Source organism: Chrysemys picta, chromosome 2 (assembly GCF_011386835.1).
Source record: "Chrysemys picta bellii isolate R12L10 chromosome 2, ASM1138683v2, whole genome shotgun sequence".
Lineage (NCBI taxonomy): Eukaryota > Metazoa > Chordata > Testudines > Emydidae > Chrysemys > Chrysemys picta.
Window position 1 is genome coordinate 78808470 of NC_088792.1, and position 121896 is coordinate 78930365.

Consider the following 121896-nt stretch of genomic DNA (forward strand, 5'->3'; position numbering starts at 1 on the left):
GACAACCGTGCTCAGTTATTAGAAGGTGCTTCTACTTGCACACAACACAGATGAGATTTTCTTATCACTCACAAACTTCATTTTCTTTTATGACAAATACAGTAAGTTACAGAAAACAACTGATCGGATAATTAGATGGAATTGTGCCTATAATAAATAGTACATAAGCAAGGACAACAATCCACAAACCACACCACACCGGGAATGTAGTGGGGCTCTTTGCGCTAATATTTTCATTCACTTGATAAGAGCTACCTCCTTCTTAACATTAAAATAATAAATATAGCTGCAGTGTACCTTACAGAAATGTTAAATGTCTGCCTGGTAAATGCTCTACAAGATAACTTTAGGGGCCTGAGGTTGGAACGGAGGATAGAAGACAATGTTGAATGTAAGTGTCAGGAATCTTCTTTTTCTGTACGTTGCTTTCCAGGCTGTTGACTGTGGTAGGGTACAACCCTGGTGTTGTGAAGTAGCCGTTCTCTGATTGGCAACGGCCTGATTCACAACACCAGCTGCTGCACCAGACCATGTAGATGGATGTGGGTGGGCCTCCAGGCTGCATGTTCTTTAACAGACTGCTCTTTCCCAGCTGTTGAAGTTGACTGACTGTGTTCCTCACAGCTACGATCTAGAAAACAAAAACAAAAGAAATATGGTTAGATCAGACAATGACAGGTTCTGTAGCACTACCTGATTGTTTTAGTTATAAGACATTAAATATTTTTACAAATAAGTGACACTGATGCAGTGTTAATATTTTACTTATTTTTAAACAAGTTTAATACCGCACAGGGAATTGTGTAAAGCTGGCTTCTCAGCTTTTATATTAGACTAGGTCTTTCCCTTCCCTCATTCTCTCTCAAGCCACGGGGACTTAAAGCTACAGGCAGGGGATGTAACCCAGATTCCCTGCAAAGCCCTAAGATTCACAAAAGAAAAAGGCTTTTTCCACATAGATATTCAGATCCCTAACTCCCATTGATTTGAATAGGACTTGGTGGCCTAAATACTTGTGAGGATCTTTGCCAAAATCTTCAGAGGTGCGTCTCTTCCAACAACATCCCGCCCGCAGCAGATCATTGTTACCATTAGCTCTCCCTTCCTCCAGGGCTGCACCATGTCCATCTCTCCAAGGCAGCAGGTCCTGAATGTGTGCTATATAAAGCAGCATTAATTTCTCTGTGGATTTAGTCCTAGGACTCTGCTGGGTAGCATCACCTGCGCAGTGCTTGCTCTGCAGTACCTCTCCTCCTCAAATGCTCCTCCATGCTGTATTCTTACAGAGAGGCTCTTGCAGGACCGGAAGAGAGCAAGTTACAAATCATCTGCTTCTCCCTACGGTGCTCCCGTCCCATGTTTACCTGCAGAAGTTAAGGACAACATCCAACCCATTATCATTAAAGCCACACTTTAATGTTAAAGTCACATTGGGAGTTATGAATTCTATCATTTTTCATCTTATTAAATAATTCCTGGCTTCTGCATCTACATGGATCTGACTGTAGTGGCTGTACAAACTACGGCACCCTGAAAATTACAAAGGTATCTCAGAGAGCACAGCAGTTCAGCACCACCGGTGAACAACAATAACTGAGTGTTGAGATGACCCAGGTGGCGCTTATGAAATTATCTGTATTATCGTAGCACCCAGACGCCCCAGTCAGGGACCAGGACCCCACTGTGCTAGGTGCTGTACAAAACACAGAATAAAAATACAGTCCCTGCCCCTGATTGCTCAGGTATCTATGTGGCCACTCATTCAAAACTTCATGGGCGTGCTATTATTGGTCTGAAAAGAGTGAAAGGATGGCTTAGTTTTGGAGTGTAAATCAGTCTATAACCTGCCCTTTTTTCATGTGACTTGTGAGGAGAGTAATTAACCAAAAACACAGCACAGCCTGCTCTTGAATCAACCAGCTTTCTTTGGAGTTATATTAAGGTGTGGCTGAAGTCTTTGTACATCCCCGTATTAGGGATAGCATGCAATGGCGACTGTTTGAATGCCTTTCGCTTCAAAAAGAGACAGTATACGCCCCCATTTTCCATGAGGGTTTGTCAAGAGTAAGGCACAATGTCCTAGGAAGGGGCAGAGCCAGCAGCTCCCTGCCAGTTTCCCAGCCCCCACCCCACCTCCACAAGGAAAGCTAGTGATAGTGACTAAACTGACAGCAGTTCCTGGGATAACATTTCTTGTAGGAGTCATGCAGGGGCGGCAGCAAACTAAGGAACTAGGCAGCAGTGTGAAGGTAAGACGCCTCCAGGGTAGGAACCCCTTGTCTTAGCAGATCTTCTGAGATCAGACAGATTTGGGGGCAAACCACCTGGCCTTTTCCACAAGGTGAGTAGACCCCCATCTTTTAGCTCAAAGGAAACTCCCCAACAGGCAGCTGACTGAGGTGGTGAGTCCCGTGCATAGCCTCCCACAGCCTTCTCCCAACACGTGCAGGGGAGGAGCGACCAGATTTGGTCCTTAGTCAGAAAAGCTATTACCATACGTAATAACAGACTACTCCTCAGAGCCAAGTTCTATTGTATAGTTGCTGTGGGAACAGTAGCTGAATTTCTTGACACATGTGTGTATATAAAGTCTCACCATGTTGCATTAAGAGCTTTTATTTCAATAGAACATTTCTAGAGTTTCAGTACATCAGACCACACTGAAAAAAGTCTATTTATATTTTACCAATATCTGTACATAACCTTCACCCTAGAAAAGAAGCCTGGAAGCTGAATTCATATTTCAGTTTGTATTGATCAACTGATGGCATGATAGTTCTGGCTAAAGGTGAACTGTTTCCCTTTCACTGCATATTGTGGCATTCAACAGAGTAACATTCTGTTGCACGCAAAATAACGCCAAACACTTTTTATACATTTTGTTTCCTGGGAGCATTAAAGTCTGTCACTAGTACTGTGGGTGGGAAAAAATGATATGTACTTTTTCAAGGTTGTTTAAATCTTCAAAAGCCTCTACACTATTTGTCAGCTTTTATTTTTTTTTAAAATTAGTTTATTATATGCATCTTTTGCTTGCTGAAGGAAGTCAGTTTGAAAGGCATTTTTTGGTGAGAAATAGTATTACATTAACTGAAAAGTAAATTATACATTTTCATTATTGATCTGGATGATAGGCTAGATTGCACCCTCAGCAAGTTCACAGATGACACTAAAATGGGGGTGAAGAGGTAGATATGCTGGAGGGAAGAGATTAGGGTCCAGAGTGACCTAGACAAATTGGAGGATTGGGCCGAAAGAAATCTGATGAGGTTCAACAAGGACAAGTGCAGAGTCCTGCACTTAGGACGGAAGAATCCCATGCACTGCTACAGGCTGGGGACCGACTGGCTAAGCAGCAGTTCTGCAGAAAAGGACCTGGGGATTACAGTGGATGAGAAGCTGGATATGAGTCAACAGTGTGCCCTTGTTGCCAAGAAGGCTAACGGGATATTGGGCTGCATTAGTAGTAACACTGCCAGCGGATTGAGGGAAGTGATTATTCCCCTCTATTCGGCACTGGTGAGGCGACATCTGGAGTATTGCCTCCAGTTTGGGGCCCCCCACTACAGAAAGGATGTGGACAAATTGGAGAGAGTCCAGCAGAGGGCAATGAAAATGATTAGGGGGCTGGGGCACATGACTTATGAGGAGAGGCTAAGGGAACTGGGCTTATTTAGTCTGCACAAGAGAAGAGTGAGGGGGGATTTGATAGCAGCCTTCAACTACCTGAAGGGGGAATCCAAAGAGGATGGAGCTTGGCTGTTCTCAGTGGTGGCAGATGACAGAAGGAGGAGCAATTGTCTCAAGTTGCAGTGGGGGAGGTCTAGGTTGGATATTAGGAAAAACTATTTCACTAGGAGGGTGGTGAAACACTGGAATCGGTTACCTAGGGAGGTGGTGGAATGTCCATCCTTAGAAGTTTTTAAGGCCTGGCTTGACAAAGCTCTGGCTGGGATGATTTGGTTGGGGTTGGTCATGCTTTGAGCAGGGGGTTGGACTAGATGACCTCCTGAGGTCTCTTCCAACCCTAATCTTCTATGATTCTAATTTATTCCCTCCCTTTTACTTAATATGAATTCTTCAGCTATTTATTGGTGGGGCTTATGACTATGGCTATTTCCATCTTCTCTGGCACCATATCATTCTAAAAACTCCCATATGATCGCACCTGGGGCCAGATCTTATATGCAGTTAAACATACAATTATATACATTTCAACTAGGTGTATGCAGTGTTGGTCTGAGAATATTAGAAACAAGGTTGGTGAGGTAATATTCTTTATTGGACCAACTTCTGTTGGTGTGTAAATTCAAAAGCTTGTCTCTCTCACCAACAGAAGTTGGTCCAATAAAGAATATCACCTCCCCCGTCTTGTCTCTCTAATTCATTTCAAATGGCACATATTTAATAGCCAAGTCTACAGAACCAAGTCTTCCAACAGTGGCCGGAATAAGGTCTCAGAGTAGCCAATGAGAAATCCATTGAAGATAATGTAGTTACTCTGGATTTACACTGGTATGAGAGAGTATGATGGCCATTAGAAGTAGAAAAATAAGCCCTTTTCCTGTTTGTAAGGAAATTAGAAAACCTTGCCAATAATTTAAGAAGTTTTTAAACAAACCGTCCAACCAACCATCTACATGAGACATTTTTCTACATTAAACTTACTTGTAATGTAACAGGTTATGTAGACTGGAAAACTGCAGGACTAAGGACAGCAACTAGATCTCCACTGGCCAAAAGTTTATTAGTCTTGTTAATATCCCATGCAAATTTAGATTTTCCTGCTTTGGTCACAGCAGTCTATTAATTCAGTCCTCTTGTCTGTTACATCTTTATTCTCTGCAGGTTAATCCTGCAAAATTCCTTTCTTGTAGTACGTGTCACACAGCCTATAATATTCAACAATACAATTTTGCTAATCCTGTTTTATCAGCTTTGTTGCCCTGTCTGGTCAATCCAATAGTGAAAAACCTCACACAAGGTTTTTGCCAAGTTTTTTTTTTTTAATATGGTTTCAATTAAATGGTTTGAGAGCAGCACATAGGATTTGGACATGTGCCAATGTCCTTCAGACACAGAATGTCAAGGCACTTAATTATACAGATCTCCAAACTCTTTCAGATGTCCCACCTACCCAGTCAACTGAATATACTTAACGCAAGTGTAAAAAAATCAGCTCAAATCTCTTTTAAAACACTCTCCGTCCATTAAGGACTTGCAGATGGCAGAATAGCGATGTATTTATTCCCCATTACCTTATTAACAGATTAAACAAATGAGTAAAGGCTGTCTCATTAGCAGTTCTTTGTTGTCTTGTTTACTGTTTAGTTGACTCATTAACATTAAATTATTAGAAGAGGCATATTAATTCTTGAAATAACCTTTGTCAAGCCTGATAAACTGATTGCTAACCAGCAAATGAATCCATGTGTATCAGGCAGGATTTGCATGTTAAAAAAAAACAAACAAAAAAAAACCCACAACCCCCAGATCCTCAGTGGTCTTCTGAGAGCAATTATTCAGTATCTCTTGTTAATTTCTGCATCTGTAAAACATACCACACAGATTTTCTTTTAAAAGATATCAAAAAATCTGATCTTGACCCCATCATACATTAAAAGTAAGCAGTGAACAAAGGGAACTCCCCTTCCTTCATCACACCATTTTTATTACATTAATTCCTTAATTTTAACAAAGGGAACAGTCTCTCTCATTTCAAGCCTGGTGTGTGTGTATATATATATAGGCACGTACTTATAAAAACTACACTAGTATTTTTCCAATCCCCAGTTTCAGGATTCCATATAAACATACATGACGAGCTGAATGGTTTAACCATCTCAGATAACTATATGCAGTATTGTGGTCATGTTGGTCCCAGGATATTAAAGAGACAAGGTGGGTGAGGTAATAATCTTTTATTGGACCAACTTCTGTTTGGTGAAAGAGAGAAACTTTTGAGCTTACACAGAGCTCTTCTTCAGCTCTCTCACCAACAGAAGTTGGTACAATAGAAGATATTATTTCACCCACCTTGTCTCTCAGGGAAGAACTGTTTTATCAGGCCATTCCCTTATTTCTTTTTTGCTTCTGATAAATTGATACCAAGTGTAGGAAACTTCTGCGTAGGGGTGTGATAATAAACCAATTTATTAGAGCATAAGCTTTCGTGGGCTACAGCCCACTTCTTCGGATGCATATAGAGTGGAACATATATTGAGGAGATATATATACACACATACAGAGAGCTCTCTGTATGTGTGTATATATATCTCCTCAATATATGTTCCATTCTATATGCATCCGAAGAAGTGGGCTGTAGTCCACGAAAGCTTATGCTCTAATAAATTTGTTAGTCTCTAAGGTGCCACAAGTACTCCTGTTCTTTTTGCGGATACAGACTAACACGGCTGCTACTCTGAAACATAATAAACCAAGTTAATATAAACATTAATTATGAATTTATTGAAAGATTTGTAAATGTATTTTTAACATTGGCAACATCATTTCTATAATCTAAAATACTGGGAGGGAGGAGACCGAGTCACTAGTTGGATCTTTCACCTTTGGCACAGTTACTCCAGTTAAACTGCAGTACCAGCATACACCCAAGAATGAAACAAGCCTGTTCAAGTCTTGCCTGATACAAGACTAACATTTAGAACTTATTTTCTACATAAGAAAATTAACATCTTTACACTGCAGCTACTTCTGCAACTCCATGCTGCATGCTACTCATTTTAGATGATAGATAATGAATTGCTTTTTGGTGTCACAAGCCATTTTAAGAAAACTTGAGTTTCTGAAATGCTGTATTTTAACGGCCCCCTTGAAAACAGTATAACCAAAATCTCTCCCCACTCAGTCCGAGAGCAGGACATCATTAGCAAATACATTCTACTCGCCAGCCTCTTGTACTGGATCATCTCTGTATGCATCTTAATACTAATTAAAATATGGAACAATTAAGCTATTTGCTAAATTAGCAATACTGACCCTACAGCCTCATGGCTGTAAGAGCAGTCCACTGAGATGGCTTAGCATTACCTTGGCATGATTTTGTGCTGACAGAACAGTCCATCCGTCTTCACGTCTTTAGACAGCTGTGCTTACCTAGCAGAATGTAAACATCTTTGAACTTTGCTTACTGGATAAAAGGAAGCATTAGTTTCCTATTGCATTTCCTCCTACAAGATCAATCACACATACAGGCTAGACACAGCATCCCTATGTTTGTAATTAATCTCGTAAAGGCAGAACATCTCCTCTCGATCGATTGCTATATTTGCATGCAGTCAGAGGGAGTAGGAGAAGAAAATAAAAGCCAGTAGCAGAATAATAATCAGCTGATCCTTTAATGAAGACCGAGACATGCTATATATACACACAGCAAGATGCTTTTTTTAGTGAGCTGATTCACTGTCGGAAAATTCATTTTGCAATGAATGTTGATAATTAACACTGGGGAATTCAGGATTGTTTTTAAATCCAATGATGGAAAAGTTCTTTTTCTCATCACGGAAAGATTCAAAGATTTTTTGTTTTGTTCTAATCTATTTAATCAAAACAACCCAATATCATCACAACATGCTCTCTAGTCTTGTAAAATTTCTTTAGCTGTTGCAAATTCTTGACTCTTTTTGTAAGTGTTTATGAGTTCAGACCGTGAAACTTGGCTTAATTCTACCTCACTCCACTGGACATATACACCTCTACCTCGATATAACGCTGTCCTCGGGAGCCAAAAAAATCTTACCACGTTAAAGGTGAAACCGCGTTATATTGAACTTGCTTTGATCCACCGGAGTGCGCAGCCCCACCCCCCCGGAGCACTGCTTTACCGCGTCATATCTGAATTCATGTTATATCAGGTCGCGTTATATCGGGGTAGAGGTGTACAATGATCAACTTGCCAATTGGAGATTTTTTCCCCCCTCTACAGATTAGATCAATAATATCTAGTATCAAGAAATTTACATTGTAAAAATTCTCTGCCTATTCTGGAAACATTTAAAAATTTTAGACTAGGCAAAATATTGATTTAAAACAACAAGCAAATATCAGAACTGCTACATCTTCAATTTAATAAACGATAACTTCTTCCCCTCTCGTGGTGTGTGTGTGTGTGTATATATATATATATATACACACACACACACACATCACACACACACACACACACACTAGGGTTGCCAACCTTCCAGGAATTAAAGATTAATCTTCAATTAAATGTCATTTGAGGAAACCTCCAGGAATACATCCAACCAAAATTGGCAACCCAAGTCTATGTGTGTGTGTAAAGTTACTGCACTTCTGATGGTGTCAAGAAGTTGTGATAAATCAAAGCCAGCAGGGCAAACAGATTCAAATGCAGAACACTAAATTAATATTAATTCTCAGAAAAAGCATGCAGTATTCAACAATGACTAGGATACAAGTCTGAACACTACTTCTTTTCTTAGCTCTAGCAGTTTTTCTGCACAAGATGTGGTGAGTTCTGACAGGAGTATTGTGGCAGCATGTAGTTGCAATTACTCCCAATATATATTTTAGCACAAACATATGCCTGTGATACACATCAAATTTAGTCTACAGCAACACGGCATATTTTGATTTAAGAGTGCTACAAAGAATCTCTTACTGAATAAAAAACTGACACAGGTCAGATCCAGCAGCAAAACAACAGTTATGATTCATTGCAGAGCTCTCTCTCTCTCTCTCTCTCTCTCCACAGTCTGTTTTAAAGACTTGCAGCTTAATGTCTAATGTAGATAACATGAAATATTCTAAAGCACTGAATCTGCCTTGTATGAGAGCAGCTTTCATTCTGGGAAACAGACTTTGCAATTTACAATAACCGAGGATAGTAATATTCAAACAATGACTTTAAAAAATTCTATATATGGTACACACTATTCACATTTGTACAGACATCTGCATTCCAATGAGTGAGGCCTGTAACACACTTTAGTACCTGAATAGCTGAGGCTTTTTTTTGGTTGTTGTTCATAACATCAGATTGTTTGACAATTACAGGAGGCAACTATTAAATCTTTCAAAATGCACTAAAATTCTAGGAAGACATTTTTATTATTGCTATTCCATTTTCTAGAAGTGTAAAAAAAACTAATATTTTTTTAACTTTGGAAGAATAAGTTTCTAGAGATATAAGCTTTGAATATACACGTTACTTAGCTTTCTCTCAGCGTTAAAGACGACTGCTTTTCCTCTCTCTATATTTGTGGAGGAATAATTGAATCCTACCATCTCCATTTTACAGCCTTTGTCAGAGAATATTCACATATACACAAGCTGGCTTGTGTATAGAAATCTATGGCCCCTTGCAAGATTGCCTGTTTATTGTTTAGAGAAATTACTACTAAAAAAAAAAATCAAGCAGGGGAAAAAAAAAGAAGTCACTGGTCTGAATCTTTCTGCATCTATTAATCAGCTCCCTATGCAGCAGGCTCCTTGCGGCTGTGGACAATCAGACAACAGTGGCGCTATCCTTAGACTGTCGATGCAGGCACATAAACTGAAGTGACAGACTGTTCTAGAATATCATTAAGGGGCTTGGTCTATGGCTCTTCTCTCCCCTCCCCACAACCTCAGCATCTCAAAGAGATGGTCACTTTGAGCTAATAAACACCTTTAAATCTTGCCCATATATCATGTAAAGAAAATCATCTAAGTCTTTGTGCAGCCTTGGTGAAGTTGTCTCAGCATTCTTCAAGATGCATGTCAGCTGCGTCCGGCATCCCACTCTGCCTGTTTGGGGGTGATGGAGGGGATGGCAGATGGTCTCGGAAAGGTGGGGGAAGGGATGGAGCCAGAGTACCTAGTTTTATATAATCTATCAATAGTTAACGTTGATGGCGTAGGGAGAAGAGGCATCGGTTTAAACAAATAAAGAACTGCCATTAACACACTTCCCGGCCACATGCAAAGAGATTTTTACAGCTACAACTTGCACCTTCTACTCCCCAACGCAGCTCTCAACAAACACACTTCTGCGTTGCTCCAGGGGCATGGAATACCTCGTTCTGCTCTGTGGTCTTATTCATACCAATATATTCATCCCTAGGCTATCCTCCTTTATTAGGCTTTTGAGATCCCTTTCCCTAATCTGCACTTTTCTGAAGTCTGGAGGGTAAATACAAATACCAGCCATTTCTCAGTCTGTAATTCATAACTGTTCCATGCACTGACCATTGAGATGTGATCTGTTCTGCTCACTGTCATAATAAACTGAAATCCACATTAGTGCCAGCTCCTTTCTTCCTTAGCTGAGTGTCACACATGAATTCCACTCTCACTCATCATAGTTTTACCAGCCATGTCACACACCGATTTTTCTATCATATATAACATGGTGTTTCACAGACTAAAGTTAGCATCATTTTATTAGTCCTAAATTAAGATTTCCTCTAATGTTATCAACCTTCCAGTGTGAGTACTGAAGGTGAGAGCAAAACTTGGCAAGAAAGCAGGAGCTCTTGCATGAGTACATGCTAGCCATGTTGTATTTTCTTTCAATTCTGTGGTGATAACTAAGTGCAATTAATTGTCAAAATACAGACGAAAGCAGTATACGCCCTGAGTTTTCAGAGGAGGGCAAAAAAGAGAGGAACAGGCATGTCTAAAAAATAAGAGCCAAAAATCACACTAATACCCAAAATGAAAAAAAAAAAATTTACAACAGACAACATTATGTTGAGTACATATTATGTGGAGTCACAAAGATAAATACAAAGTGGAAAGGGAGCTGGAATGATGGAGGACTGCATTAGAAGAAAATGGTTTACAAATCAACCAACAAAAGACTAAATACATGTGATGCTGCTTTGAGAGGGACAAGAAGAAAGCAGTAAAAGTAGATAAGAGTTAAAATCTGTGCCACTATTAAAATAACTTGGTTCAGTGTTGAGCTATGATGGGAATGTGGACATGGATGTTGTATGGTGAAAATGGAGGGGGTAGACAGGCATTCTCTATGATGATAAGAATATGCCAAGTAAACTAAAGAGCCATATGTACATAAGAACATGATTAGGCCAGCCATGATGGATGGGTTAGAATGCTGGCTGCTGAGTGACAGTGCTCAGGTAGATTGGGGTAAAATGACAGCTGATAAGCTATGCAATGAAATGGTAAGAGACATGATGCAGGTAGCCCTCATCACAGAAAAAGCTGAGGGAGTATCTACTGAGATGGTTCCATCAGGTGAGACGACGAGATGGGATATGTTGGTCGAAGACTACAAGATCTAATAGGACAAATGACTATGAGGAAGATACAGAAAAGGTGGTTCGAGGTGCTGAAGGAGGACATGAGGAAGGTCAATCTCAGCTTACATGATGCACTCGACAGGAATGGTTGGAGATGAAGAACAAGAGCCGCTGACCCTGACTAATGGGAAAAGGCAAAGAAGAACAACAAAGTAGCACAGTGGGTTAACACATTACCCTTCTACATCAAGAGTTCAAATCCTTCGGATTACTAAGCAATTTTAATAATGTATATGACCTCTCACACAGGTCACTACTGAACTTCACTATCCACATCACCGCAAAACAGAGAGGTCCTGGAAGACTGGAAAAGGGCTAACATAGTGCCCATCTTTAAAAAGGGGAGAAAGGAGGAGCCTGGGAACTATAGACCAGTCAGCCTGACCTCGAAACCTGGGAAGCTACTAGAGCACATGTGTCAAACTCAAGGCCCGCGGGCCACATCCGGCCCGCCATACAATTATATCCGGCCCGCGAAATCGTTTTATATATCTGTTTTTAATGGCCCTGTGATATGACGCCCCAATAACACACACTACAAATCCCATGATGCAGTGCAATTGCCGCCAACGGCAAGCCGCGGTTCAAGTTCGCGGTCTGTTGATGTATACAACGCTAATATCAAATCAAAGCTAGACCCCAACAATGGCCAAGAGAAAAATTGATTCTGAAAACCGAGGCTTTCAAAGCCGGTGGGAGAATGAGTATATGTTTACTGAAATTGCAGGTAAACCAGTGTGTCTCCTTTGCGGGAGTAATATCGCTGTAATGAAGGAGTATAACCTAAGACGGCACTACGAGACGAAACATGAGAACAAATTCAAAAACCTGAGCGCAGGACAGAAGCTACAAAAGGTAGAGGAGTTGAAGAAGAATTTGACATCCCAGCAGACGTTTTTCACCAAAGCAAAATCACAAAGTGAAGCTGCTGTGAAAGCAAGTTTCATTGTGGCCGAAGAGATCGCCAAATCAGGACGGCCGTTTACCGAGGGGGAATTCGTAAAGAATTGTATGATGAAAGTGTGCGACGTCCTTTGTCCAGATAAAACGCGAGCGTTTGCAAATGTAAGCCTCAGCAGAAACACTGTTGCTAATCGGGTTTGTGAGATGGCGACTGATTTGAAAACACAGTTGACTGAAAGAGCAAAAGATTTTGTTGCATACTCCCTTGCCGTGGATGAAACTACTGACGCGACTGACACTGCACAGCTGGCGATATTTATCCGTGGTGTGGATTCCAATTTGTGCGTAACAGAGGAAATACTGGACATTAAATCGATGCACGGGACAACGAAAGGAGAAGACATCTTTGGAAATGTATTTCAAAGTGTAACCGACATGAAACTGCCGTGGGAAAAACTCGTTGGACTTACAACAGATGGCGCACCTGCTATGTGTGGTGAAAAAAATGGACTGGTGGGAAGGATGCGCTCAAAGATGCGGGAGGAGAACTGTGCCGGTGAGTTGACAGTGTATCACTGCATCATACACCAGGAATCGCTGAGTGCTAAAGTCCTAAAAATGGATCATGTGATGAACACTGTAACACAAACCGTCAACTTTATCAGAGCCCACGGTTTAAATCACCGCCAATTCCAGTCTTTTCTGCGGGAAATAGATAGCGAGTTTGGCGATATGCCATATCATACGGAGGTCCGGTGGCTAAGTCGGGGAAAAGTTCTCAAAAGACACTTTGAGCTGCGAGAGGAAATCTGCCAGTTCATGGACAGTAAGGGGAAAGACTGCACAGTTCTGCGGGATGAAAAGTGGAAATGTGAGTTGGCGTTCCTGGCTGACATAACGTCGCATCTTAGCGCTTTAAACCTTCAACTCCAGGGACGGGAGCACATAATAACCGATATGCATGATGCAGTGAAGGCATTTCAAGTGAAGCTGCGCTTATGGGAGACACAAATGCACCAATGCAACTTGTCTCACTTTCCCTGTTGCCAAGTAATACGGAACCAAGAAAGTGCCACAGTTTTCCCAAATGCCACCTTTGCTGAAAAACTCAGCGCGCTGCGCACTGAGTTCGCACGGCGCTTCAGTGACTTTGAGGCACAGAAAAGTAACTTCGAGCTGCTTCGCAACCCATTTGCAGTCGATGTGGAAACCGCACCTGTAGAAATGCAGATGGAGCTGATAGAACTGCAATGTAACGGGACACTGAAGGCAAAGTACGACACTGCGGGGCCAGCACAGTTCACTCGCTTCATTCCTGAAGCGATGCCGCAGCTCCGCCAACATGCGGCTCGAATCCTGTCCATGTTTGGCAGCACATATCTGTGCGAGCAGCTGTTCTCTGTGATGAAAATTAACAAAACGTCACACAGGAGTCGCCTCACTGATGAACACCTGCAATCGATCCTGAGAATCTTCACAACACAGAACCTAACCCCAAACATAAACGAACTTGTTGCAAAGAAAAGACTCCAAGTATCAGGCTCTGACTAAATAGGACAAGAAAATGGAATGTTATGATTTGTTATGATTATACTTTTGCTTTAAATTCAATTTTTTATTTATAATTTTCAGATTTTTTAATATTCCAGCATGTACAGATTTTGAATGTATTGTATTGACAGGATATTTTTTTATGAAGAGCAAAATATTTTAAGTTGAAATGTATTTATTTTGGAATGATATCCTGTATTTTGGTTCATATTAATGGTTAAAAAACATAAATATTTAGTCTGTTAAATAAATGGTTATACTGTTCGGCCCGCGAGTTTTGAGTTTTGGCCCCCTGTGCAATTGAGTTTGACACCCCTGTACTAGAGCAATGTATAAAACATTCAATTTGTGAATATCTGGAGGATGAAGGGGTAATCACTAGCAGCCAGCATGGACTTATTAAGAACAAATCATGCCAAACCAGCTTGATTTCTTTCTTTCTTTGATACAGTAACTGGTTTGGTGGATAGTAGGGAATGCAGTGGACATAATAAACCTGAACTTCAGCAAGGTTTTTGACACAGTCCCACATGACATTCTGATAAGTAAGCTGGAGAAATGAGGGCTTTGCAGAACTACCATTAAATGGATACAGAATTGGTTAAACAACCACAAAGAGTAACGATTAATGGAATGATGTCAGATTGGAGGGAGGTCTCAAGTGGGGTTTCACAGGGATCTGTTCTGGGTCCCGTGTGGTTTAACATCTTTATTAATGACCTGGATGCAGGAATAGAGAGCATACTGATCAAATCTGTAAAGGACACAAAGCTACCAAAGTTGCTAACACATTGGAGGACAGAGCTAAAATTCGAAGAGATCTTGATAAACTGGAGAACTGGGCTATATACAACAAAATGAAATTCAAAGACAAATGTAAGGTGCTACACTTAGGGAAGAAAAAACAAATGCACAAATACAGAATGGGGGAATAACTGGCTTGGCAGCAGCACTGCTGAGAAGGATCTGGGAGTTGTGGTGGATCACAAGCTCAACTTGAGTCAGCAATGTGATGCTGTTGCAAAAAGAGCAAATGCAATGTTATGTTGCATTAACAAAGGCACAGCATGCAAATCGTGGGAAGTGATAGTACCACTCTACTCAGGGCTGGTCAGACCACAGCTGGAGTACCGTGTCCAATTTTGGTCACCAATGTATAGAAAGGATGTAGAGAAACTGGAAAGGATCCACAGGCAAGCGACAAAGATGATCAAAGAGATGGAATGCAAGCCATATGAGCAAAGGCTGAAGGAACTGGGTATGTTTAGTTTGGAAAAGAGGAGACTGAGGTAAGACATGATAGCAGTCTTCAAATACTTGACAGGTTGCCATAAAAAGATGGAGAAAAGTTGTTCTCTCGCAACAGAGGGCAGGACAAGAGGTAATGGGTTCAAACTACAGCACAGCAGATGTAGATTAAATCACAGGAAAAACTTCCTAACTGGAAGAACAGTAGGACAATGGGACAGACTGCCTAGGTGGGTTGTGGAAGCTCCTTCACTAGAGGCTTTCAAAAGGAGGCTGGAAAGCCATTGGCCAACAAATCCTGCATCTTGGCAGGGGGGGTTAGACTAGATGACCCTTGTTGTCTCGTCTAATCCTATCATTCTATGATTCTATAATTCTGTATCATTGACATCTCTGCCCATTTAAGAAGCCTGATCTTGTTAGGTGCCCTACTTGCTTCTGAAAGGCTTTAATGGAAATTGAAAACACTCAGCACTTGGCAGGTTCAGGTACTAGAGTTGTTAAGGCTGCAAAAGCAGGGATGTTGCAGGTCAACTTTTCCAGTACATTTCAGTGTTATGTGGCAAAGAATGCCAAGTGCCCACATTCCCTACTTCTGATCCAGCCAGAGATATCAGTCAGTTACTACAGCAAACAAGAACATATACAAAAACTGAAATACTTAGGTGCAACTCTATATTATATACAGCACTTTTCAATATTTGAAGTATGAGGAAAGTAGTGGCTGGAGTAGGTGAGAGCCTTATATGGGTAAAGATGTGGGGAGGCATGTTCCTAACAATTCTCTCCAGTGGCCACATCTATGATTTGAAATGTGTTTAAGTTAGAAAAATCGGGGAATGGGGGCGGGGGTGGAGGAGGAAAAAAAATCTTTGCCACCCATTATTAGATTAATTAATAGAGCTTGACCTTTTCTAATCAATAAGAAGAGCATGTGACCTGTTAAGTCACTTCCAATAGTAAAAATAAAACTTCTCTTCACAGCCTCTACAGAGCAGGGAGATACTGGTTTCTCCAAGCAGACAAGACAACATCAACAAATAGCAAAATTATTCAGTTCTGTTGAATCCAGATATTAATCATGACCAGCATAAAAATTTTAAAATTAGATCCCTAATAGACTGCAATCTTTTTAAAAAAAAATGTCCTAGGAATAATAAGCATACAAGATATTTCCATTTACATTGCAAAACCCTCAAAACAACAACAACAACATTATTATCTCACACAAGACCTTTTTCTTCCCCTTCACAGGGCAAGCAAGTTTGTTACCAGGCCAGTGAGAAAACTGAATCCAACCCATCATACTTCAGAGTTATTTATTGTTGAAACTAGAAACTTGATACAGGGTCACATAGGGTCAGTTGTACCACAATCATTAAGCTGAGCCTTAAATCCAGCTGGCCTCTTGTACGGAAAAAGGATGTGCCTGGCTAACTGTAGTCATTCAAAATGCAAAGTAATGTAGTGTCTGGAAGACAAGACTTGGAAGGAGTCATGTTTTATGCTTTCAGCATAATTACCAATAGAGGGTTATATTATTCTCTGGCTCCAGTTTCTCCTTTGGTTCTTTTTCAAACTTGTTGACCATTAGTGGGCAGAAATATAATCAATGGAAATTAAGCATTACATAGTACAATGAAGCATTTTTTTAAAAAACCCATATACTACTACTACATATGGTGTACCCCAGATGAATATTTATTACAGCACTAATCTGTTGGTTGCAAACAAGCGAGCAAAAGTCTTCTAAAGATGGAAAATTGCCTAGCATTTAATTTTAATCAGCATCTAATGACTCATTTGACAAAACATACTAAAAATGTACAAACGGAGTGTCCAGGAATTAAGTGAAGCTCGCGAGCAGCAATATTTCAACAGAAATGACAATGAGTCCCCGGCATCACAGCTTCCTGCAATGTTAACATTTAATTTTCTTTTGTGCAAGCAGCTTTTGTTAACGTCGGCTATAAAAATGATAATAGGCATCTTTGCTTGTGTGATAGTGGTTAAAAAAAGATCCCTGTCTTTAATATAGTGTTATCAGAGGGATCTCCCTTGGGGAGGTGTGTTGCGGCCATCTAGCAGACACCCAGATGAGATATGTGCGTCTTTGAAGAGAGATTGTCACAAGACATTTTTGAGAAAGAATGGATGCTTAGCTAATAGATGCGCATAATTACTAGGCTACAGTGTTGCTTGATGGGGAATTTTGACAGCTAGTTTTGAGTGGCACCAGAAAGACATGCAATACCGTGTGCTGTGTTCACTACTCACATTAATTTCCTTGGAATCCTCCAAGTTTAACTTAAAAAAAAATGCTCAGAAATATTTTGAGCTCTCACCCTAGTACCTTTGTTTCATTCTCAAAGACACATGTACGCATAACAGGCATATTAAAAGCCTCTTTATGTTTATAATTCCCCCGTTAGGGATGAACTGTGATCCACAGAGAGATCCAACTGAATGGGAACAAAACGGAAAGTGAACACACTCCCCTTTATGAAAGAGCAATAATTAATTTAATACACACAAGAAGAAACAATAGAAAAAGAGAGTTGGCCTTGGGAAAGGCTAATTCCTACCCTGAATGGCAAAGCAAGGGTAGCTGGCCGGGCCAGGTTTCATAAGGCAGATCAGTGGTACATGCTATGGACTACATTTTGCTGTTTCTTTGAGCAAGACGAACAAAGTATGCTCTAAGCAGAGTATTTTGGTTGTGGTAGCAAGTATGTTGACTAGCTGTTGTAGACAGGACTCTAAACCTGCAAACCATGCCTCTTTAGAAGCATGATATGGCCTGCTAATAAACTAGCCAAGGTATTTCCTGGCACTTCAGAGTGCTATGGAGTTCTGCCCTAATGCTTACAGGGGGGTTAGAGGATCCCTGTGTTTCCTTACTGTCCTTGAATACCAGTACAGTAGAAAGCTGGAGATGGTTACTATTAAAATCGTAGGTAGACACCAAGGGCCTGATTCACCACTGCATTACTCACATTTTATGCTGGTGTATCTCCAAAAGCATCCAGGGAGGTAACACTGTGGTAAAACTGCAGTAGTGAATTAGGCCCCATATTTCAGAGTTTAATATTCAAGGAATATAATGTTAAAAACACATCTTGCTTTAAAAGAGTTGTGAAGAATATCTATTACAATCTGTTCTCACCAGTTTTCTTTCCTCAGCACTGCTGCCTCAAATGGAAACTCAAGCAATAGACATTCATTATTGCCATAATCCTCGCCGAACTCACATCTTAATTGTCCCACAATGAGTTGTAAAGGCTGTAATAATGGCAGAAAGATACAAGCCTGTGTGTGTGTGTGTGTGTGTGTGTGTGTGTGTGTGTGTGTGTGTGTGTGTGAGAGAGAGAGAGAGAGAGATTAAAATTTACTATTCGAGAAAATTCTAATCACTAAAAGTTCAGTGTTTTCATTATACAGTTATGGTCATTCCGAAAACTGCTTAGAGTTTATTATGAAGAGACCACTGAACATATACTGTTTCTCAGAATCTCCACCACTGCAGTACTGCAGTTATTTTGACAGGTTTTATCATATCCTAAAGCAGTTATTAAAGTTACCTTTTGCATAGAGTAGCTGTGAAAAGATATTGTAAATTAGATAACTGAGTAGAAGTCTCATTGCAAATAATATGACTGGAAAAATACAAGAATGGTGACTATGTTGTCTTTTGGGTGGATGTGAAACAGGTGGTAATTATTTGCTACAGGTTTAACTGCAATTTACTTGAATTAATTGCTTTTTTTTGCAACCAATATATTTTTATAATTGATTTTCATAAAGAAACAGAATGAAAAGTACAAAAAAGGTAAATTACTTCCTGCTTGTTTGTTTCCAAAATAATGCATGGTTTTGAGGATCTCCAATAGAAGTATGAATTTTGAAACCAGATATTGATCCACATTTTTTAATTAATCGTAAGAGGGCTGGAATTGTGGGTGTTAGCTTGGATACATGCAAAAGAGCATCACCTGCACATAACATCAATTCATACTCCATGGAACAGAACTGTATTCCTAGGAAGTCTGGACGAGCCCCTACAGCTATTGCCAGGGGCTCAAGAGCCAAATCAAAAAAGTAACAGAGACAAAGGGCACCCTGGCCTAGTATCCCTGAAAAATGCTGAAAATATCAGAGGTCACGTTGTTGGCTGTGATGTGAGAAACTGGGTGAGAACAGAACAGTTGGATCCAGGAACTAAGCACAGATCCAAATCCAACTTTTTGTAGACCACCGACCTACCCTATCAAAAGCCTTTTTCGCATTTAAGGCTAAAACGGCTTGTGGGCATCATATTTCACTGCTATTACGTCAATAAGTTATCAAAGTAGGGTTGCCAATTTTGGTTGGATGTATTCCTGGAGGTTTCAATACATGACATAATCTTTACTTAAATTCCTGGAGCCTCCAGGACAATCCTGGAAGGTTGGCAACCCTAGTTATCAGAGCCACGAGGGCTTCTGACAAATCCAGTTTGATTTGGGTGTATGATACAACCCCAGACCTTCTCCAGTCCTATTGCCAGAACTTTTGGCAACATCACTATTATGTGAAACTGGCTTACAATTGGAACATCATGGGCCACAGCTCGTTGTATTATGCACTGCCTCCTAAGCTTGATAATTGTGCCTCTGCAATCTAAGGGATGGGAGGAGCCGAGACCCACATCTGGTTGGGACCACGCTTGAGGTGGGAGAGCCTCTGCTTAGAAGCCTGGGCCCAGCCTGATTGCAGTAACTATTCTAACTAGGCTCTTCCTGCCATTTTTATTCTGCCTCCTGCCATTAGTGGCTATGTCAGCAGATATTAGCTGTGCTGATGTCTCTTGCAGCTGCAGCACTGGTACATGATCAGACAAATTTGGAGAGGTGCTTTACCTCTGCACAGAGTTTCCAACCAATCACACCTAATAGAGTATGGTGTCATTAGAGGCCATTATTTCTTACACTTGTCTGACCCCATGAGAATTAGCTGGTTCGCTCTCTTTTAAATCAGAGTTTCAAATTAGCAGTCACATACACAAAATGTATTTTGTTTCTACACCAGGCTGTGGAAGCTTATTTTTTTCCAGGGCATCCATGATGTTGCACACCACAGACCAAATCCTGTAAGATCACTTTACTAATGCAAGTAGACAGATCAACTTCAAGGGGACTATACATGTGGGTAAGGCGAGACGGATTTAATCCAAAACGTTGTTTTGTTGAGTTGAGTCAGGCCTTGAAAGCCTTAGCTGCCAGCCTGCTCATCATGCAGCAGATATACTAGAAGAATGAGAGGGGGAAGGGCTGTCTTCTACTTGAGTGCACAACCTCCTATGCTCAGCACTCAGAAATTACTACGGCGAATGCACAAATAAGTCTGTATTTGAGTGACAGAATACCAGGGTATAGCCCAGTACTAGAGGCTGTGATAAATGAATTACAAACATTGCGGCACATAGTGAAAAAATGTTAACGTTGTTTTAATTATCTCAATGGGGAATGTGAACATTTAAGAACAAGTTTTATTCATTAACCTGAGGTCTCTTATGGGGTTTTTCATCCTTTACCACATTCACATCTCTCCTAAAAGTGAATTCTAAGGTGAGACCTTCAAGGAGTGAAGGAGGAGTAACTGACTAACAAAATAAAAAAGAACCAAAGCATTGACATTTGTACATACTTGTAGGCCTTGATGCCTGAAGAACACACATTGAGTTCATTGGCTCAGGACCCAATCGCTTACTGAAAACCAGTGCTATTGTTGTCCCCAACTTTGTCCTTTCCCTTCCTTTCCTGTTGAATAACCTTCATTTGTTGTGCTGTGTGAAGTTTAGATTGTACACTCTTTGGGTTCCTCTTGACTAGGAAAAGCAGTCAAGTTTAGGTCAGGCTTAGCTGACACCCATTAGCTAAATGTGATTGCTTTTCCTAGTCAAGACAAACACTTTGGAGCAGGGATTGTCATTTTTTGTGAGCCACCAGGTGCTCAAAGAGTACATAGTAACTTTGTTGATATAAGAGTTTCTCCATTACATGGAGAGGGCTTGGACAGAATTCCCCCCCCCCCTCCCACCCCACACACACTTTTAGACCTGACTATCTTGTGTTACTCAAGTGTATTATGTATCTAAGCAGGTTTAATAGTCTCAGATAGGGATCAATCCTGTACATCAAAACTTCTATTGAAATAAATGTTGAGTAAACAATGCATGGGTCAGGCTTGTGGGAAGATAGTGTCTTTCCTCTTTAAAAAAAAAAAAAAGAGTCAAGAAAATTGACAGAGCTCAACATATAATGTAATAAGACAATGAAAACCCCATTTCATAGGTTTAGAGAGGATCTTTCACATACTGGAGATTTTTGACATGATGCAAGCATATTACCACAACTTCATACTCAATTGAAAATATAATCCAAATAATTGAAAAATAATCTTGAATTTACACAGAAAATATAGGCCCTAAGCACACACTAATTATTCATTAAACAAACGAAAGACAGAAATACACACTTCCAGTCTGGACTGACTCTTAAAACTCATCAGCTGGAAATTTTTGCTCCATTAAGAGATGAACCACATCATGCATTAACGGAATAACTGTAGTGACTATATTTCTCTTGGTTTCAGACATGCATGCTAATTAAAATGATATTCCAATGGAAATGCTGTTAGATCTGGCACACAAATTCTTTCAGCATGAGATGAAGGTTTATCATGCATCATCATTCACTTCAGACAACTCTGATAGCTGCATTTACAATTACAGCATATAAAAATAGTGGATCCAGCAACTGTCAGCAGCGAGAGTTTATTATACAGAAATTACTCAAAACATTATTTAAAGCACTGTTTGCTTTATTTAGCTTTTAACTCCCCAGTTTGATAATCTCGAAGTGGAGTGAAAAGCTGCTGATCATATCTAAAACTTTATTCTACTTCAAGCAAAACATACCAAGCACATGAAGCCAATCCATGGACACATTTTGTTTCGCTTTAAAAGCACGTATTGAATGTAAAAAGGGGTTTAAGACTAAGTAATAGCTGAATTAACTTTACATAATGCATAGTCCAGGACTGATCATTTAAATCAGAATTCAGGTTTCTCCAAGCACACAGAAGTTGTTTTGTTGTCCTCATTCTGATAGCCAAGAACAGGCATTTGAAATTATATGCTTCACATGAATTCAAAGTCCAATGCTGCATGCCCTTTCTCATGAGTAGTCCATGAAGAATGCGCCACAGTGACATTACTCAGATAAATAAGGACTTGCAGGTCTAGCCCTTAAAATTTATCTAACTATGCTACTGCCAAAACTAAAAAATTCCAAACTCAGGCCCTGCCTACACTTATGCAAGTGAGTAATCCTGTTGACATCAAAGTGCATAAAGTTCTTCATGTGGATCAGTGATTGCAGAATCAAGTCCCTAAAATAGTCAAAATAATGAAATGTATTTTAAAACAAGACACAGATTGTCTGCAGAAACATTTCTTTAGGGTAACCCAAAAATCAGTCTCATCAGCACTCTGAAGAAGGTGTGGTATATACTGATAATATTTTCACATAAAGAACTACCATGTAAAGAAAATATTTTTCTCACAAGCTTTACAATGAGGTATTGAACAACTAGTCTTGAATTCAACAGATGCTTATGCTATTACTTCTGACAATATAATTAGGTTTAAGTGATAATGTAGCCTTTGGCTTTTTAACCAGATTAAAATCTGAAAAGAAGCCAGCAATTAAGCCATTCTCCCCTTTGAGTTATAATTATTTTTAGAATTATGAATAAATATTCTTGTGCAGGAATACAGACACTATACGACCTTATGCCCTGGATGTGTAATTAGTCAGATATGTAAAGCAAGTACCATTTGTCAACATAAAAAAAGTATAGACTACTTTATTAAAAAAATTCAAATCACAGATCTGACTTCTACAAGTGAGAATATTTTGCTTGGCACAGGGCCTAAAGGTTCTAAATTTATGTATTCTATTTTTATGTCCTTCTTGGATTGGATTAGTTACTAGGCAACTGAAGAATTCATTTCTATTGGTTAATAGCTATACGGTGTTTCATAGAATCCGCTAGTATATAGGGCCAAAGCATCCAAGGAAAAAGACAACATGAATGCAGTCTTCTAGAGGCCAGTTGCTTATTAACAGCTTTCAATTAACAGCTGTCCCCACTTAAATTCTAACTCCACATAGGCACTGTTCAGTTCACAATGTTACACTTTATCAGTACTCCTGGGGGCATTTTGCACCAACTAAAAATTAAAAAATTTGTACACAATATTTTAAAATTCTGCAAAATTCTGCAAATTTTATTTGTAAAAACAACACTACAGAATCATGCCAGTTTCAATTCTTTTGGTAATTTATTTCAAAATACCTGTCAGCAAGTATGTCTGTAACAATACAGACACACATAAAAATTTCCCGAGGAGAGTTAAAGTAATCCCTATGACAACCTGTTCTTGTTTCCCTGCTCCCTTCCCTCCCCCAGCCCAGCCGGGGGGCCAGACACCCAAACCCCCTTTCCCACCAGCGCCCAGCCACAGGGCCCCCCTAGCCTAGATACCCGCACTCCCTCCCCCCCGCCCAAATATTTGCACTCCCCCCCAGAAGCCAGCCGCTGGGTCCCCCTTGCCCAGATACCCATCCCTCCTCCCCCCAGAGCCCAGCCACGGGACACCACCCCCGGCCCAGGTACCAGAACCCCCTGCACCCCAGAGCCCAGCCATGGCCCCCCATCCCAGACACCCACCTACCCCTCCCCATAGCCCAGGGATCTAGAGCAGTGGTTTTAAAACTTTTTTTCTGGCAACCCTGTTGAAGAAAATTGTTCATGCCCGCAGCCCAATGGCGCTGGGGATGACGGGTTTGGGGTGTGGGAGGAGCTCAGGGCTGGGGCAGAGGGTTGTGGTGAGGGGTGTGAGGGCTGGGAATGGAGGGGTTAGGGTGTGGGAGGGGGCTCTGGGGTGGAGCCAGGGATGACAGGTTTGGGGTGCAGGAAAGGGCTCTGGGTGCAGGCTCTGGGGTGGAGCCAGGAATGACAGGTTTGGGGGGCAGGAAGGGGCTCTGGGTTTGGGGGGGCTCAGGGCTGGGGCAGGGGATTGGGATGCCGGGTTGGGGCACAGGCTTACCTCGGGCGGTTCCTGGTCAGCGGCGCAGTGGGGGTGCAGAGGCAGGCTTCCGGAAGCGGCCAGCAGCAAGTCCAGCTCCTAGGCGGAGGTGCACACGCAGCTCTGTGTGGCTCTTGCCTTCGTAGCGCCCATTGTCTGGGAACCGGACAATGGGAGTGTGCAGCCAGTATTCAGGGCCCCGCGACCCCCCCCCCCCCGCTAGGAGCCAGACCTGCTGCTGGCCGCTTCCAAGGCGCAGCGCGGTGTTGGAACAGGTAGGGACTAGCCTGCCTTAGCCAGGCAGCACTGCCGACGGGACTTTTAATGGCACAGTCGGCAGTGCTGACCAGAGCCGCTGCAACCCAGTGCCTTACATTCCGCGACCCAGTTCTGGGTCGCGACCCATAGTTTGAAAACCATTGCCCTAGAGGGAGAAACAGCCTGATGCTCGGTCCCAGGCTTGCACAGAGTTTCCTGTGCACCGCCCTCTCCTTCCCTCAGGGCATGCTGGGAACTGCAGCTGCCAGGAACCTCTAGCTCCCTCTCCCTCCCCCCATCAGTGTCTTCTATATGCGAGCTGGGCTCTGCCGGGTCCAGTGGCCCCTGGTGGCAGCCAGCAGCACTGCAGCCCATTTCTGTGGAGAAAGGAAATTTGGCGTGCACATTAATTTCTGCAGAATTCTGCATTGCGCAGTGGCGTGGAATTCCCCCAGGAGTATATCAGTTATATTTAACAGCATTAGAACAGGCTTGGCTGCCTCCTGAGCACCCCCACATGGCCAGAGGTAATTCTGCAGGACCCTGCCTCTGTTTCCCTCTCTCTGCAGGGCTCCTTCAGAACAGTCCACTCCACAGTATTTTAAACAAAATTACCCCTTCTGGGTGGGGTCCAGTATATTTCATTTTGTGCACACAGTCCCCCATCACCCTCTGGGCCCCCAAACCCCTCCCTCTTGATTAAGGGAACCACACAGCCCACCTTCTGGGCGTGGGCTCTTCTTCTCCATTGTCTCTTTGCTTCACTAGTTTCACTGAAGCTGGCCACAAAGTCTGTCAGAAACAGAACTCAGTGTTCTCTCCCCGCTGGTAGTCCAAAACAAACACTACAGTCTTCACAATAGTTTTAAACTGGGCATGGCATTTGTAGGCTTTATCTGGCTGGAGCTCAGCCTTCAGCCCTCTGGCTTCCAGGCCCACAGAGACCCTGACCGGGAAAAGGCTTTAACAGGCGCTGGATCCAGTACTCCCAGATTTTATCCATCTGGAGACCAGCCTTCTTCAGCCTGTTAGTTCTGGCTTCCAATTCAGGTCTGTAGCACGAACTTACTACACCTCGTCTCTGTCATAAATAACTCCTTATGGCAGCTTATTGATGCTTTTATGGTGGAAATTGCCTGATCTCTCTCTCTGGTGGGGCTAATTCAGTAATCAGGATTGGCTAGCCTCAAGCCCCCCAGCCCGTAAGGGGTTTACCACTCTGTTATAAGCACCCTTTGCTAAAAAGGCAATTTGACCAAATTTAATTTCCTAAAATGCTATTCAGATTTTAGCTGCATCAATTCACAATTCACGCGTGCATGCTGTCCAGAAAGAGTGAACAGTTAAAAAGAAAGGTGGGGAGCAGAAAGGATAGGGGAGAGACAATCAGACAGAAATGGCTGTCATCGATAACTTATTTGCACTGAAAGGGAAAATGAATCTTTCACAAAAGGCAGAATCCTTAAGACTGTGCATGTCTGCAGACCTGTCTTAGTACAAATAAATATAGTTATAATTTTTAACTGCACATGCTTGATGTACTTTGCCTTCATACGTCCATGCAGTTGCCATTGAGGAAGTATACTATAAGTCTACAGGACCATCAAATATTATTTTTACTGCAGCTCAGGTTCTAAAAAACTTTTGCATTAAGTGATGTAAGTTTACATGGCTATTTGCCAAGTCAGCCTTTATTAAAAAGTATATTTGCAATAGCAAATATTGAACCACAAGACAGATTATTCTGTGGTTGAAACCTTGGAGTTTATAATCCTTGAAATCACAGCTTCAGATTCCACCGGAATGAAGACAACCTTTCTTCCAAGGTAGATAAACAGAGCCAAATTCATCCTGGTTGTAAGAGGATGGAATTCCGTTAATTTCAAAGAAGTTGCATTCTCTTACACCTAGGACGAAGTTGGTGCACTGACTTTTGATGAAAACAACAAGGAGTCTGGTGGCACCTTAAAGACTAACAGATTTATTTGGGCATAAGCTTTCGTGAGTAAAAACCTCACTTCTTCGGATGCATAGAGTGAAAGTTACAGATGCAGGCATTATATACTGACACATGGAGAGCAGGGAGTTACTTCACAAGTGGAGAACCAGTGTTGACAGGGCCAATTCAATCAGGGTGGATGTAGTCCACTCCCAATAATAGATGAGGAGGTGTCAATTCCAGGAGAAGAAAAGCTGCTTCTGTAGTGAGCCAACCACTCCCAGTCCCTGTTCAAGCCCAGATTAATGGTGTTAAATTTGCAAATGAATTTTAGTTCTGCTGTTTCTCTTTGAAGTCTGTTTCTGAAGTTTTTTTGTTCAATGATAGTGACTTTTAAATCTGTAATAGAATGACCAGGGAGGTTGAAGTGTTCACTTACTGGCTTATGTATGTTACCATTCCTGATGTCCGATTTGTGTCCATTTATTCTTTTGCGGAGGGACTGTCCGGTTTGGCCAATGTACATGGCAGAGGGGCATTGCTGGCACATGATGGCATATATGACATTAGTGGATGTGCAGGTGAATGAGCCCCTGATGGTGTGGCTGATGTGGTTGGGTCCTCTGATGCTGTTGCCAGAGTAGATATGGGGACAGAGTAGGCAACGAGGTTTGCTACAGGGATAGGTACCTGGGTTGGTGTTTCTGTGGTGTGGTGTGTAGTTGCTGGTGAGTATTTGCTTCAGGTTGGGGGGTTGTAAGCGAGGACTGGCCTGCCTCCCAAGGTCTGTGAGAGTGAGGGATCATTTTCCAGGATAGGTTGTAGATCGTGGATAATGCGCTGGAGAGGTTTTAGCTGGGGGCTGTATGTGATGGCCAGTGCCTACTCTGTCCCCATATCTACTCTGGCAACAGCATCAGAGGACCCAACCACATCAGCCACACCATCAGGGGCTCATTCAAAGGTTTTTAGTGGTGCTATACAAAATATGGTCCTAATTCAGGAAAGCACTGAAGTATGTGCTACAGTCCATCCCTAATCAGGAGATCACTTTCACAGGTGCTTTAGTGTGCTCCTGAACAGGGATGCTTTCCTGAATCTGGGTCTATAGCTCTAAAGAGCTCTGGGATCCTTTAGGACGAAAGGCATGCAAGTAACCCTAAAATAATACCGCAAACCTACATGCTACATTGCAATGTAGAATTCCTGCTGAAAGGAACATGTGCCAATAAATCAGTTGACATTTGTTTTTCACGGTGATTACAAGGGAAAACGTTAAAGCAAATAAGACATGTAGTGCTTGATCCTGGAGGATGCAGATGAGTGTTCAGAGGGAACAGAGTTGAGCCCCTGGCCAAGCTGAACATAGTGCTTTGTTACTCAAGAAGATGGAACGCAAGCTGAGGTGAATGAGGGTTGCAAGTTGATGGCCTGGCAAGAATTCTGGCGGGGAGGAGATGGGGAAGAGAGGCTTTCCTCAGAAATGTAGATGGCATTTCTGTGTCAATGGCTGCCCATGCTCTCAATTTCTGCTAAGTGTAGCTCTTATTGTACACACGAGCAGCTGCTACTCCTGGTCAGTTCGCACTGATAATTCCCTGTGTACATCTCTGTGCAATTCCAATTCAGTAGCAGATTTCTCACAATACACACCAGATATTTGAAACAGAAACCCTTCCCCACATCATATGGATTCCTTGTACATTGGGTCCTTGCTATTTTAAGACTGCAACACGTAGGGTGACCAGACAGCAAATGTGAAAAATCGGGATGGGAGATGGGGGTGTGTGTGTAATAGGAGCCTATAAGAAAAAGACCCAAAAATCGGGACCGTCCCTATAAAATCGGGACATCTGGTCACCCTACCAACAAAGACAGTGACTTTTAAAAGTTGACACTGACCCAACCCATGAGATGCACTACTTCTAGTTAGCAACAAAAATGGAAAAGTAAAGCTAGTTCAGACACTACAGCCATCTCATGTCAGTCAATTCAAATGTTGTCATCGTTTGTACTTTTCTTTTTATTTTCTTGAATACAATTTTAAAGAAATTTTAGTCACGTTTAGAAACACCTATGCAGGTCCCAAATGTCACCCTGCAGCATGAAAAATTAACCCGCCACCCAGTAGCTAAAATAACACAACAGCATATACTCAGCCCACTCCACCTAAAAGCCAGCCATAGCAAATAGATGCCTTTTACAGCATGCCCTCAATATCAATGAGTTTGGGCTATTTTGAAACCAAGGAGGAGGGAAAGTGTTCTAGAGTCAAGGACCCCATACCCAATGACCCTTCTCTTGAGAGAGGCCAAGTTTGAGCACCTCGGCTGATCTCATTTGTGGTGATGTAGTATGAGAAGATGGGCCAGGACCCAGGGCATTTACGGGGAAAATCAACACATTAACTCCATCAGGCATACAGTGTAGATCCTGGAGCACTGGTGTCATATGCTTCCACCGAGATACACCACTCACAACATAGCGCTGCACAGTAAGCCTAGCCATCTCTGGACTGTTTAAAGGGGCAGCTCAATTCACAGGGTATTGCAGCAGTATAATCCTGAAGTAATGGAGATGGACCATAGTGGCGAGGTACGCATCCAGCTTCCTAACTAGGCACAGATGGAAAAGCACATTCCTGCTCATTGGTGTAATCTGATCATTCAACAACAGCTGGGGATCCAAAACTGTCCCCAAGCTGCAAATTCGAGTAACCATTTGAAGATGATCTAAAAGGTACAATAGATTGTGCTTGTAGCTTTATTTCTACCTAGCTTTCCATTGCCTTGTCAGATGAAGAACCAAAGTGTCTAATTAGACAGTGTAATCAGTACTAAATGATGTTTAAAAGTTGATGCTGAATAGCTGTGCATGTCAAATGTACTGTAAAATATGTAAAAAGCAACAGAGTCCTGTGGCACCTTTAAGACTAACAGATATATTGGAGAATAAGCTTTCGTGGGTTAATGCCACTTCTTCGGATGCATGTCATGTCATGCATCCGACGAAGTGGGCATTCACCCATGAAAGCTTATGCTCCAATACATCTGTTAGTCTTAAAGGTGCCACAGGACTCTGTTGCTTTTTACAGATCCAGACTAACACGGCTACCCCTCTGATACTTGTAAAATATGTGGTATTTAAATATCAATGGGAAAGATATAAAACATTGACCTGCAGTTCCAATAAGACCATGACTTGAAAAGACCAGCTTCCAGATGAAAAACTCTTGCTTCGGAGTTTACAAAATATATTGTCTTGCACATGGATATCCCAATAGCGAAGTGCACAAAACTATCCTTTAGTTAAATTGTTTGGGTCCAGTTTCACCAGAAGATAGCAAGGTCTATGCCAGCAAGATAACTGGATTTTGAGAGAAATGGTCTGATGAGGCTCTCTCTGAATTAGATTACAATTTGCTCTTAAGAGTCACAATTAGACACATGAAATATTATAAAAGAATCAACATTACCTCTATCTAATAGAAGGCAACAAAGCATATGTCTACACGGCAATTAAAACCTCATGGCTGGCCTATGTCAGCTGACGCAGGCTCATGGGGCTCGGGCTGTTTAACTGCGGTGTAGATGTTCAGGCTCAGGCTGAAGACCAGGCTCTGGGACCTCACAAGGGGAGATGACCAATTCCACAATCACCTGCATAAGATGAAAAATGTCGAAAAGCAAAAATACTGGTTTGCACGCTAACTGTCCTGAGATGAGGCAGGATGGTCTGTCATAGCTCCTCTAACAAGTCATTACGGAGCCTTTTGGAGAAGTCAATTCTTCTTAGGGCTTGATCCTGCAAGCTTCTGAGCATTTCTGACACCAATCCAGTAAAGTACTAGCTGTGCTCTGCTCAAGGAGACAGCAGGAGTTCAAAGATTTCTGGGACCAGAAGAGTCACATGAGATCAACACCATTTGATTTAATTATCCACTGGAAGGATGAAGCTTTTGACTTGGTGCTGCACATAAAGAGCGGAATTGAGAAGTTATTCTCTTTAAGGAAATTAGCATCTGATTAAAAAGGGAGTAAGTTTTAAAATGTTAGTCTGAAAATATTATTTATATAGAATGGTAATATATTGACTCTAATAGATGTGTTAGATATTACAGGCCTAGGACTAGATCTTCTGCTGGTATAAAACAGACTAGTTCTACTGAAGTCAAGGGAGCTACGCTGCACCAGCAGGAGATCTGGTGGCCCCATAAGTTAGTTTTCATTGTGAATGAAGCCTCCATACCTCACACACACATATAACTTCTGTATATCTTGGATACATATTAAAATTGGTCTGTGCAGTGAATCTGCTTTCAAAATCAGCTCAGCATATATGTATGTATAATTTAAGTTCAAATATTCCTGACAGAAGACTTTCTCTTAACAGTATATGCTGCAGATGACTATTCTTATACCAAACATACCAGCATCCCCCTCCAAAACCCAAAACTCACTGTAACATATATTCCTTGAAGCGTCAATACCTTCTCATGAGGATGCAATATTAAATAATTCTGATGCGATAAAGTGCTATGCCTTTGAGTAAAAGTTAAGTGTCAGCATCAGCGGGGTAAATCAGTATCGCTCTACTGACTGAAATGAAACTATGCCGATTTACACCAACTGCAGATTAGGCCCCGAATTTTTCAGAGAGGTGTTTAATATAGTGATCATTAAGATTTAAATGAACTGATTCACAAGAGCAAGAGGGTATAAGCTTAAACTTCATAGTAAATAGTACCTACAGTAAGCTTCACAGCCTGTTTTGAACCCCACAAAAGTTATTCAGAAATTCAGGCCTGGTCTACACTAGGTGGGCGGATCGACCTAAGATATGCAACTTCAGCTACGAGAATAGCGTAGCTGAAGTCGACGTATCTTAGTTCTTAAATCGATCCCCGATAGATCGATCACAACCTGCCGATCCGGCGGGTAGTGTAGATGTTAGTCTATTCTGTGAAAGCTCCACAATCTACCCTACCCAGAAGAAAGTACATTTTGGCTTATGATGGATCTCTTTATGGTATCAGTTTTTGAACAAGTAAATTCTAAAAAAGTCAGTGGTGGTGCAGCTATCGCATTGCTCTCTATCAGCACTTTCCAGAGGGGAGAGATTGTTCTCTCATGCGTGTAGGATCGTTTGACTTGCACAAAAAAAGTTCCCTGAGGGTCTGAAAAAAGCAACTCACATTTTTTGAAATCCTATCAACATTCATGCACAAACGCACACTGGAGAACTGACTAGTGTAAAACTGAACCAATTAAAAACCTGTGTGGAGAACAAAATGGCAACTCTTGTGTAAGGAGGAAACCCAGGTAATTGTATAAAAGACTGATCATTTTTTATTCGTGCTCTTTCACAATCCATTTTAGTGCTCAAATATTTAACTTCTTTCCTCCAAACTAGTAAAAAGCCAACTAAAAAAATCCCCCCCACATAGGATCAAATCATAAATATGTGTGCCTGCTGCTGCAGATTTATTTTCTGTTGACAGATTCGTGTGGCTTTGTTGGAAGTGTTGGGATCTGAATGTAATGTTACACTAATGATATATTTCCTCTTTTCTTTAAAAGATGAAAAGGAGATTTGGGTTAGGGTGGGCTGGGCAGTTTTGGAGGTGGTGAAAAGAGCAGGTTTGCAACTTTACAGAATTTGTATATTCGGTATTTACAGTTAACTTTAACAGATGTTATTAATGTTTATCTAAAAGGAAGAACAAAAGCAAATATTGGTAAATATTCATGTAAAAGGAGTTCGACATTTTAGCCTTCAGGAGTAAAATAATGGTATTTCTTCCTATATCTATACATAATGTGAAAACATTAAAAAGGTACTTCTGTTTAATGCTAATCCCAGTGCTGTAACCTACCACAAAAAGGACCAGAATTTATCTTCAGAATGGTGAACAGTGGCTATCCCCTTTTATAAGTTGGGTACTTTGACATATTCCAATCTAAACTTTTACTTATGGACATTTTCCATTTGTTGCTGCTTGAAACAAGTAGTTTTGCTTCAATTGGCACTCCTACAAAGGCCAAATTCTGTAATTCTGAGCTTCCTTTAGTTCCACTGCTCCTAAGGGTGCCAGCATTGCCAAGTGGAAAATACATGTTTGATAGCTAGCATGATGATTCAGACTTTCTGTGAAAAGGATTTTTTTGCTGGACACTAACAATGTGCAAAAGGAAATCATCATAGTGAAGAGCCATGGAAGATATACCCAAGGAAATCAGGATAGTTTGTTCCTGCACCCCCTAAGTTGACCAAATGTCCCGATTTTATAGGGACAGTCCCAATATTCAGGTTTTTGTCTTATATAGGCACCTATCCTCATCCTCCTGTCCCGATTTTTCACACTTGCTATCACCCTAGCACCCGCAAACTACAAAATATTTACCAATCGTGTGGAGGTCTGTTTTAATTAAAAGAATAAAATGAGAGGTTAGACATTCTGATGCTAGAATTTACAGATTTTAATCCTTTGCAAAATCCTTCATTCATTAATTTGCCCCTAAATGGATTTCTGGACCAGATCCTCAGCTGGTATAAATCAGCATAGATCCAATCAAACTACACCAGTTTACACCAGCTGACAATCTTGTCCTCTGTACTTCTAAAAATTTCAGGAGATAGACCATAGTCTTGTGAGGATGGACAATATCAGGAAGGTGTCTGGCTTGCCGGGATAAGCCTGTTTAGGTCACAAAAGAAGGAACAGATGAAAGCCTCACCTGCAATTGTTCAAGACAGAAATCAAAAGACTCGAATTAAAAATAACTACTGGTATCTAAATAAAAATGCATTTCATAGGTCAAAAGGCTTCATTGGGGAGGATGTATATTTGCAATACTTTAGTTACCTATACAATATGGCCACACTTCTTCCAGAATTGGCTAACAAGTCCCAATTCTTATTTACGAGCAAAGTGAGAACCAGTTTCTCCATGAGCTTAGTCCATGCTGGTAAAAGTCACTAAGCATATGATTAGTCTTTTGATCACATTAGTTGTAGAGATGTGCAATATAAAGCTTTCTTCATAAACAAAAGGATGAACAACCAAAACCCATTGGTTAGAATTCTAAGTAAACAGCTGAAATAATTTGCAAGCACAGAGATTTCTCAGACAATTTGTCTGGGGGTGGATGGCTAGAGGAGAGTAGTATTGAAATATGGTAACCCGTGTGAAGAAAAAAACATATCAAATAATATGATCTACTAAGATATAATAGCAATTTTACAGCACTGAAGAAGAAATTGATGCCAATCTAGATCTACATTAATATTTGCTATTGAATGATCATTTATGTTTTCTATTAAACCTCTGAACGTCTTCTGTATCTGTTTTAAGGAAAACAGCAGGTGCAAATGCAGAAAGAACACTGAAAATGTTGCTCCTTGTGCAAAAGTGTATTTATTCAGAACTGCCTTCTGGCAGTGTGTTTTTTGTAACAGCTGAAAACATGCTGGGTAAACAATTTTTTATATCTATGCGTGTTTTATGTATGTAATTGCCCCTACTTTTCATACCAGTGGTCAGGGACAACCTTAGGTCTATGTGATCCATGCAGCACTTCCAAGGAAACTTCATGACAAAAGCACACAAGCCTGCCAGCCAAAGAGGTATCCTGTGTTTTCCAAGCATGATCCCATATGACTCCGTCATCTGAGAGCCATGGCAGGCAACGAATCTCCTAGTTCCCTACCCTACTTCCATCCTAGGTTTTGGTTCCATAACAATACTTCACATCTATGCATCACTCTTCATTCAAAGCACTGTACAAATGTCAAATCATTACAACATCCTTGGGAAGGAAGGTGTGAGAGAAAGAGAAAGATTATCTCCACTTTTCAGATGAGGAAACTGAGGAACAGTGATCTTAAGTGACTTGCCCAAGGTCATACACTAGTGGGAGAACCAGGACTAGAACCCAGGTCTCCTATCTGCCAGCCCTGTGCTTTAATCACTATGCAGACGGAGAGGGAAGTCCTTGTGTAAAATTAGTAAGAATGTTGTTTTAAAATTGAATTTATTTTCCCTTAAAATACTGAACAGGAGATATCAGAAGTGACCAAGACTGGCAGCAGTACGGACAAGCATTTTTACCATTTTAAATTCCTCACTGAACATTGTTTTTTCTACCCGCACTAAATTTCAGTAACAGGACATAATACAGGACTTCCCAACTAGTATCAAATGGGCTAATCATGGCTGTGCCCATAACTCTAAATTTTTACCCATGTTTCTTAAATTTAAGCCATGGAGCAGAGGGAAGATATCCAATATAGGGATCCGTAGTCAATTTCTCACATGCACTTCTATAGTGTATAGTGGCTTCCTCACCTTCCCATTATTAAATAAGTCAAATAGGAGTCAAGTTAAAAACTAAGCACAGGAACTATTGTCAATTATCCTATCTACTACTAGAAACAGACAATCTTGTTCCTTGGAATAATTCCTGTTCTATATTCAGAACAAGTGGCTGAGTATATAGTAGTATGGATATAACATACTAATTAGATAAAATTCACAAATATTGGTTGTTTAATGTATTTATTTGTATAACACACTGAGCCAACATTCTCCCTGGTGTGACTCCATTGGCTTCCATGGGACCTGTATGTCTATTGTCACAAGTATATGAATTTTATAGAGCACATGCATATCACACATAACAATGATACTCTCCAGGAGCTGCTTTACAGGTGCTGTACGGTCACTACAGCAGATATCAGTTGGAGGTATATACCCTTTAGTAATTCCATAAATTCCTGTAACCATTGCACATATGGGAGGTGCAGGATATGAGGGACTACTGGCATGCAGGTATAATATATTAATGCTGTGTGAATGGAGAATTTCTAGGTTATCATAACATATAAGCCCACTTGCTGCACTAATAGTTTCTTTGATAAGGCTACTTCTGGTATTAAGCGCTTTAATCCATTAAAGCCCCATTATTTACATATGAACCTCACACAACATGCAAATTGTATGGCTCCTATAGCCCCTGGGCGGGTGAACTGGATCTCTCCAGGACACAGCTTGGGCTGAGTTCGTCCTTGGTGCAGTGTCAATGGTGTTTCATCAGGTGACAAATTCAGCCTGATCGAAAGCTCACTGACGACAATCGGAGTCTTTCCATTAACTTCAATGGATATTGAATTAGGAGGCCCTGTAAAAACGTACTAACAATAACAGCATCCTTCCCAAGCCCTTGGCTGCCCAGTGAATAGATTTATTGTATTTTTTAATAATTGCCAGAGATGCTCAGACTTTTAGATAAATGTGTAAAATGGCAAGCTGCATCTAAGTAAATACATAGTGGTAGAATGATGTCTCCTGAAGTCAATACCTCAGAAAAAAGTTAACAGAGTAGAGTTTTCCTTTTATTTTTTAGGGACTAAATTCAGTCATGATATAATTTGGCACAAGTCTATCTGACTTCTTGATCAGACATCAAGCCAGCTGTAAGATCAAGAAAAGAAAAAGAGAAATACAACTCATGCCTACAAGATCCTCATCTTCCAGAGGGTAATAAAGACTGCAGCTGTCCCAGTTAAAAACAGAACATTGGTTTGGTTTGGTTTAGTTTTCATAAACAAGGTACAGCATCCTGCAGTCTCACAAACGTGATCTACAAGGGAAATGGCTGAGAAACCCTAGGCAGTGAAAAATAACTCGAAAAATAAAAGTATATTGGCTAAGTATTTTAAACTCTACAACTTGTTGACTTTTGCTGCCAACCTCCTGGCAGGTCAGCATTATCAACAACAGCTGTAGTGGAAAAACCCTTGAAATAAATTAAATCCTTAAACATTTGAACTTCATTTTTAAAGGTAGTTAGTAACAGTCAAAGGCTCTTGTGTTCTTGCCAAAAGCTCCTGCAAAAGTATGATGAAAAAAAATGTGCTTAATAAAAGGTTAGAGTAGAAACAGGCAAAGTGCCCACAACTCATTTCCCCCTTCTTGAGTTTTAATGTTTGAAACATGGCAAATATGCTCTCTCTTTGTACATGAAATGGTGTATCATTACACCTGATTACACAGCCAGAGAGGTAACTGAACAGTGCCTGGTTGAACTACAAAAATATATTTTGCCTGAATAACACATACTTTATGTGACTGAATTGTCACTTTCATCTCCTTATTGGTGATGCAGCCAAGCCAAATTGATGGAATTTAGTCAGCCTGCAATAGTAGTCAGAGGAGATAGTTATACTTCATCTTGTATAAATCCAGAATAATTGCCATTGGCTTCCATTTTGTTTTTCAATAGATTCCTTTTGTCCTGTTACATTAACCTTTTTGCTAATTACACATGATTCAATCACAGCATAGTAAAATACTCTAATTTGAATCAGAGCTAGAGCAAGGGGTGGGAGGAAGAAACAAAAGTGGAATGGAAAAATAAGAACGTAAGTGTACAGAAATTTAGTGTTCTTAATACCAAGCCTCTGAGACTCAGTTATCATTTCCAGTCGATTCCATACAGATAATAAAGCCATTTGTCATTCCAGTACCTGCACTGATTCAATATTGGATGTAAAGCAGATGATTACTTGCATTGATTCAGCTGAAACATCTGAGCAGAGCCTGGTCTGTTGGCTATGAGGCTTGCACAATTTTTGATTGTTTAATAAACAAACTATTGATTACAAAATGATGTCTGATAAATCCTGACAGACCAGATTTGCATTTGCAACTCTCCCCTGGCGCATATAGTTAATGTTTTGGTATTATTCTGCCATTGACTTAGGGGCAACTCAAACATGACAGATGGAAGCAATACTACACATTAGCTACAATATTACTGTACCAGTACAGCTGACAGTATTATGAATAAGGGCCAGTTGTTGTTTTCATTGTAAATTCCTTAGACCAGGCTGGTAGTGTTTGCCTGAAACACATCACCATGTTAGTAGGTGTTGATCCTGCTGTGGAATATTAAGTGGGTTTTGTTGGCAGGTGCCTCATTATACCAACTTGATATAAGTAGGATGGGAGTGGCTCTCCTAGAAAGAAATGATCTAGGGTGTGAGCTAGCAGCCAGGAGGAGGGATCTAGGAGCAGCCACACCCTGGGTGAAGACTGAAGCTGATCTTATGTTGTATCACTATTAATAAAACTACAGCCCAGGAAGGGGGTTAGTTTGGATTCCCCATGGTGTGTGTACTATGTATTTGGGAGCAGGCTGGGAAAAGCATGTGCTCACATTCCTATGCAAAGGGTTTGCATCCCTTTTAGATGAACAGGGTCTCAACACTGAGGAAATATTTGGGTATTTACATTTTCATACAATGCTACAGTCCTAGTTAAACAATACATGCAATAGTTTTGTGCTGAACTGTTGTTTTTTAATTAATAGATGTTTTGTTCCTTCTTCCAGAGAAAGGGCTAGATGAACACCTTAATTTAAGCAAGTGGTTAGCCCTACTGATAAAATATCTTTTGATGTGCGAGACACAAAACATTCAAAAGGTGTTACTATACACTGGATCAAATCCTGCTCATCTGATCCATGTAAGGAGCTATAACAAAGCTTTATAGACCCTGAAGTGTATGGCTATTGATCTCAATGGAAGACCACCAATTATTGCCAGCTTTTCCATACATCTTTGAAGTCATTTGCATGATTGATAAATATGCCATTGTGTACATATATTGATAAATCAACCCAATCTAATAAACACCAAATTAACAATGTAATGATATCATTTTATTATTTGATTACTAACACAATTGGATTAGTCTATTTGATCACAAAAGAAATCAAATATCAATAAGATCAGCTAATGGTGCCACCCTTTCTGATTTTCATGCCCATACCCTGAATGTGGGACTTGCATTTGAAACAGGCTGAAATATCTTGAGGTTTGGTGTAATATCATGGCATGCCATGGTAAAAGAATGCCCCGGACAAAAGTATAGTTTACAAGAAAACAGCGGAGGATCAGGGAGGGGAGAAACTGCTGATCTAGTGTGGATTTGACTCCTTCGCTTCCACCCGATAGAGGACAAATAAACATGCAAGATAATAAGAAACAGGATTTTAAATTACAGATATTTATCTCTACAGGAATTTGAGCCCCCTTTAAAAATCAAAAGGAGCATGGGCTCTCATTTGAAATATAATGCCTAGATCTAGGGAAGTGAAATATAACTAGCTATGTCCTTAAATTTTCAATGACATCGATGTACAGCGTATCTGAATTCATCCTGTTTTCAGCTGAAATAAAATATGAGAATAAATACTGGCTGATGTGCAACACCATCGAAAGTCAGTACCAATACAGACTGTGTTAGTGGAGCATAGTGAAAGCCAGTCTTCCATTAAAGGTGGCACTGTACATGTGCCATAAATTTTTTAATAGCTTTAAATAATTTAGGAGAAATAATGCAGACTAAGACCGACAGGAAATAGTTTCCAAAAGCAAGTGGTCAAACCACCTTACTTTAGGTAACAGCATAGAAATGAGAAGAGCTATATAAATATGTAATTCCTCAATTGAAGAAAAATTCTGGTTGCCATTTTAGAAATAAACCAGCAAATCAATAATTTTTATCATTTATGATTTGTATTACTATAGCACCTAGTAGCCCTAGTCATGGACCAGGCCCCCATTGTGCTAGGTGCTGTACAAACACAAACTAAATAGCTATTTTAATCTTTATATAAAAATCTAGAATTTGAAACAGTAAAGCAAATCTGGGGACAGATGGGGGTAGTATTCTGTAATCTTTGTATGCATACATCACTCTTTACTTTTGACAGACAGTCACAGAAAATGAGTTTTCTGAATCTTTCCATTTTTCTGCCAGATGGTTCTTTAACCTGTCCTCCTTCTCCCCCCCCTCCATGCTTTCTTCCCTTACATAACATTCAATCCTTTATGTAAATTCATGATGTGGATTAGAATTTTAACTGTATTCCATCAGTTTTCCCTTTGCTTTCATGTTTTCTCATGTCTGTCCTGTTTCTCAGGTAATCTTATAGGAATGCCTGTCTACATGAACCACATGGACAGAGATGCAGTAGCTGACTCTTACTCCAGAAACATTTTACCCCATGGGCAGTAAAACACTGTCTATAAATAAGAAACGCTCTTAGCGGCCATGTCCAAAGACCACGGTTGAGGAGGATGAATAGAGCTGGAATTTCAAATTAAACACCCACCACTTGCTTGTACTCCATCACTGTCAGCCTAGAGTGACATCCAATAGATTTCCTCCCCGATTTAAAACACACCAAAGATTTAATATATAGAGGGTTGAAGAGAAGCTGATGAAAAAACTTGAAAGAACAGCCAACCCCGATGCGAAAGCAAAGGAAAAAGCATCATCTGTAGGGCTGGCCAGAAAACAAGAACTGTGTTTTGCAAAAAATGAGAGGTTTCAACATTTTGTTTTTGTTCCACAGCAGGATAAAACAGAGACCTTTCAAAAATGTGAAGAACCATGAGAGAGTCAGACCCCAGAACAGCCAATAGCCTGGTAGTTAGGACACTCATGTGGGAGACCCAGTTTCAAGCCCCTGCTCTGGCCGAATCAAAGGTCATTGGGCCAGTGAGAGAAAGATGGACTGTAGCCTGGTGCTTACGGGAACATCCCTGGGATGGGGAAGACCCAAGCTCAAGTCCAAATCTAGCAGAGCCAAGGATTTAAACCTGGGTTTCCCACCTCCCAGAGAAGTGCGCTAACCACCAGGCTATCAGCTACTCTGGAGTGGATCTCTTGCTCTTCCCCTCCCCAAATCTTGGACCTGAGAAAGTTTTATTGAAACGTCTCCATAAACCATTTCTGTTTTGTCGAAAAATCCCAGCCAACTCTAACCATCAGCCTGCAGGCCCTTGATCAGAAAATACTCATGCAAATGTGTAACTTTACTCACATGAGCAGTCTCTAAGCCCTGGTCTACCCTACGAGTTTAGGTCGAATTTAGCAGCATTAGGTCGATTTAACCCTTGACTTCAATCAAGCCATATGTCTGTATTTGTGAACTGTATTTGTGTGAGGAGGTTTAGAAAAAATCAACCAAAAATACCATGGCTGGGATAATGCCCAATTTATGGTCACTTTTATAAGAACTAGTTGGATTTATTTACCACCTAGCTATAGCAAGTAACTAATATCGTTTCCGTTCTTTCATCTGTTACCAAGAGGAACAGAACAGGATTGTGACAGACATACACATGCCAGGGGCATACCTGGGGAACTCTGGGATCCTCTCGGAATTCAGGCTTGTACAGTGTGGCCCAATGCAGGGGGAATCAGGAGCCTGTTCCCAGCTCTGCCCCGACCAGCTTTTATGACCTTGTGCAAGTCAGTTCACCTTTCTGTGCCTGTTTCCCCTCCCACCCGTTGCCTTATCTATTTAGGCTAAGCTGTTCAGGGCAGGGTCTAGCTCTCACTGTGTGTATATACTGCACCAAGCACAATGAGGCCCCAGTCTCAGTCAGGGCCTCTAGGTGCTACCACAATACCAATGATATATACTGCTCCAGGTCAGCCATTGAAGGGGGAACCTATAGATTAGCAACCCCTAAATTAAAGCGAGGTACAACTTAGGCAAGAGAACCCTAGCGCTTAGCTCAGTCTAGCAATCACTTCAGAGAAAGTGATTCCAATTCTACAGAGTAGAAGCAAACATTGTATCACCACTTGAATACATTGTGTACCTGGGAATGAGTGGACGATGCCCCATTGCAGGGGTACAATCTCTTATAAGAGGCAGCTAGTCCATTTATTGTTGGAAAGAACAATCCCAGCCCCTTTTTCTGATATTATACTAGGTTAGGCTAGGCACACATTCTGGCAGACCTTATGTAACTTTATCTTGGAACTCCTTCCCACTCTTTCACAAAGCCTTTCAGCAATAATCTACTAAGAGAAAATGACATCTATTATAACACTGTGGCAACATACATCGGGCTGGGATTATATAGAGCTAGGAACATCTTATCCCCATGTAACCTCCCCAAAATATCACTTGCCGACATGGCTAGAGAGGAGGGGAGAGACCCTTGAGTTAGGCCTTGCTTTGGTAGGCCTGTGCTTTTCACTAGAATGGTGAGAGACATCTCCCTTCACCTTGGGAGAAGTGTACGTTCTCGTCTCCCAATATTCCATCTGACACTAACGTGTGTTTCCCCTGACTCTGAGAACCCGTCCAGGGAAGACAAAGTGTAGCTGTGCTTGTACATTTGTTCTCATCAGGGCAGTGATCTACCAAGAGCGCTACTGACAAACAAGCACAATGTTACAGTCCATATTACAAGCTACTTGCAACAAAAGGCTGGTATCACCTACCCACCAGCAGAGAGGAGGCCCAGTTCAGGGAGATGTTGGACTTTAATGGGAACTGAGGGCAGTCAGAACCTCACAAAGGGAGTCAGCACGCTGCGGGATTGAGCCACTAACAGTCACTGCAGTTGACTATATTTATTTCAGTTTGTTTGTTTTCCCCCCAAATATCCCTATTCATTGTATGGATGTGCCATACAAATATTTGCCAACCTTATAAAATATATCAACATCCTCCCCACTCTTTCGGGTTTAACAAAAACTGTTCTCCACAGCACTCGGACTCATCCGCATTTTAAAAGCCTTGGAGAATAGATAGGCCTTGCAATGTGTCCTCTAAGTCAACAAACCCTGGCTGTATCAAGCAGAGAGGAAAACAAAGTCCAGAGCAGCTTACTCTGTTTTAAAGCAGAACCATCAATGATTTCATCTGCAGGAGTATCACCTGAAAAGTAAGGCAGTTTCTCAAGTAACTGGTTCCCAAATGATTTAGGGCTTTATAGGTCAAAATCACCTTGAAGCTGCACTCAGAACCAAACTGGAAGCCAGAGTCGATCTACATTCTGCATGGACATCAAGCTGGTCTTCATGCATAGTTCCACAGAGAGCACATTACAACATGGATAACTGCAGAGGGCAGCATCCAAAAGGAAAGGTTAGAACTTTCCAACCAGGGAAAAAAGTGCTTTTGGCCAGTAATGTTACCATTCAATAGTAGATCAAAAAGGACACCCCCAGATGGCACACCCACGTAAGAAATGAGGGGTATACTCTCCCAATAAAGGGAGCTGAAATAACTTCCAAGTGCTTCCCCAAGCCTAGTAGCATTACCTCACTCTTATTCGGATTGATTTACTGGGTTATCTGGCAGAGACTCACTCAGGCATACTGACCTTGTTAGATGAAATGGAAATACGTGATTAAATATCACCAGTACAACCAGACCACTTAAGAGCAACTCCTCCTACCTGCCAGGATCTGCAGGAGTGTCAAAATAGCCTGGCCTATAATATCTCTTCAAAACAAAACACCACAGCATGTACTCCAGATCTTCATCCATTACCAGGAGGAAATAAACAGCCAACCCCTCCAGTCCGGTCTCTGTACTATAACCACGCCTAAAACCAAACTGACTGTGGTCCAGGAGACCTAAGGACCTTAGATTAACATTTAACTACGTGATCACACCGCCTGTGACGCAGACCAGATACTGTCTCACATGAGTAATATATCATTTGTTTACCGACTGAAAGACCACATCAGACCACAATAGTATCCTCACTGACATCCTGTATAATAAATCAGTGAGATGTTCCCTAGATGTCCTAGGACAAACATAGCAGCTGGAAGACAAATCCAGGAGGAGTGGTCCAATATGCAGAAAATACCAAGTTTAAGTCTAATTCTATGGCTTGTGTTGTGCAGGAGGTCAGACTAGATGATCTAATGTCATTAAAACCTATGAATTAAAGAAACGCTAGATACCACTTGGGCAAACAAAAAACAGTTGGTTAGTCAATCTATTCCCCCCCTCCCCACCCCCATGCCCCAATTCCCAAAACAGTGCACTTGGTCTTTGGTAGTAGGTACTTTTATACCAACTAAATAAAGCAGGTCAAGACCTCATGAGGTTCTTAGGAACGAGATCTGATGAGAAATCTCCCTTTTTCAAACATTTGATCAGTTTGTACCGGATTCCAAAAAGTGGGTGTCTGAATATATTGTGAATGGTAAATTCATGACCTAACTGAAGAGGAGATTATAAATAATGGAAAAAGGAGAAAATTATGACTTGAGTCCAATTTAGCTCTAGCAAAATTTATAAATATGTAACACACCAGAATGTTCGGAAACGGAACAGCAAATGAAATTTCTAGTGATTATGCAGTGTTCGTGATTAAAAGAGCTCATACCATATCAGACTAAGCAAGAAAAAACGAGCTGTGAAACATGCTCGTTCCCTGCAACCTGAAAGGTCTTCTAATCCAATATGCAAAGGTGAGACAGGAGTTGTAGGATGGCATTATTAGCTACACTTAAATATAGATGCTGAGGATATATCTGGTGAATAGCACTGCAGGTATGCAGAGAGAGTTGCTATAGGAAACACTTCAAAATAAGTGCATAAGACCATCATATTAAATCCTTCTAGGTGAGATTCTGGAGACAGTAACAGTTAAATCTGTGGTATTTTCAGTTTGTTAATCTAAGCCCCAATTCTGCAAGGTACTTAAGCACGTGCCTGACTTTATACACGGGTAATCCTGCGTAAAGTTAGGCACATTCTTAAGTGTCTTGTGGAAACAACACCCTAAATATGATACCCTTTCAAATCTCTGTGTAGGGTGTACATGCACACAGGATTCACCTCCACTGAAATGCAGCCATCTCTGAGAGCAATCCACCGGTTGTTTAAATAGCACAGAGTAGCACAGGAAGAGAATAAAAATACTACATCCATTTGAATCTCCAAGAGGAAATTAGCTAGGCAGGATGTAGTTACCCAAACTGGAATTAGGCCTAGAGACCAGAGTTATTCCCGAGAAAAATGCCACATGATTTTTAATGACCACACATAATCAGGGATTTCAGTTTTAGATCTCATCCAAAATATGACACAGCACTCTCGAATGCTATGCTGGGACATTGGTACAGGACTTGCTTAGATGGCAGGGGGCCCCACCTGTTTAATCAACACCCCCACATCAAGCAGAGACCTGGCTTTCTGTGGAGATCTTGCCAATCAGTCTTGATCTTATCTTGCAAGATCTGGTGAAATCTCAGTCTGAAGTAGTATCAGTGAGTATATGCAATATAGGTCCTGTTAAACTGGAAATCCAGAGGCAACCTTACCTGTGGCACTGCTGCCCATCCACATAATTATATATTGACTTGCAACTTTATGTAGGCAGTGGCAGTTGCCAAAGGGTTCCTATTATAATACTACATTTTCACTGTAACTTGTCAAAGCATTTGCCCTTTGGAGTGACATTTCCCTTGCTTGATCTCTGCCTACACAAAGGGAAAGTTCCTTCAGCTGTTGTGTTTTGGTTTGGTGGGTTTTTGTTTTTGTTTTTTGGAGTGTGAGAAAACCCAAACTTTTCTCTGTTGTAAAAAAAACACAAACCAAAAAAGAAAAAAAAAGTCAGTAAATGCAACACAGCTGAGTTAATGTGCTGTCAAAGCCTTAATTTTTCTTGACTTTCTATGATTACAGCGTATGAATATTGTACACATCTTTCCTCCAAACACCATAAACAGTTACACGCATCATGCACTTTTGACCACTTCACCTTGCCCTCTGTCCACGTAATTCATCTATCAGATCTTATTCTAACATTCTAAATCTTGGAGCTGCGTCAAACAGCTGCCTTTTTTTTTTTTTAAATCAACCTATTAGAGGGATGTTTCCTCCTTTCCCCACGGAATGTTCAATTCTCTCTCTACCACCAAATTAAACGGATTTCAAGGTTCATGATGAGTAATATTTAATCCTGGTTCAGTGACAGATTTAAGGTCTAGTATCTCATGACTATGCAGGGCTTGAAACCACATATTTTGTATCACTGAAAATGGGAGGGTCATCCCTTCCCTAATGGACACAACAAGCAACTGCTTGCTTCTAGGTGCCAAGGTATCAGATTCAACACGGACATTTTTATGCCTATAAAAGCTAGCTTGAGTAAATTCAGAGTTTTCTAAATTACTGGTTATATTTTCTGTCTCTGTCTGCATCTTGTATCATGATACCAAGGCACTAGACTTTCAAGTGAACTGTTGCACCTGCACAATTGCACCCAATAAATAATAATAGAGCTGTCTAAAACATTTGTAAAACAGTTTTCCTGTCTGTTAATTGGAATATACACAGTATACATGATGATGTGGTATATGAAGCTTTTGTAAACTCTCATATGAAAGACCTGAATAACTCACTCATGGCCTTGCTACTTACGGTGAAAAGCTTTATTCCCCCAGCATCATATATATTCATTTGTACATGTGTACACACACACAGAGTACTATAAAGGTCAGACTAGATGATCTAATGCTCCCTTCTGGTCTTAAACTCTATGAAACAAGCTCAGGCAAAGTAATACAGACGACTACATCATAAGAAAAATAATAAACTTTTTGCATATGGTAAGATCTAGGACCATGATGGTGATTATGTATTAGCGACAGCAAGTGTGCATTATTGAACTTGCAAACACACACAAAAGTCACAATCATACAAGTTTTATGTAGCAGAAGTAATTTGCAAACCAATACTAAGACTAAAAGACTGTTTTAACCTGGAGCGAGCAAAACTCAATAAATGTTAATCCAGTTGAGAAATATCAAAATAGCTGATGTCAAAATAACTGAGGAATTACACAAACTGGTTAGTGAAAAAAAACCAAGTCAGAGACACAAAGATGAAATGCCAGACTGCTCATAGCTTATTATCTGGATAATTAATGGAATGCTTGAGACTCATTTTGATTATTAAGAGCCCAGTATATTTGAAAAGCAACAATCTTATTTGCAGTAAGTCCATGCTGATTCCCCCGGGGTTTGATCCTGGCAATGAAGTGGAAGAAATGCTTACCTTGGGGAGCAACTGAGCCAGTTGCTACGGTGAATTCTCATCTTGGTATCAGAATCACATGGATCCTTCTACTTGTAGTGCCACCAGTGTCAAAATTCAATTCACATCTCATTCACCAAGCCGATGAGTTGATAGCAATCCTAGGTAAAGGAAAATACATAACCATCTTGGACCTGTACAATGGATATTGTTAAGTATCCCTACCTGAGCCTGCACAGAAAAAAACAGCAGCTTTCTGTACTACTTTTGGAATCAGCTGTTTTGTTGTGATTTCTCAGTTTAGATGGAGTTTCCATAACCTTCTAAACATGGATACAAATTATACACTGTAGGGTTGGGACTGGTTCATAGACACATCCTTTATATGATGATACTCAGCCTGGTAAAACTAATGAAACAGTACTAGCTCAGATACAAATATCTACTTTCCCATCCTTTAACATGGGATAATAATGACAAACCTAATGATAATGTTCCTTTCCTTTTCAAAAGTAAAAAAAAAAATAAAAAAATTAGCCCCAGGTGAGTAGAATTATACAAGTCTATGATCCAGGAAAACCATTTGCACCATTGCTGAGTAATTGGGATAGGACATGAGCAGCTGGAATGAGAATCAATTCCCACAGAAGTATATGTGACACTGCTCAGAGGGGAAATGCCCAGGTTATTTGCTGTGCTCCGGTGGAGGCCGGGAGCAGATCTGGGAGAGCAAAAGGCCAGCAGCAATAACATAGGTACCAAGTGCATAGGTATTTTCATTCCTTTTTCTATGATTGCATTCCTGTAAATATCCACACCTGTCACCACAGTAACTAAAGTACTATATGCTTAAATCACATGACATTTTCCCTAAAAGTAGGAACTAAAGTACACGGATGTCAGCACATGAGAAAGCCTTTATGATAATCAAGAAATAGCTGTTAAAATCAGCATTAAATTATAGCCTTAACTCAGTCTCATCTGTATAGTGCTGAGGTATGCCTTATTCCTCAAATCAGTATCCATTTGAGTGCAGGGACTAAAAGTCCAAGAACAACTTCCTGTATATATTGAAAATTTTTCTCCTAAGAAATGAGATTCTACAGTAGGACAAAACTGGTTACAGAGTAGGACGACTAGCTTTAACATTACTACTACTTGCGGAGAGACCCTTAGTCAAGTTGATATGTTGAGATCAAACAGTTACGATAGTCACCGTTATTTTTACAAGCTAGGACACTAGTTTTTTATTGTAGGGAAAATGGCTTGCTTGGCTAAAGAGAAAATACTGAGGGGGTTTAACATGAGGAACAGAAATACACATGAGGAACAGAGCCTATATTTTAAAAACCATATTGTATGTATTGATTAGAGGACAGACATATGAAGATATACTAATAAAGTTGTTAGTGTTTTGTTTTCCACAAAAGGAAGAAAGGGAAGAGGGAACATATGGCAACGTTTTGTATTAAATACTTCAGTTCTAATTTACTAGCTACAGAAAAAAAAAAGTCACTCTTGTGCCCAAACTGTTTTTTAGGGTTGTAAGTTACTCAGCTGCCTTAGCAATGAGCACCAGTATAAATCTGACTAAACATAATTTAGTAAAACCCCATTTAATTGTAGGAGTATGAAAAGCATATCAAATGTTGGTTGGACAAAAATCTTATCAAGCAGGGTATTTATGGGGCAAATGCTGAAAGGGGTCTATGCTAAACACTATAAATGTTCTTGTTTGGTTTTTAGAGATAGATATATCATAAGATTAGACTATCTCTTTAAAAAGAAAAAAAATGCACATCTTACTAAGCAAACAACTTTCATATTATTTATCAGACTTCATACGTTTCCAACCACTTTTCCTCCTGTTCTTCCCTTCAGATTGCTGTTAGGATCTTGGACAGAGACTCAAAACATACATGAATATTATTAGCATCTAGCTTCAGACCAGTACCTGGAAAGTGTGCTTTTCCTAGCTATATTCCATTTTTATTCCAGTCTGCCAAATTGCAAAAGCCAAAGATTCCCCACAGGGATAGGTGTTGACAGCTACATTTTTCAGCCACAGTCACTGTTCTGTTCTGAAACTCTGTATGTATTGCAAGTTCTCCCTTTTTCTATGCAGCAGCAGCTCTGATCTTCCAGATTGAAGCATTCTAAGCAGCAATGTGCTAAATACACTGCAGGGTTTCAGAAAAAGGCTTGTAGGAACAATCACCACGGCTGGAGTTACCTCATTTCTGTTCTTTGCAGAGAAAAATTGATTCTGTGGCTTTGCAAGTTTGTAACTGCGTGTCAGATTAAGACATGATTCTGTATAATCCTTCGGAGGTACTGGAATCACCATAATGCATCACATCAGTTCCACTGTCCACCCAGTATCTACTTCGTTTAACCTTTGTGAAAAGGACATTTTCTAAAGGACTCATGTTTTCCTTTAGTCAGTTATTAATATTCAAAATGTATTAAACTTTATATATAATTTGCAGAGTTTGAGCAGATACAAAGGGGGGAAAAACCTTCTTGGATTTCAAGTTTCTTTACGGTGTTGATACAAGAGCAAGTGGTGGCTAATACCAGAGCAAGCAGAAGTTGAGTATCAGTCTATTCTATTGATTCCATGTTACTAGAAAGGAGATGAAAGACTAAGGCCCCCATCCTGCAACATACTCCATGTAGGAATATATTTATTTTATATATGAATCCTGCATACCTTGCAGGATCAGGACCTCAGTGTTTTACAATAAAACAATTTTTTTTTAATATATTTCCCAGGTCTCTTTGGACATGGTTTTCAGATGTGCCGTGGGCCAGCAGCTCTAAATGAAATCGAAGGGAGCTGTTTTGTCTTCTTTTTTCATAGTGTAAAAATGTCAGCTAGATCTGTAAGTAACTACTCTCTCTCTGTCTCATATCAGCTTTTCCACTATAAGACTCTCATACTCTCCTGAACCCTAGAGATTTTAATCATGAGGAGAAGAGAGAAAAAGGAAGTTCCCACCTCCTCCAAAATTCTGCCAAAGAGCACCTTGATGCTATCGGAAAATGTGAGTGTATTCTAGATAAGTTTTAAGCCTACAAAAGAGAGAGAGAGAGAGAGAAAATGCATGCACATGCTTGATTTAAATGACAAAATCCTAACCATTAAAATAAATAAGATACATACATGAGGTGGCCCAAATGATAGCCCTGTTGTCCCATTAATCATATTTAATGCAAAAGCCTAATAATGTTATCTTTGGTCCCAGCTTTGGCAGCCTATAATTTAACACAAGCACTTTTTCACTGTGTGAATCAGGTACTAGCACGGTCTCTTTCAACCGCTTTTGTGCACTTAAATTAGAAAACCCAAATGTCATTTTCCTTAGATATGAAAGGCACTCAAGGTCACTGCAAAATAATAGAGCAATTAACTTTCCAAGTAAATGACGATATAGTTGTGAAATACAGTACCTGAAGAAGTGGGTAAAAAACTAAAACTGTTCTTACAAGGGACATCTGTTTGGTTCAGACCAAAATGATAAATGCAGTTCCAAAGGCTCCTGTGAAATGAAGAACATGGAAAGGGATTTTTCCCCCAGTATTATTTTGCTTGCTGGCTTCAAAGGCTGCTCTTTACTGTCGCTGGTTAGACGGATTTGCAGTTTGATGCTGGCGATATCAGGAAGGTGTTTTGTCAGCTTTTTCCTGTCTCCCAGTAAAATGAGCCATATTTACTTGAACAGAATCTCTGAATTTCCAAAGGAATCTTTATTCTATCATGTGAGTTTTATGGATTCTCTAAATAGAATTTTTATGATAGACTATAATTGCTGTGAACAAGAAAGGAAATTGTCCTACATAAAACTACAGTGGTAAGGAAGAAGCCTTCAGGGCTTTGAGTTAATAAGAATTTTAGGATCTAGAATTATCCTACCTCTGACCCTCTAAGTCAGCCTAGTTTTTTGTAAGTAGGTTTTTAAAACATCTTCTCAACACAACTGAATAATAACACAGAAAAGATAAATTAATCGTCAGAGAAATCAGAGGAGGTATGCGTAGTAAGTGACATACTAAATGCAATTATAAAACCATATTAAAGTAATACTAGTGGCCTGACACAGGACAAAGCCAAGAGCTTTGGCTGAAAATTATGCCCATATGATTTCTGCACAGTGTAGGTCAGTTACAAGAATGTGTAGTTAGATAACCTAACTACACATGCAAATCTGACAATCAAAGGCACAAAAAAGGATTTTAAGAAAATGTTAAAATGTAAAGAAAGAAAAATCTCCTTCCCTAGGAGGCGTTTCAAGCTGCTAACACAACAATTCTTTGCACCTGCAGCATCATGGTAGGTGGGGTGAAAGGACTGCTCTACCACCCTGCTCAATCTGTGTCCCTTTGGACATTAAAGGCCATCAGTTGCCACAGATGCAAGCATTCCCCCATATTCCACACCTGCAGAAACAACCTTCTTCATCTGGCCATCGTGCCATCTGAATAATCAATCTAAGGAGGCAAGCTGCCCCCGCGCCGAGTGCTGACTCCACAGCTCCCATTGGCCGGGAACTGCAGCCAATGGGAGCTGTGGGGGTGGTACCTGCGGGCAGGGGCAGTGCACAGAGACCCCTTAGCCCCTCCGCCTAGGAGCCGCAGCCAGAGACATGTGCCAGTCGCTTTCAGGAGTGCCCCAAGGTAAGCACTGCACCCCTCATCCCCTCCTGCACCCCAACTCCCTGTCTCACCATGGTGAAAGTGAGGGAGGGTGGAGGAGAGTAAGCGACGGAGGGAGGGAGGATGGAGTGAACAGGGGCGGGGCCTCAGAGAATGGACAGGGCAGGGTCCTGGGGAAGGGGTAGGGCAGTGGAAGGGCCAAGCTGGGAGGCTTGGGAGTCCCCGAAAAATTTTAAATCAAAATGGGGATCCTTGGGTTGCTAAAGTTTGAGAACCTCTGGCAGAAGGCATTGGTTAGTCTCTAACAAGTACACTGGCTCTGATCCTCCATACCAAAATGGACATGACTCCTACTGAGCATGGACATGCTTTGGGTCTTCTGCCGGTAGGACTCAGAGGCAGAATGAAAAGCTCCTTCATCCTGATGCAGAGAATGACCTTAGTAGGGCTCAATACATTCTCTTATTAAAGAGGTATGGGGTAGAACTGGTTGCACAGCCAGTACTGGACAATACTAAGGTCAACCACCCTGATACACAAAGTCCAAGGTATTCTCTGAGTAGGCAGCGTTAGATTTTTCACCTGGGAACACTAGATTTAACTGGCCCAGCACAGGATAGGCTACTTTGGCACACACACTCTGGGTTCGGACCACCATGACAGGTGTCACAGGGTAGCTGGTCCTTGTGATACACTGAGCCCAGCCCCACTGGACCAGAGCAGGTGAATCCAGTCCAGCCAATTAAAGAGGACTGGGCTACACCGGGCCTATAAAGGGCTGCTAGTAGGCAGCTAGGGAGGAAGGACTGAGATAGGCTGAGCCCAAAGGAGGGAAAGCCCCAGTGGAGGGGAGCTACCTCCTGGGGCGATGCATCCCTGGAGCACGGGGCCAGGGAAGCATCCCTGCAGCTGCTGCTCCAGGAGGGGAGCAGAGCTGACTGAGGCTGCCAGGAGTTGGGGTGCAAGAGACTCCTGGGAGGGGTGGCCTTGACGCCTGGGGCCAAAGATTGAGTTAAGACTGTTTCCTGTTTGGTTGTTAACCCTCCCTCCCCCCATTAAGAAAATAAACTTCCTTGACTGAGACTGAGCATGGCAGCGCACGCTCTGGAGCCAGGGAGAAGTGATGGCCCTGGTGACACAGTTCTTAGCATAGGGACTACTAGGCCTCTGAGTCAGACTTGATCACTACTACTTCATTAACTCTTCTTACCCTGATTTTCTCATTTACAACAGCCTCTTATTTCTCAGGCCAAGATTTGGGGACTGTTCAGTGGGTTGGTCTTCAGCAACAGCATTGCTCTCTGGGCTAGGAGGCCAACAGTAGCGAATAGATGTGGCAGGACTATGTTGGGGCCACCACTCTATGGGCATACACATGGATCAGCTTTGTGCCCCATTCGATTGCTTTTAGGCTGTGGTCCAGCAGCCCACAGCCAGGCTTTTCTTTTCTGGGCATCAACCATGTGATTTCTCAGAACAGGACTCCTTTCACAAAGGGACTGGTTTGCACTCAGCTTTCCTGCTTCAAGAGGCATGAAGGGCAGAAAACTGTTACAGTGGACAGGACCATTAGCAAGCGGAGAAGAAAAAGGAGGATGAGTTGCTAATGCTACTTGGGTAGAAGCCACTTAATTCACCTATGATTGTTTAATTCAGATTACATTTTTGGACATGAATTCAGATACACCTTCTACCTGGATTATCATGCCTGACTGGGAGGACTTTGCACTTTTCTCTCACTATCAATTAAAGATAACAAGCTGAGTAATATGGAAGCTTAGGGAGATGAACTGGAGATATGGCCATACTCCGGGTTGGGACTCAAAGTTGTCATATTTGTGGGAGTGAAGTCAGAAAACTTGCACACTAAGGAGGTATTCTGTCTGATAGCCAATGTTTGCCCAGGAATTAGAACTGGCAGACCTATTTGGTCGATGTTGTTCTTGTAACTGTACAATTCCTGAGAGGCTAGTGACAACCTTTTCCATAACAAAGCCTCCCTGGTTGAAGGCCACCAGATTGATAGCTTGTATTTGCCTGTATATTATATTGCTGGGTTTTTCTGCCATGTTTACAACTTGTGCAATAACGCTGGAAACCAACTGGCTTTCCAGACCCTCACACTGAGTACTTCTCCTATGGACCATGCCTCAAACAAAATGTTACTCATCTGTTAGGCCCAATATTTGGGAATGAATAGTTGGGCTGTGGAATAACCTGGTACTTTCGTTAAAACTTGTCTAAGATCTCATGCTATTACATTCTCACCATAATTTGAAGAATTCAGGTCTATTCCCCACACACTCAAATGCCTTCCCCCAGTTCTTCCCCTGTTACCAGCACATTTAAATAAAATTAAAAAAGCATTTCCCAACCTTGCTTTCATAGAGAGGCAGAAAATGTTCCTTATCTGCAATGAGCCAATAATCTGAAGTGAGATCAGGCACTGCCATAATGTACTCTGATATTTACTCCCTAGCTAAACCAGCTCATATAAGAGGCCACTGGGAAAAAACTGTGCACTAGCTCTGCACTGGTAGCAAAAGAGAAACAGAAGACATGCTTTTTCTGCATGCTCCTATTAGAGATTCCAGGGGTTTTTCTTTGCTTACTGAGTCAGCTTGAACGGCTTTCATTTCTAATATGATTTATCTACCATAAACATTCTTGTCAGTGCACTGGTAAGTAGTAGATCAGAGGTGGGCAAAGTACAGCCTGCGGGCTACATCCGGCCCGTCCTGCCCGGCACCCGAGTTCCTGGCCCGAGAGGCTAGTCCCGGCCCCTCCCCTACTGTTCCCCCCCCCCCCGCAGCCTCAGCTCACTCGCTCTGCCGCCGGCGCAATGCTCTGGGCGGCGGGGCTGAGAGCTCCTGGGGCAGCACAGCTGCAGAGCCCACCTGACCAAGTGCTCTGAGCTGCATGGTGGTGGCGGTGGCGTGGTAAGGGGGCAGGGAGCAGGGGGGGGTTGGATAGAGGGCAAGGGAGTTTGGGGTGGTGGTCAGGGGACAGGGGTGTGGATAGGGGTTGGGGCAGTTGGGAGGGGACATCAGGAAAGGGGGGGGGTTGGATGGGGTGGCAGGGGACAGTCAGGGGCAGGGGTTCCGGGGGCAGTCAGGGGACAGGGGTGGTTGGATGTGGCAGGGGTTCCTGGGGGGCAGTCAGGAAGGAGGGGGGTTGGATGAGGTGGCAGGGAGCAGTCAGGGGACAGGGAGAAGGGGTGGTTGGATCGGGCAGGGGTCCCGGGGGGCCATCAGGAATGAGAGAAGGGGTTGGATGGAATGGCAGGGATCTGGGGGCGGTCAGGGGACAGGGGTGTGTGGATGGGGCAGGAGTCCTCGGGGGGGGGGCAGATAGGAGGTGGGGACCGGGCCACAACCCCCTCCCCTAAACAGCCCTCCATACAATTTACTAAACCCAATGCGGCCCTCAGGCCAAAGTTTGGCCGCCCCTGTAGTAGATGCTGAAGCTGCACTGCCAGAAAGAGAGTGCCATTTTCCTGAGCGTGTCGTCTCACTTTGCAATAGAATAAATTACACATTCACAGAGGATCTCTCTTTACTGATCCCTTTTTTTCAACAAGACAGACCAGTTCAGTATCAGTTCCTCTCCCCCTCTTCCCATGGCTTCACCTTTATTCCCCCTGAAGCTGATGGGCATAATGCAATTCACTGAGTTGAAGTCCCGAGCACACACAACTGGAGATATACTGACAGGAGTCACCTCTTTATTTTAACCATAAAAACAATTATGCTACCTCAGTGTTATTAATGAACTGAAATAATAATGACTAAAAGCCCAATTTGCACTTTCACTTAGCATAGATTAAATACATATAAATTACATAGAGTAATAAGATTAGAAAACACTAGCGTTTTCATAGACAGTGGCTAATTTTGTTCTCAAAGGATGTAAAATTTGATTGGTCTAGTTTTGTTGTCCGGGAATGATTTGATTCGTGACAATAAGTTGTAATGGACTGCCCAGGACACAATGAAACCAGGGTGAGGGCTGGTTTCTTGCCCTTTTTCCTGGGTTATCCATGCAGACGACATACCACGGCAAGCATGGAGCCCGCTCAGCTCACTATCATCGTATATCTCCTGGGTGCTGCTGGCAGAAGCGGTACTGCAGTGCTACACAGCAGCATCCCCTTACCTTGCCTTGCGGATGGCAGATGGTGCAATACAACTGCTAGCCGTCATCGTCGTCCTGTGGGTGCTCCTGGCCGACCTCTGTTAGGTTGGTCGGGGGCGCCTGGGCAGATATGGGTGCTCCTGGCCGGCCTTGGTGAGGTCAGTCGGGGGCGCCTGGACAAAAATGGGAATGACTCCTGGTCATTCTCTTCTTTAAGTTTCGTCTAATGGAGATTCAGTCCTGCCTGGAGTATCATGCCAGCTGAAGGCTTCTGCCTCAGGCTGCTCTCCCAGTCGGCAGCACCGCGCGGTCGCACCTACCCCAGCCTATCCCTTGCTCCCATGGCTCTTGAAGCCTGAACAGTAGTAAGGATCAGTTCGACTATAGGCTGAGCAAGTGCAGAATGGTGGTAGAATGTGCCTTTGGACGTTTAAAAGCTCCCTGGCGCAGTTTACTGACTCACTTAGACCTCAGCGAAACCAATATTCCCATCGTTATTACTGCTTGCTGTGTGCTCCACAATATCTGTGACAGTAAGGGGAAGACATTTATGGTGGGGTGGGAGGTTGAGGCAAATCGCCTGGCTGCTGATTACGTGCAGCCAGACACCAGGGCAGTTAGAAGAGCACAGCAGGGCGCGCTATGCATTAGAGAAGCTTTGAAAACCAATTTCATGACTGGCCAGGCTACGGTGTGACAGTTCTGTTTGTTTCTCCTTGATGAAAACCCGCCCCCCCTTGGTTCACTCTACTTCCTTGTAAGCCAACCACCCTCCCCTCCTCCCTTTGATCGCCACTTGCAGAGGCAATAAAGTCATTGTTGTTTCAAATTGATGCATTCTTTATTAATTCGTCACACAAATGGGGGGCTAACTGCCAAGGTAGCCTGGGAGGGGTGGGGGAGGAGGGAAGCACAGAGGTGGGGTAGTTGTAGGGGCACCCCCTAGAATGGCATGCAGCTCATCATAGAAGCAGCATGTCTGGGGCTCTGACCCGGAGCGGCCATTTGCCTCTCTGGTAGGCTTGCCTGAGCTCCTTAAGTTTCACGCGGCACTGCTACGGGTCCCTGTTATAACCTCTGTCCTTTATGCCCTTGGAGATTTTTTTCAAATATTCCAGCATTTAATCTTTTGGAATGGAGTTCGGATAGCACGGATTCGTCTCCCCATAAAGTGATCAGATGCAGTACCTTCCGTTCGGTCCATGCTGGAGCTCTTTTGCGATTCTGGGACTCTATTGTCACCTGTGCTGATCAGCTCGCCACGCTGGCCAAACAGGAAATGAAATTCAAAAGTTCCCGGGGCTTTTCCTGTGTACCTGGCTAGTGCATCGGAATTGAGAGTGCTGACCAGAGCGGTCACAATGGAGCACTCTGGGATAGCTCCCGGAGGCCAATACTGTCGAATTGCGTCCATATTACCCCAAATTCGACCCAGCAGGGTCGATTTCAGCACTAATCCCCTCATCGGGGAGGAGCACGGAAATCCATTTTAATAGCCCTTTAAGTCGACAAAAATGGCTTCGTCGTGTGGACGGGTGCAGGGTTAAATCGATTTAACACTGCTAAATTCAACCTAAACTCATAGTGTAGACCAGGGCTAAATTTTGATTGCTCATGCTGGCATACAAAATGCAATATAAAGGTACAGTCCAGCTAAAATAATCTTACTGCACAGGATCTATCCACAATCACTGTCTATGGAAGTTTTAACCTCTTGGAGCTTCTGCAACTCTATTCCCAGATTCATTTGCATAATCTTCAAATTACCACCTTAATTCGCCCCTTAGAAGAATTATCCAGAGTGTGGCAGAATACAAAATAAGAGTCACATTAAATCATTTATCCTGCAGAATGTTCTTATACCAGCTTTTCTCTTGTCCCCCCCCCACTTTATATTGTCCCATATGGAAAAAAAAAACCCAGCATCTTCTTCTCTGAAACTTGTTTCTAGCTGCTTTTGACAACTGAATTTGTTTTATCCCCCCCAAAATTTCCCCCTAGAAGGATTCTTTATGCACTGACAGTAAATAATATTCTTTTTCAGGACAGCATAGATCCAGTCCTTGAAAATAGATGTATAGACTAGTTGCTTCAATTTTGGGAACCCCAATATATACAGTACATAGTGTTTCCCAAGCTGCGTTATTGAGAAGTTCCAAATAGGATCTCAGCATGTTATTTTGTAAAGAGTCTGATCTTCACTTTCAGTCTCAAGTTCATTTTGCATTGCATAGATTCTACTCTTTGTTCCAGGTGATCAATTTTAGCTCCCATTTTCCCTAGTGGCATTTCCTAAAGCTCCAGAACTGATTAGCACTTGTCGGGTTTCTCATGCAATTCCCCCATAAGCTCCTTCAGCACAGGCAGCTTGCCTAGAGAGCCTGACATATCCGGGGAATAATTTAGGAACACTATATTTCTCCCAGGTGGTATGAAGAACCCTGAGGCCTTCCTCGGAGGGGGGGGGGGGGAGTAAGGCACATTTCATCTTTTTCTTTTTGTTCTCTCTTTTTTCAACTGCTAAAATGCAATCTCCAGAAAGTTTTGATACCAAATAAAACTTAGAAACTAAAATTAAATGGGTTCCTTGAGGCAAACTTGGTTGAAGATGGGGAAGCATACAGGGGAAATCAGGCCCTCATCTCTGCAGCTGCAGAACCGGTGATTATGTTGTTGCCCCCTCTGTGACCAAGTTGAAAGCTTACACAGGATGAAAGAATGAGAACTGGTCTGAATTGCACTTTGTTTCCCATCATCTTTTCCTTTTGGAAGTGTCTATACAGTAGGTTAGTGCTAGCAACCACCCCTATCTGAATAGTTTAGTGGCTTTATTGTGTTTTATTTAAAATGAAAACATTTAACATTGTTGTATAAGCACAATTTTACACATGACTTCTATGGACACTCTGAGTATTACATACTACTAGAAAATGCTGCATATGTGCACTTAAGGTTGTAGAAAAACTCCCCTCTGTGCTATTATATTGTTTTACTTGAGAAATTGTATGTGATTGCATAATTAAAGACTATCCTAGAAGTATACTGTGAAGAGAGTAGCGTTAAGTTTGCATTCCTTAAGATAGCCTTTTGGGAACAGGTCATGAGCCAATCTCTGGTAAAACTAAAACGAAATACAAGCCCATACAGCATTTTCCTCTTTGTCCCTCAGCATGTTCAGCTAGACCCTGCCTTGGATGCATGTAATTCAGCCAAACACCAGCAATTTGGGTTTTGAATTTTGTTTCTAATGTGGTGCACAGAGGGCCTGATTCAACTCCCACTGAAGTCAATGGAAGCCTTTCCACTAAAGTTAATGGAAGCTGATTAGACTCTCCGTGGATTAAATCCTGCTTGTGCCTAGCAGGTGTATAAAATTGGGATAGATAGAAAGGAATGTAGCATAAACAGTTCCAACCTGATAATGCCTGCAGTTTGACTGAAACAGGGTATGGGCTGCCCCTGGACAGAAGATGGCTTTAACATGCATCCTCTGCAGGTGTAAATTGGCACCTGTTTGAACAAGCACTTTGTTGCTGTTGAAAAGAGCAGTAAATAGTACCCTGTCATGTACTGAGCTGGCCCAAAGTTTGGCATCCTGTCTTACAAAGGCAAAATTGATCATGCACAAGACACACTTAGTAGCTTTTCAGTATATGAGATGATGCCTGTACTTTGAGTGTTTGATATATGACTGGATTTGGCCCTCGGCATTTCTATTGCCATTAAGACCAAGGAATGCCAGTGTAACTGTTTTATATTAGAGTGAATATAGCCTTTAGATTTTAATTTGTTAATCTCTGAAATTTAATCAAACAATTAACAATAGGTTGATTTACTAGCTGAAATGAAGGGTGATTCTTTAATTAGTTTTAAGAATTACAACACTTGAAGCTAAATCATGCTTAGAAGTGTGAGAATTGAAAAATAAACTACTATGATTCACAGACTATTTCCTTTAAAAGTTATTGTGCACATGTATTCCACAGTCCTTTTTATAACTGTTAAAAATATCCCTCTTACCAGCCTAAAATGAGACTAGATCCATTTATATTTAAAAAATTGTAAAACTTCTGTTCAACTATTATTGAAGAGGTCAAATCATCTACAGAATAGATCTTTAAAAGTGCTTGTGTTTCTGTTCTAATACAGAATATTTGAAATTTAGTTTCTCATGTCTATACCAAAATTTAGGATTCTGTGTTTCTGTTGCAACAGCAGATGACATCATTAACCCTTTGAGCAAGGAGCCCTGCATTGCTTTTTCAGTTTAATTACACTGTCAGTTGTAGTAAGGGAAACAGAAGACTGAATCCACATCTCGGCAGGTAAGTAAGGGAGAAACAAAATTTTCAGATATTTGTCTTTAAAAGTTACAAGTATATTTCGAACCAAATTTTGCTTAAAGATTTAGGAACTTAAACAGATATTACCAACATTTCTTTGAAAGCATTGTGGTGCAGTCTTAAAAATAACTCTCAAGTTACTGTGCTTTATTTGAATGACTAATTGTGGTCCCCAAACTCAAGAAAAGTGCTTTTGTGGTGTAATATTATAGCAAAAGGGATAAAAGTATTTTGAAGGCCTATATACACATGTTCTTCTCCCAGTAAAAATATATATAGCAGCTCCTGTGCATCACACAACTCTTACAAAAATTAGTGCCTTGATCATGGTCCTATTGAAGTCAATTGAAAAATTCCTAGTGACTTCAACAGCAGCAGAATCAGACCCAAAATCTTCCATTAAAAGTTGCTATTGTAGCCTTACTTTTCCAGTTGTATCTTAACCATTAAGGTGTTCTTGTTGCAATGCACGCACACTTCTCACGACACAATACAAAAGGGACAAAAAAATTTTTTTTTTTAAATTTATGATGTATTTACATTTCCTGGAACTGTGTGTGTACACTGGGCTTTTTGTGTACATCCATGGTACTTCAATGCCTAACAGCTCAAATTGCCCATGCAGGTGTGGTAACTGCCATGCAAAAACACACACAAACTGCATGGATCTTGGGCCCTAACTTTATCAAAATATGCCCCGCCAAAAAGGTGTTGGTAGGTTGTGGATCCTCCAGCAGTGTCTCTCATCAAAAATTCATAACTTTAATGGGAATTTACACAAAACTCTACAACAGGAAGATTCCTGCAACCCTGACAAGAGCCTCAAAAGTTCTTCTGACAACAATTATCTTTAGTTTTCCTTTAAATCTTGACACCAAAATGTACTGAACTAAAATCTATAGTGCTACTTATTTAGTAGAAGAGTCAATATCTTTTATATTACAGCATCAAATATAAAATCCAGACACAATTTAGAGTTTCTAGAAAGATTAGTTAGAATGAGGTGCACTTCCATTGGGTGGACATACTTTGGTATGACATAATGTAAAAACAGGCTTGGGGTGGGATTGCTTCATTGGACACATTGCTATGTTAGCCACGAGAAATGTGATACAGGAGTTTGCATGGCCCAAAGCACTGGTAAAAAGATAGAGCCATTTACCTCTAAAACGCTTGTTGGTGTGTGATATAGCTTGTCAGTGACCAAAAGTCCTTATGGTCTGAAAGCTGTTTAGTGGCATACGTGAACTGAGGTGGGAGACTCAATTCAGTTTTTGATGGTAGGCAGGTTCCCCATCACAACTGGCAATAGTCTGCCCTCTTGGCAATCGCAGCAGATAGGCCAATGACTGAACAGACACAGAGACTGCACTACCATTTCTTCCACAGAAACAGTCCCTTTAGAAATGGGCTGAGGCAGAATAGAGGGAAGACATGAAAGAGGCCTGAACCAGTGCTCTCTTTTTCACCGATAGAAGAGGTTGCTGGCATCCTCCAGTTGCTGTCAGTCAGGCACTTTTCACCAGCACCAAGTTTACTTTCAAAAACCTGAAAACAATTGGGACTAATTCATCACTTCACTGTAGTTGCACCAGGGCTGATTCTGGCCCACTGTGCTAGAATTTGCTGGGCAGAAAAGTTTGTTTTTCCAGACCAGAGTTCTCACACTAATGGACAGACTACAGAAATGCATTTCATCCTACCCCAGAGCTGCAAAGCCCTAAAACAGCTTTGCTTTTCACATTTGATGCTTAAAAAAAAAAACCAAAAAAACAAACACTTTGTTTTTAAAGCTCTTGCCTACTCCACCAAGAAAGTAGTTTAGTCAATCTCTGAACTTGTCAAGATCGGTGTCAATTCCTACTTTAAGGAAATCAAAAACACACACACACTTAGGTTAGGGCCTCATTCAGATCTCATTTTATACCATTTTCACACCTCACAAACATCAGTGATTTCAATGGGGTTACTACCAATTTGCACCAATGTCAGTAAGATCAGAAATAGGCCAATGGTCTCAGGAAAAAATCTGGTGTAAGTATAAAATAATAATGAGATTTTAAATCCTGAACTTAGGTCATAGGTCTATAGTGCACATTACGGTGCCAGTCAAGTTTTCAAGAAAAGTTGTTCTCAAATAAACAATGGGTCCAGAGCATGGACTGCAGGAATAGTCCCCTTGTCTTTAGAGGTGTGTAAAAACTCACTCAAAGTTATGCATCTTTTGATAAAATACACTGGGGAAGATTCATACTCCATTTTCATCGTATTAAAAAAAAAGTTTACAGGCAAATGACAGGAAGACCTCTAAATTACATGTTCAATTATGAGACTAGCCGAGATCCTGAAAGGAGACAAATTTATATGTTGCAAATCACACTATTACTGAAATTCCTGCTAACGTAAAGATGAGATTTGCTTCCATTTTACACAAGCAAGTGAGAAACTCCAGTAACTGTTAAGCAATTACGTGCACTTCTTTTTGGGGACTTAAAATATAAGCCTGGTTAAAACACCCAAAGGTGGTGGAGGAAGGTGTTTTATGTTCCTGTTCTGCCTAGCGTGGAGATAATATATGCACTTTCCATGCATTAAAATTAAGGCGAGATCCCAGGACTTCTCTGTAATTTTTAAGAAAGGTCATGGGGCCCTGTCTGAAAGATCTCCTTCCTGTACCACTCCCAAAGAATGCTAGTGTGCTTATTGGTTTAAAAACAAAAACAACAAACAAGGAGCACCCATATTTTTAAAAAAGTTGCCCTGAATGGGGTAAACATATCAGGATTATGCTTCCATGCCCAGTTTTTTTGTTTTTAAATGTGACAAATATTTTGTTTTTAAGTACAGGTAGGAGCATGTAGGTGCATTCCCTAGTCATTTAAAGATATAGTACCTCATTTTAAAACGTTTTTCAGTAGCAGGGAAAATGTGGGTGTATTTTCATTTTGTTGTACCTATTTTGTTTAATGCATGTTAGTGTAATGCTTTTGTTCTTTTAATGGTATTAAATCGTTTGTATAATCATTCAATAACGTGTGTATAAAAGTATACACAAAACTCACAAATATAGGGTGTACATGCACACACACCAGTGCATTTGTGACTTTTGTCATTTTCATCATTACCTGACTGGGACATAGAAACTGGAGATGACAAAAGCCCTACTATGAATGTTGCATACTTAATTATCCTTGCACAAAGCTGCAAAAATGAACAGTTTTATTTGTTTTTCAGATGATTGAGTCATACCCAAACATGCTCTCATTGACACTTACATTAAAATGTGCTTATTTGGGATAATCAAGAGTTAAGCATAAGAATTTTTTTCCAGAACAGATTTTTACATGTGATCATGGCTGCAAAAAACTTACAAAAATTTCTCCTTATTCCCAATTATTCTAATGTGGGAATCTGGCTGTGAGAGAGGCTTACTGAGTCACACTCCAGAAACACATGATCACTGTTCAATCAGTGGCCAACTCGCTCTCTGAGGCTATGTTGGTTGCATTTTGTTCACTCTGACGTCTATACTTTGATAGGGATAGAGCTGGGCAAATACCTGATTTTTTGGTTGGGTGGCAATGATGAAGAAAGAAAAAAAAAAATCAGAATAAATTTCAACCGAAACCAGGTTTTTAATTTTTTTTTTTTTAAAGAATTTTCAGTCAGTCAATCAAAAAAGTCCATTCCAAGTCTGTTCCAGAGAAAGGACTCAAACCTGTGTTTCTCACAGCCCAGGTAAGGGCCTGAACCATCAGGCTGAAAGTTATATAAATGAGGGGTAAAGGGTGGCAACATCACCACAGTCTCTTTGGCCAGTTTGTGAAGAGCCAAAAATGTGTGTCCAATTCACAGTTTTGTGTCGACCGAACCTGCATTTTTCATCGAATAAACTATTTGTCTTGAAAAATTTCGGCCACTTCTAGCTAGAGATCCTTTGTTATTTTGTTAGTCTTCCTAACTAGGAACAGCTTTAAAACAAGAATGTTTGCTTCTGCTGGAAGATGAGGGTAGCAATGGATAATCCAAAAATTACATTCCACAATGTAATTGTGGGTGGTGAAGCACTGGAATGCGTTACCTAGGGAGGTGGTGGAATCTCCTTCCTTAGAGGTTTTTAAGGCCCGGCTTGACAAAGCCCTGGCTGGGATGATTTAGTTGGGAATTGGTCCTGCTTTGAGCAGGGGGTTGGACTAGATGACCTTCTGAGGTCCCTTCCAACCCTGATATTATATGATTCTATGAATGGATTCTAACAGGCATATGAAAACATTTTCAGACACTCTTAAATCAGCTAATCAAGTCATGTTTGCTACCAACAAGAGGTCAGAGTGCAAAAGACAGTAGCAGATCCTGCAAAATTTGAGGATATGCATGGTATGTTTTCTTCGCAGTAGTGGGATGAGGTCTGAATAAGATGTCTATGTCTTGTCTTTCATTTTACTGACATCCATGACACAGACTGACATAGGCTTCACCCCCTCACACACATTTTGGATTAACAATGTTCTTTAGAAACATGAACAATCATTTGGCATCTTAATATTTACTAAACAAAGCGTATACTTGCTAAGAGCGTAGCTTTTGAAAGGTAAAAGAGCGTTAATCTGTGGCAAATTAGCACAGTTTCATTTGAAATAATATGAAACATATGAAGGCAGGATTATGGGGGTCAAATTAACAAGATTTTTATCATTTTTAATGGAAACAAAATTCTCTGGAGATTTATCCCAAATCTTCATATAGTTCTCAGGTTCAGATATTTGTACTAGGACCTTTAGCAGATATGTACTCAGTGTACAAATAATTAATCGACAGTCATCTCCGTTGCCAGTTCTAGATCAGAGAAGGGTGCAGTTTTTCTACCTAAGACTGGAAATAACTTTTGCTTTTTACAGTGTTGAACAATCTACAGATAGAGGAAGCTGAGTAACAGGTACGTAGTGTTATAAACATCTGTTTTGTCTAACACTTGAGATGTGATTAGTCCTTGGAATTCCTTTATGCAGACAAATATGTTTAAGTACTTCAGTCAAAAACAGATCTCCCACTAAGTCACAATTTCCAGATAAGATTGGGAAACTGTACCTTTATATATTTGGTATGCTGGTCCCATGATTATCTGTCAAAAGCATGCCTAAAAAGATCACAATCCATGTGGCAATCCAGTTAATGAGAACCACACAACTGGTTAACAATAAAATCCTATAATTCGCAATCTCCTCATGTCCCTTACCAATTTTGATACAGATTTTATTTTAAGTTGGGTATATGATGAGTCAACAGGGCAGTAGAGTACTTCAGAAGATGCACATATAGACCTGACAAGGTCTCTCTTAATACATGAATCTATTGAGATCAAGTGTATTGCTGATCTGAAGCATTTAGGTTTCAATGGATTTACAATCATGTAAATGAGATCTGAATCTGGCCTTTGAACTTCAGTGGCAAGAACAACAGTAGTTTTTTACCCCACCAATGTTTCACTGTCAAAAGTTTAGTCTTCATGTTTTCCTATCTCTGACATCCAAAGTACAGCACCATGTTCATGGCTGTCTTACAAGGAAGTAATGGGTTTGTGGGGGTAAGAATTCACAGCGGAAAAACGCAAAGCCTCAGAATAAAAACAGTGAGCAACATCAGGATCAACCTTCCATAAGGTCATGGTGCATCAAGAGATAACCATGCTTTATACCGGAGGTTAGGGAAAGGAAGGTCACCACCACCACCACCACCACCACCACCACCACCACAGAAAACATGGATTCGAATTATGGGAAACAAAATCTCTTAAACTTAATTTTATTTAGAGAACTGTTTTACTAGTATAATGCATCTACAATATTTTCCTCTTTCTCTGCGCCTTAAAAAGAGTGAGCCCCTCTGCAATGTAGCAGCCACCACAAAACATGGGTGAAGCTTTTTTTGGGTGATGCTTACTTTCCCTCAGAAGGTATGTAAGCCTAAGCAAAAGTAGTACCATCCAACTTTCCTTCTTTTACTCTTTTCCTACTGAGCAGCAATCAATTCTTCCACTCGCAAAAGAACGTTATGTGGATATTTTTGCAGGAGATATATAATTTTCCTTGGCTTGAAAAGTACAAAAAATGATTGTAACTGAGCCTTAACAGAAGTATAATTAATGTCTTTATTAAAATTAACAAAAGAATATCCATTTTAAAATGTAAATCCTGAAGAGTGGCTCTAAAATAGAACAAATGGGGAGAAGAACAAAATGCCAAAGCAACTCCAAGAGCTAGTGCAACCTACACACACTATCTATAGAAGAGGCTCTTGTAAGGAAATGTACTTGTATGGATAATTATCTTCACATGATACATATGCATTTCAGAATCTTTCAGTGACTACATTATGCATGGCCCAGTAAATCATTTGTTGTAGCTTTGTATGTGGGTGGCTTTAAAGAATCCTGAAATATAAACAAGACTGGGAAATTGGGCTTCCTGTCTCTGAAGAAAAAGACAGAATAAAGAGCACAGAACTGGGTTTGTCCCACTTGTGTTATAAAAAATAAAAAAATAAAAACTGGGCAGACAAAGCTAAAATATAGTTTTAAGAAAATAGGGAGACAAACATTCAAGATGTCATCACCCCATCTCTAAAACCGTGCCTGACATGTTTTGCATCTAAGGGCTTGTCTTCACTACCCGCCTGGATCGGCAGGTAGAAATCGATCTCTCGGGGATCAATTTATCGCGTCTCTTCGGGACGCGACAATAGATCCCTGAATCAACGCACATACTCCACCAGCGCAGGTAGAGTAAGCGCCGTCGACAGGGGAACCGCGGCGGTCGATTTGCCGTCGTCCTCACAGTGGGGGTGAGTTGGCTCGGATACGTCGAATTCAGCTACGCGAATCTTAAATCGATCACCCCCTCCCCTCACTGTAGACCTAGCCTAAGTTTGTTTATATGCAAGAATCAAGCAGCACAGAAAAATACTGGGGTAACTGAGCATGAGGCGGGGAAAGTGTGTGTGGAATTGAAGGAGCAAAATTTAGAAGCTGCTTTAAAAAAAGGTGTGAGCTGGTGTGTTCTGAAGCACGATACATCTGTACAGGGCAGGTAGTCTGAATGCTACACAGATAGTGCTCTGCATAGCATTCCTTACATCAGTGGTTCTCAACTTTTCCAGACGACTGTACTTTCAGGAGTCTGAGGCCCGAGCCCTGCCACCACTGTTCCCTCTAAGCTATGCACGTGCGCGCGCCCACACAGATCCTAAACCCTGTGCACACGGCAAAACACCGCACGCACGCACATTTGCACAGAAGAAATTTTTTGTGCACACGGCCTGTCAAAAATTAGAGGGAACATTGCCTGCCACCCAGGGCTGAAGCATGTAACTTAGCTTCACAGGTGCCCTCTGTGGCATGGGGCCCTGGGCAACTGCCCTGCTTGTTACCCCCCACCACTGGCACTGCACTTGTGACCCCCCTAAATCCATCCCACAACCCCCAGGTTGAGAAACACTGATCTAGATGAATTGATGTACCCCTGGAAGACCTCTGCGTACCCGATTGAGAACCACTGTCTTACATCATCTGTTGTAAGGTGGAGCACATGTTTCCTCCCTGCAAATGCTGGTAAGTCACGTGTGGATGATTTGGCCAAACCACCTGGCCCCACCAGGTAGTGGTCATGGACTGCTGCCAGGAGTGCTAGCCAGCCACTCCAATCCTTGTGCTCAAGGAGTAATAACATCAGTTTTTTGGTACGGATAGGCTTGGGGCAGGCTTTCTGTGCCTTGTCTTTCTGATGTACTTATACGGCTCCCATTACATTAGTACCTGACTACCTCACAATTTTTCAACATCTTGTCCTTATAATACCCTGTGAGATTGAACCCATCCTACGAGGGGGGGGGGAGGGAGGGATCTGTGAAAGAGAGAGTAAGCGCCAGATTATTTTCAATGGTACTGAGGTACCTAAAGATGCAGATAGGTACTTAGATGCTTTTGAAAATTCACCTGGGTACCTAACTCCCACTGATTTCAACTGGAGTTAGGTGCTTTTGATAATCCCACTCGGTGCCAATCTCCAACTGAAATCAATGGGAGTTCAGCTCCGGATGCATGGCATATGCCTATAAGGCTCAGTGGAATACAATAGGGACCATCACTCAAAGATGAACAATGGGAGTTAGATACTTAGATGTTTTTGAAAATCTCCCTGGGTTCCTAACTGCATCTTTAGCCACCTAAATACTTCAAAAATCTACCCTTACAGTTGATTCTACATTGTAGCTAGGAACATGCCTCCCAGCCTGGGTAGAAAGACATGCACTAGGTCTGCTTGAGTTAGTGTGCTTGAAACAGCAGCGTGGACATTGTGGTGACGGCTCAAACTAGCCACCTGAGCTCAGACCTAGGGGTTCGGACGGGCTCATACTCAGGCAGCTAGACCCTGCCACTACATCCACATGGCTACTTTTATTAGCCCAAGCAGAACAAGTGTGTGTCTGTCTGCCTCGGCTGGGAGGCATGCTTCCAGTTGCAGCGTAGACCATCCTTAAGTGACTTGCTCATAGTCACACAGAAATATGTGGCATGCAGGAAAGTAGGCCTGGGTCACCTGTGTCTGACGATATCTCACTAGCCACTGAAACTCTCTTTTCTTTCCCTTAGCCTTTGCCCTCTCCACTTGCACACTCATGACGCACAAGCTACAACTAAAAATATATTTGTTTAAATAAATGGCTAAGACACACGGCACTCTCACATTTTAGAAATGTAGTAAGTGTTAAGATAAACCCAAGAAAACGGCCAGGAAACACTCCATTCTCTTAAATTACAAATAACTGTGCATACAGTATTTTTTTCATGCCATATAGTTGTTTAAGTCCTTTTGTGAGACCTCTTAATCATATTCTAACATAGCACTATCACAAGGACCCTCCTTCTGCTTCCTAACAATAAGGAAGCACACTACACATTAATCCCCCATTACAGTATTATGTAAACCTGAACTACAACCTCCACAAACACTACACACACTTATCTCATGCACATGTGTCAACCCTTAATGTTTGCTAATGTTCCTGAGTTTATAATTAAGGCTTTGAGTTATACTTGGAGAGGAAAATTTGGGTATACTGCACTATGGCTAATTTCTGTTTATCAACATACATGGGTGCCCTGAGATCCATGAAATGTTCTCACATCTGAACAGGATCATGATGACTGATAACACAGATGGCCCATTTAATGGGTTTGGTCAGAGTCTTCATGGAGCTATAGATGGAATGAGAAACCCTACACATACCTGTTTCAGTGGAAGAAGTTGGAAAATCAGTTATGATATGAAAACTCAGAAAATGTCTAAGTGCAGAGGGCTATTTCTCCACATTTTTTTTTCAGGTCCTTTTAAAGGATGACAAGTCTTAGAGTTTTTTTCCCTCCTTAATGCAGATCCTTAATATTAACACAGATATTAAGATTTCTTTTGCAAGAACCTTGGCTATGAGGCTTCTAAACTGAAGACTAGAAAGATCAGCACAGGGTATACTTCTATCAACACTCATCCAACAATCTATGACCCCTTAAGTTATATACACACTACTTGGTCATGAGAACAGGAACTTTTAAAACTCTCTCTAGAGGCACAGAAAGTTTTTGAGTGGATTGAGTAGCATATGTCTTTAAGTGCTTCTAGAACTATACATCTGATTCTAAGTTTCACAAATGAATTTCACAGCTATTTGAACGAAGTGTTAGGATTCTGTCAACGGGAATAAGCTGGGGACACACAGAGGCAGACCTGAACAGAGTTGCCCTTTTTCATTTTTATAAATAACCAGAACCCTTGACATTCAAATATGTAATAATAAGCATGTTGATATCTGTCATCTAGAGGTACAGAATAGCAGTGTGTGCTACTGACATATTAGACTATTCAACTATGCTAGAAACATCCTTACCCACAGTTATTTCAGTATTAAAATTACTTTTATTTGGCTTCAAGATATCAAATAAATTGTCAGAAATCAGAAATCCTGCCAGTGGGAATGATGCGCAAAAGAATAAATAACCTGAAAACAATATGTCCTTTTATGCAGGTAGAAAAGGTAGTGCCATACCTTGGAATCCAAGTAACACCTATTCCACAAATTTATACAAAAATATAACTTCGCATCCTTGTTGCAAAAAACTCCAAAGGAAAGGCCTTATCTTAGAAGGAGCTATAAATCCACTGGTTGGTTGGGGAAAATTATATTCAAATGAATAGGCAACACAGAATATATTATTACTTTTTTTTTTTAATATGTGCGTATCCATGAAGCAATTCTTTCATAAATTAGAAAATTATTGTAATTTTGATGGTCTTTTAGAAGACCAACTATTACACGTAGCACCAGACAAAGGAGAATTAAGATTACATTTTAAACAACACTACTGGGAACTAAAATATACTGGAAAGACATTATAGATCTATGTCATTGGATAGCTATGCAGACAAACTATGGCGAGATACTCTAACCCCAGATTATTCCCTTGGACTAAGACTGATGAAAACAATGTAGAGTCCCATCTGTCCATTTCCACAACATTAAAGAAATGGGATTTTTTTTAAAGGGATTCACTTACAAATAAAAGATTCCCTATTTCTTTGCCTCCAAATAATTGAGACATGTAATGTTTGCCCTGATGGAATTGGAGACTGGGAAAAAAGCTTTAAACAGGAAAATACCTTGGTATATACTAATGTGTCTCAAAACAAAGTACTTGTTACATTAGATAAAAAAATCCATAATACACCTCTTATCTCTCTCATTATATTTATATTTTCAAATTAGAAGCTATGTCTCAAAACATGAATCTTAGGATAGTGACAGAATTAGAACATACTTGATTTAAACTAACTCAGTGGAAAGGAAATACAAGGGCAATAGACAGAAAATCAGTGTCTAAATAAAACTTTTTTCTAAAAACCCACAAACCCTCCCCACACACAAATAGGTGGCAAAAGGGAACCTGAATAACAGTCCAATATAGTTGCAAATATTAGAAGCAGTGCAATTGCCAATAATCTCCTGGAAGTACAATTTACACCTCAAAATTATTTAAAGTGGATCTGACAAAAATCCACTCACTGCTGGAGGAAATGTAAGCAAAGTGGAAATAAAGCACATATTAATTTGGTTCTTCCCTAAAATGGGATTTTGCAGAACCAAAATTGTTAAACATTTATACTGTAGAAGATCTAGTGGCCAAACTGGTCAGTGCCCCATTTTGCTAGGTGATACAAGTATAGAAAATGTCAGCTTCTGCCCCAAGAGCTTACAGTCTAAATAGCAAGACAAGGTGGGGAAGATGGAAAAAAAAAAAAAAGTAGATGTGTGCAATTCCTAGTGAATCAGGAGCCGTTTTCTCTACCTCCCTAGCTGTTATGAGATTGCAGTGTCTATATGAGTTACAGTGGTTGAGTGAATAATAAACCAGAGATCCTGTTTCAGCTACATTAAAATCAGTTAGGAAGTTGAGAACCCGGCCATAACTACCTACCAAAATCAAAAGCTGGTAAAACTGCTCTTTCTGCCAGACAAATATGCTGCAATTAGGGTTTGGAAAAGTCTGCTGCCTCCACGTATTCTAACTAGGCAGAAAAAGAAGGAATTGATAGAAAAATGGAGAAATATATATATACACATACATATTTAATAGCAAGGAAAGCCTACAAACCTCTGCTCTTGGTTGAGGAGACGTTTCTAGAAGCTAGTGCCACAATCTGTTTTAGTCTGATGGGACAATTCTACCCATGTTTATTGCTGTAATTTACTCTATAGTGCATTGCATCGAGGAAGATTAAAAATATCTTCTTAAAATCCTTCATTCTGTTCCAAATGACTTCATATAGCTCAAACTGAATTTCTGGTTTGTCCGTTCTGATTTGACAATCCTAATGCATACAGAAACCTGAAACCTGCTAATGGTTAGGTAGGTGGCAAGTTGTGATCGCTGCTTCTGAGTCGCTAAATTTTTTTTTTTAATATATAGGTTAAGAAGTACATTCAGTGAAGGGATATGTGCATATTTAATCAAGCTACAAGTGCACAGCAGGCAAATTACAAGTATCTGTATGTGCATACTTATAGGCTATTTCACATGCTATAAACGTCTTATAGCATCACATTTTGGCCCAAGACAGAAATGACTAGTCTAGAAAGAGAAGATGGGGAAGTCCTGGAGTTCCAATCCTGGCTCTGATATTGCCCACAGGTAAAGAGGAATCAGTTATTTAAGCTCTTCTGTCTTCATATCCCTATCTGGAAAATGGGGCTAATAATATCTCAAACAGTTGAAGTGAGGTTTAGTCAGTGTTTGTACAGCACTTTGAGGAGAACACCAGGTATTAGCCTTACCTTGGTGAGGCAGTGGTTGAAGTGAGATTTCAAGGACTGTAAAGACAAGGCTGCTTTTGGTAATAGGTAAAACTGACTCTACATATATTGAATATTCAGAAAGATCATTTTAAAACACATTTGAGAACTAAACAGTACAGAGCACAGTTAATCCACCACTACAATATCTTTATTTATCTAGAAAACAAATACGATAAGAGAAGAGTACTTTGATTTTCTGCATCAAGGTACTGTCTTGCATACTTTACTTCAATATTAGCAGTTTAATTTCTTGTTTTAGTAAACACCATTACCAATACTGAATTTAAGGAATCTTTTAAAAATGCTATTTAAAAACTTTTAAATACATCCAGGTACTGTCTATTGACAAGAATACTGTTTACTGTCAGTTTAAGAGCCTTTGTGCATTACAGGAAATCCGACAATCCACATAAATGAAAATACAGAGACAGAATATGTCCCTTGTTTGACAATCTCTCAGCATTATTTCTCACATCCTGCAGGATAAGCAAATATCAGTATGCTGCCTGAAAATAGGGGCAATTCACAAATGTCACTTCCGTTGTCATAATCAATGTCACTGAAGTGTTGCTGGGAGCTAATATTAGCCTAATCAAGCCAACTACAGAGCAGATACAGTACTTAATAGGCCCTCTAGTCTGACTCCACTTTTGATATGGAAATCTGTGCACTCCACTTATTCTATGAATTCAAAATGGTGTTAAGTGTAACTCTGAGACAGCCAGGAGCCTTTGACACATTTGGTGAAGAACATGTCACTGCTGAAATATAAAGATTATCTGTCACCTCACCAATCTGAATGTGTTTTCAGCATTTTGCCAGTCAGTCAGTTTTTAATGCAAATTTAATTTTAATATCAATGTAACCTTCAAAATATGCAGCTGAGGCCAATCCTAGGAGGTGCCTTTGGCCCCAAGAGAGAGTTGAGGATGATCTACAGAACTAGATCCATAATTAGACACTCAGGGACAGATGCTCAGCTGATATAAATTGTCATATCTCCATTCACTTCAACTGAGCTACAATTCACACAAGTTGAGGATCTGGCTCTTGATACGGTGCTGATTGTCCTTAACTCCAAAGTTAATTTGGGCCACAACTAAATAACACGGTCCATGAGTCCATGGGGACAAGGAGCACATGTGGGTGTATTGGCTGGATCCACCATATAGTTCTAAAGGAAAGGTTTTATTTGAATTCTGCTCAGTTGCTGAGCTGGGGGTGAAAAGACCCACACACATCCAGCACAACCAGGCAAGACAGAGCAGAAATGGAGGATTACTCACTTTGTAGTACTTGAGTTCTTCAAGATGTGTTGTTCCTTTCAGATTGTGCATGTATTCCGTATGCCCCGGACCACAGAATTTTCATTAGCAGTGTCCGTGGAGTCTGTGCATGCGCTCCCACCTCCTTGGCACTGAGGGAATAAAGCAGGTTGCTAGACTGGTGCCATCATAGTTCCTTCTCTACTGCCAGTCCCAGGGGGAGAATCAAGCAGCAGGGAAGGAGGGCGGATAGTGCACTACACATAGGGACAACACATCTGGAAGAACTCCAGTTATTACAAGGTAAGTAGCCCCTCCTTCGAATGATCATCCCTATGTGTAGTGCACATCAGGTGATTCATAAGCAGGGTCTCTATAAGGAGTCAGGCAGCTGTAGTCCTATAGCACAGATTGCAGACCTGCCCTGCCTAGAGAAGCATCAGAAGCAGTTGCTGCACGAGTGCACAGTGTCTAGGGAAGGTGTGTACAGAACTCCAAGTTGCTGCTCTGCAGATGTCAGTAACAGGAACGTCTCTAAGGGAAGCCACAGATGCTACCTGAGCGAGTTCTCAAGCTGTCCTATGAGATGAACAAAAATGTCTCCCTTGAGCAGAGTCAGATGCTCCCTAAGATCCATTCTGATTGTCTCTTTTGTGGAATGTATAAAAACAGAGGCTCCCAGTGGCTAAGAGTCCAACGGCTTTCAAGACAAATTTTGTTCTTTGCAGGTAAAGGCAAGAGCCCTGCGCACATCCAGTGAATGCCACGCAACCGCCTCTTTGGTAGAATGAGGCTTCAGGTAAAACCCAGGTAGGTGGATACTCTGATTTGAAAGTCCACCACCACCTTTGGGACAAAATGTGTGATGTAGCCTCATCGACACCTTGTTCTTGCAAAAAACTGTAGGGAGGTTAACCCATAAGTATCCCTAGCTCCCCGAATTCTTCTGGCCAGCGTGATAGCGATCAGAAATGCCACCTTCACAGAAAGATGCCAGAGGCTCGAACTATAACTTAGCAAGGGTTGATAAAACAGGATTCAAGTCCCAGGTTGGTACTGGTATTACCACAGGGGAAAAACAAACAAACAAAAAAAAACATACCTTTCAGGAACCGGGCAAGAGAACACATAGTAGATATCTACCCATGGATTCAAGTATCAGAGGGGTAGCCGTGTTAGTCTGAATCTGTAAAAAGCAACAGAGAGTCCTGTGGCACCTTTAAGACTAACAGAAGTATTGGGAGCATAAGCTTTCGTGGGTAAGAACCTCACTTCTTCAGATGCAAGAAGTGAGGTTCTTACCCACGAAAGCTTATGCTCCCAATACTTCTGTTAGTCTTAAAGGTGCCACAGGACCCTCTGTTGCTTTTTACCCATGGATTGAATATACTGATGGTCACAAGGTGTGCTCTGAGGGAGCTAAGAAACAGCTACAAGGATTTTAAGGACAAAAAGCAGTCCAGAATCTTAGCAGGTAGAGGAGGTTTTACCTGTCGATTACACCAAAAACATCAATCTCTTCCACTTTGATTGTAGTATTTGCCGGTAGAGCAAATCTACTGAACAGGCCTTCTTTAACTCTGACATCCACCCAAATACACCACTCTCAGGTGAAGTGTGAATGGATTGGGGTGGCAAGTCTGTCCTGTGTCGGACTAGTAACTGGTGTATTGGGGAAGGTAGAGAGGGGGTCAGATGGAGAGTTGTAGAAGCATAGGGTACCAGAGTTGTTGGGTACAACCCAGTGCTATAAGGATGAGTTGCACCTTGTCCTTTCTGATTTTTCTCAACGCTCAGGGTAAGACTGGGATTGAAGGAAATGCATATCTCAGAGCTCCTTACTTCTGTATGAGTAACGCACTGCCCAAAGATCCTGGGCCAAAATCCCCTCTGGAACAAAAGTCCTTGCACTTGTTTTTCACATGGGACGCAAAGGGATCTGTGCATGGAAGAACTCACACTCAAAAACACCTCCCAAAGTGTCGGGTCATGCAACTCCCCCCACTCTGCGGAGAAGTGTCTGCTCAGAGAGTCCACCAGAGCATTCTGGATCCCTACCAGGTGGATCGTGGTTAGGGAAATCTGCATAGAGATGCACCAGTTCCAGAGGGTGATGGCCTCCACACAGGCCTGTGAAGAGCATGCTCCTCCCTGTTTATTGATAGAATAGGGTCTCCACCATGTTGTCCTATAAACACATGGATTGACTGGCCGAGGATGCAAGGGAGGAATTGTTTGCAGGCTAATGTGACAGCTCTGAGCTACAACACTTTGATGTCAGGACCGTGACACCTGAGCAACTTGTCTCTCCATGTGTGCTCCCCGACCCAAGAGGAACACATCTATGAACACGGCCTTTGTTAGAAGTGTGTTTGTGCGCGTGGGGGTTGGGGGGATGGCGTTGAATGGTACACACGCCCCCATACTTCCTTTACTTGGTGGGAAGACAAGAGAGACTAAGATTCTTTGGGGAACTTGGAGGTGAGGCAGTAGCTCAAGTATCCCCTTGTTATAGGAGGTACTGGCTCTATTGCCGCCAGCCGGAGGAGCAACTCTACCTCCTCCCTTAGGATGCTCTTGGGAGAGGAATCCCCAAAAAGGAGGTTAGGGAAGTGGGACAGAAAGGGAAGATAATTCGATGACGTACCCTAAAGTAACGACCTCCAATATCCATTTGTCAGTCATGATTTCTGTCTAGGCAGCTAGGTAATGAGAAAGTCAACCTCCAAAGGGAGGGAAAAAAGGCCAGAAGCATTGTGCAGATCTAGAGGGACAGTTAGTGTGTAGCTTTGGAAGGTCCCATCAAAACATCAGTCTTGAGGGTGACGATTGTTGGGAAGTAGAAGATAGTTGACTGTGGGCACCCTTTCTGTGCATCCTCTGACACTTGTGTGGTGTTTCAGATACCTGCTGATAAAAAGGCAGCTCGTGCTAGTTGTCTGAACTGTTTACTGGGTTTTCTTTTGATTGCAGGTGTGTAAATACCCAGTGATCACAAGGTGGCTTGAAACATGACTCTGGGCAAGATATGGTGAGGAACAAGTGGAGGGACTCGTCTGTTTTAATGCTGTATAGAACAACGTGCTCAAATGAAAGGTCTTCCACTGTTGTTTGAACCTCCTTTGGGATTTATGAAGACAAGAATCACAACAAGCATCTCATCACCACAGCAGTGGCAATGGATCTCACCACCATGTTCACTTCATCAAGGACAGTCTGAAGCACCGATCTCATTACCAGCTTTCCTTAGTCAATCAGAACCTTGACATGGTCTCTAACATCCTAATGCACCTTGTCAGAGAAGCTGGCTAGCTTGTCATAGATGGTAAAATTGTATTTGGCCATCAGAGCTTGGCCATTTGAGATCTGGTTCTGCCAAAGAGGTCAAGTGTCCTCACTTCTTTCTCATGCAGCGCAGATTTGGGTTGTATGTTCTCAGTGGCTGCAGATGCCACTAACGAGTTGGGAGGTGGGTGAGAAAATAAGTATTCCGACCCTTTTGCAGGGATAACATACCTCTGGGACACCAGTGGGATCATGGTGGGTGTCCACCAGAGGGCCCTGTCAGGTTTGAGGATAGTCTCATTAATAGGAAGAGCCACCCTATTTGGGCCTGAGCTATGCAAAATGTTCAGCAGTTTGTGTGGTGCTTCCTGAACTTCTTCCAGAGGAATTAATAGCAACTTTGCCACCCTTAAGTAAGTCCTGGAAGGTCTTAGGCTCCCCAGGGTGAGGCAGAGAAGGTGGAATCTCCACTGCTTTGTCTGAGGAAGAAAAGGCCAACGTCACAGGTGTAGACTCCTCCAGCTCCTCTTCCTCGTGCTGCTGGAGTTGAGGTTCCTGAGGAGGCTGAAGAAGCTTCTCTTCTAACCTGGGAACCTGAAGTCTGCTTGGGTCTTTGTACTACAAGGTGGGTATTACTGGGTAATAATCCCACAGGCCTTCTGGGACCCAACGATGCCACTGAAGGATCACATAGCCCCTTGGTACCAGGAAGCAGGTACCAGTGAGTATGGGGATGTGATATCCTCTTTCACAGGAGTGTTAAGAAACCTTGGAAACACCTGATATTTTTTCAAGGCTGCAACCCCTCAAGGGGTCCTTTGGGGCATAGTCTGGGAACAGCTGTCTGTCGTAGCCCTCTTCTGACTCAGTGGATCCGGATCCAGAGGGGGAGCCCTCAGTACCAAGAGAGGCAGTGGTGACCTGCCGCTGCTCATTGTTGGTACCAGCGACAGTTTGGTTTGACTCCTATTTGTGGGCAGGGATGGAGACAGGTACCATAATGAAGATATCGGTACCCGCTGAAGTCCCGGAACCAGGAGTTGAGGTCTGGAAAGGAGAGGGGACTCTGGTTCCAGGAGCAGGAGAAGGTCTTCCAGAGCTAAGTAGCAAGCCAGAGTCAGAGTCATTTCCATGGTAGAGGCTGCTGGATCTGGTGGCACTGATGTTGGTTTTGGTGCCAAAGAAGTAGCCCCAATAACAGAGGATGCTGCAGTTTTTCCCCTTCTGAATTCTCAGTCTAATCCTTCCCAGCACTGGACAGTCCCACTGTGGAGCACAGAGCTCCTGATGACTTGGTTCAGGATGGGGATTTCTGCCTTTTTAAAGGGCTTGGATGGGGAATCTTCCCTCTTGTCCTTGCGGGAGTACTTAGGTCTCCTTTCCCTTTGTTTACTCTGGCTCTGCTCTCCAGACTCTCTTGGAGTAGGTCTACATTGCAATTAAAAATCCTCACGCTTGCAGGGCTCAGGCTAAGGGGCTGTTTAATTGTGGTTTAGACGTTGGGGCTTCGGCTGCAGCCTGAGCTCTGGGATCCTCCCAGACTCCTAGTGCCCAGGCTCCAGCCCAAGCCTGAACACCTACACCACAATTTAAACTGCCCTTTAGCCTGAGCCCCACAAACCCGAGCCAGCTGCCACGGGCCAGCCGCGGGTTTTTAATAGCAGTGTAGACGCACCCTTGGAGCCTGAGGGAGGGCAGAGGTCTTTGAGGCACCTGGGACCAAAGAAGAAGGACCACTCCTACCTTCTTCAGACCGATGTGCAGAAGGTCTCTCCAGTCAGAGGTTGTTCCTGCATTCATGGATTTCTACATGAGGAACATATAGAGCTGAAAGTCCCTGGATTGTTTAGTCCTACTCAGGAACAACCAGCATATCCAACGCCTGGAAGGGATGTGCGCTTCCCCCAGGCAGTATACAGACATGTTGTGACAGTCTGTGACCGCGATGAGCTTGTGGCAGCAATCACAGCTTTCAAGGTTAGGGATCCTTGTCATACTCCCCACAACTGCTAGAGAGTCGGGGGGGGGGGGGTCAGGAGAGGAGAGAGTATGTGGGGGGGTCTAGCAATGGCTTCCTCCCTAGAGGGGTTTTCAAGATAAGGAACTGGACTCTGATAAAACTAAATCCTAACTAACTTTACTAAGGACTGATTATAAAACTTTTTAAAAACTATTTACAGCAAAAAGAGGAAGAAGACAGCAGAAACACTGATGCTCCATCCTAGACCACAACTAAGATGGTGGAGGTCCGGCAGCCCCCTTTATCCTCTCAGGGCAAAGCACGAGGCGAGCAGGAGCATATGGGCAGACCACAAAGACAGAGCTAGAGGAAATTCTCTGATCCTGGATGTATGGACAACATGAGCCACACATAAGGACAATCACTCAAAGAAGAATTATCCTTTATGTCAGTTTCCTCTGTCCCCCTTCTTTGTGCACAAGATAACTGATGAATATCAAGAGGTACAAATATGCTTAAAAAGCTACATCTTGTACTCACTTTAACACAAGCAGTTTAAAATATACACCTATCACATGCATGCTTATATCTAACAAAATATGAAGGTATCCAGGTACCGAATGGTGCGGTGTGGCATAAAGGGATAATGAGCATGAGTCTGGGATGGCTACATTACTTCCTCATAACTAATATAGCCAGATGTGCAGGTGTTTCCGAGTGCCAAGAACGTATTTGTGCAGACCACACTAGCCTGTAGTCTACGTATGGCATATGTTAAGAAAAATTACTTTAGATACATGTTTATGTTTTAGTTTTAATAAACATTGGTATAATTCTATTTGCTGTATTCCACCCCCTGTCGAGCCAAGCGCCCTTATCACCATCATGTGTCCAACAGCAGAGGCCTCAGAAAGAGACATTCTCTAAAGATCACCTAAAATAATTTTTCCCGTGCAATGTTGCAGCTTAATCATCAGCTGTCTTGGGATCTACCAGGGCTAGAATCAAGAGCTGTATCCCATTGTGAACATTTCTTCACCATTTGTGTAATGTTCCCTTGTAGGTCCTGATGGTCTAAAACATGCCACAATGCAAAAACTGCCACTGGAATCAGAGCAGTGTGATTTGTGAAGAGGAAAGGTCAGCATCTGGATGGGCAGAGGAAATATTACTGTGGCAGGTTTAATTTTTTTTTAAATGGTGGCTGCCTGGAGCGCACATCTGTTTGGCGTGTTTATAGCAATCCTTGCAGAGATGAATGAATGGACAGAGTGCAAGTGTAGTGGTCAAAGGTGTGTGATAAATGCATTTATCACATGGATATGACCACTACATGTAGTTTATATCATAATTCATCCTCCTTTGTGAACTACTGCGCGCGCGCACACACACACACACCTTCCTATTTATGCACAGCTAGTAGCTAGAGATATTTATACCTCTCTAAGATCTGTATCATTCCCTCAGATGGTGGGGGAAGGATAGGAAGGAATTTCAGAAGTCTCACAAGTTGAAACTCGGAGTATACACTGTATATCCACTAAATGTATTTTCATTCTGAATTCTCATAGATGCTACGGTCTATTCCCACCCACTCTAAAATTTAACTTACTAGAACAACACAGAGATGAGGCCAACTTCCCTATCCTCTGAAACATTAGAGATCACTGAAGTTGTGCAGTCTCCTGAGGACAGAACTTGACCCCAAAGAGTACAGTTACAGCTGAGGTACAATCCCCAAGAGAAGCACAGGCATGTCATTTACTTTTGAGGAAGTTACTATTTGTTTTCCTTACCGCCACTCCCCACTATCAATTAGTACAATTAAGCAAATTTGAGGTTTTTCCTGCAGCTGTTCTCTTTTCTATAGATATCAGAATTGGGAGAGACCTCTGGTACAGAACATCTCTCTACCTGGTTGCAATTTCAGTTTTCACAATTTCTTATGAGTTACTCAATAGTTAATATTCTAGTTTTGCCTTTTCCTTTTTTGGTGCCACAAAACTTTCTTCTTCTGTTTAAAAAAGTGACAATGTTTACAGGGGAAAACTATTTGATATTTTTTCTCCTCAGTATATCTAAACTGGAAGTCTTCATCAACAGTTGTTAGAAGGATCCTGTTTAGTAATTAATGAGGACGAAGGAGACATTTACGACATATACTGTACAGTTCATCTTAAAAAATAAATTCCCCTTAAGAGGAATACATTCACAATAAGTGCTTTATTTCAAGGTACATGCTCATTTTGTATCTTCCAAATACATTACATCGGATTTTTTGGGGGGGGGAAAGAGAACTAGTTAATATTTCCATACATTAGTTTATTTAATTGAAATATCACAGTTATTTAAAATTAGATTAAGGGAGAAAATGTTTTAATTCTTAAACTAGTGGAACTCAATGGACTTGCAAGAAGCAGAGACAGAATTGAACAAGAATACTATATAATGCTAATGAAGTTGTGAGGAAGGTTTTGTTCTTTATTCATATACTTTTTTCCAGAGTCTTTAACATTAAAATTATGCATAATATATAAAAAATGCATATATAAAATTCCTAACAAACAGGAAATGTATTTTACATTTGAAACATGACTCTAGGCAAGATATGGAGAGGAACAAATTTTTTAAATAAAATTTAGGGGGAAAAGGAAGTTATTTTAAATAAGTCAATGACAGTGATTTTATATTTCCAGGGACAATCAAACTAAACAATCAGGCTTACTACACCATGATGCATTCCATTCCGCTGTTCTTCCCCTGGATGTCTCACAAAAGTATTTATATTTTACATAGGGGTCTATCAAAAGATAGGATGGGTCTCTAGATATCATGGGGTTCCTTACTGGGTCTGCTTTTTAAGTTGCAAGACATTAAATCACATCACATTACACAGGGGGAAAAAAAATCCTACATTCTATGAAACGAGGTTAGATGGAGTTACACCTATGGAATATATTATAATGTGTGTGTGTGTGTAAGCACAAATATATAATAAAATATTCACTCACTCACACCCACCACCCCCTTGGAGAATTTATGTATAGTTTGTCAATAGAAGGATATAGATCTATACTCCCTCTGACATTTTAGCTCCCTTCTTCAGCAGTTAATGAGTTAAAGGTGATAAATGCTATTAACAAAGGAAAGAGGATCTTTCCTTTGTTTCCTAAAGAACACGGATGCCTAATTTCTAGTAACGTATTTTTATAGTCAATAGGCTTCTCATGTAGACATCATTTACATGTCCAGTTTTAGTTATTTTTCTGCCTTTTAAAATTTTCCACTAACTGGAGGAATACAGAGGTATACATGTACTACTTTATTGCTAGCACTTCCTGTATCTTTATTCATATTTTTTTACCATATAATACAGTAGGGTGTATATCACATATGTTGTAGCTGTAGATGCCAAATACATAGACATCTTCATGCCACAAAGAAATTTTCATATGAGGATAGTCTACAAAGGAGATTTTTTTCCCCATATTAATGCATCCACAATAAAAATGGTATTAAAACAGTAGAAGCGTACTAAAAATTATATACTTTTAGTTTTCACATCAACCTATGCATTTTGGATGTAGAATTTGTCATAGACAAACCAAAACGAGTACAAAATATCCACTTCCTCACACCAAACAAAACAAAGGTTTGATTTAAAAACAAAATAAAATAAAATGGAAGATATAGATTAGATCATCAACCATCCTTACTCATGTTGAGTAGTACCTTACTCCTGGGATAATCCCATTGAAATTAATAGCACAGCTCCAGGAGTAAAGGTACCACTCAACAGAAGTAAGGGTCCAGAATCAGGCCCTGTTTCCACACAAAATATCTGGTAATATGGGTATTATACCAATGTAAAATTTAGGAAACACTTGACTTTATAAAATTAGCATAATGCCAATACAAATGCTTATTTTTTCATTCCCCCACCCAAATATATTTATTTATTTTGCTTCTGAATCGGTCAGTTAAGTTCTTGATCTCTCCTACAATGGCGGGGGCAAATGTTCTATATTATTTTACTCCTAATAGTTTTATTCCCCAAATGTCTAAGCTTTATTTTAATATAATATATATATAATGTAGTAAGTTTTCCCAGTAAAAATGGCACTTTATGATCAATCTTAAATGTAGCTCCAAATGAAAGTTAATATGATGAATTAAATTCTCTCATTCATTTAAAAAGTGTATAGTTTATTGTTTCATTTACACCCGTCTCAAATGTGTGCATTTGTTTTCATTAAATTCTAATAGATTCTAGCATTATGCTATTTGTGTCAGAAAGAGAAGAAAAATATATTCAATGTATTACAAAAAAAAGCCACAACTAATTTGTGAGTGTATTAAAAATCACAACAAAAAAGACAAACCATTGGGGGGGGGGGAGAAGAGGGGAAATGTGTATGTACATACACAGAGGTTTTTAAACTACAGTTTGTTTGTTTTTTAAATACAAGTGTGTTTTTCCTTATTCGGGTTACATCAACATTTTAATGTTAAAATTGAATTATAAATTAAACATTCCTTTTCCTTCTGTCAAAAAGCAGGCAAATAGGTATGTTTTAAAATATACGAGAACTGAACTATTAACTTTTCCACTCAAACATAAATTTAATATTGATCCACTACTGATAAGGTCCCATTTTGAGGGGGAGCCCCTATTACATTGGGTTTGACTGGCAGGGATGGGCCAGCTAATATATTAGTATATGCTATCTAGATACATAGGAAGAATATTTATTGAATGTCAGTTACAAAATTTTAAATTTAATTTAAATATAATGTATTTCCACAAGCTCATTTTGTAGATTTAAGGCCCCCAAACCATAAAGATGGGTTGGTGCAATTACATAATTGCTTTCACATCACTTGAAAAAAATCCTGATCAAGTCTGTCATTTCTCTTTACCTGATGTATCTTGTATTTCCCTGAAAACGTATGTGTAGCTTGCTTTAAGATGGAGGAATAAATGAATACTGTAGGAAACACAAACACCTCTGTGTACAATGCAAGTATCCTTTGTAATGAAAGATTAACATTTATTCTCATGAATAATAATTGGGGCTGTATCCTGCATGTTCATCTAACAGAAGTTACGTTATCGCTCTGCAATATACTGCAGCCTAACTGCACACAAAGTATAGACATTTACATCTGCTATCAATCTTAAATCTGGAAATTATAAATACGATACTCTTATACATGCTTTTCAATGAAAAACAGGTACTTGTGACAAAATGAAAACAAATCTTTGTTTACCATCACCAATGTTCTATCAGATGAAGTACAAATTATAATGAAGAATTCATGCTTAAACATATTTTTTTTAAATAATTCTTTTAGCATGCCTACTGTGCGAAAGTCACATGGATAGTTTTAGAAAGCACATATTTTTCTCTCTGCAGCCAACAGCCCCCATGAATATATTCAATTAAAACTGAAGAGCATAATCTTGAAATAGGGGATATGGCAATTACATTTTCAGCCAGCGGTAGACCTTATGTCAAATTACACAGTACAGGCTCCTTTGCAAGCAAAATTATTTCTCGTCTCCAATGCAAAGAAAAATCAGGAACTCAGTGAGGAGGAGGAAACGCTTACCTTTTAGCAACAACAACAAAAGAACCAGCTCCACCACCTCACCAGCAAATGCATCTGAGAAGAAAATGCTAAGAGTAAGACAGCTAGTAAGCAGCATTGAGGCACTAATGATTCTGCCAGTGCCCTTTTTCAGGCACCAGGCATGACAATGCCTGAACACCCCCCTTCACATCACAGCAGGCTACTGTAGCCAGGAGACAGAGGTGCTTAAATTAGAAAACCGCTGCCAGAGGAAATAAACGGGAAGCACAGCGACCCCCTCGACCCCAGCAGCTATCAAATCCGGGAAGATATAGTGCACATCTGTTTTACGAGGGCCCCGGGGAGCTCCAACTCCAGCTACTTACCCTGTCTGCATTATTAATAGATGTTAATGGCTCCATTATATCGAAAAGAAGCCGCTTCCTTTTTATAATATGGAAATTCCAAGTCAAAAATCATGAGGCAGCAACTAGCTCCTTGGTCTTTCAAACTGCAGAACTGAGCCCCCACCCCCACTTTCCCTACCAGCCTCAATACGCTGATTTGGTAGTCAAAAAAAAAAAAAAGATATCGATTTATGGCAGTAAACAACTGCAATAAAGCAAACAGGCAGACAAAGACTTCCTGCCATAAGGCGGTTCCTGAATATATGATTTTCTTTTTAATGAGGTTTTGCAAAATTTCAGCTAGAGCATTTTTATGTACAATTGATAGAAAGTAAAGAATAGAATTAACCCCTGGCATACAAACATTAATTGCATGCCTAAGTACGTAGATCTGTTTATTTCTACAGCAAAAGTTATCCTGATCTCAAACAAAGTATATTAACATGACTCAGCAACATCAAGTATCCTGCATCAAGACTTTGATTTAGTTGATGAATAAAAGGATGTGATCCTAAAGTATCCCTAGGCTGTGTTTTTGTTAATGCATGATTTTCCTAAGGGGCCATTTACCCTCGGGGTAGGTGTAGTGCAATCATGCACCAAAGTGTCAAGAGACCCACCACCAAAGATATTGACCTATTTTTATCAGATCCGTGTATGAATGCTTTGGAGTTACCATTGGGAATAAAATCAACTAAAGATTTTTTTAACCCTTTGATAGCAACATAGGTGGGAAGAATTGTTCACTTCAATATATGTATTCTGAGAGGTTCTGCATCAGTGTAGCTTAATTTCTTTTACATCTCTAACAGGACCAGTCACATTCATATAAAATTTCACAGTCTACTCAGTAAAGCCACACACATGGATAAACTTCTTTTTAGATCTATATTGACACCCACATAACTCATGATTACATTATCATCAAATTTAGCTTTTAATAAATAACTTAAAAAGCCAAACAGTAAAATTTCAGCGTTTCAGTTTTTGCTGTGCTAAGTAGTATTGTATGGTAGCTTTTATCCAATTTAAAACACCATAAATTCTCGAACTGCAAAAGAAATACCTTAAACAATAATAATACGCTTGCACTATGGATTTTTGTGTACATGCATGGGAAGAGGGTCATGACAAGAGTCACCTTCTAATACTGCAGATGCATGCTGCAGCTGTATGCTTGTTTCCAACAAATGAATGAAAAGTGTCATTAATTCTTCCAAGACAAATGTAACCGATTGGCTTTGTTGCCACTTGCCTCTGCAGCTTGTGAGCGCACAAGTATACTGCAGAAACGAAATCACAGGGTCTGGCTGTATTAACTGAATTACAGACAGCACTGATGTGATCGTCTTCATCTCTCTCTAATTATTTATCCAGATCGAGCCTGACTGCTGGAAAATTAGCTCTCTCCAGGAGGTAACAGAGCTGAAAGGTTCTTTTTACTGAGAAATGATGGGCTGGTCACTAGAAGTACATAGGCCAGTGAGGCAGTTGTGGGCAATGTCACGAGATAATTTTACAATAGGCTTTCCATCCTTCGTACCCAGAAAAAGAATTTCCAGTTTTAGAAACACAGATAGGAAAATGTATGTCCACAAGAGAAAACCGCATAAACCTTGACTCTATCCTTAATATGAATTTACTTAAAAGGAGGAGAGAAGGAAGGCTCTGCTCACTTCCCATTTTAAACGCTTATGCATTTCTTCAAACTTGCTTTATGCAAACAGTATAGAAGCTCCATAGTTTTCACTTACATAGAGAGAATTTTTTCCCTTGACAATTACACTGTGACTACATTCTTCTATGCCCTGGGTTTCTTTTATTAAACAGAAATTGACCAACCTTTGGAGTAGCTTAATCAAAGACTATGGGCAGACATGAAAAAACTGACCAACTTGAACAACAAAAGCATAATAAACAAAAATATTTTTACTTGTCTATTTCTTTGGCTTTACAAAATGACAGTTGGTTTGAAAATATTTTCATCCTCTCCCTTCTGGTTATAGAATAAAATAATTATGAAAATAGTACACTTTTGTCACAGTATTAAAGGATTAACCTTTGAGATTATTTGATTTCTCATTGCTTAAGGATGAATGCTCCTGCTAATCAAGTAGTCATTTCAAGGGAATGTATATTATATAAAAATAAAACACAAACATTTAGGGCTAAATTCTAATCTCAGTTTCACCAACATAACAGAGCACATCTTAGATTTAGTCATTAGACCATTCAAAAGGTGAGAAAAATGATAACAAAACAATACACCAGAATGCAGAATAAAAACGCTAGACTCAATCAACAGTGGTGTATTTGGGGACTTTTTAATATTGTCGCAATAATTAGAAGGAAAAAAAAGTGACTTTACAGATTTCAGGATGACTCGCTTTGCTGATTGTCTTTGCAGCAATTTCAGCATGTTGGTCTTTTTGGATTCTTTAATTGCATTGGGTATTATGTATGCCAGGGATGGAGTGAGAATAGTTGTCAACCCACCTGACTGCAGAACAAAGAGCATTTTTTCTTCCGGCATTTGTTACTGATTCCAGAGCCACACCCTTCCATACAAAGCACAAGCATGCTTACATCTACTTTTTCCTAGGCTTGTGCACAATGGAATAATATGAGCAATTTTCCATTTTAAGGAATGATTAATGTAGTGTTTTTTAAGTGACTAAATCTGTGATTGTGCAACTGCATTTTCTGCAATATCTGGGGTTTCTAAACATGCACTCTCCCTTCAGTGGCTTAACACTCCCCATGCACAGAAAAAAAATTATTAAAAAAAGAAAAAAAAAATCAACCTACTTGCGGGGAGGGGGCTTTTGTGTGATCTTGTGAAGGGAACAGGGGCAGAGCCTTTAGGGCCTGGTCTCAAGATCATTGCAGTAAATGGAAAGACTCCCCTTGAAGTCAGTGGGCTTTGGATCAGGCCCATAAAGCTCCCATACAGTGGATGGCCTGATTTTCCATACTTCCTTCTGAGAAAGAGGCTTCCTCTGTCCCCTCCCCCATCACTCCCAAAGGTGAATGGGGGTGGGGCAGGGCGGGGGCATGCACGCACACACACACAGTATGAAGGAGGAGTTAAGATGCTTAGGGAAGCATTAGCTCCCACACAGAATTCTGCCATAGCATCTGCTCCCCAGCTTGGGCCTTTTAAAGCCTGTAATTGTTTAGCATTTCCAGAGGGGTTTGCCCAGGTTTGTGAGAGGAAGCATGCCATGGTGAGGTTATTCCTCTATTTGAGGCCCTTTCTGTCACTCCTTCTCCTGTGCTCCACTCTGCACTGCACACCATGAAGAGGGAGCATCTGGCCTATTGAAAAATGGATATAGAAAAGACCTATGCAGAACCTATACCCATGCAGAACTATTCCCTGTATTAATCTTTATCTTCTATTCTAGAAAACTTTGGTCCATCTATTATTAAAATTACTCAAAGTATCGTGGCTTCTGCCACTTCTCTTGAGAAGTTCCTAACAAGATGGTGGTGGCAGCTTGGCTGTTTTTCACTTAGCTCTGTAACAGCAGGTCAGCCTTAGGCACCTTAACACCTTCAAAAAGCACCCCTCTAGGTCCCAGTTTCCAGAGACACCTCAATTATATCAAGGTCTTATCACCTTGTGGAAGGTATGCGAGCCCTTTCTCAAAGTTTGGAGGGGAGACTCCCCCAGCTTAGTTTTCAGCTGAGGTTTTATTTAGCTTGGTAACTTTGCATTCCTTTTGTTTCCTGGATGGAGATGGAGGAGAAGGTTGTGTCTAGGGAACCTTGGTGCCCTATTCAAACATATACATACTCTCTCTGCTTTATTGCCCCTCACTCCAGTGACCCCAGGTCAAAACCACCATCTTGCTGGAAGACTAGACTTCATGTGGAATCTATCAAAGATGGCCCTTAAAATTAGGCTGTATTTCAGAAATCTCTCTCCTAAAGAGTCTGAACTTGCATCTGAGTTTTCTGGGAGTTGTCTAATGCGTGAGATTTTGTGCCACCTGTCATTACCACTACTGTGGTGGGATGCCGATTGTGGGATACAGCCCTGAGCAATATCAGCAGAATAAACTGGAGTAGAGACTAGAAAAGCAACAAGGTAGGTGAGCAATGAAAGGAAACACACAGTACAGTCAGCAGATTAGACAAAGCCCACCTATTACGTAGGATCCTCCAGCCCTAAAGGTAAAATGTTCTGTAAAATATAGAGACCTAAAGATCTGCTGTGACAGTTTGGTGATTAAAGAACAGACCTTGATATATGGGGGTTCTGAGAGTCACTGGTGTCCCTTCTCGTTCAATGTGAGTTGCAGACAGATTTTAGCAGTTTGTTGCAGGAGGTAAAATGAAGACTGTCAAGAGACAGACAGGGACAAATATAGGTGCCAAAGGATATGGCGCTGGACCAATTTCTGCTCTCAATTACATTTCTACAGTGGCTATTAGAGCACAGAGATCTCTCAAAGGTCATTGGGGTGGTATGGGTGTAACAGGGCAGAATTTGTTTAGTTCCACTGCCAGCTTGTCAGATGCTTGATGTAATTTGATTCCCAAGTCTTTATTATACTGCTACCATGCACTTCTGCACTGCTCTTTGCTATTGCCATTCCTCTCTTATTGTGCCCAGGTTCTGTTCTGTGTTCCCTTTCCCCTAATTTTGGTGTTGTTCTGATTAGGTCTCATTGAATTTCTCACTGCAGCCTTCATTCTCTTCTCCTTGCACTATTAAAATGTCAGAATTAGGAAGGGCAATGGAGGATGCTTGTATAACCCACGGTTTAGAAGGCAGAGTTTGTGATCGGGAGCTCAACAGCTTCGGCATCATGGAGGAAAAATATCAGATATTCTCCAAGCATCTGATCCTGTAGCCCTTACTCATGTGGGTAATCCAAATGGCTTAGCTACTCATGTGCGCTAGTGCTGCTGGACTAAGCAACCAGAGCTTGATCCCTGAGAGGTTGTGAGCACCCACAACTCCCACTGTCGAAAATAGGATTTGCAGCTGCTCAGCATCCCTCAGGTGCTGTATCTGAGCTTGTGTAGCTGCTTGTTCATTGTGCTTCTCTTCTCAGAGAGCCTCATCTGATTCCCTCAAAACCAAAGACAAAACTCCCAGAGATTTTAATGGAAGCAGGAACAACCCCTGAAGTAGCAGTACTGAGTTTTGTCAGTTTATAATTGTTACCATGTCTCTTAGTACCGCAGTTTGGTGGTCCATTGCTCAGTTAATGAATCAGCATTGGTTCCCTCTCACCCACACTGCAATGGACTTGGATATCAGATCTCTAATATACACACTGATGCTAATGTTCATTTCTGAAACACTGGATATTCGGCAGAACTCAATCCATTCGTTTTCTGGTGCACACCTTTAAAAAAAAAAAAAAAAAACTTTTCCATGATGGAACTCAAGTCACTTTCCATATGGCCTTCTCTGACAGTCACCTTAATCCTTCTGACCTTTCTCAGTGTGTAGCCCAGGGGTCAGCAGCCTCTGGCATGCGGCTCACCAGGGTAAAGCACCCTGGCGGGCCGGGCCAGTTTGTTTACATGCCACGTCCGCAGGTTCAGCCGACGGTGGCTCACACTGGCCGCGGTTCGCCGCTCCAGGCCAATGGGGGCGGCAGGAAGCCACGGCCAGCACATCCCTCGGCCCACGCCACTTCCCGCTGCCTCCAATGGCCTGGAGCGGCGAACCGCGGCCAGTGGGAGCCGCGATCAGCCGAACCTGCGGACGCAGGAGGTAAACAAACTGGCCCGGCCCACCAGGGTGCTTACCCTGGCGAGCCACGTGCCAGAGGTTGCCGACCCCTGGTGTAGCCACTATGCTTTTGTGAACTTTACATCTAATAGTACTGAGGATCACATTTTTTAAAAACGCGCCTGTAGTTTTTTTATGTAGATACAAAGGCAAAATTACTTGCTTGTTGCTGCATGTCCATGGTGATAGGCTTTGGTAGGAAAATTACCAACGGGTTTCTTAGCTCTCCATCCATTTGCATAACTTGCATTATTATATAGGGAGATTAACTACAAGAGCCAATACTCTTGCCACTTTTCTTAGAATACAGGGTGGACTTTTGAAGCCAGAGAGATAGTTAGAAGTGACCCACCTCCACAATCCTTTGAATGCAGTGGACCAGATTAATTAACAACTGTGCCCAGCATTCACCAAAAGTTGTCTGACACCTGCTTTCCCCCCCCTCACTTTTGTCTGTCTAATTTCTATGGTTGCCATTTCAGAGTCGTCCCCCCCCCCCCCCCCCGTCACCAGTATGGAGGGCTGCATTTAATCCCCCATTCGTTTGAAGCCTGATCCAAAGACCACCAAAGACTTTACAAGACTTGCATTGACTTCAATGGGTTTTGGTGTCAAGGAACAGCCATACAATACAAGCACTGAACCTTTACTTTGGTAACCAGTTCCTTTATCAAGGAAACCTGCCACCATTTTTAAGATGGTGGCTATAAAAAAAAAAAAAGGCGCAGCAGCTGTTTAAAAGGATGACATTCTTAGAGACTTGCAGGACACACAGCATCTAAGTGTGCACCTGTCATATCATCCTCCCCACCTCACCCACAATGCTCTCCTTGGAAGGAAATCCTGTTTTTGGCACTCACCGTGAAAAAATGTCTCTGCCTCCATCTAGGCCCTTTACACAGAGAGTCAGTCACAAGAAAACATCTAGGTGTGATTTAAATTGAGATTACAATTCAGTGGCCTGGAAGGAGTGGGCGAGCAAGTACCAAGTTGATTGGATAGATAAGTGAAAGAGCACCTTCTGCTATGCAGTGGAGAAAGGCTGCACCAAGTTTGACTGAACAGGAGTATGGATAAAAAGTCAGAAATAATAATGCTGTGTACGTCCATCTAAGGACTTTGCAATGCTTTACAAAACATTAATCCTTACAATAACCCTATAGGTACCGTACAGACATACAGGTATTATGCCTTGAAGTATAATTCCCCATTTTACAGGTGAAGAAACCAAGGCATAGAGAAGCTAATCTATGTGTCCAAGATCACACTGGTAATCTGTGACAGAGCCTGAGCACCCCATATCTAGTCACAAGCTTTCACCAGTAGGTGATGTTTCCCTTTCCTAGAGCAAAATGAATCCACAGAAAGTTTTATAAAACACAAACAGAAGGGTATTTTTGTAGCAAAATCAAAGAATTATTAAAAAACAGTGACTATAACTGAGGGATATGGATGGTCATGCTTTCTGGAATGAGACTGCAGATGGGCTGCAATGTCACTGTGGCCCTCAATGTAAAGCGAGTCAGAAGCAGCAATTTTTAAATTTAAACACAGATTCTCTCCTGGTACTGGGTCTGTAGTAGAACCTGACACCCTGGAGCTTTATTTTTGGTTTGTTGTTGGACCCTCTGATGCAATTAACATGTTTAATGACAGGGTTTTTGTTTTGTTTTCTTTCGGGGGAGGAAGAGGAGAGGTTTTGAGAAGGTTCAAATAGCGGCATCTTATCTCCAAAGCATATCTGCCCCCATACACTCTTTATAGATTTAAACCCCACATCTCCACCATTGCCCAAGTTGTTTCAGGGAGCTGCCATATACTTCCTATTGGCAGCATTATCTGTGCTCATATACCTTGTTTTAGAAGTACATGGATGTCATCCAGATGATTATTTCCTGGAGACCTTCTAATGACTGAATTGCACCACTATCCTGATATTGATATATGGATAATGTACCTATCTATGCTGAATATGGGACAAGATAGAGAAGTGTGTGGGTCCACTGCTCAATGGAGAAGATGAGCCAGTAACGGAAGATGATAGGAAGGCAGAGCTACTCAATGCCTACTTTGCTTCAGTCTTCTCACAAAAAAATAACACGTGGCTGGACGACTAGCGAAGTTACCACAGACAATAAAGGGGAATAGATGCAGATCGGGATAAGTAAAGAACATATCAGAGATCTTCTGACCAATCTGAATGCTACTCACTCGAGGGTACTGAACGAATTAGCTGAAGAAATGTCAGCCACTGGCAATAATATTTGACAACTCATGGATAACAGGAGAGGTTCGGGAAGACTGGAAAAGGGCTAAAATAGTGCCCATCTTTAAAATGGGGGGAAAGGAGGAGCAGGGGAACTATAGACCAGTCACCCTGACCTCAATACCTGGGAAGCTACTAGAGCAATGTATAAAACATTCAATTTGTGAATACCTGGTGGATGAAGGGTAATTGCTAGCAGCCACCACAGATTTACCAGGCAGGCCCCCAGGACTCCCACGCCTATCCAACCCCCCCCGTGCCCCGCCCCCCCCCGACAGCCCTCCCCAGAACCTCTGCCCCATCCAACCACCCCCTGCTCCCTGACTGCCCCCCCGGGACCCTCTATCCCTTATCCAACCCCCCCCCCCCGCTCCCCACTCCCTTACCATGCCGCTCAGAGCACCAGGACTGGCAGCCACAGTGGTGGGGCTGGCTCTGGCCACGCCGTCCGGCAGGAGCTCGCAGCCCCGCCACCCAGAGCACTGGCGGCACGGTGAGCGGAGGCTGCAGGGGAGGGGGGACAGCAGGGGAGGGGCCATGGGATAGCCTCCCCGGCTGCGAGCTCAAGGGCTGGGCAGGACGGTCCCACAGGCCGGATGTGGCCCGCAGGCCGTAGTTTGCCTACCTCTGCTCTAGGACTTTGGTGTATCCAGAACTTCATTGACACGATGCTTACCAGTTACATGGCAGTTTGCTAAAAGAATTTCACTGGCTTCTGGTAATATGGGGTCAACTTTAAGACACACAGAGCTGTAAATGAACTTCCCCACCCCCCATCGTATTTTCTAAAAATTGTACTGCAGAGTGCCCCAAATATGGCTTCTGCTGATGGACTCAAGTCAATCCTATAACATTTGAGGCCAGATGGAACTTCCTTCCCTCAGAGTACAGTACTGCCTTTCAAGCTTCACCCGAGGTTCAATATTAAGCTCAAAGGGTATTTCTTCAGCACAACCTTTTACAGCCTATTTTGATTTTCTCTTTGACAAAGCCCCCTTAAGATATTCACCAGAAGAACTTGAAGTGTGAGTGGGCTTGCCCTCCTGTACTCCATCACATTACAATCGCTGGGTGAAATCCTGACTCCCCTGAACCCCCCCCCACTGAAGACAGCGTTTCAGTGAAGCCAGAATTTCACAAGAATCTTGTAAGCAGTGGTTTCTAAGGGTTTTCGATAGCGTGCATATCTAACGATGAAGGTGTGCAATATAAACCTTGGTTGTTCATTTTACTTTAAAAAAAAAAAAAAAAAAAAAAAAACTTCAGTAGAGTGATATTTACAAGGTAAATATGTTTTCCTCAGCACTGCAATCTGAGTTTACAGTGGTGAACAATGCTTTCTCGGTGTGAGTGAAATGTATTGGGAAATACAGAGCCAAATTCTGGTCTCAGTTCCAACAATGAACATCTGGACCTATGCCAGAGATTTACACTAGTGCAACAGAGCAGAATTTGGGCTAAAGATTTTAACTACCATGAGCATTTGAGTCTAAAGCAAGTGGTGGCCATTTTGCTTCAAAATGACTTCATATGACACTAACTGTATAATAGCCTCTTGTAAAACTGTTTAAACATTTTTCAATCAGAAGGAAAATGTTATTTAAACATTTGTTTTTCCAACACTGAAATTATTTTTAAGGATTGTCCAGCCAGTATTAAAAGCAATAGAAAGTTATAAAATAGTTAGGATTTCTAAACAGTCACATCTGCTACTCTGCTAGACACCACCATATTAGTTAAATTAAATTCAGAAAATTTGGACGAGCTCTATTTTTAGTTTTTTGGGGGAAGGGGGGGCCGCAACCATAGATGAATTTTTCATAAAATGTTAAAATACAAAAAACCTCTAACTTAACCTGCCCCTTCATCTTATCAAAAATGAGGAAATTATTAAATAAAGATCTAATCATTTCTTATTTGTTAAATTCTGGGACAAGTAGAATTGTATATAGATAAGAACACTCAATAGCTACAAATTAAACAAGTAAAAGGTACTGGACCAGATCCTTAGCTGGGTACATTGGCATCACTCCAATGAAGCCAATGGAGCAATGCCAGTTTACGCCAACTGAGGATATGGCTCATCAAGCTATTACAAATTTGCGTCTAATCTTGCAGAATTCAGTCAGGCAAAATGTGCCCTGATATCAATAGGAGTGATGCTTAAGTATGCAGGTTAGTCTTGTTTTCACGTTACCACTTTCAATACTTAACTGTGCCTAGGTAGAAGTTAATCCTATTTAATGGAAAAAATTAGACCTTCACAATACATGTTCTTTTAATATTCACTTCTGAGCTATATCCCTCTCTCTCTCTCTCTCTCTCTCATCCTCAGAGAAGCTCCAAATATATGTGAAATATCATGTATAGAATATGTGTAATGTTGCCACAGCGCTATGGGCCAGATCCTCAAGTGATGTAAAATAGCATCGCTTCATCAGATGGCATGACAGTTTATATCACCCGAGATTCTTGCCCCGATACTTTTGTTTTAAAGAATTGAAGTTGCTGAGTTTGCTGTTGAATTTAAATGGTAATGGATTGGGCCCCTATGTTCACAGCCTAACTCTGCAATATAATCTGCCATTTTCTGAAATATTACCATTTGTTTTTTCTTTAAATGCACTGCAAAAAGTGTTTTCAAATAAACCCTATGATAACAAAATGGCAATATTACCAACAGCTCAGCAAATAGAACCGTGACTTGAATAAAACACAGATGTAACACTGATTTTTGGAAACACATCATGTAACTCAGAGAAGTTACTGATTCATATAATATAAAGTAAATTCAGGTGGTCACTTTATTTTCTCCATCGCTGTTTTAGCATATGTAAAGCTGTATGGCGGAGCTCGTGTTCTGCCTCTTTTTCCCCCCCCCCCCCACAATTTATGCTGATTACAGGTTTATAAATCTTAAAGATTCATGTATTTTTTTAAGTTCTGTTTAAAATGCTGATTTTTACTTGTTTGCTTTTCATCTAGCTCTAGAGTACATGGATTATAAATATGTATCGTTTACCATTTATACTTGCTTTTCATCATGATTTTGAATACTTTAAAGTGAGCCTAAGTACTATACAAGAGCTACATATTCTTATATTTTTCCATTTTGCCCCATCCCCAATTTAATTTTATCCCTAAAAAACAAAGAAGTTTTATTACTAAAATTAAATCGCTAAATTGGTTTTAATGATGCGGACACCCATTACAAATTTCATAAATTAAACCAAATTCAAAAATACCTCATCACAAAATGTACATTGTTCACCTTGACAATCATCAGATTTTATGACAATACTTCATAGCATATAACATTTTGTAAGAATAATGCAGTCTTAGTAATAACAGACTCCACCACAGTACTCTTCTACCACAGTACTCTTCTATTCAACTTTTGCTGACAAGTGGAGAAATACAAACCATAAAAAGCCGATCTAAATTCTAGGCTGATGTAAATTCTACTGTTCATACCTTCTATAGAGACTAACAAAGAACTTGGTTCTTCTGTATTGCTACTGTCACCCTGTAGTCACAATTTAACAGTTGTTCTTTTCCACTCCTTTTATAGATGAAATAATTGGACATTTAATGATTAACAAAACAACACTCTGCAAAACATTAAAATTAAAAAAAAAAAAATCTTACAGGCATTTACCCGATCCTATATTCTTCCTTCCCTCCCCCCATAGATCCTCTGTTTTGTTTTTTAAAAACACACACACACACACACACACACACCCTTCCTCCCCACAATTTTCAGTAAATTCATAGTAACTATATAGAACATTGTATGAATTTTTATTCAATTTAAGCTAAAATCCTGCAAGCATAAATGATTCTTCATGTTATTTTAAGCACAGTTAAATCTGGGGACATCAGTCCTATCTTTACATTTAGAATTTTTAAAAAGTCTAATAGAGACAAAGATTATCACAGTTGTGTCCTCTAGATAGTGGTGTGCCTGTGAAAATACTGTAAAATGTATAAGGATCAAGTAGTGCTTGCATCTTCCTAAAAAAAAAGTATTTGAGCTGCTTCTTTTTTCTGTTGAGGATGTTTAATAAATGACGCAAACTTCTAAGTACAGCATCTCATTAAACTAAGATTTAGAGCGGTCAACATTTAATTTCAATACAGCTGTATGTTTCATATAATTATATAGTAACAATAACAGCAATAATACTGGAGCCTTCAAAAGCCATATTTCAAAATAGCAACATTTGTGTTGTCTCCTGTTACCATTTGAAAGCCATTATGAAACTATTTATATCTCATTTTTAATCTTTAAAAAAGGGGCGAGAGAAAGAAGAAGGTACACATGGATTTCACCCAGCCCAAAGTTTTAATAGTGATTTCAACATGAATTGTTTGAAAGAATTTGTGATTCTCTGACTAGCCACGCTATGATACAAGAGTCAGACTCCCTAGTAATGCACAAAATCCCAACATACAGCATGGCAACTGAAAGATACATTCATTAACTTTGGTTTTGTGTCTTTAAAAGGTCAAGTGGAATGCTGACTGGTAGACAATCACTTTGCTTCAGACTTTTTTATTAGACAAAAGGCTTACAGTTGAATACTGCATTGTGCCCCACCCAGCTGACTGAGAATTGTAATGTTCTTTACTTCATTGTATTGTAATGTTACAATTTTCTAATTAAATACACTGCATACAGTACAGTATGTGTATGTTCTGTGAACATATTCCCACAAAAATCTCGACAACCAAATCATGCATGAACAGAAAAACCCAAGAATGAAACAACGAAGGGACAGATTATTATTGACTTTTTCTGCAATGATGACAAACTATTCCCCACCCACCCCACAACTAGGAAACCAATTCTTAACAAATGTGAGATTTTTAAACAACCACTCAGAGAAGTCAGGCTTTAAAAAAAAAAAAAGTGGCTGAAGCATGTTATCTGATGATAGCAAACAAAACAAAAATCTACCTTATTAAAATAAAAAAGTGATTCATTATGTGAAGATTATTTTCCCTCTATTCATGCTATATATGGGGGAGAGCATTCATTCTTGTAATAGTGTGTAAATAAATCAGAAGGTAGTTAGCTTTGTATTCAAAAATAATAACCAGGATTTCACAAATCAGAAATAAGAAATAGATTTTAAAAAACCCAAGTCAATGATAAATCAACTTAAGTCATTACTATATACTATAACGTTAGTCCTTTTAAATTCTTCACCTAGTCAATTTTTTGTTTATTTGTTTCTCAATGGTTGCAAGTCATAATAAAATTATTCACACAAACAGAGAAATCTTCATATTACAAAGAATATTTAAAACATACTCTGTCAAGAAACGGTAAATATTTTCTATGCTGACGAAGAAATTTCTCTCATAAGTATGAGTACCCTAAAGTGGGTTTTTCCTCCTCCAGAGGTCTTTACTATCTACATTTGGTTAAGCTAAAATAAATTGCCTAGTGATCAGCATACTTCTTAAAATGAAAGATTGGCTTACAGCAGCAGACAGCAAAAAAAAAAAAAATGTTTACAGAAGTCAAAATGAAGTGGCATTTAGTTCATCCGACTAAACAGAAAGCAGTCAGGAGGGCAAAGGTTTTCTAATGAAGGCCTGATTTCTCCCAGGCTTAAGCTTTATTGAGTTTGTCACTATCCAGGGGGAAACACCTAGACTATATGTGTGTACTCTTATGCAGTATCCAGGGTTCTCAGAAAACAAAAATATGGTCCTCTCCTCCATAAGGAGAATATTTGTACTGTTAAAGACAGCAGACATTGCCCACACTTGAAGATATTGGAATAGGCATTGGAAAGTCCAAGGCACAGATGATTAATTCCATTAATCAACCATTAGCTAGTCTTCATGAAAGTGCAGCAGACTTTCCCCAGCTCTCAATAAGTATTTAATGATAAGGTGCTGTGGAGTGTTTAATTATTTTTACCAAAGTACATTATGTTAAGTAGTATTATCAAATGAAAACTAAACTCTCAAAATAAGTGAACAATTTACATTTTGTGATGCATTAGTCCTGCTGCGTTTGTTTTTTTCACGTACTCAACTGTCAAAATTCAGTACGTCATTAGTGAGGTTCTACAGTACCTATTTTCAGACATTTCTACGTACCAGTAAAGGCCATCACATCTCCAAAGATTAACAAGTATACATTTCAGTTAAATGGTTGTTGGTGAAATAAGGATTTGGATCCCTGGGGAAATGATTTGTCAGTTAAATTTTTAAAAAGCTGATTCACTAATTCAAGCTGGCAGAGACTTTGGGGTATAGCCGATAATGCTTTACAGCTTGTCACAGCTAAAGATATATGCAATATGCTATATTTCGGGAGTTTTTGATGCAATCAACTGGTCTATTTAGATAAATCATTACACCTACTGAAATCCACAGAAATTAAATACTTCACTTACATGCTGCACTGACTTGAATACAGGAAGCAGTAGTAATGTCAGCCGTATTGAAGAAGTTCAAGATGCAGGTATTTGTAAAGATAGTTATTTATTGGTTTTGCTAGATTCATGCATAAAAATAGAGCTTCTTTTATTTTTACCACTGGTGCTCTCATGTTAACATAGAGCATATAAGACAAAGAGGAGTTAGCTGTCAGAAGTCAAAAACAATTTAGGTATTTTAACCTTTTAAATAATAATTGTGATTTAGGGACATGTTGAAAATAATTAGAATAGCATATTAATGAAGAACAGAGCAGTATTATTTATGACTAGCCCCTTGAAAAAGCGGAAATTCTCCCTCCACCCCACCGCCCTTCACCTTTAAGTAGTAATACTTCTGCCTGGTTGGTATGGATGACAGTGCATCCAAGGTGATATTTGAATCAAGGTCTTTTTTTTAGTTAACATAGAAAAAGGAACTTTTAAAAGGTTGATATTTAATGTTTTGTATGAATACTTTTCCATGCCACTGCTTTTGTGAATTATTTCTGCTGAGTAGTGTTGTATTTTAATTCCTATGGTAAGAAGGGAACTAACTATAGAAACAAGCCCTTTTTCTTCTTGCTTGAAAGAGATCAACAAATGTAACTACTATTTTTACATCTTTCAGGCTATGGCAACTTAATTTCATATTCCTGCATAACCATTTGCAGTACTGTATAAGCTGCTCAGCAAAAATGTTTTCTGTAGTTTCCTTGTGAAACACAAACAAACTGAACAAGCCATAACTAAAGTTTAGTTATTGCAGAATGACTACAAGACGAAAGTCAAGCTCCCCTTTCACTATCAAGGTTTTTCTGCATCATGAAAATTTAGTGCAAAAGCTTTATATTGATAATCCCCTTGTGGGCTAAACTGAGATTTACTGTATCAGTGTTAAAAACTGATTGTTTATTCAGCTTGTACAGTCATCTAGCAGTAGGTGGGTGTTCTGGAATGCTCACACACACAACACTGTGCACATATTTACTGAGATAACTTGAGGTGGTGCTGTTCTGGAACATTCTCACACAGCAATTACTGTGCAAATAAGCAGACCCCAGAACATACACATTCCAACCACCACAACTCCTACAAAAAATATAGGCTTGGAAATAAGCCTCTCCTTCAAAGAAACTGACAGTTATGCAGCATTCCACAAATCTCAGCACAAAAACAGTCTGAAAGGTGGTTTTGCTTAATTTTTTATAATGAGAAGTTGCTAGAATTGGGTGATCATATAAATGTGGCTGAATTTTGTATTCTAGAAAAATCTCAAAATCATTCCATCTGTAGTTATATTTCGGACGGTGGAGTATTCCCCCCCCCCCCTTGAATTATATTTTAAGACAGTGTGCACTCCACAAGGAGTATACCCAGTGTCCAGGGGACATAATTTTACTATTGCAGATATAGACCACGAGTTAAGGCTTTATACAATCTCTAGTCACTATGTTTAGATGCATAAGGAACCCATACACCACATAATGGTGAAGGAAAGAAGCGCTTTTTGAGGAGTGCTATTATACTAACATTACTTTAAATTAATGATGATAATAAATACTGGCCTGTTGTGTTTTGCTTTCTTAACATGGTTTCCAGAGGAACGTTTCAGGAACGTTAAAGATTGAGGGCTCTGGTTAAAGTCAGACATTAATGCAGGTTGTCTCTCCCCACCTCCCTCTCACCCCCGCCTAGCTCTGCCAATGCACCTCAATCTCACACAGCAATTATCCACACAGTATTACAGTAATGGGCCCTTCTCAAGTTCTGAGCAGAGACTCCCAATCATGCAAAACTGTGTGATGTCTGAGCTAGATAGGGTGACCAGATGTCCCAATTTAATAGGGACAGTCCCAATATTTGGGGCTTTTTCTTATATAGGCTCCTATTGCCCCCCATCCTCTGTCCTGATTTTTCACACTTGCTGTCTGGTCATCCTAGAGCTAGACAGGAGACTAGTAAGGAGTAGGCTGAGTCAAATTTACTTGACTTGTAGGGGACCAGACAGCAAGTGTGAAAAATCAGGACAGGGGATAATAGGAGCCTATATAAGAAAAAGACCCCAAAATTAGGACTGTCCCGATTTTATAGGGACATCTGGTCACCCTATTGACTTGTGACTTAATCAAAATTTTAATCAGGGGTTTCTAGAGGTACAGAGCTGGTACACATAACCCACTCCACCACAAAGACAGCCTCTCCCCAAAATGAACTACAAACAACAGTTTTTACAGTTTTAAAGTCAATACTGAAAATGCCACAGATTCTGCTTTAGCACTAAGACAATCACAGATCTGTGTCTCTCCTATTATTCATCAATACCTGAATTTCTAAAATACCAAACATGCTTTTTCCACCAAATAACCCTTACATGGCTAAAACTTTAATTTTAAAAATATGACAAATGTAATCATACATACACTCATTCCTTTCAAAAATAACCTCCAGATCAGTGTCCGATCCCTGAAGGTCACTTTAAGAAAGTGTTTAGTTATCATTTAAATAAAACATGACAAAAGCCTGTAAGCTTCTTCACACTGCACCACTGGACACATTTCATTTTGCTTTGTTTTTGTTTTTCCACTAAGATTTACAACATTAAGTTGGGGACTGAATATGTTACAAACTGTCCTATTTTTGTGGCTTTTAGCGCATTTTAGTTTCCAGGAAAATGGAATTAATGGTTCATATCCCATGTGCCAGCCCCAGCTTCTATGGTGAGCTTTAACCAGGGTCCACACTCGGTGTATCATTTGAAATTAAATTAACATCTTCTTGATGACAGACAAAATACATTTGTTTGCTTAGAGGCAAACATGGGTGTCTAGCTATAGGACACATTCCTTCAGTGTAGTTATCTGGTCCTGAGAAATCCAAATGTGTTTTTCCTACAGGTATCAGTGCCTCGACATCTGCTGGCAAAAGTCAACCACCCTGGCTACGCCCATCTTCATTTCAGAGTCAGCAAACGTTCAGTCGAGACAGGGCAGCCACATAAGAAAAATGTTAACGAGAGAGTCAGTGGCTGACACACCCATTTTACTAATCTGTGTTTTTGCTTAATTTTAAAGATCTTTTCAACCAGGATAATGAATGAAATAATTAAATCAATCCATAATAGGCTACATGAGTAGTTTCACAAAAATTACATAACATATCCTGATATGAAGTGGTGTGAGCAGTATGTTGAGTTAGTAGCCTTTAGTGCCTTCACTCACAATACAGTTTCTTTACATCTCATTTCTTCCTCTATTGATAACTCCCATGTCTTTTTCTTTGCAGACTGCATTTTAACAATTTGACATATACTTCTGTGGCATCTGACAAATCAAATTGACCATCACCAGGCTCATTATATGACAATACTTTCTGTTTCCTAGGATTGCTTTCTCCATTGGTTTTACAGATATGTATAACAAAAGCATATATTCTTTTCATTCTTGCAAGATGAAAAAGAGCTAAAGCTTAAGAAACACACACACACACACACAAAGAAGAAAGCCAAAAATACAATACATGTACTTACAAAGCAGCACCAATAGAGCTCACCAGAAAGATATAATTAGATTTGTATTTACATGTTAATATGTATGGTCTCATATAAAGAAGATTTTTCTAAAGTAGTGTAAAACTTTCTCCCAATTATTTTTTTTACCTTCACATACCTAAATGCCTCCTTCCAATACATTCTGCAAAGAGGTGAACTGATAAAGAGAAACCTCTCCTCCCCCCCCCCCCCCCATTAACTAATGACTCTGTAGCATGCTAGAAAATTATGACGCCAGGTGCACGACGCTGGAGTGCCGCTGGAGGCTGATGCTAAAGTGCATTGTTAGCCCACCCCTGCCCCACCTCCAAGAGAGGAAAATCACCATCCCCTTCCCGCTATCCCTTCGAATCGCACACACCAACACATCCATCACCATCAAACTGCCTGGTGCTATACAGGCATCTAGGAAACAAGCCACCTGATCCGCAGCTAACAAGCGTGGCGCCGGTGACTTCCCTGGCTGCTCATGGAAAAAAAGCAGGGCTCAAACTTACAACAGCAATGGCAGCAGCCGCCTCTAGCCGTTGCAATCTCAGGGAGATCGTTGAGGCTTTGCGATAACGCGTTTCTCTGCAGCCCTGCGGCGTACCCGCCCCAGCATGACTATAAGGACTCACTCACCTGTAGCAAGGCAGTGGGACTGCATCGGCTGGCTGGCAGGCAGGCAGGCAGGCATCCTCCTCTGGCGGCGGCAGCTGTGAGGCTGGCAGGCAGCGCAGACGAGGCACACAGGGGAGGGGGCGGTGGTGTCATATACCAGACACTATCATTCCCCCCCACCTTACTGATGGGGGCGGTGCGCGCAGCGATCAGGTGATAGCGCAGCGCTCTACCCTGCAGAGCCGGGTGATTCCTGTCGGGCATGCAGGAGAGGAGGACCCCCACCCTCCGCGTTCGGATTTGGAACTCCCAAGTCATTAGCATTCGAGAACGCGCGGCTGGGCGGGCGGAGGCACGTGACTCCGCCCGCGGCTGGCTGGCTCTCAGGCCCGTGTGAATTCCAGCTCCTGCATTCTCAGCCCTCCCACCTTCCCGGAGCAGCGGCCGGGGAAAGCCCCGGGCTAGTCTCAGTGTGATATTGTGCGTCACCCCCGTCGCGCGCACACACAGAGCCAGAGAGATACAAAGAGAGAGACACAGGCCCAGCTTCTCCCCTGCCTGAGAGGGCTGCTACGGGGCACGTGGTGGCTGGCGCAAAGCCGTCCTGAGCATGGGGGCATCTTCGCGTAACAGGGCACCGGCCCCACGCTGCCAGTGTGGAGGGCGGGGCTGGAGAACTGTGGGTGGTCAAGACTTTTCTGCACCCAGCTATTCCAGGCTGCCCCGATAGCCCTGGGACCATTGGCAGCTGGTTTAAATCCCTCCCGGGGCGCTCTAATTCACACCCGGGGACCCGGCCCATCGTAAAACTGGTCCATGATCAGGACGGGCTAAAGGTGGCCGAAAGCCACCCTTTTACACAATCCTCCCACCTCCCAGTTGTGCCCTGCACTCCTTGGTCGCGCAGCCAAGAGAATCCATCTCAAAGAGAGATAAGGAGAGACACACGACATTTTGCAAATATTTCCCACCCCACCGTGGGTTCATCGACACGAGTGCTCTCTGCCTTGAGCGTACTGCAGAGGGATACTGGAGTTTTAAGCATCCTATTCTGAGTAAGGTTAGGCGATCATCTAGACAAAGGCTTCTAAACTGACCCAGTATTGGAATTTATAGAGATTTTTTTTTTAAATCCCTGTATTGTAGACAAGGTTATACAGAAAGAGAGATAGGGACCAACACCCAGGGAGAGGGAGAGACGTGCGTTAGCTGGCAGTACACAGTGTTTTGTATCTCTTTCAAGCGGCTAGGATGGTAAATCGAGCGAGGAAATGTTAACAAATAGGCAAAATTATGACTAAACATACTCAACGCGAGACAGTCCTGATTCCTATCCACTTTCACTCCACTCCAAATCATGAGATTGTTTTTATCTTCCATTTAAAAAAACCTGCTACGATGTAAATAAATAAGCATAAATAGCTGCTACAATGCAAAACGTCTGTCCCTGTCTTCCCTTCATGTCATAAGGTTTAGTGCTGTTCAGTTAGTTGTACTTTCCAGTACCGGTTCCTGCTAGACAACACCCCCTGTAAAGCCAGAGAGGAGAACTGAAAGAGGAAGAGTGTTTTCTCTTCTGTTTCAAACGGGGATTTGGTTTGATGTTGTACAGATCTGGTTGGGCTCCATTGTAAGGGCAGACATTAATAAAGGTCAAATTAAAACAATTAAAACTAGTGGTGCGAGAAGGGACACATTGAAAGGTTGAATTGGACTGAGCTATTAATCATCCATAAAGATAATTGCTTTTCCTACCAGAAGAAAATATAGCTGTGGCATCGCCTCTCTGCGTTATATGACTTTATAAACCTGACTTTCCAATCGCAGAAAGAGATTGGAATCAGCAGCTTTACTCCTCCTTTCCATCCTCCCCCCCCCCATCCTAAAATTTTGGGGAATTTTTATAAATTCATGCTATTACCCTCCGCTGACGTCAATAGCAGAACTTACTAACATTAAAAATAGACAATAAAAGCAATGTTTTGGTTGTACACGTTTTTAAATAGATTTAAAAGTTGTAGTTTGGAAGTCTCATGAACACTGGATACTTTCAAAATCCAATTAAAGGTACCTGGCCATGGAACTATATTGGATGATTACAAGAGGGAGGGTGAAAGATCAATATTTAATTGCTTAAACAAACATCACACGAGTTTCCCGTATTAATAACAATAGTACTGTAATGCGTTTTCCAGTTGCCTGCCATATTTATGGCTCATGCAGCCCTTCTCTTTTTCATGTTGCTGCAATAGGTTAAAAACTCATATTACAAATACCTTTTCAAATAGAAATATGGGCTCCAATGGGATTGCTTGAAATTGTGAAACAGAAAGCACACCTAATTCGGTTGGCTCAGAGACGGCATACGGAGTCCATGTCTTGGCAGGGAACATAAAACTTAGTTTTTGAACAAAGGCCAGAAAGATTCTACATCCCTTTCAATGTTCACAAATATGTTTAAATTTATTTATTTATGTTACTAAGAGGGGAAAGGTTGTTGTAACTCAAACCCATAAAATAATGAGTTTAATTTAAAATATTGACCCTGGTATTATCTCTTAAAAAAAAAGTAGGGACAGAGGTTTTAAAAATGCCATTAACATATATTAAAAGTATATTGAAAGAATAAGCCATTTAAAAAACTAATTTTTAATATGATGACGACTCACCATTACTAGTGATGGGTGCAAATTGCTAATAAGAGGTAAACACTACACAACATGTCAACAGAACGTTTGCAGACAACGTCTGCAGAATTACAAAACAGCAGCAGGTATAAAACAAAACATGTTATGATTTTAGGACTATCTTCCCCACCCAACCCTTCAAAGTATATTTAGGACAAATTCAGTTTAAAATTTAATTGTAACCTGGTGTTTATTGCTGATATGTACTGAGTCAGTTTACCTTCCTAAGGAATAGCTAAGTCTTCAGTCGAAATATAGTTGTGTAATATGGATAAATATGTCTTTAATAGCTGGTGTATTTGTAAAATATGAAAATGGGTGCTCCTCGGTTTAGCCAGCTGATCCAAGATGAGACATAAAAATACCTGGCGTACCATGCCACCGCCTTGCAGTAAATGCTAAATCCAAAATGACTAAAATCTACGGAAAGGCATCGAGGAAAGAAGAGAGCCTCGTTTTAACTAAACTAGAGTGGGAACTTGGAAATTAATTTCGATGTATACAGTCAAACTGTGATTCAGACTGCCACGACCACATCTCTGAGAAACAGGACGAATCAGAACAATTGCCTCTTTTCTAACGATAGTCTTTGAATAATAAGCACCGCTTCCTTCCAGTGTTTAGCAGGATTTGTTTTCGTTCCTAGAAGTTATAGAAAGTTTGATCCCAAAGGCTACGGGACCATTTACCGTAAAGTACACAAGATGTTCCATATCGACAATACAGATATTGGGCCCGATCCTGCTCCACTGATGTTAATGGAAGTTTGGCCATTGGTTCCAATGGAAGCAGAATCTTGTGCATACTGGGAGCATGGGGATGTTTTACTATGTTTACCGTCTGTGAAGAGGAAAATTAGCCATATTACCGTGGGAAATAGTGTACAGCCCTTGATTTAAATTCAGAGAATGTAACTACAAAGTCATTTTATTATTTAAAAACATGCAGGTAACTTGCAGGTTAATATATTTATTCGGGTGATCTTTTCACTAATCATTCAAACGTCGTTAGCTCACTTCCTCTGGGCTTGCAGCATCAGTTTGCAGAGTAAGTCAACACATAACAAGTCCTCCTTTCGAGCTTTTGTTAACAATCTTTTAAACGGAAAAAATCGTGCAATCCTTCTCTGGTTACAATAGAAGGAAATGTGACATTATTTAGCTAATGATTAGAAATCTTGCGTGAAGTTAACAAACCTCCTGAACAAATCTCGTGCCCCAGTGTGAAAATCCTTTTTATTAAAAAATAATTTTAAATAAATCCCTCGTTTCTTTTGGATTCAGCCCAGTTTAGATAACGACGAAGTTTTAAGGTAAACTCAGTAAGACAGCAAATATAGACCAGATCTGCCTACAGCTGATTAATAGTTTCTCTATAAAATTAAATATTTTCTGATATTTTATGACAGGAGCAGAGTATGTTTCATCTCTGGTGGCATCAAATAATAAAGTAAGATTTCTAGGAAATTCCAAAGAAATGATGCAAACATCCTTTTGCATTTGTAGCAAAAATATTTTCAAGATTTTCCCCTAGAATTTACATTTTAAAGTCGACCCCTCCCCCTCGTTTTAAAAATATTTCCCACCACAACGATTGGGCTGCTTTTTTAACGTCGGGCTCGTGCTGTGCAGAGGCTCCTCCCTCTTGCTGCTGCGATCTCTGCACACAAACCTTCCCTGCAAAAGCTTTATCCACTGGAGTCTCTCTGCCCCCGCAGCACCGCGCACGCGCGCACTCACACCAGGGCTCTCCAAACTTCCCCCTTACTCTGGATCAAGTTTGTGTGCTTGGTCTAGTAAATCCTGGCAAGGAATTGCCATTAGAGCCTCCGTGTCTGCAGTTTGAACGCAGTGCCTTGGGCTGGTGGCTGGGTATGCCCCTTTCCCACCTCTGTTTCCCCTCCCACTTCTTTGCACTACTTCTCTGTCAAGGGAATCTGCACTCACTCGAGAAGGGAAACTTCCCAGTGACCACAGCTAGCGCCCTTTGCCGCTTGAACACGTGGGGCCTGTGCTGCACCCGCAGGTAGCCGCAGGACAGGGAGGTGGAAAGCCCAGCTGGGCGCTCTGCACAGGGAATGAAAGCCCATAGGGCTGGAAGTCATCTCCCCTTGCAGCATCTCCCATGTGCTTGAGGGAACCGAAAGAGACACAGTGGACTGGCTCTTTGCTTTCAAGGGGGGAATTTGCAGTATTTTATCATGGCAGGTGAAGTTCCTCCTCCACAGGGTGATGCCGAATTTGCCCTGTTGTTTCCTGCTGTGGTTTATGAGCCTCCTCCTTTCCATCCCCTGTCATCCATTACCCAGCCTAATTAGAGCTGTGCTTTGTGGAATAACAGCATGCAGTAGGTGGTAAGACAGCTTCTGCACTGTGTCTTTGATAACGTTATAAACATGCTCTAGACTAGTTTGTGTGTGTAAATCTAGGAAACATCTTGTTTGGAAGTCATAGGCTAACTGGGTGCAGGAGGGCGAATTTCACCCCAGACTCTCACTTGCATCTCTTTGGAACAAACCTTTTCCCCCCACTCAAACTATTTTAAGCACTGACACATAAACACACCTAAAATCAAGAGATAACCATTACTTCCCATCAGCTTTCCACCTACCTTATTCTATATATCAGTCTTAATTACACTATTTATATAGTTCCAGTCACTGTAATACTTGGGTGCTGTTCGGTTTTTCTCTGCAATTGATGTAGGAGCTGATGTCCTATCTTGAATCTCATTCAGAAAAGCAATCTTGCTAGTATAATAAGGAGGAAAATAGCATGTACTCAGTGTTGCAACCTTTACTTAGGCAAGTAGTTCCATTGAAATAAATGGGAATTTTGACTGCACAAAGAATAATGATAGTAATAAATAATGTTTACTTTTAAGAATGCAGGACTGGTGTTAAATGCCTGTGTTTAAATATATGTTATTCAAGTGAGAGTATTTTAAATTTTTCCTGAAAAGATTTCATTCTTTTCTGGTCACAGAACTCAATTCTTCAATCCTTATTAATTTGAGTAGTTCCATTAACTTCACTGGTGCACAGAACATGCTGGACGGGAGTCTATTCTAATCCTAGATACTACTGATTTGTTGGAATTTTATCATTTTCCTGGAAAAAAATTATTCTGGTGGAAAGGGTTTCTGTATGCCAAAAAGACATATGTTTAACCTTTGCTCATAATTTATCAGTGTGCAATTGTATTTTATGTGAGAATTTTTTCTTTTCAAAATTTGGCTCCCCTGACGCTATTCAGCTGATTTTTTCCCCATGTCACATGCAGGCCCTTTTCCTAATACTATAAAATGAAAGGGCTAATTCTGGAGTCCTTAATTAGATAAAATGTTCATTGAAGTCAATGGAAGTTTTGTCTGAGGGGAAGGACTGCAGGATCGGGATCAAAGTCATTATAATAAAATATTATCACAAGATCAACATCTCCTGCTTTGAAAATACACATCTTAGCTCCAGTTCAGCATTTATACAATAGCAGTGAATGCAGCACACAGTGGCCACACCACAGTGCATAATTTTAGCCATTATATCTTGATTATATAAAGAAAATAGTCTTAAAAATTAAAACTGTCTAATATTCCAGTGGTTTAAAAAGAAATCAGGCTTCTCTTTGTTTCTAGGTGGTAGAACGAGTTCTCCTTTTTTAAAAAAGGCATTATTTCACTTTTTGCGTATTTTCAGATCCTGTAGTTCCCCCTCCCCCCACAGCAGATACTGTAGTTAATGAAAAGAAATCCAAGGTAGCCCTCCATCATGAAGCTCATCTCATTCATTTTAAGAATGTCATGTGGTGACTACTGACTAAAGTCACGACCCTTTTTTTCTCTGGGTTTACCCAGCTTTGTAGAACTCGTTGACTGCATGGAAGTTGATTTTTCTCTTAATTTCTCAGTTTAACACCAGTGTAAGTCTAGTAACTTCAGTAGAGTTATGCCTGATTTATACTTGTGTAAGTGAATGGAGAATCAGCGCAAATACTTTTATGTGACTTTAAGCTGCAAGACATATCCCCTTTAACTATTACAACTGGGATGTTACTCTTTGGCATTATCTTCCATATTCACAAAATATAACATTAATTAAACATGGTAATTTTAAGGCTGTTCTTTGTTATGGAAAGACAGCCATCCCTCCATAGGACATGCTGCAACCAAAGTTTCATTATAAGGCTGACCATCACTCCCCTTGTAAATCAAACCAGGAAATCCTTCTACATTCAGATGTTTAGGGCTAAGTCTAACTGGCATGGATGCTACTGAAGAAGGCAATAATGGAGTCTCAGAAGGCATGCATACCTGTGAACAAAAAGGGAACCCGGAAGGCAAGAAGTAAACCAATATAGCTAAATGATGAGATTTGAGAAGTTATGTGAGCCAAACAGAGATCCTTCAAAATTTGGAAATCTAACCATAATTAAGTCAATAAATAGGAGAATAAATTACAGCAGGTACTATGTAAGAGAGAAATTGGGATGATTCCATGGGTGTCACTGAGCAAGGGTGTGATCTTATTCTTTATTGTTTCATCCAAGTTTATTAGGATTAGGATAAATCCTGGGGCTCCTTCCATAGTTTTACTCAGGCAAACTCATTCTGAGAGTTGGCCAGAAACTAGAATTGCTGTTCTGCAGGAATTTCTGAGATTAAAAAAAAAAATCACTCTGCAATGGAATGAAAAATGAAATCTTGAAATTTGTCATGGAATGGGAATTCCAAAACTCTGTTTTGAAAGAGTCAAACTGAAAACATTTTGACCTTTTCTAAATGTTTCTGAGGCTCCCCCAAGCTGCCTGAAGCCTGCCAGGTGGGAACCAGGGAGCTCAGAGAGCTTGAGAGCTGGGGCTTCCAGGCTGCCCAGGAACCTGGAAGTTCCAGCTCTGCAGCAGACAGAAAGGATGATTTTGTTGTTATGATACTGAGTAAGGACATGGGAGAGTTGGGTCCAATTCCTAGCTCTGCCACAGGCTTCCTGGGTGACCTTGGGCATGTCACTTAATGTCGGTGCTTCAGTTCCCTATCTGTAAAGGGGGATAATACTATTCCCTTTACCTGTCTTGTTTAGTTAGATCATAAATTCTTTTTAGTCGGGGATTGTCTCATACATATGTGTATGTATAAGGCCTAGAACAATGGGGCCCTGATCTTGGTTGAGGCCTCAAGGCATAACTGTAATACAAATAACAATTCCCTATCAAAATTACAGACATGAAGGTAACATGAGAATGACCTGCTCAGATAAAGAGACTGGGGGAGAATCTCAAAAGGAGCAAATGAGTGGCCCAAAACTTGAGGGCAGGTTGGCATCTACTCCCACTTTGAGGAGTTTCTTGCTGGCCTGGCAGATTCAGAAGGGATATAATACCACCTGCAGAAATGCCATGGGGGAAAGAGATGAGGCAGGCTCAGTCGGAGTCCCCACAAATCCCAATAGTTTTAGCAGAGAAGCTGAGGAATTGTGCAGGTCTCTGCTGCCCTCAGTTCCAGTGGCCTGCAAGAGGAAGGTGTCTTCAGCCAATGATCCTCTGTAACAGCAGGGTCCAGTGAAATGATGCAGGAGGGCATTAGCCCATTGTGACTCATCAGCTGCAATTCAGCCAAGGTGACTCAATCCACCCGTAGAGGGATGTCTCCTTCCAACCTCACTCCTCTGTGCCCCCACATGCCAGTGGAAGGATGGACTCTTGGATGCTTCCTCTGGGTTTAGGAGGGCAGAGCTGGGAGGGTTGTTGAGCAGCTCTCCCACAATTGCTGTGCGGTGCTTCCCTACTAGGATCCGGTTTCTACTTCACAGGCACTGACTTCAGCTAGGTTCTAGAGCTCTAGCCAAGCTCCATACCCATGGAGTGTAAGTGTCAGAATTTGGCTCTCTACACTGAACTTACTGCATGGCATGCAGTACATGTTAATGTATTACTTACGTGGAATGATTGAAATGAATGGATTGAGGCTATGACAGTGGTTCTCAGCCTTTTCCATTCCAGGACTAACCTGGTACTCCTCTCCCATTTAGCAATATGGAAAGGACAGGTTTGGTTACAATCCCTTAACACCTGTTCATAACCCCCAGGTTAGGAACCTTTGGTCTAAGACATTGCCTGGTTCTCTAACTTTTCCAGTCTGTGGACTACTTCATATAAGAGAGATCCCCTTACAGACTACCTTCCCTCCAAGCACTCAAATTCCCTACTGTCTGAGACTCAAAATGGACACCTTGGACAACTGGTGGTCCACATACCATAGTATGAAAGATATTGGTCTAGGAGAGTCCAGTACAGACTGGCAATGTTTGCATCTAATTGAGCACTATGAACCAACATTCTGGAATTGTTCTTAAACAACAGGTTCCAGGAAGAATGTGACCAATACAGTTATCATCATAACAGGACCAATCCTGCTCCCATTGAAGGTGATGGCAAACCTCCCACTGACTTCAGGGAGTGCAGGATAGGACTCATTATTGGCCTTTTTTTTAATACCAAGTTTATGTCTATTACATAATGTGTCAAAACACTGTCTGTCAAAAGATCGCGTTACTTGGATTATCAGCACATGAATGGCAAAAGTACTATCTTGAAACACTGGCCAGTTGATCTGAGACAAATAATAAAAGAATGGATTAAATGATGATTCATTCTTTGAAAGGTCATACCTATTAGACTGCAGGAGGCTGAAAGGAAATTCACGGGCAACTGGGGCCATTACCTTTTATATACTGGCAATCTGGAAATTAACCATTAACCCTTCTCTGTTGACCCACTTTCCTCTAACTCTCTTTTTTCTGTCAGTCATTCTTGCCTCCTAATGATGGGTAAGATAGATGCATGATATGATTTATGTTTTGAAGGTAATTGTATACTTCATTTTTATATCTGACTAGACATGTTTATGTATGCTCATCTTACCTCTTTTATTCTTTCCATACACCTAAGAGTCTTTCATATTTAAATTTTATAACATTCCTTTATTAAATGTTAATAAGGAAAATATATAAGTCCATTTACAGAATATTTGAGCATACAGGGGAACCCAGGTATAGGGCTAAACCCTGGACTTTTTAATAAGGCCTTACTCAGATGCAAATCCATCTTCTATCTCCTCCCTCTGCCATGCACAGATATACAGGGCACAAAAGGCAGTGGGAAGGATTGCATATCTGCTGCATGGAGGGAGAAACATGCCACACATAAGGTGCATGGGGTATGCTACCTCTGCTCTGCACTGTGGAAGGGAACATGTTGCACTTCAGAGCTTACTGCAGCAGTGTAGGATCCACTCTAAACAGATCCACTGGCCTCACCTAACGAGAGCACAGGGGCAGCAGTTGCCAGTGGTGCCCACAGTCTGGGATAGGAGCTGAGTTGGCTGGGCAGAGCTTATCATTACTCTCCTTTAGAGCGGGAGGTTTCTCTCTTTGTGCAGTACGAGGTTCACCCTCTCTTGAGAAGCTGAACACATTTCCTCTTCAGGCAGCCCCATTAAGACATTTCTGGACTGCAGATACTCAGGTCTTTCACACGCACTCTCTAACGAAGTGCAGACACAGTCAGCCTGCAGCTTTGTATTTTCTACTTTAACACACTTAAATAACATGGGAGAGTTTATACTCGTAAATCCTGTGAGATGTGCTTAGCTTCATGAAACTATGTGCACAAATATACACCGAGAAAAGATGATTTTTGTAAGATTATTAAAAATGCTTGTCCATAGTGCTATTTTAGTCAATTTACCCATTAGCGCCCACAGACATCTCCTCCTAAGCATTCATTTGGTTGACAGTCTGGAAGACGCCAGTGTCCTAAGGGTTAAGACATTCTTGGTTGTCAATAGATTTTAACCAGCACTACGCTAATATGAATCTAAATTAAATGACACACCTGTGTTTGCACCTTCCTTTCAATGAAGCCCTGTCAGCTCAAAGGCAACATTTAATTTATTTCTTCTGGGTTCTACCGGTGGATTTGCTGATTGTTCAGTGAGTGCTGCTATGAAGCATTCAGGGAGCTGTAATTTACACAGCACATTTCGCAGCAGTTAAAGGCAGTTATTTCATCTCCTCACTGTCACAGCACCATCATCATGGGGGTGGGGGATTTGCCTGTTTAGGTGTTTTCATGTCCATAAACAGATTGCTGTGATGTGCCACTGCGTATGCAGAGCACCAAACAGTGCCCTTTCATTGGTCTCATGCTCTGCCTCCTTTGGAGGGCACTCAAGGGACAATATGTCAAGGAGTTAGTAATATAAATAAATGAAGACACAAAATTGCATTGTCCGTATGGGCTATTTTTGGTGGAACTATTTTAGAGCTGTTCTTCTGACATTCCACATCCTGACATTTCAGCACATTTAGCTTCAGCCATAGACTGCATTAATGGATTTCCAGTTACAAATCATCCCTATCAAATCACTGCAGTGATTCTTTAAGTTCTATCTGTAGTGTACACACATAGGGTAATCAGCACCTTTTATTTATAAAACAATAGCTCCAGAAATAAAAAGGTGCGTTCCCACCAAAAGAACGACAGGATTTTTTTTTATATTGGGAGAAATATCGTACTGGTTTGGGTAGTCTAAAAGCATATCTTTCATGCAGAAACCGTTTACGTTCTGCAGGAGAAAAACCTAATAAAAGCTGCTCTAAAGTGATAGAAAAGGCAGGAGTAATTTAGCATCCTGTTTGTCATGCTTTCTCCCTTTCTTCTGCAACTTGGGGATTTTGTTGTTAATTTGCATGGTGAAACATAACCCTGCATTGGCCCTTTCATTAAAAAGTTTCCTCTTAGTCTGTTGTCTGGTGCAATAAGGATTATACAATAACAAGTTAGGACCTGATCCTGTAACCTTTGCTCATGTAAGTAAAGCTTATTCATGGAGCAGTTCTACTCCTTTCAGTGGGACTACCCCATGAGTAAGGATTGTTCATGTAAAGGATACTCATGTAAGTAAGCAATAGGGTGTCACGAGTCCCTGTACTGGAGTGACTAAAAGAAATATGGGCTCAATTCTCAGCTGAGGCCAAACGCCACACGACAGAGGGGAGTAAGAGAGGGAGTGAGTTTCAGCTCCCTGTTTCTGTGTCACCCCTTCCCCGGCAGTCGTTCAAGCCGCCAATAAGCTGCTCTAACTTACACCTGTGGTATATGATCGCTATGGATAGGTCTTCACTGCAGAGCTAGCCCAGGTGATTGGCACTATTGTGTGAGCACTGGGGTTAGCAAAGTTATACCCTATTTACTCTCTATTCACTAGCACTGTATTCACCTGTGCGTGTTGCTAGAACTTCTGGGGACATAACCCATGCCTAGTTGTGCTCAGTAAGTTGAACCACTGTATGATCCTTTCCCAGTAAATTGTGGGAGAGTCTGTCTGACCTGGGCACACAGGAGAAATTGTGAGAAGGCATTGGAGGACTAACGGCACTTAGGTGATTTAGCCTACAGCTTCACTGCAAAGTGAGTGAAAGCAGAACCTGGGCTGCAACTCACATGCCCAGCCATGCCAGCTAGCCTGGGCTGAAACTAGGGTTGCCAGTTTTGGTTGGACGTATTCCTGGAGGTTTCCTAGAAGGCTGAAAGACACTATGCAAACAAACAACCTTAGATGAAAGAGAGATTCTGAACCTATGATGACAATACACAAACTGCAAATACACACGTACCCAAGACTCATGGTGGCCGCACCTTCTGCAGCAGAGGGGATTTGAGGCCAGATCCTGTAGCTGTAACACAGGAAACATACATACACAAATGAGTTACAGCTACAATGCATTGAGTGCTCCTCAACCACAGGATTCAGTGAATTTTATGCCAAGATCACTCTCTCACGTATACCTATAGTCAAGTCTTTTTTTTTTTTTTGCAATATGCAGGTTACAGAGACTGATACAAATATGAAACGAAATCTTTGGTAGTGCCATTAGCAAAGACCTAAGCCTTCACAAGAACAACAACATGTATATTTAGTCTTGTTTTTAGGGCTACAAAGTGGTAAATTTGAATGTACTGAAAGAGGTATTTCTTTTTAATGATAAATCATGTAATATCTTCATTTATATGAGGTTTTGGTTTTTTTAATTCTGTAAACTTTCCCAAACTTAGGACAAAAGGAAAAAATAAAATATAGAAAGAGATGAGTCTGGAGATGTTGGAAGGACAGGCAAGTCTATTACAGAGTGATGGAATTGCACAGGTAGGGCCATGAGATTACAGGAAGGTATCTATAACTTGTAAACACACGACAAGTGGAATTTATTATACTATGCAACCTCTCCGTCCACTATGGCATATAATGGCAGCCATGTCTGGGCTTTTCCATCTTGAGTCTCCATGTTGAGCGTCCAGTGGCCTGTATTCCTCTTTAGTGTAAACAGGAAAACTTCGAATCTCAATATATCAATGGACTGAAGTACTAGAATGGAGCTCCATTCTAGTACTTCAGTCCATTGATATATTGCGTTTCGAAGTTTTCCTGTTTACACTAAAGAGGAATACAGGCCACTGGACGCTCAACATGGAGACTCAAGATGGAAAAGCCCAGACATGGCTGCCATTATATGCCATAGTGGACGGAGAGGTTGCATAGTATAATAAATTCCACTTGTCGTGTGTTTACAAGTTATAGATACCTTCCTGTAATCTCATGGCCCTACCTGTGCAATTCCATCACTCTGTAATAGCAAACAGAACTTGACATGAATCAAGCTTTTTTTTTTTTTTAAATATAAGGGGGGAAAAAGCAACCTTAGCGGGTTCTTCTCCTTGTATCTACTTCATTTATTTAGACATATAAAAAGAGAGAATATGAATTATTGGATACCCAATTACTTGCTTGGGCCTGTTTAATAAAACCTGTACATCCAGCTCTGTTTTAGCCATTTTGATATAGTCTCTAATAATGAGAATGTGGACCAAATTGTGTTCCCAGCATGCAGGTGTACTGTGCATCAAGGAGTCCTGCAAGGGCTGGGGGAACAAAGGCCAGGGGAGGGGAAGGGATAGCTCAGTGGTTTGAGCATTAGCCTGCTAAATCCAGGATTGTGAGTTCAATCCTTGAGGGTGCCATTTAGGGAACTGGGCTAAAAATCTGTCTAGGAATTGGTCCCCCTTTGCGCAGCAGGTTGGACTAGATGATCTCCTGAGGTCCCTTCCAACCCTGATATTCTATAATTTTATGTTAGGCTGCTCTGTGGCTCCTAAAATAAGTTATGAGCTGTCCTTTGTTCCCCCAGAGTCAGGCCCATTGGTAAATCCCATGGCCACTATGTCTACTGCCCCATGGAGGCATTGGCTGGTGGGTCTGCACAGTCAATAAGCACTTCAGATATTTGCTCCTCAATTTTTTTGTATTTTCACTATTTAAAAATTCTGCTATTCCAACCCTCATCCCTCAACACCCCCACCCTCATTTCACTCCGATTTTGCTCTCTGCAAGTGACTATTCTGTTATGCACCCATATGTTATGTTAAAGACAGACACAATCAACATTTAGTGGACACATTATGAATTTACAATAATCTGAAGACATCATACGCTTGGCAGAAACCAAGAAGAATGTGTTTATGTTGTCTGAATTTTTCCCAAGATCAGCTCTCATTTGTGCTTTGATATTTCACATGATAATAATGATGTTGTTGTTGTTTGTGGTAGCACCCACTATGTGCTAGGTACTTTCCTGATAGCCAAGAGGGAAAGATTTATATCCTGCACAGTCTGGCAGACAGGTAGACAGAGAGTCCCAATCTGGACTAAGGGCTGAGAGTTGTGCCTCTCTGGCTTAGAAAGCAGCCTGCTTTCTCTCTCTCTCTCTCTCTCTCTCTGTTTTTGGGTCCTGGTGAGAATAACATTGTGTTCCATTGCAACCTTCCAGCAAGAGTACTTACGTTTTAATTTTAATTTCTCTGTGTGTATGTTGTGAGCATAACAAAATGTAGCATTGCAACCCATACAAACCCAGCAATTATCCCTTCATGGCCTTTAATCTTAACTTTCTGAGTTGTGGAGTGAAGCTTATGCTGAGTCTAACTGCGCTATGCCTGGCTCTATTTGTTCCCTACTTTCTTGGGCACTAACTTCACCCGTATAGTTTTAAGGGTCCTTATTCTCTATACATTCATAGGTTTTAAGGCTAGAAGGGCACATTATATGATCATCGAGTCTAATCTCATTTATTTATATATAATCATTGTCCTCCCTTGTCCCTAGTCCTCATCCTATTGCTTTCTATTCCCACTCTTTGTGTCTTGTCTAAAATGTAGACTGTAGGTTCCCTGAGGCAGAGACTTGTATATTTTACTTGTCTGAGAAGGGCCTAACACATTTTTGAATAATAAATAAGAATATAGCATCATGTTCACTTATGGCACTGCAGAACTAACCACACCAATAAATACAGCACAGATTAACATATTTTCAAATCGCATCATTTGCATCTCACAAGGGAGGGATACGAGCTTTGTCTAGTTCAGTGGAGTCATAAGCTGTCGGGTGAAATCCTGGGTGCCCTGAAGTAAACGGCAAAACTCCCGTTGCATTCAATGGGGTCCCTCCTAATATCTGCCACTAATCCTTCCAATCAAGATAGCTTCAGACTTGCTTGTGTAGCAGAAATAAAAGGTCAAATCAGATCAGATACAATTCCTATTTGTGGGTTGCGATGCTACATTTTGTTATGCTCACAACATACACACAGAGAAATTAAGATAAAAACGTAAATACTCTTGCTGGAAGGTTGCAGTGGAACACAATGTTATTTCTTAGAATTCAGAACTCACCAGGACCCAAAAACAGAGAGAGAGAGAAAGCAGGCTGCTTTCTAAGCCAGAGAGGCATAACTCGCCCCACCTTACGTTAATCTGCCTCTTTTCAGACTCACATTGTTTGCTGACTCTGCTTATGCAGACATTTCTACAGAGCTCTCTAGTCTAGCCCACAAGCAGCAGGACCCGCAGCACCTCCCTCCTTCCTTAAAGCAATTGCAACACAGACCTCAATGCAGCACACATTTGATCAGCTGAAGTCCCAGGTAAATACCTCAGAGTGGGGCACTGATGGAGTGGAATGTCAGATGGCACAGTTACACTACACTTGATAGCACAACAAAAGTAAAATGGAACATCTTACAGATCTGTACAGGAACAAAGTGTTCCAGTACAGAATAGATATATTGTAAGACCACTTCATAGCGCTCTTCATACATCTGTGAAAATAGTGATCCTGACACATTATTGAAGAAAGAATTTCCTCAGATTGTACAATTTATTGTGGTTGCTGCGGTCCTTTACACACAGAATAGTATATAAACAAGGGATCACAATGGAAACACATCTAAAGCTACAAGATCAAAAGAAATGCTATATCATTGCTAGAGTAATAGAGTGCCATGAGAAGGACAGGGTACAATGAGTGGCTTAAAAAGAGAGAGAGAGAGAGGGTACAATGAGTGGCTTAAAAAGAGAGAGAGAGAGAGAGAGAGAGAGACACAAACAGCATTTTCCCATGACACCTAGTTGAAAGGCATGTGCCAGTCCCATTAAAATGAGTTGGTTTGGAACATAAAATTGGAACAGCTATTCTTTATCAGGTTGAGTAATGTACTGGTTTGTTTACTTGAATATGATCCATTTTTTTCTAGGATGTAACATCCGTTGCTGATTTGTTTGGGGAATTGAAGAAGATTTAAACCACAAGAGGAAACTGGACATAGATTCCAAACTGGACCATTATTGCTGCAGCTGAGTGGTAGCTTGTGTGAAGAGGTGATTAAAATGGAAGATGAGAAAATGGTTACATTGCTTTGGAAATGATTAATTGGTTATTCCAGTGGAAATTATCAGGGAATAGAGGATATTTGACTCTTCCTGCATTGTTCTGCATAACTGAATATATTCAGGCCATTATATTTGAATAATCAGAATAACCCTGTTTTAAAAATGCATTCTGGGTAGCAGTATGTGATCAAGTGTAAATTGTTTCTAATCTTCTGGAAAATCAGATTTAACAATTTTCAGGGTCCATTCTCCCATTGATGAGCCAGGGATTTACATGACTAATGTCCATTATCTCATGTAAATACTCCTGCATTAATGGGAATAGACAATAGGAAAATAAATCCTTCCAGGAGTCCATTCTGTCAATATGGATCAGGCCTATTTAAGGTTTGTTTCACAGTGTGATGCTGAACAGGTACTGGGTAGCACCGTATGTTAACATTCCAGCTTTTTGCCTCTGGAGAACAATGTTAAAGTAACTTACCTTTAGGACACAAGTGAAACCTTATTGGGTGGTCTCAGTTTGTGAATATAAAATCATAGCACAAAAGCATCTCAAAGTTTGAGCACAATTGACAGTCTTTGTTCACGAGTACATACCAAAGATGAAGAGAGGTGTGTGTATGTATGTCATTTGAATGATATCTTGACTGGAACAGGAGAGGTTTAATAGACAGGACTGAAGTTCACTGGCACAGCTAGGTGGGGGAGGTTGCAATTACGTTTCTGTAGCAGTTTTCTCTGCTGATATTGTAGCACATTTAAATACACTTCAGATATCCATCCATCATGAAGGTCATTTTACATCTCATCTATTTTATTAATATTATATAGTCTAAGGATGTGACAAATAGTCGTTGTTTGTTATTCTCCTGAATACCAAATAGTGGCTATTAGTATTTGTCAAATAACCAAAATGAATAATTTAAAAGAGAGAACAGTATTGTGCAAAATCATACAACATTCTGTTAAGCTTTGAAATCAATTTTATTGCACAATGATAATACATTGGAGATTTGCAACAATGATTTCATAGAAATCTATTTTAAGGTATGCACTAATTTTAAAAATAGCATTATGTCCTTACTTTCAGCAAATAGTACTATGCAGTATTGCTACATGAGTCCAAGTCTTTTTAGTCTAGAATACATAACAATGGGCAAGATCCTCAGCTGGTGTAAATTGGCATAGTTCCTGTGACTTGTATGTGAATTGAATTTGAATAGAATAGTCACCATATCCCTAATAATCATGTAAATACATGGTCAGATCCTCAGCTGATGTAGATCTGCTTAGCTCTATTGGCTTCAATTTATCTATTACCATATGAGTATGTCGCCTACAGTTTTTTACTCATTTGTTTTTAATAATACTAGACCGCCAGCCCAGCTAATATTGGTCAGTGTCAGTTACTGTCTAGCAAGTACTTATTTTTCATGTGCAGCTTAATGATGTGGAGATGTAGAAATGTGACATATCTCAAAACAGCAGCTCCAAATGAATTGCCAGTGGAATCTGTGGGCCTACTATTGCATTTCCTACAAAGATTACCACCAGGACCAAAGCATGCCTGGGCTTTGTATGAGTGCCTGGGCAGGAAGAGAGGGAAAGCCAGGAGTCTTCCTGGACTTGCACCAGTCCAGTATACAAGAATCAGTCACAATCACGGGCCAAGATTTTCAAAAGTGACTAGTGATTAGGATTGCCCACATTTTTGTAAATAATAAAGAAAAGGGTTTAAAAAAGGATAAATGCAGCATTGAGTGGATGACGTTAATGAGGTGAATGGCAGAGAGGGAATAGCAGGTTCTTACAGATCTGGCAACCATTTCTAAAATATGACAAAGGTAAAACAAAAGAAAGCCTCCTAGGAAATACAGACATTTTTAGCTAGATCCTCAGGAGGTGTAAATCAAACATTGATTTACATGAGCTGAAGATCTAGCTCTTTGTTTTACTGCAAAATATTTACTGTCTTTAGTCCCCCTTCTAGTAATAAATGGAGTTAATAGAACTGACGGATGTTCAACTTCTGCTCCTGTAGCAGCTCTTACTCCAAAAATTGGCACAGTGCTGTAATGTAATTTGAAAAGTAACAATGATGTTTCCTGGTATCTGCTTCAAATCTGCAAAATACACATTACATTTTTAAAAAGAGGTGAATGGTGTGTTATGAAATGACATTGAATAAATAAAATTGGAAACAAGCATTTTTCTTACAAGACTGTAACTATTGTAAGTATAAAGATATTTAAATGAAATTATATGTAATGGAAATGAGATATTTTCTATAAGAAATGCTGTATTTATAATTGCATTATTTATCTTTATGATGAATGTATACATTGTAATGAAAGACATGAATGTATCTTGATCAAATTTTCCATCTAATTTGTCATCAAGAAGATGAAGACAAAATTCTTTTTGTTGAGGCAGTTTATGTACAAATCTCATATATAAAGCGGAAATATATTTGTTAAAACCAAAATTTAGTATACAAAGTAAATTTTAAATATTTAATGAAACAATTACATTGTATTAATGACATGTTTTTTATATCTCTGATTAAAAATTCACAGGGATTTTTATCCCTT

The 121896-nt window shown here is 40.9% G+C and overlaps 1 long non-coding RNA gene across 1 annotated transcript; it reads right to left on the bottom strand.

Annotated features, from left to right (window-relative positions):
* Nucleotides 1–6253: 6253 nt before the first annotated feature.
* LOC135981364 (uncharacterized) lies at nucleotides 6254–103237 on the bottom strand. Its single transcript, XR_010598351.1, has 3 exons — nucleotides 102859–103237; nucleotides 46222–46361; nucleotides 6254–7116 (listed from the first exon to the last, which is right to left on the bottom strand). It is a non-coding gene; the product is annotated as an uncharacterized LOC135981364 (long non-coding RNA).
* Between the last annotated feature and the right edge of the window lie 18659 nt (nucleotides 103238–121896).